The sequence below is a fragment of the Brassica napus genome, chromosome A7, assembly GCF_020379485.1.
Source record: "Brassica napus cultivar Da-Ae chromosome A7, Da-Ae, whole genome shotgun sequence".
Classification (NCBI taxonomy): domain Eukaryota; kingdom Viridiplantae; phylum Streptophyta; class Magnoliopsida; order Brassicales; family Brassicaceae; genus Brassica; species Brassica napus.
The window spans coordinates 27003473-27122671 of record NC_063440.1 but is presented as its reverse complement, the minus strand read 5'-3'; the positions used below and the strand labels follow the sequence as shown (position 1 = coordinate 27122671).

The 119199-nt window shown below is 35.3% G+C and overlaps 24 protein-coding genes, 2 long non-coding RNA genes and 1 other non-coding gene across 32 annotated transcripts; 20 read left to right on the top strand and 7 right to left on the bottom strand.

Moving 5' to 3' along the window:
- Positions 1-234: 234 nt before the first annotated feature.
- LOC106354619 (probable receptor-like serine/threonine-protein kinase At5g57670) lies at positions 235-3486 on the top strand. Its single transcript, XM_013794600.3, has 10 exons — positions 235-624; positions 733-821; positions 895-1135; positions 1218-1784; positions 1865-2113; positions 2191-2354; positions 2431-2510; positions 2596-2743; positions 2824-2973; positions 3045-3486. Exons 1-10 carry the CDS (start codon positions 456-458, stop codon positions 3276-3278), a joined length of 2091 nt encoding a protein of 696 aa, XP_013650054.2. The 5' UTR covers positions 235-455; the 3' UTR covers positions 3279-3486.
- Positions 3487-4830: 1344 nt separating this feature from the next.
- Positions 4831-8438, top strand: LOC106354620 (probable methyltransferase PMT10). Its single transcript, XM_013794601.3, has 9 exons — positions 4831-5634; positions 6095-6244; positions 6328-6598; positions 6681-6791; positions 7041-7200; positions 7278-7535; positions 7680-7802; positions 7879-7956; positions 8053-8438. The coding sequence occupies exons 1-9, from the start codon at positions 5035-5037 to the stop codon at positions 8249-8251; spliced, it is 1950 nt and encodes a 649-aa protein (XP_013650055.2). The 5' UTR covers positions 4831-5034; the 3' UTR covers positions 8252-8438.
- A 1189-nt stretch (positions 8439-9627) lies between these two features.
- On the top strand, positions 9628-12437 carry LOC106354621 (PHD finger protein EHD3). Its single transcript, XM_013794602.2, has 5 exons — positions 9628-9830; positions 10013-10211; positions 10709-11023; positions 11109-11198; positions 11290-12437. The coding sequence occupies exons 2-5, from the start codon at positions 10044-10046 to the stop codon at positions 12202-12204; spliced, it is 1488 nt and encodes a 495-aa protein (XP_013650056.2). The 5' UTR covers positions 9628-9830; positions 10013-10043; the 3' UTR covers positions 12205-12437.
- A 1599-nt stretch (positions 12438-14036) lies between these two features.
- Positions 14037-16285, top strand: LOC106354622 (probable acyl-activating enzyme 4). The gene has a single exon (XM_013794603.3). The coding sequence runs from the start codon at positions 14445-14447 to the stop codon at positions 16077-16079; it is 1635 nt and encodes a 544-aa protein (XP_013650057.2). The 5' UTR covers positions 14037-14444; the 3' UTR covers positions 16080-16285.
- Positions 16286-16698: 413 nt separating this feature from the next.
- Positions 16699-19636, bottom strand: LOC106354623 (protein LAZ1 homolog 1). 2 transcript variants are annotated; one of them, XM_022689254.2, is made up of 8 exons: positions 19481-19575; positions 19322-19383; positions 18935-19224; positions 18801-18857; positions 18598-18706; positions 18339-18523; positions 18157-18245; positions 16699-17768 (listed from the first exon to the last, which is right to left on the bottom strand). In XM_022689254.2, the coding sequence occupies exons 3-8, from the start codon at positions 19157-19159 to the stop codon at positions 16967-16969; spliced, it is 1467 nt and encodes a 488-aa protein (XP_022544975.2). In that variant the 5' UTR covers positions 19160-19224; positions 19322-19383; positions 19481-19575; the 3' UTR covers positions 16699-16966. The 2 variants fall into 2 exon arrangements, with proteins under 2 accessions (XP_022544975.2, XP_013650058.2); XM_013794604.3 differs by lacking the exon at positions 19322-19383 and having other exon boundaries at positions 19481-19636.
- A 1142-nt stretch (positions 19637-20778) lies between these two features.
- LOC106354624 (sugar transport protein 14) lies at positions 20779-24564 on the top strand. Its single transcript, XM_013794605.3, has 4 exons — positions 20779-21199; positions 22616-22938; positions 23140-23769; positions 23911-24564. The coding sequence occupies exons 1-4, from the start codon at positions 21058-21060 to the stop codon at positions 24340-24342; spliced, it is 1527 nt and encodes a 508-aa protein (XP_013650059.2). The 5' UTR covers positions 20779-21057; the 3' UTR covers positions 24343-24564.
- A 3248-nt stretch (positions 24565-27812) lies between these two features.
- LOC125576383 lies at positions 27813-29002 on the bottom strand. Its single transcript, XR_007314752.1, has 2 exons — positions 28598-29002; positions 27813-28433 (listed from the first exon to the last, which is right to left on the bottom strand). It is a non-coding gene; the product is annotated as an uncharacterized LOC125576383 (long non-coding RNA).
- Positions 29003-32792: 3790 nt separating this feature from the next.
- Positions 32793-34000, top strand: LOC106356024 (ethylene-responsive transcription factor ERF037-like). Its single transcript, XM_013794606.3, has one exon. It carries the CDS (start codon positions 33128-33130, stop codon positions 33863-33865), a length of 738 nt encoding a protein of 245 aa, XP_013650060.2. The 5' UTR covers positions 32793-33127; the 3' UTR covers positions 33866-34000.
- A 2844-nt stretch (positions 34001-36844) lies between these two features.
- Positions 36845-39398, top strand: LOC106354626 (SNW/SKI-interacting protein). Its single transcript, XM_048736331.1, has 2 exons — positions 36845-37025; positions 37309-39398. Exon 2 carries the CDS (start codon positions 37323-37325, stop codon positions 39153-39155), a length of 1833 nt encoding a protein of 610 aa, XP_048592288.1. The 5' UTR covers positions 36845-37025; positions 37309-37322; the 3' UTR covers positions 39156-39398.
- Positions 39399-39411: 13 nt separating this feature from the next.
- On the top strand, positions 39412-40996 carry LOC106354627 (pentatricopeptide repeat-containing protein At1g77170, mitochondrial-like). Its single transcript, XM_013794610.3, has one exon. The coding sequence runs from the start codon at positions 39428-39430 to the stop codon at positions 40841-40843; it is 1416 nt and encodes a 471-aa protein (XP_013650064.2). The 5' UTR covers positions 39412-39427; the 3' UTR covers positions 40844-40996.
- A 195-nt stretch (positions 40997-41191) lies between these two features.
- LOC106357355 lies at positions 41192-43850 on the top strand. Its single transcript, XM_013797035.3, has 3 exons — positions 41192-42662; positions 42745-42946; positions 43104-43850. Exons 1-3 carry the CDS (start codon positions 42549-42551, stop codon positions 43559-43561), a joined length of 774 nt encoding a protein of 257 aa, XP_013652489.2. The 5' UTR covers positions 41192-42548; the 3' UTR covers positions 43562-43850.
- A 3523-nt stretch (positions 43851-47373) lies between these two features.
- Positions 47374-50081, top strand: LOC106356025. The gene is made up of 3 exons (XM_013795874.2): positions 47374-49226; positions 49318-49519; positions 49696-50081. The coding sequence occupies exons 1-3, from the start codon at positions 48963-48965 to the stop codon at positions 50079-50081; spliced, it is 852 nt and encodes a 283-aa protein (XP_013651328.2). The 5' UTR covers positions 47374-48962.
- Positions 50082-55044: 4963 nt separating this feature from the next.
- On the top strand, positions 55045-57639 carry LOC111199411. Its single transcript, XM_048736330.1, has one exon. It carries the CDS (start codon positions 56944-56946, stop codon positions 57376-57378), a length of 435 nt encoding a protein of 144 aa, XP_048592287.1. The 5' UTR covers positions 55045-56943; the 3' UTR covers positions 57379-57639.
- A 1898-nt stretch (positions 57640-59537) lies between these two features.
- Positions 59538-60850, bottom strand: LOC125576382. Its single transcript, XR_007314751.1, has 2 exons — positions 59874-60850; positions 59538-59771 (listed from the first exon to the last, which is right to left on the bottom strand). It is a non-coding gene; the product is annotated as an uncharacterized LOC125576382 (long non-coding RNA).
- Positions 60851-61395: 545 nt separating this feature from the next.
- LOC106354629 lies at positions 61396-63004 on the top strand. Its single transcript, XM_013794612.3, has 4 exons — positions 61396-61773; positions 61843-61907; positions 61983-62267; positions 62620-63004. The coding sequence occupies exons 1-4, from the start codon at positions 61470-61472 to the stop codon at positions 62914-62916; spliced, it is 951 nt and encodes a 316-aa protein (XP_013650066.2). The 5' UTR covers positions 61396-61469; the 3' UTR covers positions 62917-63004.
- Positions 62935-64829, bottom strand: LOC106354628 (alcohol dehydrogenase class-P). The gene is made up of 6 exons (XM_013794611.3): positions 64632-64829; positions 64377-64513; positions 64257-64303; positions 63683-64167; positions 63462-63619; positions 62935-63389 (listed from the first exon to the last, which is right to left on the bottom strand). Exons 1-6 carry the CDS (start codon positions 64771-64773, stop codon positions 63111-63113), a joined length of 1248 nt encoding a protein of 415 aa, XP_013650065.2. The 5' UTR covers positions 64774-64829; the 3' UTR covers positions 62935-63110.
- A 1285-nt stretch (positions 64830-66114) lies between these two features.
- Positions 66115-69645, bottom strand: LOC106354630 (auxin efflux carrier component 6). Its single transcript, XM_013794614.3, has 7 exons — positions 69129-69645; positions 68266-68900; positions 67284-67533; positions 67117-67202; positions 66828-66985; positions 66603-66679; positions 66115-66505 (listed from the first exon to the last, which is right to left on the bottom strand). Exons 1-7 carry the CDS (start codon positions 69557-69559, stop codon positions 66439-66441), a joined length of 1704 nt encoding a protein of 567 aa, XP_013650068.2. The 5' UTR covers positions 69560-69645; the 3' UTR covers positions 66115-66438.
- A 4289-nt stretch (positions 69646-73934) lies between these two features.
- LOC106357356 (peroxidase 13) lies at positions 73935-75411 on the top strand. Its single transcript, XM_013797036.3, has 4 exons — positions 73935-74252; positions 74359-74544; positions 74639-74804; positions 74885-75411. The coding sequence occupies exons 1-4, from the start codon at positions 73971-73973 to the stop codon at positions 75283-75285; spliced, it is 1035 nt and encodes a 344-aa protein (XP_013652490.2). The 5' UTR covers positions 73935-73970; the 3' UTR covers positions 75286-75411.
- A 621-nt stretch (positions 75412-76032) lies between these two features.
- On the top strand, positions 76033-78411 carry LOC106354631 (psbP domain-containing protein 4, chloroplastic). 2 transcript variants are annotated; one of them, XM_048736329.1, is made up of 6 exons: positions 76033-76386; positions 76572-76675; positions 76813-76924; positions 77019-77246; positions 77347-77427; positions 78275-78411. In XM_048736329.1, the coding sequence occupies exons 1-5, from the start codon at positions 76104-76106 to the stop codon at positions 77409-77411; spliced, it is 792 nt and encodes a 263-aa protein (XP_048592286.1). In that variant the 5' UTR covers positions 76033-76103; the 3' UTR covers positions 77412-77427; positions 78275-78411. The 2 variants fall into 2 exon arrangements, with proteins under 2 accessions (XP_048592286.1, XP_013650069.2); XM_013794615.3 differs by lacking the exon at positions 78275-78411 and having other exon boundaries at positions 77347-77565.
- A 1542-nt stretch (positions 78412-79953) lies between these two features.
- On the top strand, positions 79954-81809 carry LOC106354632 (carboxyvinyl-carboxyphosphonate phosphorylmutase, chloroplastic). Its single transcript, XM_013794616.3, has 5 exons — positions 79954-80367; positions 80455-80528; positions 80831-80913; positions 80995-81019; positions 81109-81809. The coding sequence occupies exons 1-5, from the start codon at positions 80075-80077 to the stop codon at positions 81654-81656; spliced, it is 1023 nt and encodes a 340-aa protein (XP_013650070.2). The 5' UTR covers positions 79954-80074; the 3' UTR covers positions 81657-81809.
- A 391-nt stretch (positions 81810-82200) lies between these two features.
- On the top strand, positions 82201-82272 carry TRNAQ-UUG. Its single transcript has one exon. It is a non-coding gene; the product is annotated as a tRNA-Gln (tRNA).
- LOC106357357 (chaperone protein dnaJ 10) lies at positions 82209-84730 on the top strand. The gene is made up of 9 exons (XM_013797037.3): positions 82209-82808; positions 82869-82928; positions 83022-83104; positions 83190-83328; positions 83419-83548; positions 83620-83957; positions 84026-84106; positions 84197-84328; positions 84418-84730. The coding sequence occupies exons 1-9, from the start codon at positions 82722-82724 to the stop codon at positions 84496-84498; spliced, it is 1131 nt and encodes a 376-aa protein (XP_013652491.1). The 5' UTR covers positions 82209-82721; the 3' UTR covers positions 84499-84730.
- Positions 84731-85257: 527 nt separating this feature from the next.
- Positions 85258-87641, bottom strand: LOC106354633 (F-box protein SKP2B). 2 transcript variants are annotated; one of them, XM_013794619.3, is made up of 5 exons: positions 87481-87641; positions 86999-87224; positions 86423-86771; positions 86220-86361; positions 85258-85786 (listed from the first exon to the last, which is right to left on the bottom strand). In XM_013794619.3, exons 2-5 carry the CDS (start codon positions 87199-87201, stop codon positions 85413-85415), a joined length of 1068 nt encoding a protein of 355 aa, XP_013650073.1. In that variant the 5' UTR covers positions 87202-87224; positions 87481-87641; the 3' UTR covers positions 85258-85412. The 2 variants fall into 2 exon arrangements, with proteins under 2 accessions (XP_013650073.1, XP_013650072.1); XM_013794618.3 differs by lacking the exon at positions 87481-87641 and adding an exon at positions 87370-87388.
- A 3153-nt stretch (positions 87642-90794) lies between these two features.
- Positions 90795-94535, bottom strand: LOC106354635 (ACT domain-containing protein ACR3). Of its 2 annotated transcripts, none has more exons than XM_048736327.1 (7): positions 94220-94535; positions 93162-93259; positions 93025-93070; positions 92822-92936; positions 92665-92732; positions 91756-92463; positions 90795-91379 (listed from the first exon to the last, which is right to left on the bottom strand). In XM_048736327.1, the coding sequence occupies exons 2-7, from the start codon at positions 93230-93232 to the stop codon at positions 91041-91043; spliced, it is 1347 nt and encodes a 448-aa protein (XP_048592284.1). In that variant the 5' UTR covers positions 93233-93259; positions 94220-94535; the 3' UTR covers positions 90795-91040. The 2 variants fall into 2 exon arrangements, with proteins under 2 accessions (XP_048592284.1, XP_048592285.1); XM_048736328.1 differs by lacking the exon at positions 90795-91379 and adding an exon at positions 91557-91610 and having other exon boundaries at positions 94220-94500.
- A 9239-nt stretch (positions 94536-103774) lies between these two features.
- LOC106354638 lies at positions 103775-105409 on the top strand. Its single transcript, XM_013794627.3, has 2 exons — positions 103775-104546; positions 105034-105409. The coding sequence occupies exons 1-2, from the start codon at positions 103888-103890 to the stop codon at positions 105086-105088; spliced, it is 714 nt and encodes a 237-aa protein (XP_013650081.2). The 5' UTR covers positions 103775-103887; the 3' UTR covers positions 105089-105409.
- A 627-nt stretch (positions 105410-106036) lies between these two features.
- Positions 106037-118481, top strand: LOC106354639 (TOM1-like protein 4). Of its 2 annotated transcripts, none has more exons than XM_013794628.3 (12): positions 106037-106284; positions 106385-106541; positions 106622-106700; positions 106780-106878; positions 106970-107083; positions 108015-108151; positions 108395-108470; positions 108560-108645; positions 108718-108921; positions 108995-117840; positions 117927-118077; positions 118189-118481. In XM_013794628.3, exons 2-10 carry the CDS (start codon positions 106432-106434, stop codon positions 109422-109424), a joined length of 1335 nt encoding a protein of 444 aa, XP_013650082.2. In that variant the 5' UTR covers positions 106037-106284; positions 106385-106431; the 3' UTR covers positions 109425-117840; positions 117927-118077; positions 118189-118481. The 2 variants fall into 2 exon arrangements, with proteins under 2 accessions (XP_013650082.2, XP_013650083.2); XM_013794629.3 differs by having other exon boundaries at positions 106044-106284; positions 106403-106541.
- On the top strand, positions 114567-118286 carry LOC106357358 (collagen alpha-1(III) chain). Its single transcript, XM_048735629.1, has 2 exons — positions 114567-114957; positions 118189-118286. Exons 1-2 carry the CDS (start codon positions 114567-114569, stop codon positions 118284-118286), a joined length of 489 nt encoding a protein of 162 aa, XP_048591586.1.
- Positions 118482-119199: the final 718 nt, after the last annotated feature.

Genomic DNA, 119199 nt, shown 5'->3' with positions numbered 1-119199 from the left:
TTTTGCTGGAGTTTTCATAAATAGAGTCAGCATATATATGATTATATAAACATTTCGTTTATGTCATTATGATTGGATGCACACGATGAGACTATGTCAAAAAAAAATTAAATAAAAAAAAGATTTTTAGAAAGTTGAGTAAAAATAAAGTAGTTACCTAGTCGGGTTTAAGAAATCATTTCTAAAAATATAAATTAAATAACAAATGGCTGCTGCTGAAGAGAGCATCAAAAGCAAAACCAAACCTGCGGTTAAAACTTAACCCTCTCTGCAACTACAAGACAACAGAGAAAGAGAAAGAGAGAGAGAGATACGATCTTGTCTTTTTTTCCTTTTGTTCACGATACGATCTTGTCTCTGTTTCGGGATTATATATATAACACAATCATCAACGATGTCCTTTTGTCTCTTAACGTCATCCAAAAAAGGCAACCTTTGAAACAACAACTCAGAGGATGATAGAGAAACATAGCTCCGTCGTCGAGGAAGAATCACGATTAGCTGGCCGTACGATTCTCGTCGGCGTGAAGCTAGACGCACCGAGCAGAGAGCTACTCACTTGGGCTCTCGTTAAAGTCGCTGAGCCTGGTGATACCGTCATCGCTCTTCACATTCTCAGCAACGGTACACACTCTCTCTTTGTGTTCTGTTTCAAAACAATAAAGCTTTGATCTTTTTTATGTTCTGTAATAAAAAAAAAAAGTTTCGATCTTTTTGTTTGTGTGTGTGTAGAGATTGTTGAAAACTCTTCGCTTCTCTCATTGGTGAAGACTTTCGACTCTGTTCTCGACGTTTACGAAGGCTTCTGCAATCTAAAACAAGTAAGCTTTCGTTTAATCAAAGTCTGAACCTTTTTCAATCTCAAGATGTTGAAAAGTTGTGTCTTTTTAATAGGTGGATCTGAAGCTGAAGCTGTGTCGTGGCGACTCACCTCGCAAGATGATAGCTAGAGAAGCTAAATCGTTCTCCGCGTCCAAAGTTTTAGTTGGAATCTCTAAAACTCATCACGCGATTCGTTCATCAGCTTCTGTTGCTAAGTACTTGGCCAAGAAGCTGCCAAAGGATCGTTGGGTTCTTGCTGTTAACAACGGTAAGATCGTGTTCCAGAGAGAAGGGTCCGTTAACCATCCTCAAGGTTAGTTTGTTTGACCTTTTTTTCTTGATAAAGTTTCAGACTTTTTCTTGTTTGGTTTAGTGGGTTGAGTTGTGTGTTACAGGTGAGGAAGATGTAAGGAAGAACAACTTGTTGAATGTGCTTCAGAGATCGGTTACATTAACTACCACTTCCAAAGTCGTTAGCCATTCAGAGGAGGTCTCCAAGGAAGATGAATCTCGTGGCCAGAGTTTGAAGCAAGCCTTAGTGGCTGCTGCTCGTTCTGAGAGTTGTTCGGTTTGTGGTTCTATAAATGATACAACTGCTAGAGCTTCGGATAGGAGTGAAGATGATGATGATAAGTGTCTCAAAGCAAAGGAGACTGTGTCTGAGAAAGGTTCTACAGCTAAACTGGCTAGGAAACAGCCTGAAGCTATACCAGGTTGGCCTTTGCTTCGCCGAGCTTTTACTTCGGCAGCACAACCAGTTACATCTCATAGGCCTTTGAAGCTTCCTCCGAGGAGCAGTAAGCAGATTGGTTATGACTCTATCACCACCAAGAAGTCTTCTCCTGACAATAGTCCAAGAAAGCCACCTAAGGAGCTAGAGGGACTCTATGAGAGGTTCTCATCAGCTTGTCAGGTCTTCAAATACAAGGAGCTTGTTTCAGCAACCTCAAACTTCTCCACTGGTTTGTTCTTCTCTCCTTTTAACCATATGACTTCTTGAAACTTTGCTATGTAACTAAGAAAAAGCATTGTGGTGTTTCAGATAATTTCATCGGTATAGGAGGCAGCAGCCGAGTTTTTAGAGGCTGTTTATCCAACGGAAGAGAAGTAGCTGTGAAGATCCTCAAACAAACCGAAGATATCTTGAATGATTTCGTGGCTGAGATCGAGATTATCACATCGTTACCCCATAAGAACGTTATCTCCCTTATGGGCTTTTGCTTTGAAGACAACAACTTGTTACTTGTATATAATTATCTCTCAAGAGGAAGCCTAGAAGAGAATCTTCACGGTAAAGCCCTTAACCAACTCTAGAGATTCTATTGTTATGATCATGGAATCTAAACAAATGTTTGGTTTAATTAATAGGAGACAAGAAAGATCCTCTTGCGTTTGGTTGGAGCCAGAGGTTTAAAGTAGCTGTGGGAGTAGCAGAGGCATTAGACTATCTGCATAACACTGCTTCACAACCTGTCATTCACAGAGATGTTAAGTCATCAAACATACTCTTATCTAATGATTATGAGCCACAGGTAAACTACAAACTCTATTGTTTTTTTCATTTATCATCAAACATGAAGAGTGCATAATACTGATTCTTGTTACCAGGTTTCTGATTTTGGGCTGGCGAGGTGGGCGTCTATATCTACAACTCACATTGTCTGCTCAGATGTGGCTGGAACCTTTGGGTATTATGATGTTTTTATTTATGAAAGTTCTTGAAAATGTTTTTTTTTTTGTGTTAATCTTGTTTTTTTTTAATCATTGTTGTAGCTACTTGGCTCCTGAGTACTTCATGTATGGGAAGGTGAATGATAAGATAGATGTGTATGCATTTGGTGTTGTTCTGCTTGAGCTGCTTTCTGGAAGGAAACCTATTAGCAGTGGATGTCCAAAGGGACAAGAGAGTCTTGTCTTGTGGGTATGTGTTTGCTTCACTCTCTTTTAGACTCATTTAAAACCAATTTTTTTTAATATTCTCTTGTGTATGGTCATGAACAGGCTAAACCAATTCTAGACGATGGGAAGTATTCTCAGCTACTAGACTCTAGTTTGAAGGATAACAACAATGGTGACCAGATGCAGAGGATGGCGTTAGCTGCTACTCTTTGTATCCGACGTAGTCCTCAAGCTAGACCAAAAATGAGCATAGTAAGTCATTTATTTTATCTATCATAATCGTAGCTCTATGTAGTTGTCTTAACGAATGTGGAATAATGCAGGTCTTAAAGCTACTCAAAGGCGATGAAGACACGCTCAAATGGGCAATGCAACAAGTGAGTAGCTCCTCAGATGAATCAGAGATGCTCAAGGATGAGGAATGTCAAAGATCTGACTTGCAGTCACACCTTAAAGTAGCGCTTCTTGATGTTGAAGATGACTCTCTCTCCATGGGAAGCTTTGACCAAGGCTTCTCTGTTGAGGATTATCTCAAAGGCAGAAACTCCCTTGACTGAAACTATTGTTGTGTGTGTTTGTATATATAAAATGGTCGGTGGTGGTGGCTTTGTGGGAGTTCTTTTTAGCCTTCATTCTTCCACGTTCAAGGGTTGTGATTGTAGATTTCAATTTGTTGAGGGGTGTGTTTCACAATTTTCATCTTTTTGGGATACTTCTTATAGTAGTTGTATAATAAAATCAAAGAGAAAAATCCTTGCAAGCAAAGCCAATTTTTTTTTTTTTGTTATGCATCCTCTTTAGAAATAAAAAGGTTCTGACATTTTCTCTGTTCTAATCTTCAATGTGACTGACATAGTAAAGATGCAATACAAACACCAATATAACATTGTTGGCATAATAATGTTCAACATACAAGAACCTTAAATGTGAGATTGGGTTGCACCATAGAATTTCATGACATCTTAAAATCAAAAGACACATAATCCAAGAAACAGAAAAGTTATCTCCAAACTTGTTTTGAAAATGCGCACAATGTTTTCAAAGCTGTTTGATCATCATAATGACACCGATGAACACATTTGAATCTGCAAAGTCAAACCAAAGTAAACTCAACATGCTTGGAGTTGGAACAGAAAAAAAATCAAAAGTATAATTGTAAGACACATGGTGGAGATGTAATAAAATAAAGTATCACTAGTAATAGTCAGAACTGCTTAATTGGACACTAGTCGAAATAAAACATCTCAATTGGTCATCAACATTATACTCAATCCTTTTTCCATTTAGTAATTGCCTAGATTTAGTCATATAATTTTTATTGGTTTAGTCACTTCCATTCCACCATCTAAACTAGATACACGCTAGTTTTGTTGATAGGAAAAATCTTTAAAATTATTTTTAGAATAGCTTAGACAAAACCAAAATTTTAAAAATTTAAAATTTAGAAAACATGATTTATTAAAAAAAAAAACTAAAGTCTATCAACATCAATTATATATATGCTCTAAATGGTGATCAAGGGAATGAGTAACAATAGTGAATTCCTTAACATTTTTTTATAATTTACAGCATTTACAAGTAATATTTGTTAACTATAATTCTTTTACATCCCTTTACATTTAAGGAATAGTTTTTTTTTTCTTTTATTTCTTTCTTTTTTATTCTTCATATTCTTTTAATGGTTACCAGACTTAGTGGTATTTAGTGGTAGTATCTCAAACATATTATGAAAACAATATCATAATTTTTTTTGTTAGTTACTATTTATTATTTGATTCCTAATAAACATAGATTACCAATTTGGTACATACTTTTGTTGGGACTAATGCACCATTGAAAGGCACGTGAGTGTGAGCATGTGGGTATATACCAAATCTCTAAAGTCAGCAAGTCAAAAGAAGATCACATCATCCTCTCTCTCAACTATACAATTAAAGAAAGAAATGTGATTCTTTAACAATATTAATCTAAAACCAGATACAAGTCTAATTTAAATAACTCGTTTTTAGTAAAATAAAATAATAAAATTAGTTAGAAAAAGCAATAAGGTTTCTTGCAGATTGTAATTAGGTCATCATTATTATATAACACGCTTTAAACTATTGTTTCTTCCTTCTGTTTCTGTTCTGTTTCCATTGTCTTCATGCGAGTAGTCCTCGAGTTCCGTACCTTCACTCACTCCCACATCTCCCACGTGTCTCAACCTCCACCTTATTCCTCCGTCGCCGTTATCTGATCATTAACTCCGTTAAAAACTCTGTTTTTTTTCTGCTCGATCCGTCGCCAAAGTGCTCTGCTTTCGTCACCGTGACGATGAAACTCTCCGACGTCGGATTAGACGCAGTGAAGACGCCGAGATTGGTCAAAGTCATCGCCTTTGCGTTCATCTCGATCACAACCATCTTCCTCTTCAACCACTTCTCTGATTCCTTCTCTTACCCATCTCTCATCTCCTCCCCGGAAGCTCTACAAACCAACGCAACCACCGTCTCCTCCGCCGTGTCCCCATCTCCTCCGCCGCGTCCTCATCTCAAGATCTCCCCTCCGCCTCTCCCACCGACGGTGGTCCGGACGGGAATCATCGACGAGAACGGCGCCATGTCGGACACCTTCGAGATCGGAGGGTTCGATCCCGGCGCCGTCGATGAGATCAAGACCGGAAACTCCTCCTCTTCGTCGGAAGCAACCGGAGACTCAAAAGTCGAGTTTCGGATTGAGAAGTTTAGTGTGTGTGACAAGAGGAAGACGGATCACATTCCATGTTTAGACAACGAAGAAGAGATCAAGAGGTTGAATAGTACAGACAGAGGAGAGAACTACGAGAGGCATTGTCCTAAGGAGAGACTTGGCTGCCTGATTCCGCCGCCAGATGGGTATAAGAAGCCAATCCCATGGCCACAGAGCAGAGACAAGGTGATGTAGTTACATAACGCACCTTCCTCTTCCGACCAATGTTCTAGAAATCGCTAGGCTGTGGTTAGGCGCCTTATAGAGGATTATTGGTTAGGCGGATGCCTTAGAGAAAAATCATTTCATTTAAACCCGATTTGCCGAGCTATTTAGACCGATTTTTAGGCGCCATTAAGACCGATTTTTAGAACATAGTTCCTATGTAGCTTGTCTGACCTATTTAAATATTTTATAAATTGCTAGGTGGTGGTTAGACGCCTTATAGAGGATTATAGTTTAGACGGACACTTTTGATCGATTATTTAAGAAATCGTTCTGGAAAAATCATTTTGGTTAGACCCGATTTACCGACTAGACTGCCACCGATTTTTAGAACATTGCTTCAGACATGGCTTGTCTGACCCATATGAGTTTCAGTGTAAAGTTTCTAATTTTATTGACTGATGTGTGTTTCTACTGTTAGATATGGTTCAACAATGTGCCTCATACACGCTTAGTAGAAGACAAAGGAGGTCAAAACTGGATAAGACAAGAGAAAGACAAGTTTGTTTTCCCTGGAGGTGGAACTCAGTTCATCCATGGAGCTGATCAGTACTTAGACCAGATCTCTCAGGTTTCATTCAACCCCTCTGCCTTTTTTGTTATCACCTCATCTGCTTTCTCTGTTGAGATCTTAGATTGATTTTTTTTTTGTAGATGGTTCCCGGCATTACATTTGGTGTACGCACTCGTGTTGCATTGGACATTGGCTGCGGCGTGGCGAGCTTTGGTGCGTTTCTGATGCAGCGTAACACCACAACTTTGTCTGTAGCACCGAAAGATGTCCATGAGAATCAGATACAGTTTGCGTTGGAGCGTGGTGTCCCTGCAATGGTGGCTGTCTTTGCTACTCGGAGGTTGTTGTATCCAAGCCAGGCTTTTGAGATGATCCATTGTTCAAGATGCAGAATCAATTGGACCAGAGATGGTTTGTCTCTCATTACTTGCTTCTCCTGTGCTGTAGTATGTGACTAAAGCTTTTTTTTGTTTGTTTGCATTGAATTACACAGATGGGATACTTCTTCTTGAAGCTAATAGAATGCTTAGAGCAGGAGGGTACTTTGTTTGGGCTGCACAACCTGTTTACAAACATGAGGATAACTTACAAGAGCAGTGGAAAGGTTTGTACATTAGTTGGAAGAAAAGAACATTATGTCTGCTCAATGTTTAAGAAATTAGTTAGGTGTTCTATATCAGATTATTGATTAGTCCGGCACCTAGCCTTTTTGAGCACCTATACCGATTTTTTTTCGTTCTAGAAAAATCGTTTCGTTTATATCCGATTTGCCAACTAGGCGCCTATCGTACCGATCTTTTTTAGAACATTGTGTTGCTACGGAGACTTGACTAATAAAAGAGTGTTGTTTCAGAAATGGTGGATCTTACGAACCGAATCTGTTGGGAGCTTATCAAGAAAGAAGGCTATATCGCTGTGTGGAGGAAGCCTCTAAACAATAGCTGCTATCTCAACCGTGAGGCTGGAGTCAAGCCTCCTTTGTGCAGACCTGATGATGATCCTGATGATGTTTGGTACATGAGTCGCATTGCCACTAGTATTGTATCTTTCTTGCAACTCTCCTTGAGCTTTGTGGTTTCTTGTTTTCAAGGTATGTGGATATGAAACCGTGCATCACTAGATTACCTGAAAATGGCGCCGGGGCTAATGTCTCCACATGGCCTGCACGTCTTCATGATCCTCCAGAGAGGCTGCAGAGCATTCAAATGGATGCTTATATATCACGGAAGGAGATTATGAAGGCAGAGTCTAGGTTTTGGTTTGAAACAGTAGAGAGTTATGTGAGGGTTTTTCGCTGGAACGAGTTTAAGTTAAGGAATGTTCTTGACATGAAAGCTGGCTTTGGAGGGTAATCATCAACCACACATGTTTCTGTTTTTACTAATCTGTTTAGACGCCCACCTAATCAATAATTACCTATAAAGCGCCTAATTACTGCTTAGCGATTTCTTGAACATTGGTCTGACGTAAGATTACTTGATATTCCTTGTAGGTTTGCAGCAGCATTAAATGATCTAGGACTTGACTGTTGGGTTATGAACGTTGTTCCCACAAGTGGATTCAACACCTTGCCAGTTATCTACGACCGTGGGCTTGTAGGGACTATGCATGACTGGTATAGATCTCTATATACACTCTTTTACTTGTCAAAAGATCACATCTAAGCTCTTTGCACTTTGGTTTCTCTCTAGGTGTGAGCCATTTGACACGTACCCAAGAACCTATGACTTAATACATGCTGCATTTCTCTTGTCTAACGAGAAGAAGAGGTAATAACTTTTTGTTTCTGTGTGTGTGTGCGCGCGCGCTGAATGGGTCATAAACTTGATTGGAGTAATGAGCTGTGTAATTGGTGTGGAACATAGGTGCAACATAACAAACATAATGGTGGAGATGGACAGGATGCTGAGACCTGGAGGAAGGGTTTACATAAGGGACTCACTGTCTTTGATGGACCAACTTCAAAAAATAGCTACAGCCATTGGTTGGAGAGCTGGGGTTCATGATACTGGGGAAGGACCCCACGCAAGCGTTAGGATTCTGATTTGCGATAAAGGGATATGAGAAAAGGATACAAAAATCCTTAATGGGATGATAAGTCTGCTCAAAGCAAACAGTAGTAGTAGATTACTGACTGATAATGATTGCGACGTTGTTTTATTTTATTTTTCTTGTATAATGGAAAGAGTGGAAATACACTTTGAGCACATTTTGACACTAAAAGAAAGTTGAGAAACAAAGATTTATTATACTTGTAAAATTAGCTAGAAGTAGTCTTGGCCATCTGACTTGAATCTGAAAAACAAAATTGGAACTGAATTTTGATGGATATATATTTTGGTCTAAGTCTCTTACCCATCTGTATAGATCTTAGATTCGATAAGAATTGATTTGAACCCGGTACAGAAACTTAAATTTCCGGAACTATGATTACATGTGTTTTGTTTTCTATATTTTCTATAAACGATTTAATTGTAGTGATTTTTAACACTGTTAGGTAGTATAAAATTTAAGTATTAAATTTGGTTTTAAATATTTTTTTTTATTTTAAATATCTATGTTTTTGGATTTTTGCATAATTATAGATTATTTTATAAGAAAATATCAGATATCATTCTAAATAAATATTTTTACTACAATAGTTAGAAAAAAATAAATATATCTTAACATTTAAGATTAAATTTCTTTTTTTTTATTAGATTTTGTTCCTTTTTATACTTTGTATATATGTTTTAACTAATTAATGGAACAATTAAAAAGAATGGATGCACAATTTAAAGTTGTAATGGATGCACAAAATAATTAACTATGAAATTGCATTGTTTATAAAAATAATTGTGGGTGCAATTGCACTCCTATATACATACCTAGCTTTACCTATGTTTATACTTTATAGTATATAACATTTAGAATCAAATCAACCTGAAATTTTTAAAATTTTATATCCGAAATACTTGAATTTCACAAGAATCTGTTTAAATTTATCATAGAAAACTGACTGTTCATGGTTATCTATAAATATAATAAAAAGACAAAAAAAAATTAATTAAGAAATATTTGAAAATTTAATATTACAATCATTGAATTGATAAATTTGAAAATTCGGCGGGGAAATTTTTTTAAACAATGACAAATTTATAAAGTTACGTATCTCCGACTAAATTTTAAATTTTTTTAAAGTATTTACTTCAGAATCTTAATTTTTTTTTTAATAACTAGCTTAAATCCTGTGGAATCACCTCCCATAAAAATTCAAAAATTATGATAATGTTCTCGGTAAAAAAAAAAAAGTTTCTAGATCAGCCAGTGCTCCTTAACCATTACACTTTTTTTTTAACTAATAAGCACATCACCATCAGGTTGCAACTGTTCACCATGTTCCAATCTACTTCCACGTGTCAGTTTTCTCGTCGCTGAATACCGGTTTCAACCGGTGTGAGATCCAAGCAGACCGGTTTAGAGAGGAGAGGCGCAAGTTTAAAAACTGGTTCAAAGATAAGAGAGAGAAGCCGTGTGGGGAGAGAGATTTTGCAGAGCCACCACCACCGATTCTTTCTCCGGCGAGCCGAGATTAAAAAAAATCGAACCTTTCGCAACTCTCTAGGGTTTTCTCCTCTCCATTCGTCGATTTCTCTCCACTCCGGTACGCTTTTTTACTCCTTTGTGCCTTGTCAGGATTTTTGAAATTGGCCTTTACCTTCGTAGGATTGAGATTGAAGTTTCTGTGAAATTTTGAAGGAATCTGATGAAATTGATGACCCAAATGATAAAAATGTATACTTTTCTTCTTTGGGTGTGTAAAATCATGTGTTTTCTCTATTGTAGGATGAAACCCTAGATCATAGGGATCAGAACAATGATTGTGGATGAGGTGATAAGCAATGGTGATGGTAGAGAGAGTAGTCAGCCTAATGGTACATTGAATATGGCTAATGCAAGTTCTGGAGATGACAAGAACTCACGCATATGCAAGCGCAGAAAGCTTGAGAGCTCGGTTTCTACGGTTGGTCTCTCAGGAAGCCGGGTACTTTTTTCCTGTGAATTTCTCTATTATTATGATGATGATGATGATGATGATGCCTCTGGTTTTGATTGATTTGAATTGCTAAAACTTTTGGTGTTTTGTAAATTTTGATTGTATTGCATGTTAGGTTATATTTCAATCTAGGGATGATGATTAGTAGGTAGATGCGTAAATACTTAAATGTTGGCGTTAATTATGCAGCATGTCGTTTATGGCGTTATAATTTAATTTTTTATCTTTCTGTGGGTTATTCATTCAAGAAACTATTTTTCGGTTATGTAACTGTTTCTTGTTTTTTTCGGTTGTGTGTGATAGCTAGATTCAGAAAATGCTATACAAAATGAGAAGTGTTTGTTGATGTTGTGCTTGTTGAGAATCTGAGAAGTGTTTGTTGCATTTTGCAATCAATCTTGAAATTTGTCTCATTATCCTCTTGAGACCATGCTATCTCGTTCTTGTTTTGGATTATTGTATTCATTAAGTTTCTCTTGCCTCAGGAGTCTGTCGCTTGTGAAATGAATGATCAACGGTGCAGCGGAGGAACTCATCTTACTGGTGGACTCCCCCAGCTTTCAAATCCAGATGAACCAACAACCGAACCCCACAAGTATGAGACTGTGACAGCCGGTTGCCAGAATGTTCTGTCTCAAGTTTTAGCTTCAAAGGAGTTTGCGTCCCTCAGTAAGTTGCTTTCCGAGAATCTTCAAGGGGTCAAGATTGAAGACCTTCCCTGCAGGAATCTGATAGACACAAGGATGCAAGAGGGTGCTTATGAAGGTTCACCTGTACTCTTCTCAACGGATCTCCAAGAGGTAAATTATTGGGAAACTCTTGCTTAGCTCTAAGATAACTCTGCATGTTACTAGACATAGTACTAAACCTAACTACTTATTACAGGTCTGGAAAAAACTACAGGATGTTGGTAATGGTATGGCTGCTCTTGCTGGTAGTCTCTTAGAGCTTTCAAAGACCTCATGTACCGAACAGGTGAGGCTCATGAATTAATGATCTTTTTCAATTTACTTTATTTTAGAAATATCCTAATGTTTTTTTTTTGTTCTTTCTCAAAATCTGGAAGTTGAAGCAGTTCAACACTGTGGAACCGAAGCCTCATTCTAATGTAGAGACCACCAGAAACGACAGTGGTAATGACGTTTGCAAGCTATGTGGAGAGAAGGCAGCGGTAAAGGACTTTTTAGCTTGTGATCATTGTGATGATATGTATCATGTCTCATGTGCACATCCTGGTGAGAAAGAGATGTCTTCAGACACTTGGTACTGCCTAAACTGCACAGATAATGGATTCGGATCACCTCACGAGAATTGCGTTGTGTGCGAGAAAAAGAAAACCGAAAAGCTGCTGGTTAAGACAGATAACAACGGATGCGTTGATGATTCGAGTGCAGAACGTAAAGAAGACTCAAACGGATCAGAAGAGAATTCAACATCCAACATGATGAATCATGGTGATGAAGCCATGGAGACAAAGATAGATTCTGAGCTCTGCAGGACATGTGGAACAAAAGTGGAGAAAGGCGATGGTAACAGGTTCATCACATGCGATCACCCGTTCTGCCCACACAAGTACTACCACATCAGGTGTCTGACTTCAAAGCAGATAAAGCTACACAATGTCAGCTGGTACTGCTCCTCGTGCTTATGCAGAAACTGCTTAACCGACAAGGATGATGATAAGATTGTTTTGTGCGACGGGTGCGATGATGCTTACCACATCTACTGCATGAAGCCTCCGTGTGCGTCGGTTCCAGATGGAGAATGGTTTTGCAGGACTTGTAAAGTTGCTATTCAGAAAGTGCGCAAGATTCGAAATGTGGTTGAGAAGAAGAAGGTGGGGGCTGTGCAGAAACTGAAAGGGAAGATGAACGAGATCAAACCGGGAAGTAAAGGCAAAGGAGGGTTGGATAGTGGCGTAGGAGGGATGGATATGCTTCTTAACGCAGCTGACACATTGAAAGATCAAGAACAGATGTGATTTCATAATCCATTAAATGAGAGGATTGGTTAAGAAGAAAACAGGCAGACTATTATACATTTCTTGTCTCTAAAGACATTTTTTTCTCTTTGTTCATCTTCCTAGCATTTCAAAGCAGGACAGGGGTTTCTAAAGACCACATTTTTAGGATTTAATTCTTTAATCAAATGTCTATTGGGATGGTGATTTTGCAGTCTGCACTACTGCTTTATAATGAACTAGTTCTTGACCAATGCTATGATGCTTCAGAGTTTTTTTTTTAAATGCAATCCAAATTGAATGTTATTAGTGACATAAATTTCGAGTTCTTAGTTTAAATACTACTAAAAGTGTAACATGCTCTAGTCTCCCACTTGTGAATGAACTATGAAATATAACGTCTGAAATTTTATATATGTATATAATGTATTAGGTGTGGCATTGAAGTACAATTCCTAGAAACTAAATATGGCCTAACCAACTCTTACTGAAAAGTATTTCAATTTGTAAAAGTATCACATAAATATCACGCAATGGTTGTTGGAAAAAGAAATATAATACACAAGAGGGTAGGGTAATGAAACAAAGATGCCCTCTAAAATAGGCTCAAGTTATCAAGAGGAGAAGGGGGTATCATCGCATTAATGTTGGAGTATATAACATTAGAGAGATGAACGTTTTAGGACTTGTCACCATCCTTCCATCATGTCCTATTTGTCTTCTAACATTATTGGCATTGCCAAAGAGATTTAGGTCTATTTTTGTGATGAATCTTAATCTATAGCCGTACAATAAGTTTCTTATAACTTTTTAAGTTTAAAATGTGGTGTGCATCAAAATGTAGTTTTGTTGGCATGCTCTAGTATCAAAATCAGTCTTATAAATGATCTAACTCAAGGACTCATTGTGTGCTGAAAGGTGAAAAATCGGATAATTAACTATTGAAACATAGTAGTAGTGTTGTAGTACATGAATGTAGCAATAAGGTATGAGAAGAAGCTTGAAACATACGTCCTTTAAGCAATGAAGTGCATATGAGTAACTCATCAATCATCCTATGCGATCTTTGCTCATCTCATTAAAAAAAATCTTTTTTTTCTGCAATGATACATACCAGTTAGACAAATATATAGACAGGAATTAGGTTTCCTTCAAAGAAATGTACGTAGAAATGTTTTCTTTTTGCAATTTCGGTATTAGGAAAATTTGAGATATTTCATTTTTGTTATACCACTTTCCTTCCAATGAACCTTTTTAGGGTTATCCACCTTAATAAACGATTCTAGGTCACGATCTTCGATCGATCCGTGTAACGTATATAACATACACTTCCATATTATTTTTCGTGCTTCTTTTATTTAAAAAGGTTTGGTAACCGACCCAGACCACCTTAAGTTTGAGTAATATAATGGATTTTTGACGTAAAAAAAAAAAAAAGGTTTGGTAACCGAAAATGATACAAGAGAATGGCTAATTAGTGTGTGATAAATATGCATTCTCAATTAATTCTCAATTAATTCCACGCATGCATTATGCATGTACAATGTATTCACGTTCCCTTAAAAGTTACTATTAGTTATTGCTTCTACATAATACATCGACTATGTCGTAACAATCTTCGAAATAAAAAAACAACATAAAGTTTTGACCAAGAAAAAAAAACACATCAATAAAGCATCTTCGCAGTTCGTTACAACATCGGGTAAATTCAATTTAAATTAGTAGGTTGCGTTTTCCAAACTTCCACTCTCCAACAACCTTTGAGCATTAACTGGGGTCGCTGCGGCTATTCACTATGTTTGTCGGTAGATATATGCAATTACGTCTTGTTATAATATCTTTCTTTTTATGCAAACTAGTATGTAGGATCTCTTATAATAGCTAATACTAGATTAAGTACACTTTGATCTTCCTTTAATTCATTTTGCTTCTTATTACGATAATACGTACACGTTAGTTCCAAAGAATACTTATTAATTCTTTGTTTGATTTTCTTTTCATCTAACCATACTTTGTGTCCTTCAAAAGTTGATATGATTATCCAAAACAATAACACGGCGGCTAACCACTAGAAGCTAAGTTATATTACATGATTACTTGTAATTCTAGTATTAGCTTAACCTAATACAATATTGCAAGATAATGATTACTGGTTCACCTAACCACATACGAACAAAATATTTATATATATTCCACTAAAGCCGTATCAAAAGTAATAACTTAAAACACATTATAGTTAAACTATCAAGACATTATCAACTATGGAACTTTTACTCCCACACCCTTCAAACTCCTCACCTCTCACAGTTCTCGGCTACTTAGAACGAGCCGCCTCTGTCTACGGCGACTCACCTTCCCTCCTCCACGCAACCACGGTCCGTACATGGTCCGAAACTCACTCTCGATGCCTCCGCATCGCTTCGACTCTATCTTCCCCTTCCCTCGGAATCAACCGTGGCCAAGTCGTATCCGTTATTGGTCCAAACGTCCCTTCCGTTTACGAGCTTCAGTTCGCGGTTCCTATGTCCGGGGCCATCCTCAACAACATCAACCCTCGCTTAGACGCTAACGCACTCTCAGTCCTCCTGCGTCACAGCGAAACCAAGCTCGTTTTCGTCGACCACCACTCGAGTTCTTTAGTTCTTGAAGCTGTCTCGTTCTTGCCCAAGAACGAGAAGCCACGTCTCGTCCTCCTCCAAGATGACGTCGACATGACGCCGCTCTCTTCTGACGTGGAGTTTCTAGACACGTACGAAGGTGTTATGGAGAGAGGAGACGAGACGTTCAAGTGGGTGCGTCCTAGCAGCGAGTGGAACCCTATGGTGCTTAACTACACCTCCGGAACGACGTCGTCTCCCAAAGGTGTAGTCCTTAGCCACCGTGCCGTTTTCATGAGTACTATTAACTCTTTGCTCGACTGGTCCATGCCTAACCGGCCGGTTTACTTATGGACCTTACCGATGTTTCACGCTAACGGTTGGAGCTATACATGGGCCACAGCCGCTGTTGGGGCTACAAACATATGCATTAGAAGAGTTGACGCAAAGACTATCTACGAGTCGATAGACAAGCATCACGTGACACACATGTGCGCTGCGCCGATGGTTCTCAACATGTTAACCAACTATCCAGCTCGGAAGCAGCTTAAACAACCGGTTAGGGTTATGACAGCTGGAGCTCCTCCACCGGAGACGGTTATCTCCAGCGCTGAGAGTCTAGGTTTTGACGTTGGTCACGGTTACGGGCTGACGGAAACTGGTTGTCTGAATGTCTCATGCGCGTGGAAGCCGGAGTGGGATGGTCTTGGAGAAAGTGAGAGAGCAAAACTGAAGTCAAGGCAAGGGATCAGAACGGCTGTGTTTGCGGAAGTTGACGTGAGGGACACGCTAACTGGAAAGAGTGTGAAGCACGATGGAGTAACCGTTGGAGAGATTGTCTTCAGAGGCGGTTCGGTTATGCTGGGCTACTACAAAGACCCGGAAGGTACCGCGGCGAGTATGAGAGAAGACGGGTGGTTCTACACTGGAGACATGGGCGTGATGCACCCGGACGGTTACTTGGAAGTCAAGGATAGATCAAAGGATGTGATCATATGTGGAGGAGAGAACATTAGCAGTAAGGAAGTTGAGACGGTTCTGTACACGAACCCTGTGGTTAAGGAAGCAGCTGTGGTGGCTAAGCCAGACAAGATGTGGGGGGAGACACCGTGCGCGTTTGTGAGCTTGAAGTGTCTTGATGGGTCTGTGTCTGAGAGAGAGATAAGAGAGTTTTGCAAGGCGAAGCTGCCTAAGTATATGGTTCCGAGGAATGTGGTTTTTCAGGAGGAGCTTCCTAAGACTTCTACTGGAAAGATTCAGAAGTTTGTTCTTAGACAAATGGCTAAGTCTTTGCCTTGACGAAGAACAATCTTGATGTTATTGTTGTTGTTATTATTACATTGTACGCTACTAAGTTCTACCCTTTACCTAAAGTAGCAAGTCTCTGGTTCATTAGTTTGACTCTGTGTTGCTTGTCCTGATGTCTGAAGATGTTGTCTCTTCTTTACTAGTTATTTTGCAGTTTGTACCTCTTTGGAATGGTTATAACCAATGTTCTTAAAATAGTGTAAGATGTCCGCCTAAGCGGTAAATTGGTCATAACTGAAACGTTTAAAAATGAATTAAGTGGTTAAAAATCGATTTAAACTGCCTAGTTTGATCTATATTAGTATAAATCGATTAAATTTAGTAATACTATTAGTGTAAGTCCAAAACTTTGTCTTTTTGTATATCTTTTTTTTTGAACTAAATCTTTTTGTATATCTATTTTTTATAATTCATCAAAATAATTTTATAAACAAACCTAAAATAAATTATCTAATATAAATATATAATTTATTTATTAACTCCTAATTCCCGTTTAAACTTTAAATTCCCATAGAAAATACCTAGTTACTGTTTAACGATTTCTTCAACATTTGGTTATAACGTTATCCACCTTGAATGGTAGATTCGAGAAATGAGAACAAACACAACATGGAAGTTTGGTTCACAACAGATTCTAGGATAAGATTCTTTAACCACAACAATTTTTTTAAAATCTTTTTTAATGTAAACATCTGTCATAAGCGAAATACAGATTCTAACTTCTCCATAAAGTTTGTATTAAGAGTAGAGAAAACTTAGTTAGTAGCAATCTGTTTGTTACCTCTGTATAAAGTAAACCATCACATTAGCATCATCATCTCATAAACATATACAGTTTCTTTGTCCAAATTGTCAAGAAGACAAGAACTCTTTCGTCCTCACCTTCGCATTCTACTCCACAGTCCCGAGACTCTAGACTGTTGACGCCGCTTCGTACTCCCCAAACCGCTATCACTCACACTCCCTCCTTCATGAAGATCCTCATGAACCTCTGAGAACTCTTTCGTCCACGGATTCAACGGAATCACATACGAATCATCTTTAGTCCTCTTCTTCTTCTGCTCAAACCTCTTCACGTTTTCAGATATCTGATGGAACGTCCTGTTAATCTTCGCTATCCCTCTCTCCACCGGCTCCACCACGTGAGAAACAGTGAACCTCATGTCATCCGCAATGATCTCGCCGCTCCCCACCACCACATCACGCACGCTTTGAGGAAAATTCAACCGCTTCTCCCTCTCATCATCATGCCTCCCGTACCTCACCCTAGTCGTCCTCTCGCTGTCCTTAACCTCTTCCGGATCAGGAGGCGTGTCTATAGAAGCGTAATCCGACATCACCGCTACGTTGCGGACGCATCTCTCCCCGCGCTTGTAGGGAGCAGCTGGGAAGACGTAGAGATGAACCACAGCGGCAACACCCATCTCTATGCAGATGATGTAGTCTTGTATTCTTGTTTTGAGCTCCTTAGCTAAAGACCCTTTGAAAATCCCCATGGAGAAGAGGAACGCGACGATGATGCCTTGCCACCAGGTGAGGAAGACAATAGACTTGAAGGTTAAGAACTTGGCTAATGGTTTGATGGGTGCTAGCTTGTCTTTGATGACGTTGTAGAACTGTACAAGGCAATACAATGCCCATGTTTGGCTGAAGTTCAGGACTACAGCCAGATATGGATACCTGCAAATGAGACAGCATACAATAATCATACCAAGTTAGAATCAAGACGTGGAGTCGAGGACAAACACATACAAGGCCGAATCTGAGATTTTGGAGACTATAAACACTTCTTAAGAACTTTAGTTTACTTTCTTATACATTTTCCAATAACTATCAACCAATAATATTTAATTAATTCGGATATTTTCAATTAATGTTATACAATCTATCAACATTAACTAATAAAAGTACCTTAAGATTCTAGAAAATCTATCATTTTAAAACAAACAAAAAAAATCTAGAAAAATCCTACTTTCGGGAACAGAGGGAGTACTAATTAGTTTTTTCTTAATTTGAATATTTCATTAGGTTGTCCCCAAGAATGGATGATGAAAGGAAAGAAGATTACCCGTAGTTCCATTGGAACTTGCCTTCTCCATAAACTCCAAAGGCTTCAAGGAGCATTGCTAATAGAGCACAGATCATCTTCAGTATCATCTGAAGAAGCAGAAAATTTTTTAAAGTCAGTTGAATAGATCACACAGTATATAATAAGTCCACAAGTTTTTTTTTATGACAGTGGTGACATACATATTGAACGATGCCAATTTTGACAGCGTGATAAAACTGAGGACCAAGGTTCCAGTCTTTTAGGAAGCAGTTCATTGGGAAAGGGTGCTCCACAACTTTATAAGAACATGTGCCTTCGAGAAGAGGAGTGGTCTGGGTGATCACTGTCTGTTGCTCCATGAATTCAATCGTACGGTCTTCTCCATCTGTGGAGGATACAGAGATGAAAACAAGAATCCCAAAGATATCTTCAAGTGAATCAGGAATGTGAAGCATTTACCTAGGCAAGCTATCATGTATCTCTCAAAGCAGTAGAGTGCAAAAGCTTCATAACAATCACGAATCACCTCGCAGTTAAAAGCTGCTTCTGAGTTCACCAAAGACAGAAACTGCAGGAAGAGAATCATAAAGATCCAAGAATCAGGAAACTATTCTAAATATGGGATGTAACATCATATATAGTAGTAAGCTTATCAATCATACCGATTCCAGGGCATAGACAGGGACCATGAGAATAAGTCCAATAAGAAACTTCTGTTCCTGTAACAAAAGCTATGATCAGTTAGCAATGTTCCAACTCTCTAATCAGTGAAAAGTTATACAGATGAACAAACAACCTCAGGCTGGTTATAAGAAGCTAGGTGCTCAAAGATGAGATACATGGAGATGAGGATGGCGACAGTAACGAAGACGCTGGCACTTAAGATTGGCCAAGTGAAGTATGTTCCAGAAAAATCAACACCAGCACCGAGGTTAGGAAGCCACATGATCCTGAACCTACTAGAAGACTCTCCAATGGAAAGAATGAAGAAGAGAGTGCAGATGATTCCTCTCCACTCCATTTTTTCAGAAAAAAAAAATCAAATCTTCACACTGATCCTTTATTCAAGCTATGACCAATGGCAACCTGCATAACGAGTAAACAAGAGAAGAATTAGATTGGGTTACGATCAAAATCACATCTTTTTCAACTTTTTAATATCAAAATCAAATCTTTTTTGAACTTATTAATATCGAAATCAAAATCTTGGAAACCCAGAACGTCTCACGGAGAAGGGGAAGCAATCTACACCGAAACGATCAGAGCCCAGAACGAATCATAAGAAAAACATAAACGATTTCCCAAAATCAAGACGACCGATTGAAATACGAATTGCACTCACGAAAGTTTTAAAGGCCGTGGATCGATTTCGTTTATCCCAGAAGAGAAACCCAGAGTTCGCAAGTGCTGCCTTCGAAGTTGCTCGTATCAATGCAGGAAAATAAAAATTGGGACTTTGAAGAAAAATCGAGATTTTGTTTTTTTTTTGGTAATTTAGGTTTTTTTTTTTAATTTAATTTATGAATTTCCGACGTGGGAGATAAAGAGAAAGTCCTAATTTCCTTTTCTATAACTTTAGTTTACTGACGTGTCACATTCTCTTTGGTGTATTTTTACATCAACAGTTACAGAAAGTTCAAACGTGGACTAATTAATGTTTTAAATCTATAAGATCAAATTTTTGTCCAAAAAGAACTATAAGATCTTTTGACCAAAAAAAAAAGAACTATAAGATCCAATTTCTGAGTTTTGGAAAAACAGATTTATTAACTAATTATACAGTGAAAAAACATATAAAATCTTTAACATAACGCAAGTAAAACCTTTTAGACATGGATATTTATAAGACAATTATTTTGTTGGCATTTATAAAACAGTTTAGATGGTACAACTAAACATTAATTCTAACATCATGAATATCGATGTTTCTTAAAGTGGTTTTTGCACAAAATTAAGGTGTAGGCCTCACATAAATGTTCAAAAACGGTCCCGAAAGTCGCCAAGGATCGAATTTGGGAGAGTTTTTTTCACTGTTTGCGGGTCTCCACCGACACGTGACGGTCCGTAATTGGTTCACTTTTTTTTAATTTTTTTAAGGACAAAAAAAAAATCAAAATTTGTTTTTTACTTTTAAGGATCAGATCGCATACCGTTAATCATGCTCTAACCAAACAAGTAAAATTCTTGATTTTATCATCTCTGTAATATTTTTTATATTTGTAGTATCAGCCTTAAAAAAGGTAGACAGACACAAAAAAAAATCCATGAACTATCGTAATTTTAATTGTGAACATTCTCAGCATACTAAATGTGTTTTGTAACCCATTGTCGATAATTAGTGAATTTAGACTTAGAAAGTTGTGTTACTACTTTTAAAAAATGTTTGCTGTAATAAATAATCTCACGTAATATTATTATTAGACAAAAATAGAGTTTGAACCATTTATATAACCTACTTTCTTAATTCATTTTGAGAAATTTTAGTGATGAAAAGAGCATTTTAACTTCTTCTCAACCACTCATGTACTATGCACCAGTGCACACCTAACAAAAAATGCGGAAAAACTTGCATGAATTGCTCACATGCAACTTTCGTACGTTTAGGGTCTTTATTTATCTCGTTAATGAAAACAAAATTAGCGACACATGTTTTGTCTATTTTAATATTTTTGATCGGGTATTCTATATGAAGTACACATGCATCTATAATAAGTAATTTACGAAGGAAATATTAAATAGTACCAACCACCATGGACTAAATAACAAAGATGAAGTCAAGAGTCCTTTCCTTATAAGAAGGGATAAGGGGAGCGAACTAGTCAAAGTATATCTTCTATTATAACCTTTATTTTTATCTCGAAGAGCTCTGATCAAAGCTACAAAGACATTTGCTCCTATCGAATTACAACGTGTACAACTATGGCTGGTGGAGTTCTTGCCGACGAAGGTGCCTTAAAGAGAGCTCATCTCTATGAGCATCGTATCACTGCTTACTTCATATTTGCTTGCATCGTTGGATCCTTAGGAGGCTCTCTCTTCGGCTATGATCTCGGAGTCTCTGGTAATTATCTATGCTTTCTCCATCTAGCTATTTCTTGTATAAATTCCACTTGCTTAAGAACCAAATCCACTTTCTTGTAGCTCAAAAGAACGTCAGCAACATACGGTTTTCTGTGTTAATTTCTCTATTTCTTACCCTTAGCTTTCTTGATCTGCTTTTGTCCGAAAAACTCAGTCCTCTTTCCGACAAAGTTCAGCAACTCACTGATATTTTTATGAATACATAGAACCGTGTAATTAGCTTTTCATATAAATTCCAAAACTATTATACCGGTTAAATGGAAAATATTTGTTTTTCTTCCACACATTCTTGTGGGGTAAATGGAAAAAAAAAATTGTGAACGACAATGAAAACCATTAATGATATAAGAAAGTATGGAATGGGATAAATTAAATAAAACGTATGGAACTAAATGAATATATTGAAAGGGATAAATCAAATTAAAAGTATGGAATTAAATGAATGTCTGGAATGGGATAAATCAAATATAATTGAAAAAAATACATTCATTTTAGGGCAATTGTCAATAATAGCACATTTTGAAGTTTATGTCTCAAAAATAGCACTAGAAGGAGAAAGTCACAAAAATGACATTCATTAAAATGTAAAATATCCATAATACCCTTGGTTTAAAATTAAATAAATAAATAAAAATAAATAAAAATAAATAAAATAAAAATAAAAAAATGAAAAAAAATAATTTTTTTTATAGTTTCAGATTATATGTTTTCAGATTCGAAATTTTTATAATTTTTTTTTTGAAATTTTTTTTTGAAATTTTTTTTTATTTTTTTTTTCAAATTTTCTTTTTATAATTTAAAAATACTTTTTGAAACTGTTTCTAAAATTTTTATTTTTTATTTTAATATTTACTTTTTATAAAATTTTAAACCATAATTTCAAAACCCCACCCCTTAACTCTAAACCCTAAGGTTTGGATTAATTAACCCAAGGAATATAAGTGTATATTTACCTCTTTAATGAAACCTATTTTTGTGACTTTGAACATTGAGTACTACTTTGGGAACAAAAACTTGGTTTTGTGCTATTCTAGTCTTTTTCTCTTCATTTTATCCCTCAAAATGCCATTATCCCATTCCTTTCCATCCGATTAATTTGAATATATTGAATGGAATAAATCAAATTAAAAGTATGGAATTAAATGAATGTCTGGAATGGGATAAATCAAATATAATTGAAAAAAAATACATTCATTTTATCCCTCAAAATGCTATTATCCCATTCTTTTTCACCCGATTAATTGTAATTCATTTTATTCCGTACATTACTAAAAAAGATTACTCAGTTTCGTTAATTGTATATTGCCTAAGCTCAAAATCTTTAGTTTCTTGTGATCCAAGTATCTTATGCAAGATTCATTGCTCTGTTTTGTTTCTTATTCATCGTTAAACGCAGGTGGTGTTACATCAATGGACGATTTCTTGATAGAGTTCTTCCCAGGGATCTATAAAAGAAAGCAAAAGCATATGCACGAAACAGATTACTGCAAATACGACAACCAAATCCTCACACTCTTCACCTCTTCTCTCTACTTCGCCGGTTTGATCTCGACCTTTGGAGCTTCTTATGTCACAAGAATCTATGGCAGAAGAGGAAGCATCCTCGTTGGCTCCGTCAGCTTCTTCCTCGGAGGAGTCGTCAACGCTGCCGCCAAGAACATCCTCATGTTGATCATTGGTCGAATCTTCCTCGGAATAGGCATTGGATTTGGAAACCAGGCAAATCTCTAAATTCTAGACGACTCAAATCTAAAATTTAGAGGATCATAAACACTTTTAGGTTAATTTTAATTTTTTTTTAAATCAAATAAGTTAGGGATATGTGACATGTATAAAATTTGAAAATTAAGTCGAATGAAATGTGTCCTGCTCTGGCTATGCTTTTAACATTCTATTTAATTTATGCGTTTGCGTTTATAGGCGGTTCCATTATACCTCTCGGAGATGGCTCCAGCAAAGATCCGAGGAACCGTGAACCAGCTTTTCCAGCTAACAACTTGCATAGGCATCTTAGTGGCTAATCTGATAAACTACAAAACAGACCAAATCCATCCTTGGGGATGGAGACTCTCTCTTGGCCTCGCTGTGGTACCAGCTACACTCATGTTCATCGGAGGACTCTTCTTACCGGAGACACCAAACAGTCTCGTCGAACAAGGGAAGCTCGAGGAAGCCAAAGCCGTACTGATAAAAGTACGTGGCACAAACAACATCGAAGCTGAGTTTCAGGATCTTCTTGAAGCTAGTGAAGCTGCGAGAGCCGTGAAGAATCCGTTTAGGAACCTTTTTGCTCGGAGGAACAGACCGCAGCTAGTGATTGGAGCGATTGGTCTTCCTGCGTTTCAGCAGCTAACGGGAATGAACTCTATTTTGTTCTATGCTCCGGTTATGTTTCAGAGTTTAGGGTTTGGTGGTTCTGCGTCGCTTATCTCGTCCACAATGACAAACGCTGCGCTCGTCATTGCCGCGATCATGTCTATGTACTCGGCTGATAAATTTGGAAGAAGGTTCCTTCTTCTTGAAGCTAGCGTCGAGATGTTTTGTTATATGGTGAGTGCTTGTATCTTGTCACCCAAGTTACTTCCCTAAACCCCCTAAAATGCTCTCTTTTGCTATGAGCTAGGGCTTCTAACTTGTCATACAAGTAACTTCCCAAAAAGCACTAAAAACCCTAAAATCCTCTTTTTGTAGGTTGTAGTAGGAGTAACACTAGCCTTGAAGTTTGGGGAAGGCAAAGAGCTACCGAAGTCGCTAGGTTTGGTTCTTGTGATCCTTATTTGTCTGTTTGTGTTGGCGTACGGTCGGTCATGGGGACCAATGGGATGGTTAGTTCCGAGTGAGATCTTCCCATTAGAGACAAGATCAGCTGGTCAGAGTGTTGTCGTGTGTGTAAACCTTTTCTTCACGGCGCTTATCGCGCAGTGTTTCCTCGTGTCGCTATGTCATCTCAAGTACGGAATATTCCTTTTGTTCGCCGGACTTGTGTTCGGGATGGGAAGTTTCGTTTACTTTCTGTTGCCGGAGACGAAGCAGGTTCCTATTGAAGAGGTTTATCTTCTGTGGAGACAGCATTGGCTTTGGAAGAGATATGTGGAAGATCATGATGAAAAGACCGATCAGTAGACGATTAACATAAGGTTTTAGGAGTTCAAAACTTCAAAACGTGTTTTTTTTTTCTTGAATAACTTATCTAAAGTGTTTTAAGCGAAACAAAGAAGTTATATTTTTATAAATTTTTTAAGAAAATAAGAACATTTGTAAGATCACTTTTTCTTGATTGCGTGATAATGTGAAATTTCAAGTCATTATGTCATAGTTATAATAAAACCTACGTGTTTATCAGTCTATATAATTTTCAAGATTTTTTAAGTTGTATGATCTGCTAGTTTAGGTTATACATATTTAGTTTACAAGAACAAGCATATATATTAATAATATACAGTGCTATTATCTTTTTCAAAAAAATATACAGTGCTATTATAATGAGTGCAAACATCTTGGGCATAAAAATTCGTTAATACAATGGTTTTAGAAGGACAATTGTTTATATTTTAGTACCTTCTTTCGTGCCAAAAATAATAATAGTACCATTCGTTATGGTTATGAGTTTATGGTGGACATACTCTATTCCAAGAAGTTATGTGAGAATGATATGTGCCAACAGAATATGAATGGATCGATTTAGCATTGATGATTTGATGTTGATACACTTGTAAAGTCTCATGATTTGACCAGTGAGTTTGAGTTTGCGGTCCAGTATCAATTATTCACATGCTAGTTTTGCATTTTATGTTTATAAAAAAAATCCACTCCTAAAGTTTTTTTTTTGGAGAAACACACCTAAAGTTAACAACTCTTTAACTCAAACAATAAAATAGCATTCGCGATACATTTGACAAAACGAGATTCTATTAAATCATTTATTTGTGAGGTCGATGAAAAATAAATGAAGCTCGCAGATAAATAATTTACTCAACTATTCAGTAGGTGAAAGAATTAAATATTCAATTAGTGTGCAAACACGAATGTATAGACCATATATAGTGTAGATGTTTGGCCTGGTAGTGGTTTACTGGTTAGGTGCGTGCCGATTTATAATTATGTCCATGACAAGTGAAGAAGGACGGGGAGTATGTACTGAATTGTTGAGATTGTGTGGTCAAATTTGTGAAAGTTGGAAAATTTAGGGGTTCAATTGGGCCCCATTTATTTAAAGCCCACAATTAACTAACCTCTTATGCTTGTAGGCCCAAAATGGTCCCAGCCCATTGATTGTTCTCATCTACTAACCTAATCAATGATTTTCTTTTAGTTCCCTAGTTATTCATACTAGAGATTTTACCGCGCTACGCGCGGTTGTTATCTTTTAAATTTGTTAAATTATCTTTTTTTTCGTGTATGAGTTGTTTTACTTAAAATTATATCTATTTTTTATTATATTTAACCAGTTTTAACTAACAATTATATTATTTTTATTTGTTTTTTCCAATAAATTTAAAATGTGATTTGTTAAATTTTTTAACTCTAAATCATATGTTTGATATTATAAAATAAGTTTATAAATTATGAAACCAAAAATTGATTTTGATTACTAATACCCTACAATGGAGTAATTTAATTTGTTGTTAATTTTTTTTCTCACTACTTTTGATCTCATATATGGTATAATAACAAATTTTAGATATATTTTTCCATTTTGAGTTGAAATTTTGAATAATCTATATTATAGTTGATGAAATGGAATCTTTTTGATGGTGTCGGGACAATTACTAAGAAAATTTAAGATCTACCATATACTCAAGCATACAAAGACATATTTACTATACCATTATTCACACTTTTAAAATCAGAAATTATAATTATTTGGTCTTAGATTTTGGATTATCTGTTCACTGATCACATTATTATTATTTTTTATGTGTTGAGAGTTTTTGCTTCCAAAATATAATTGTTAATTTATATACTGCAAATAGCTAAATATATGAAATTGAGTCATTACAAAAAACTAAATATATGAAATTTAATATTTTAGTAATGTGTAGATTTAGAAAGGGGATCAAATGTATTTTAACTAACTTAAAAACAGTATAGGTTTAAATGTTTAGTGATACCATATATATTAATTGAGAAATATTGCAACTTTTTTTTATTGTAGCCACGTCTAATCACTATGATGATTCTTAGAATCATTATAGAAATATGTTGGTCCATCTAATTCTATAGTAAAAAATTATTAAACTAACCATAAATTTATTATTAATGTTTTTTTTATTATTTTCCTAAATAAAAATTATAGAATTGCCTAATGTGACTAAAGTATATATGAAAATTAATGATTTTGAATAAAACAGATTTGATAAAAATTAGTGTTTCTTCTATCATATTTGTTTAATTTTAATTATTAAAATAAATTAAACAACCACATTAACCATATAATAAAATTTAAATTTTGCTGTATATGTTTTATTTTGAATTTTTTAGAAACGACTATAAGTTACTAAAACTGTTAAAAGTCTCACATTCAAATGTTGTGATCCATGGTTTAAAAATTTTGTTATGGCAAAATACAAATGATTACAAAATCAGATAAATAGAAAGACTAATTTAATTAATTATTAAGATGAAAAAAAAAAATATATATATATATATATATATATATATATATATATATCGTTTTAAATTATGCTATATACCATATAAAATACATAAATATTTTAATTTTGAAATTTACTTTAAACCATTTTTGATAAAAGCTTTGAACAAACATTGTCAACTTAATTTTTTAAAAATTATAAATTTCTAACAAAATTAATCTCACAATAAAAAGTTTGTTATCAGTAATTTACGGTTTTGCTATAAAATATACAAATGATCAAAAGATCATATGAGTAGAAGGAATCATTTAATAGACATTAATATTAAAAATATACTATGTATTTTGATATCATGTAAATTTAATTATATATCCTATCAAATAGAAAAAATATTGTTTGGATCAAAAAAATTGATTTATATGTCCGTACCAATTTAATTATATATGTAATAATTACTGACTTTTAATTATTTAATATATAATAATTATTTCATAATATGTAAAAAACATATAATACATAAAATAATTTATATATCTAATGTTCATTCTGCGCAAGGCGCAAACCTTAATCTAGTTTGTAATTGAAATACTTACACTTAGTTAGTAATAGTTTGTAAGACTTGTAGTATTTTTTTTCTATTTCTTTCACTTAACATTTCTATTAAGTACGAACAAAACTTATATTATAACAACCAACCATGCGTTTGTTTGGATTTTGGAAAAATATAGTGTTCCACGTGAGATAATCACATTCATGGAACCTGGTATGGAATTCTTATATTGATCAAATAGTAATATTACTTTTCTTCACAGTTTCCCTTTTGTCTTTCTAGTGATTGGATCAAAAATATTGATCAATATATAATACCTAGAATAATATTTGGTATGAGTCATTCAAGTTCTAGGATTAATTTAAAATTCATCATCCATTCAATATATGTTCTTTGTCTTTTAATTAACCACACCATCCTTCTCCATGGATCTAAACTCGACCACACGATACAATAAGAAAATTATCAGTAACAGTTTAAGAACAATATATCATTAGTGGATCAACATGGTGTCACCACCTTTTAACAGATACAAATCATAACCTGCTTGGATTGTTTCATGGATATATACTATTCCAACATATCTCTTCCCTCCAACGTACCTCTGTTGTGAAGTGGGGTGATGTTAACGGTTCCATATACGTGTTTAAAGTTATTCTGTAAAACTCATTGTACTCCACTGTTGTCACATCCTTAGAGTCCCGAAGCTGCAACAAATAGAAATAAGCTCTATAATTGATTCCATAATTTTGATTCTGAGCGCACATGAGATACATAGAGGAGTCTTAAATCCTTACCCAACTTGGTAGCGCCTCATTAGTAAGCTCCCACTCCCAGTATTGCTCAACGATCTTCTTTGTCTTCTTTTTTCTCGATTACACGTTAAAAAAGTCGTGACCTTCAAGCCAACGATCCTTGAACATCTAGCTATTCCCTGATTCGGATCAATATATTTTTCTGATGCTTATCAATATAACTATCAGAACATGATAAGAGAAGAAGGTATACCTCAGTTTGGCCATCCTGTTCATCTATTTTTTTAGCACAGCTGAATCATCAACACATTCAACCTGTATAAGAGAGAACCAAACATCCAAATAAGAATTTTATAGGTTTTCTGACATGTAACGCAACTACATAGAACATTTTCCCTTGCAGACAGAGCCTTTGGGCCATGATTAAGTTCATATATGGGTCATCATGTTGATCATTCCTTTTTTGTGTATCTTTTTACCTGCTACGTGTATATAGGGAACAAAACAAACTGAGAATAGTTTTTCACGAGCTTCTGAATTCGCTCTGGGTCTGCAAATCCTTTGTCATCCCGGTTCATCTCTCCTGAGAAAAAAAAGAGGGAGTTTAGAATGAAGGGTTTTAACTTTTAATGACAGAACAAATACTTGCACGGAGCTACAAAAGAAATACCAAAGCATAAAGAACTTAGATGCAAAGTAATACATGTTCCTGTAGGAATTATTAGTTGAGGATCAGTGTCTTCCCTTAATAATAACTGCTTGAATCTGCTTCTCCTTCCTATACATATATAGCTTATCATATACTATTTACCTGTAAAACCTATATGTATGGTGGTAATCCTTGTGAGTATATCATACTAATGAGACTTCAAGAAAGCAGCAGAGTTAGATTAAGCACCATGAAATAACAAAGATTCTCTTTACTATATATGTCTGGAATACAAAAACGTTTGACAAAGATTAGCAGATAATGTTTATCAGAGACTCTTGACGCTAACTGATGACAACAGAAGACATAGTCAAAAACATGAATGTTAAAATAATAGCTTTACCTGGAGGACCAGTAACTTCTGTTCCAAACAACGAAATATTGAAAGAAGCAGATTGATACTGAAGCAGTGAAGTATTGGCTCAAAATAAATTTGATGAATCCTTACAATTTAACATCAATTATGTGTAGGAGCAATAAGACTCTCTCAACAACTCTGGGATCAGCGAAGACTAAAAACAAAAACAAAAAAAAAACCATGACCACAGCCACTGGCTCGATCCTTCAATGAGTATCACTTCTAAAACCTTACTGAAACTCTGAAAGTACTCTCGAACTTCAGTGCATCTTCCAAGAGAGCCGACAGATGAACAGCTTACATGATTCCAATTTCATTCTGCAACAGCGTTTGTTACCGAGTATATCTACATCTAGTAAACATCTCGATCTGACTGAAAATATCATCTATACTTAAAAAACAAACTCAGAACCATATGTTCCAAAATATGATTGAGATAATTGAATCGAACAAACCTTTACGGGAAACAACATGATGTACGATGAATATGAACAATTTGGGTCTTGATGGATACTGATAGAGCCATGATCGTAGAGATCCCTGCAAACAACACATGTCTTGACCAAATGAAGGTTGCAGAGGGAATCTATACATTACCGAAGTTAAGAAACAGAGGATGCAGAAAGGCCGAGACTCCAAGCTTTCCAAGACGATGTGGGATTTTCGTCGGTGTTGCGGTGCTCGAATTTTCCAGAGAAGTAAAGCTGGAAATCGTTGCTTGTTATATTAAAGCGGCATATTTGGTCACCGGTGGTTATTATTTGTCGTTTGAGTACTCCCAGGTTGATCTGAATTCTGAAACTGGGAAATTGTATTTAGAATTGAAGTGGAGGTGATGATATTGAATCAAATAGACGAATCAATCTATTGTTAGTGACTCTATGGGTTGGATCAATATATAATTATGAGTGATGGAGGATGGTATGGAAGTTGAGAAGACAATCATCTGAAGAAAAGTCACGTTTTTGTATAAGGAGAAAAGATGAGAAGACGATCCAATAGACACAATTTTTTTGGGAAGCCTGATTGTGACGTGGCAGAAAAAACGATCTCTGATTGGCTGATTTAATTTGCATACGTGGACAGCTTCTCTACTCCTCATATATCCCTTTTAGTATAGGATAGATATGTTGGATGACACCATACAAACAAAAATTATCACCATATATAGACGATAAAATTATTATCTGACATTTATAATATAAATATCGTCATTAATTTGAGTAACCAATGTAACTTTTATAGCAAAATTTTTCTGAATCAAAATTTAAACTAATTTCATACTAATTTATTGCTACTAGTTTGTTTGTTTATTTATTTACATGTGGTGCCATAAGCCTGAGCTCAGCCATCGTAAATATCCGCGGGCACTCCCGACCACGACGCCTTTTATGGATTAGGTTATGTTGCTATTATCTAGCTAGATCAATCTAGGTCAATGTTTTCCGGTAAACCAAAATCTATTAATTGTGATTAATAAGATGGGATAGTATTGTACATCATTGATAAGCTGATATAATTAAATGCTGAAGTATACTACTACTAGTTAATTACTCGTGACCAATATTTCTGACGATAATATCTATGTAGGTGTTAACGAATTTGACTAATAACATGTCACATATGAAACAACATATAATGTGTCTATACTATGAATTGAGACATTAATGAGCTCAACTATAATTCCATGCAACTTATGCAAACAAAACAATGGAAAATGAAACAGATTTATAGAGCAAGAGGAAAACGGGCAGGTCGATTAATAGCATGGAGTAACATACTATATGATAGTGATAGTGATACACACGACACACACACCTGTATATATTTTTCGTCTAAAAATATCACAACAATTTAGTGCGAGGGATGGATGCTGATAGATTTTCATAATGAGAAAAAAATGATAATGAATTCGTTACGTAATTGATGGTAGCATGGAAACCCTAGCGTAACGCACGTGGCACGCCATGTTATTAATATCTTATTTCAAGGTAACTTATATCTATTTTCAACTATGTACTAAACACATAATAAAACTACGTACATATTTATCTTCAACAAACCATTTTGTGTATAGTATACTTTCTCAAAAAATTGTATAGTTATGTACTGAGTTTAATTAACTAGCTATAAACTCTGTTACAACAGCCGAAAAATACTAATTTATCATGTTTATAATTGTCCGAGCAGATTCTAAGTATAGTTCGGGACTTTTTGGTTAGCATAAATTTAGAAATTAATATAATAAAATGTATATTCATTCGATTTTATTTATTGGTATATTAAATTATATTTCAACTTAGTCAGTGAGCCTTCCTTTCGCATTTGTTTATCATCATCAATTCAATATATGTAGCGTAAGGATTAAATAAAACTTTCAACAGAATCCATGTAAGTTAGTTTTTGAATACCAGTGTTCATACTGCAATATAGAAGCGAACACTACCTAGAAATACTACTTCTGAATATTAAAATATACTACTTTACACCGGCCTTTTTATTAACGTAACCATTATAAAATATAAACATACACAGAGAGATAGACACATAAATAGCTGTCTAGAAAATACAATATGACATAGTAACATATTGTATTTACCATTCGTAAGAAAACGACACGTTTGTAACATTAATATCACAATTATAATGGCTACGATCTAGCATTAATATCAAAATACATAACAATGATACTCTCGTCAGGTACTCAAACGTCACGATCAAAACGACTACCTAAAAAAGAAGTTGAAGTAAAAACAAACAGTGAGGTGTATTCAAATAATGATGATATATGTGTGGTAAATAAGCATTAAATATCGAATTCTATGGAAGAATGCTAAATAATAAAATAGTAGAAATTAGGGAGACTTTAAAATAAAGGCATGTGAGAAGGGTGTTGACAGTTGTCAGAAATGCCATGCTGAGATGGGGCAAAGAGCTTTCACTCCTTGTGGGTCTCTTTAATTATCTCTTTTCCTCTTCCCTTCCTTCTAATTAGTTTCTAACCTAACAGTAAATCATACTCTATGATCTGTCTATTTGCATTTTTATCAAGTCTAAACCTAAAAACCCGAGTTTCTAGACTAGGAAATTCATATAACTATACCATATAATAGATTATCTACCTATTTGTTCTTCAACAAAGTAGGTCATAGAAAGGTGCAAGCAACAAAGCATCAATGACGAACGAAGAAAAAGATCAATTACTATTATGCTATTTATGGTAGTAGAGTATAATATGAAAGCTTTAGTTCTCGATAGAATACCAGCTCGGGTTTAGTTGGGGCACTTGATTTCCACCGAAAAACATTTAATTTCTACGATATACCATAGCGCTGCATCATTTTATTCCTTTTCACAACAAGACAAAATATAAGTATATATATTATCTAGTTCTATCTCTCCATTTTGATATTAGCATACAGTGTTTCAAATATAAGCATTAATTAAAATCGGAAAACAATCTACCCAGTGTAGTACATATCACCAGCACGTAAAACTGTTAATCCCTATAGTAATATATTGAACATTTTACAAGTATATTGTGTTTTATCAACATCCTGCTGGTCTTATTTTTATTCTAACAATTCTCCATTTGCTATTGCATAATGGAATTTTAGCCCATATTCAAACAATCAAGTTCATCCATGGACCATGCATAGGTTATCACGAAAAGATAAATAAACATTTACTTGCCCTAGTGTAAAAATACTAACATTAAATAAAAGAAAATTAAATTAAATGGGTCATTTTCAAGTATATATATTGACGTAGGTGTGAACATACCTGTCATCACAAGTATGCGATCCACTGTCCTTTCCTAACTTCAACATTTTCACTTCAATACTTTCTCAACTCTCTCTTTCTCTCAAGCCTTTATATAAACCCTACCTAATACGTACGTACTCTCCTCACACTCACTGAGTCATCAAAACCTACGTGTCAATGACCGAGTCATCCATTTCCTCCGTCAAACAACCTTCTCCGGTGGAAGAGGAGACTCATCACCACCGAGAAGATGAAGAGACCCATCGAACAAATAAGAAGAAACGGGCTAGACCCGACCCGTGTTATAGAGGCGTACGGATGCGAACGTGGGGCAAATGGGTCTCCGAGATCCGCGAGCCACGCAAGAAGAGCCGAATCTGGCTCGGCACCTTCTCCACGGCGGAGATGGCGGCGCGTGCGCACGACGCAGCTGCTTTAACCATCAAAGGACCCTCAGCCGTCCTCAACTTCCCGGAGCTAGCCACTTTCCTTCCTCGTCCAGCTTCCTCCTCTCCACGCGACGTTCAAGCTGCAGCCGCCGTAGCCGCCGCCATGGACTTTTCCTCCTCCTCCTCCTCTGCCGTCGTTATCTCTGATCCCACCACCGTTGTCCCCGAGTCGCAGTTATCTTCTTCAAGTAGCTACTCGTCGTTTACATCGTCTCCAACGTTGTCACCGTCGAGCGAAGAAGCAGCATCATCAACGGCGGAAGAACTGAGCGAGATAGTCGAGTTGCCGAGTCTAGAGACGAGTTACGATGAGCCGTGGAGCGAGTTCGTGTACGTTGACCCGGCGTATCCACCTAGTTCGCCTTGGTATTTTAATAACTGTTATAGCTTTTATTACCACAGCGACGAAACTGGCACTTCGATGGGTGAACCTTTTGACTCTTCCAACTTTTGTCTTTTTCCTTAGTTTAATTTCTCCTGTTTTTTCTTTTCCATTGTAGACCATTTTCTTTGAGGTTTATTTAATTATTGGTTTCACAACAGTGTTTAATATACTCGATTAAACCTGGTTTTATCAAATAATATATGTTTCATAGTTCTTTTTGTATTGTGATCGGATCTTCTAGAAAAAAAAGCTAAAACAAGTCACGCATGCAATACCTAACAGGCCAATATGATTGTAGGATAACTATTTTCTGTTTTTTATTTTGTAGGTTTAGCAACATCATAAATGTTTGTAGGTGAATATTTCCAGCATTGAACTATTTATATGAAGGTATAATAGGCTGGTATACCTTTTTTAGTTTGAATGTTTAATTTGTATAATTAATTAAATCATGTGTTCTCAGATAGTTTTTTAGCTGGCATATATGGAATCTTTCCAACTTGGTAATTAATTATTGGTTTATTATCATCCTCTGAATCTAATTCACAAAATTTCTCTTGTTAGATCGAGCTAACTAGTTCAAATGAATTATTGTGTATTAAAAATTACAAAGAAAAGCTTACACTTTTGCGTTTAAAACTCTATTTATACCCTGCTATAATGGATTAAATATCAAAAATTGTTGTACAAGAGAAGTAAGAACTTATTGTTCTGCCAAAACCAAATTGCAGGTAAATTAAGCATACTTATGCTTTAATCTTTATTTGACTTTATGACATTAGTCAGACGTAATTAATGACTTGACCATTGAATTAACACGTGCATGCACTAACTCATATGCAAACCCGATGACGTTGATTAACAAGAAGTCTTTATTTGTTTCTATTTTTCTTAGACGAAATTTTATTTTATGTTTGAACAATTCAGTTTTTTTTTTCGTACGCAAATTAACAAGTATTGCGTGAGTCTCTCCTCGACGAAAACATCAATCAACACCCGCCACATGAGGTGATTAAGCTAACCATTTAAAACTATTATCGTACATTAACTTAAACTAAAATCAATTGTTCTTTCAAAAAAAAAACTAAAATTAATTGTTACGTTAATTAATAATGCATTTAACTATTCCGTAGGAAAAGGCCATTGCCATCGGGATCCGCGGTCAACGGAGGTTCCACCCACGAGCACAGTGTTTATTTATTTTTTTGCTCAAATATAGATGATTCTTTTTGATAGTTTAATGGGGACCCATTTTATATACTATAAATTTTATAATAATGCAGGATCTTTTGTCAGATGTATGTAAATTATTATGCTTAATGATCGGAAATAGAACTTCCAAAAAAAGTGTTGCGAATCCTACAGGAGAAGGGTCATGCCTTTGGTTTTCAAGAACCAAATCGTCCCCTAAACTATCAAAGTTAATCGTTTTTTCAAAAAAAAAAAAAAACATCTTGTGAACTCGAACTCATGCAGAACTTGTTAATTAAATTTATAATTTGTCGCATGGGAAAGGTCTGCAAGGAGAGCCAGCTCCTAGACCATCAGACAAGATCTGAAAATGCTTATTCTCTCTATATATAGAGTCATTATTAAAATTTTGATAAAAATTATATATCTTGTAATTCTAACCAATATATTTATGCCATTAATTTCTTAAGAAAACACATTAAAATTGTCAAACTTGATTGGAACTTAATAGATTATACTATCCAAAAAACAAGAGTTGAAAATTTATTTACCTTTTTCAAAAATGTTGATAGTTGATTTCGACTAAATAATTTTAAAATTAGTATGTGGAGTTGAAGACTTTCATAGTAATAAAACGGAAGTCTAACATGTTGATATAAAATTCCCTCTATTTCTGGAGGTGGTAAGTCGTGGCCAGGGCATGGTCTATTCTCCTAGTTTCTAAAGATCGGTGGCTGAGGCTAATATGTTAGTATATCATTGATTGTTAGAGGTTATAACTCATAAGTCGTCTGTAGGATCGGGGCTGAGGCTAATATGTTAGTATATCATTGATTTCTAGAGGTTATAACTTATAAGTCGTCTGTAGGGTTGCAACATCATTTTCCTATAGATCGATATCTGGACATGTCCTTTGATGAGAAGAAAAGGGTTGGTGCTGACAAAGATAGTGAGATGGAGGAGAGAAGACGTCAAGTAGGAAGAGAAATCACAAGTTCTCTCATGAAGAAGTTTTTTATTTTATTTATTTAAGTTGTTTTGCAAATAAGAAAATCTGGATTCCCTACTCTCACGGAAACAGTTTCTCCACTTTCCCATTTCCTTGTATGTGAATCCACGACAAGATGTATCTCTTCTATTTAAATCAATGAAAAATCTAAGAAGAAGTAGTCATAACTACCCAAAGAAAAGTGTGTGTTTTAAGTTTGTTCTTGAACAAATTCTCTTTCATTTGAAGAGAGACTTTAATTGGTATCAAATCACATGTTTCTAGATCAACAATAGATTATAGGAACCTATCATCGTTGATTCAAAGTTTCTTAGAGATGGCATGATCGAATTATCATGGGTATCTTTTGTTCTTGAATAAAACATTTATTTTCTTTATGAAATGGATTTATCCAAAACCGATTATGAGATTTATGGATTTGAAACAATTACTTAACATATAGTATATTTAAAATTTCTGGAAAATGATATATACACTTTAACCATTAATATATTAGAGACCATAAATGAAATTAAGTGTACAATAATCCACTTTTTCCGAGAATTGTTTTCATTGATCATTATATTATATGGTTTTCAAAGAAATTTAAACATGAACAGAACCTGCAATCCTAGCTAGAAGATTTATCCAATCTGTTTGTAAGGTACTGGCTTTCCTAGCTAGAAGAGAGAACTAGTAGATGAAACTAACGAATAGGAAGGGTTCCATGAGCCATAGAGATGTTCAAAAGCCCATAACTGCAGTTATATTAAACTTTGATTAAGGGCCTTTAGCCCATTTACTAAGGCGTCTACTTGCTAAGCATCTGGGCCCAGCCCGCGAATCTACCAAGCATCGTTATTTATAGTTTCGTAAACCGACTTAAACCGGAAAAAGGATCGCTAAATAACCGACTTACAACTCTCCGCTATAAAAGAATGTTTTCAACTTAACCAAACCCTAAAGGCTTCATCGAGACGAAGCTTCACCTCCGTTCGTCGCTCCTCCGCCGCGTCTATTCTCTCTCAAATCCGCTCATCCCGTCGATTAGTTTCATCCGAGGTTAGCTTCTTCCATCATCTTCCTCTCTCGATTTAGTAGTCTGCTGTTTTTAAAGCTTTTTATCGATTTCAAAGCTCACCGATCGTTAAACCGCTACTTGTAGAGAATCCAGCTCAGATTCGTTAGGATTGAATCGGAACTAGTTGAGATCTAATCGTTAGAACCCTAATTTATAGAGATCTAATTTTTGCATCATTAACCCTAATTTCGATTGATCTGTGTAATCAACATCGTTGAGTCTGGTAAGTTCTGATTAGTATCGTTCCTGTTTCTTGTTTTGCAGGTTTGGAGCTTACTATGGCGTCTCTTAAGGACCGTCTACCTCCGGCCAAATCAACAGCCGCCACGTTCTACGACCACTCCAACGATCCATGGTTCAAGAACCGTTTCACCGAGTCCGAATCCGAGAAAACCGCCGCCGTGGTTTTCAAAGCGGTGCCTGTTTACCTGAAGCGTCAAGGCTTCCGTCCTAGGAACCCTGAGGATTTTGGAGACGGTGGCGCTTTCCCTGAGATACACGTTGCTCAGTATCCCCTCGGGATGGGGAAGAATAAGTCTAACAAGCCTGGGGCCAAGACGCTTCCTGTTACTGTTGATGCTCAAGGGAATGTGATGTTTGACGCTATTGTGAGGCAGAATGAGAACTCGAAGAAGATTGTTTACTCTCAGCATAAGGATATTATCCCCAAGGTGCTGAAGAACGAGGGGGGAGAGGATGGTGTTGTGGATGAAGAGGAGGAGTTGCAGAAGCAGATTCAGGAGACTACTGAGGAGACGAAAGCTGCTATGGAGAAGATTGTGAATGTGAGGCTGAGTGCTGCGCAGCCTACTAATGTCCCGAGGCAGTCAGGAGACTCGAAGTTTATTAAGTTTAAGCCTTCTCAGCAGTCTTCGGCTTTTAATTCAGGTGCTAAAGAGAGGATTATTAGGATGGTGGAGATGCCTGTGGATCCTCTTGATCCGCCGAAGTTTAAGCACAAGAGAGTCCCTAAGGCTTCTGGCTCTCCTCCTGTTCCGGTCATGCATTCGCCGCCCAGGCCTGTTACAGTCAAGGACCAGCAAGACTGGAAGATCCCTCCTTGTATCTCTAACTGGAAGAATCCGAAGGGTTACACTATCCCTCTTGATAAACGTCTTGCTGCTGATGGAAGAGGTTTACAAGATGTTCAGATTAATGATAACTTTGCCAAACTATCTGAGGCTCTCTATGTTGCTGAGCAGAAAGCTAGGGAGGCAGTTTCGATGCGGTCAAAGGTGCAAAAGGAGATGATGATGAAGGAGAAGGAAAGGAAAGAGCAGGAATTGAGGGCTCTTGCTCAAAAAGCTCGTTCTGAGAGAACTGGTGCTCCTGCGAGCATGCCTGTCTCTGTAGACAGGGCTAGGAGTGAGAGTGTTGACCCGAGAGGTGATTATGACTATGACCGTGACCGTGAGAGGGAAAGGGAAAGAGAGAGGGAAGGGCCAAAGGAGAGTAGAGAGGAGAAGGATCGGATGCGGAGGGAGGAGATCCGAAGAGAGCGTCGCCACGAAAGAGAAAGGGAGAGAAGGTTGGAAGCTAAAGATGCTGCCATGGGGAAGAAGAGCAAGATCACGAGAGACAGAGACCGTGATATCAGCGAGAAAGTCGCTCTTGGAATGGCCTCTACAGGAGGCAAAGGCGGCGAAGTTATGTACGATCAACGTCTCTTCAACCAAGAGAAGGGAATGGATTCAGGTTTCGCAACCGACGACCAGTACAACGTATACGACAAAGGCTTGTTCACTGCACAACCCACTCTCTCAACGCTCTACAAGCCTAAGAAGGATACGGATGAAGAAATGTACGGAAACGCAGACGAGCAGCTCGATAAGCTCAAGAACACCGAGAGGTTCAAACCAGACAGAGCTTTCACCGGTGCTTCCGAGAGGTCGGGCAAGAGAGAACGACCTGTGGAGTTCGAGAAGGAAGAACAAGATCCTTTCGGTCTGGACCGTTTCGTGTCTGACGTGAACAAAGGCAAGAAGAAGCCTTTGGACAAAATCGGATCTGGTGGAACTATGAGAGCAAGCGGCGGTGGCGGCAGCTCTTCACGCGATGACTATGGTGGTTCTGGTCGAACCAAGATCAATTTCGAACGTGGTGATCGTTAAAAAGTCTCAGCACAACTGATCTTTCGATTCCAACACATGGTTCAGTTCTTATTTGGATATTCTGCTTTTGATTCAGTGTTTATGTTTTAGTAGTAAGAAGGCTCCTGAACTTGTCAAATACAGTCTTTCAAAACTTCTTATATTTGGATCTTTAAGAAGAGTTTTAGCTTATTTTATAACATCTTTAATGTAATAAAACTTTCTACTTTTATGTTTGGTTTTTATATAATGTTTGTTTGCATTTCTGATCAGGAGAAAAACCAAAGACAGAGATGGTCTTCTTCTCTAGTCTTGTCTGCAGGCTTAATGGTACCACCACTAAGGCTACACATTACGTCACCGTCTTTCACCTTCGGAATCATTACACTACTCCGGCCATAGATGAACCTTTCGTCCCTATCTCATCTCTTTCACCTCAAGACCGTAACAAGTTCTTAGCTAAGCTCCTATCAAACAGCAACAGCCTCGCTCGCGTCCGCCGCATCCATGGCGACATCTTCCGATCTCGCATCCTCGACCAAGACCCGATCCCTTTCCTACGCAACAACATCATGCGAGCCTACCTCCGCCACGACTCCCCTCTCGACGCAATCCAACTCTACATCGACATGGTGAGATCAGACGTTAAACCGGACCGGTACACTCTCCCGATCGTAACCAAATCCGCCGTCCAAACCCACGATCTCCCGCTGGGAAAGCAGTTTCACTCCGTCGCGGCGAAGCTAGGGTTCGCGCTTGACGAGTTCTGCGAGAGCGGGTTCATCACTTTATACTGTAAAGCCGGGAAAGTTAGGGACGCACGCAAGGTGTTCGACGAAAACCCCGAGAGAAAATTAGGGTCTTGGAACGCGATTATCGGGGGGTTGAACCAAGCGGCGCGTGCCAAGGAGGCTGTGGAGATGTTTGTTGAGATGAAAAGGAACGGGTTTGAGCCGGATGATTTCACTATGGTGAGCGTGACGTCGGCTTGCGGTGGCTTGGGGGACTTGGGGTTGGCTTTTCAGCTGCATAGATGCGTTCTTGAGGCTAAGCCTGAAGAGAAGTCTGATGTTATGATGATGAATTCGCTTATTGATATGTATGGGAAGTGTGGGCGTATGGATTTAGCGAGTCAAGTGTTTGATGAAATGTCTGAGAGAAACGTTGTCTCGTGGACGTCTATGATCATGAGCTACGCAGCTCACGGGAGGACGGTGGAGGCGTTGGAAGGGTTTCGTCAGATGAGAGAGGCTGGTGTGAGACCAAACAGTGTCACGTTCCTTGGTGTTCTGAGTGCTTGCGTCCATGGAGGGCTTGTGGAAGAAGGGAAAGGCTATTTCGAAACGATGAAGTCTGAGTTCGGTTTTGAACCGGGGTTGTCTCACTACGGATGCGTAGTTGATCTGCTGAGCCGGGACGGGCGGCTCGAGGAGGCTAAGGTAGTGGTGGAAGGGATGCCGATGAGGCCTAGCGTGGTGGTTTGGGGGTGTTTGATGGGTGGGTGTGAGAAGTTTGGGGATGTTGAGATGGCTGAGTGGGTGGCTAAGCACATGGTTGAGCTTGAGCCGTGGAACGATGGTGTGTATGTGGTTTTGGCTAATGTGTATGCATCGAGAGAGATGTGGAAAGATGTTGAGAGGGTTAGGAAGTTGATGAAGGAGAATAAGCTTGTCAAGGTTCCTGCTTATAGCTCCACGATGATACTCTAATAATGATCACATGCTTAACTAATAAGTGTCTCTTTTTCAAACCTGATCTACTTTTGTTTTTATCATTAGGCTTTACATCTTTGTCTCTGCTTACACTTAGTGGGATAGTTTGCAAGTACAATAACATCATTATCATCAACATAATTAACCAAATCGTGGCTTCTTAAACATCCAATTTTCATTAAACAATGTATGTTAATCTGTAAATTAGTCCAATTATACACATTTTCTAGTTACATTTTCAAAGCTACTTTACTAAAACCATCTATTTATGAAAAAGAGCAAAATGAAACTTCAACAAATTACTGTGGTTAAGCCCACGAAAAGCCCGTTTATTAGGATCAAGCTTTGAGGCCTGCAAGCGTTTGGTAGGCCACCTCTGAAGTAAAGTGCAATCTGTGCAGCTACTTATACAATTTATATTTGAAAATATTTCTTTTTATTAGTTGATTTAGAAAGACTCAAATGATATAGTGTGTAAACTTTTTATATATATCTCATATGAAAATATTAAAAAATTCCCGGGGACTATATATATCATCCAAATCAAAACTGTTGGCTTATATACCAGCTACCGTCACTCGGAATTTCAAAACTATATGAAAAATAATCTTAATATATTCAGTTTTGACTAAACGAATATATTATATATCCAATCCTTTTGGTACTATTAGATAATTCAATCTTCATGACAACATTTTATCATTTTGATTAGTATGTACACACACACACATGCATGTGTCGTCGTCGTGTAAGCCAAATCTATAAACAGTTATAATATGGATTAGCTATCATAGGTTTGAATGGGCAACATAAGACAATCTTGCTTCCAAATATGTTACAACAAGGTTGATCAATAGTAAACCTACATTAATCAAATTATGATATTGTATATGTCTACTTTGATAATTGAATAGATTCGCGACGCAGATCGCTTAATCAGCAGATCGGTCCGAATCAAACAGATTTTTTTTTTTACCTCAAATAATATGGATACCTTTTAGTTTTGATCAACAGTTCCTAAGTTAATATTTTTTTCTATTTTCATAACTACTTTATACACATCATAATACTTTAAAATATTAATGAAACTTATAATTGTTTTCTATAAACAATCTTTTTCGTTGAATTAACCTAAGCTTTTCATACCAAAGACACTAAGCTTTTTGATTTCTCAATGAAAATGAAGACTTAAATAAGTTATCTTCAGACTGAATTTTTATTTAAAATATCCACTCCTAATATTATAGCTTACAGCCTTACAGTATATCGAATATATGACAAGTGGAAAATGACAGGAAACGACTTTTTCAACCATCACCTATGACATGAAACGACTTTTGCTACCGTCACGTATGACATCAAAATTAATGTATTTCCGAGAAAAGAGAAAAAAATTGTTCAAAGAAGTGAAAGCATATAGATCAAGGTCTCACCGCTCACGTTCGGAGATAAAATAAAAAGCATTAACAAGAAACTTTTTTAAAAAGGGAACGAATAATCAGACAATTCATATAATATTGCTGCAAAACAAGAAGTGGATAAGACTGTCACAAGACATCAACGGTATCTCCAACCTTTATAAATAATTTTTCTCCTGCTCTTCTTTTTCTCTGAACATTTTCTTCTCTTGGCTACTTCACAAATAACCAAAAAAAAAACACTCATTTTCTCTCTGCTCTTGAGAATCACGAGAATAGTCAAGATGGGAAGTTTAGGAGAAGAAGATTTGGAGCAGCTTGTGATCGATTACATGGAGTCTCCGATGATCGCCTCCGATGAGTTGGAGAAACCTTCAGGAGTTCTTATGAGTCTTCAGGTCTATATTTATTCTCATCTTCCTTCAATGCATTTCTATCTCTCATTTTTTTTTGTATAAAACTTAATAAATATATTTACAGGATGTTCTTGGGGCAAAAGGAGAAAAAGAGAAGGAGATTGAAGAGAAGATAAAATCGTTTATCAGAAGAAGAAAATTATCATACAAAGGAGACGATGAGAAGAAAGATGTGATGAAAAGGATTGTCTCTAAGCTTAGATCTGACGGCTACGATGCTTTTATCTCTAGAACCTCGTGGGATTCTTCTTTTGATCGGCTTGAAGGTAATAACAAAATATCACATTTAAAAAAAAGAATATTTAGAAAAATATTCATGTGATTTAATCTTTGCAAAGTTGAAGAATTTTTCCTTTGATTTTCGAAAGTTAGAGAAAGTCAAAATTTTAATTTTTTTGTTGTTTTGTGGAAATGTCACAACAGGATGTAGAGTGTTTCGTTGCACAAGAAAGTACGAGTTCATTGACGTCATGGTGGCTAGTGATCGCGACGGTGATGATGTAAACAAGCTGAGACGTGTGATCATTGATCTTGATTTCAAATCTCAGTTCGAGCTGGTGAAACAGACAAGATGTTACAAAGACGTGACTGAGATGCTTCCGACAATATTTGTTGCGTCAGAAGTGAGACTCAAAAGAGTTGTTTCGTTGGTTTGTAATGAGATGAAAAAATCGATGAAGGAAGAAGGAATGTCTAGACCACCGTGGAGGAATAAGAGATACATGCAAGCCAAGTGGCTCTCTGAGAATCGTCTAAGAGTGTCTGGTTCTAAGAAAGGGTCTTGGTCTTTGTTTGATGATGGTCAAGGAGGTGAAGATGCTGGGACAACGAGTCGTGGTGGCATTGGTTTGAAAACTAAGTGTTGTTTTCCTATTTTCTGAGAGGATTGCGCCAAGTTTTTTTTTTGTTTATCAATTTCTATAAAATTAAAAAAGAGTTAAGGACGGATTTTGAGCATTAGTTGTGTTTTTTTTTTGGGGGTAAAACATTAGTTGTATTTCTGTTTGTTGCTTCATATGATTGTTCCTTTCTTTCGGGGATGTTCAACAAAATTAAGGAAGTGAAGTGGGGCTTGTTGTATCAGGTTTTTTCTGATGCTGTATTGCATTTCTACTTGTATCAATAGCCTATATATATAAAAGTATAATATGTTTTGTCTTCATTTTAAATGTCCATTTTAGTATATAATGTTAGCTTTTCTATGGTTCAAGATATTTGATTAAGTGGATAATACTGATTAGAGGACTCGACTACCTTTTCTTGATTCTCTTTAAAAGATTTGAATGATTAGCATCTATGTGTTTCTCTAGTCCAAGATTCTATTATAGTGTTAATAAAAAGCTTTTATATATATTCTGCCCTAAAATTTGAATGACATGAGATGAGAAATAAGACGACAACATAATGGAGTAGCGATATCTTTTATACTGAATCTGGTTTGTAGAATAACTTTAGGGATATATACTATAAAATCTGGTCTTGATCGATAAAATGAACTATGTTTCTTGTTTTTTTGCTAATTATAACTTTTTCATAATATATAACATAATTAACGTTAAGAACACACGATTTTTTCACCATTACAAAAGGAAGAGGTTTATCTTTTATAGAAATGCCATGTTTGAACAGAAATGCCATGTTTGGTTATAAAACTATTGTCATAAATATTCGAACGCGTCTTCGTTAGTTTAAATTGTGTGGAGACTTTTTAAGCAATAATGTAAAACATTCAGATAAATCGTGGGATTAATGCTATTAATGGTCACCATCAACACTAGCGTCTTCTATAAGTCGGAATTGGTCACTGTTTTTATTGGTTTAATTTAAGACACTGTTATGTAATATTATTTCATCATAAAAGGTTTACAAACGAAAATACGATTTTAATGAAACAATGTGTAAAATGAAGAAATGATATACCATTTTATCAAAAAAAATGATATACCATAGTAAAACTGAGTTGGATCACATCAAAATATTTGGTTAAAAAGAGAACTAAATATTCGCTTTGACAAATGTTTGGCTGAACTTTACCTTTATGTTCAGACAATTAAATCAATAACTGATGTAAATGCTCAACCCTCTAGACTCCACCACAGGCTTTCATGAAGTTGGGATGATAATTTGTTTCTTATTTTGCTTGAATATGCTGTATGCACTACGTCAATTATTGAAGAATGTAGCCAATTGGTAGCTTTCCAATATATATCTAAATCAGAGTCATATCCTAATTAATAAGAATGACGAGGCGAATCAAATCCATCTCAATTATATAAAAAACCAAACTTAGATTAATTAATAACCATCCATCACTCTCAACTCTATATTCGTACGTAATCTTCTGTTGTCTTATCTATTTCTTCACGCTTTAGTCTTTCGAGTTAATCCTCGAGATCTTGAAAGAAACTTCGACTAAACTCACATTTACCAAAATCATAGGTAAGATAAGTAAGTAATAAACAAAGAGATAATGCATTGTATGCTACTACAAAATTAAATACATCATTTAATTGAATAGTAACTAAAGAGAGGAGGCACTTACAATGAAAAGATAGGGAAGCAACAGAGAGGATCTAGTGATATAAATTAATAGAAAATTCGATTTGAAACGGATAGTCAGAGACTGCTTATCAGCCAAGCAAGAGAGAAGTATGATGAAGAAATAGTCTCGACCTCCTCAATTCTTTAACTGTTTTTTTTACTGATATGACATTTTAATAGAATATTGCCACCAGACGAATAACGAAGATGGAATCGTGTTATTGACTTTAATAAAAATGCAAAAAATTAACCCAACACATTCAATGCATGAACTTATACCAAAATACATAATCTGATATAATAGTGAAAATTAGTTAGAAATTACTAGGAAATTAGATATAGAAGTCAAAGCATAAATCACAAAATGTCTAACGAGGAACTTTCCAAATAGTGGCGTAATAATATAATTTTTAATAGTTAATAATACCTAAAATTTGGATGTAAAAATACAGTTAGAGAAATTGTGGAATGTTATATAAATATATAGACAAAGAAGGGGTTTAATGTGAAATAGTGCCATGTGTGACAAGAAATCAGAATGCTTCCAGAAATGAGACAGAGAGTTGTGTCAGTTTCACTTGCATCATTTGGCAGTTTGAGAAATCCAACGAGCAGTACAGCAGCAGCCGAGCTACAAAGATCTTTTCTTTACTCGATTAGCTCTATTTTTATGTTTTTTCTCTTTTCTTATTCTATACCAAAATCGGGCATTGTTACCTTTTTACGTCAGACTTTATTCAATAAAACATATTTTATTCATGGAGAGTAACATATTCCAAAACTCCACCAAAAAAAAAATTATTTTCAGGAAAGTATGTAACATTTTCTAATATGAAATGTGATTGGTAATACATGGAGTAAAATGGTAAAACATTCAAAAAAAAAAAAAACATACACATAATTTTATTCATAATTTAGCTGGAGTAAAACAGTTCATTCTATTTCCTTTTTCTTTTATTTCTTTCAGCTATTTTTTATTTCTTTTTTATCCCATATTACTCTCTAATACCAATCAAACCCCTAGAATAATATTATGTGTACATTTTACTTTGTATAAACAGTAAATAGAGTAAATATAGAAAAATCTAATTTTATATGATTGATAACAAATCAGCGCAACTTAATGTACTGAACTTTTTAGGAAACTATTTGCGCTCAAAGTGTCGTTCACTCAGCCAAAATTTGTCTTTTAGGAATTCTTTTAGTACACCTGATAAGGATAACAATCCAATTAAACTGTATTTCATAGGCTGTTAGTACAATTTTGCAAAAAATAATTTAATCTATTCTTTTGAAAACTTCCTCATGTTAACATTTTCATGATTAGAGTTTAGCAATAATTTTGTACGAGAACAACCCAATTGAACTGTACCACGAATAATACACACGCATACCCAAGATTCGACGATCACTGGCTAATCTCGTCATTTGTAGAATCACTGGCTAATCTCGCCATTTGTACGAAAGGTACGAAGAACCTGATCATAATCATCTTCTTTCATTGTCTCTCCAAAATGATGGTCTCACACGCATGTACTTGGTTCTTCTATACTCCATATCAGATTTTTTTATTTTTTTTATATACCATCAGGAAGAATCTTATATAAACTAATTTACACATAACTCTTTTGTTCTCCTTCACAATATATGGCTACCTGATCTTGATATCATTTCAGCAAAACATTCTTATGCTATACAGGCCTTGTTCAGAGCAGTGTCGCTGCGATCGGTTTCGGCCATCAATAATTAAACAACAAACTAGGCAGAAAAAAATGGTGGAGAATGGATGGGATTGTCGCTGCAAACACTTTTTACAAAGATTCCCAGCGTTGTTCTTGTCGCTGTTGAAAATACCGGCAGCTAAAATGATGATGCGACTACTTTTGTTCGTCAAAATCACCGCTGTTGATGGTGCGACTATCTAATGATGATCAAGAAAACAGTTATATTCTTCCTGATGGAAATACCGTCCCTGTTGGAAATAATCCCCAACAAAAGAGTAGTCCACATTAGTTCCATTAAACCCAACTTCGAATATAGAGTTGAGAGTGATTGATGGTTATTAATTGAATTTAAGTTTCGTTTTTCCATTAAACCCCAACTTCATTTATGGTGAAGAGTAAACACAAATGAAGATTGGTATGATATTACTAACTTTAGGGTTGAAACGCAGAATCTAAATAACTTTGTTTCTGGATTCTTTTTAAAAAGTTTTAAACTAATTAAATTTATACATACATACTTATACATTAGATAGTATTTACTTGAAACTTCCAAGCTTTTTCTCAAACCAAAGATTAACAAACAAATAGTCTTCAACCTCCAGTAAAACCTACTATCCATATTGTAATGATGTGTCCAACTCTTCACCTAATCGTTGTTACACTATCATAACTTATTTATCTAACCAGTGCATCACTATTCGAAATTAACTAATGAATCTTTTTAGCACCACTAACAATTATTCACTTAATTTTGTGCAGCACCATTATACGACTTTCGGTATAGGTCAGCGACATCCTTATTTGCAAGGTCACTTTCAAACATTTTTGTGACAACCCGCCCCGTGGAAACTACTTGCTCCGTGGGTCCCAGATTCACAGCGCTGCAGTGCACCAACCCTGAGACCTACGGGGCAGGTAGTTCCCACGGGGCGAGTTGTCACAATTTTAATATAACATTAGAGTCCGAATATCATTTTTTCAATTGAATTCATAATTATCGATTTTGGGGATATTTTAATATTTTGTAGATTTCTCACCATCTCTTACTGATACTAATACATTTTAATCAACATAATCATCTTTTCCGAAAACGATATTAAGTTAAGTTTTTGCTGAATAAACCTCTTTAAACATTCTATTATGACATTGTAACTTCCAAAAAATAACTATTTCTAGTTTATTGACTAAGTTAACTAAACCCATTAAGCTACTCAAAAGAATATCACCAACACCAAAGAAAGTTGCAATTTTTTTGTCACCATTTACCTATCGAAAATCAACCTTCATCTTTTTAAACAAAAATATAAGATGCTAAACTATTTCTTTGTCGGCCAAATATTTCATTAGAATATATTTTACATATCAGTCCACTTTCTTACATACTTTCCATTATGTAGCATACAGTTGGTAGCATAGCATATTTTGTAATTTTATCCACATCAAAAAGTTTGTTGCGAGGTAGATGAACAAAATTATATTTATCAGTAGATGATAGTGAAAGGATATCTTTGAGATAGATATATATCGATGCATCAGACAGTGTTCATGATTGAGCTTGATAAATGATCATATAGGCCTTTTAGTATTACCTTTAAAAGTGACTTTTGTATATCTGAGTTTTCTCATCTCCACCTCAGCCATCGCCCATCGACAATGCTACTGCCTCAGCTTGCTAATCTGTTTAAGTTCGTGTTAGCTATACTGAGTTGAAGAGTCAGTTTTATTTATTTAAACCAACGTTTCTTATAAAAATCAAGACAAAAAACATTATCTCAAGATACACAGTTTTATCTAAAACATCCACATATCATTCATCAAATATGTGCTATAGACGACAAGTAGAAAATGACATGAAACGACTTTTTCAACCGTTGCGTATGTGTGACTTGAAAAGAAAAATTGTTGTACCTCGAAGATATTCGAAAAAGGAAAAGTCACCACTCAACTCACGTTCAGAAATTAAAGCATCGACAACAAACAATTTATAAGAGAACTAATATCAAACAATGCATATAATATGGCAAACAATAATGATAACATTTTGACACACGTCACACACTTCGACACATATATAGAGACTCTATTGCAAGTCATTTCTTGCACTCTAACTTTTTCCAAGACAAAGAAAACCTGGAAGAATTGGAAGAGACAGGTGAGAATAGTTACTATGGGGAGTTTGGGAGAAGAAGATCTAGAAAAGCTTGTGATCGATTATATTGAGTCTTCGATCATCGTCCCCGGTCATATGGAGAAGTCTTCAACTGCTCTAGTAACCCTTCAGGTCTCTTATCTATTTTTCATCGGTCAATGCATACTTCTCCTTTTTGGTTCACAAAATTATTACATCTTATATTACATATAAATATTAACAGGAGATACTTGGGTCGAAAGGAGAAAAGGAAAAGGAGATGGAAGAGAAGGTTAAGTCGTTTATCAGGAGAAGAAAATTATCATACGAAGGAGACGATGAGAAGAGAGATGTGATGAAAAGGATTGTATCTAAGTTCAGATCTGATGGTTACAATGCTTCTATCTATAGAACCTCGTGGGATTCTTCTTTTGATCGCCGTAAAGGTAATAATAATATATCATTTTGGTTTAAAAATTAACATTTAGAAAAGTATTCATTTGATTTGATCTTTGCAAAGTTGAAGAGATTTTCCTTTAATTTTGGAAAGTTAGGTCAAGTTTTTTTTTTGGTACTAAGGTCGAGTTTTTTTATTTGTTGCTTTCGTGAAAATGTTACACAGGATGTAGTAGAATGTTTAGGTGTACGAGGAAGTACGAGTACATTGAGGTCATGGTGGCAAGTGAACAGGACGGTGATGACGGAAGCAAGGAACGTCTGATAATTGATCTTGATTTCAAGTCTCAGTTTGAGTTAGTGAAGCAGACTGAAGGTTACAAAGACGTGACTCAGATGCTTCCGACAGTGTTTGTGGCGACAGAGGAGAGACTCAAAATAGTTGTTTCGTTGGTTTGTGGTGAGATGAAAGAGTCCATGAAGAAAGAAGGAATGTCTAGACCTCCATGGAGGACTACGAGATACATGTTAGCCAAGTGGCTACCTGAGAACCGTTTGACAGTCTCTGGTTCTAACACTACAAGAAAACGTATCTTTACCGAGGAAGTTTAACGAGGAAAAATAATCCTCGTAAAAAAACGTTGATTTTGCGAGGAAAGTACGTTGAGAAAGAAAAGCATCGTTATTTCGTCGTAAGTTAACGACAAAAAATATTCGTCGTAAAGACGATGTAAATTGACGTGGCTTTTACGAGGAAATAGTTTTTCCTCGTAAAATCCACGTAAATTTCGCGAGTGCTTTACGACGAAATATTTTACGTGTACTTAACGAGGAAATTTTGAATCCACCAACTTGGTAGGTGGCTCACGTTTTTTTTTTGGCCATACAATTAATTTTCGTCGTAATTTCATAGTAAAATTACAACTACCAGATTCGAAATTTTCTATAAATATGGATGTTGGAACATCATTTTAAACACACCAACAACAAAAAACGTGAAAGAAAAAAAAATGGCTGGCTCTGGGACTATTTACGAGTTGCGGAATTGGATGTATATGCATAGAGATGCTAACGGGAGAGTGACGAAAGAATACCTTGCGGGGCTGGAGACATTTATGCACCAAGCAGATTCAACACCGCTCGCCCAAGAAAGTGGTAAGATGTTCTGTCCTTGTCGGAAATGCAACAATTCGAAATTGGCAAACCGTGAAAATGTTTGGAAGCATTTAATAAATAGAGGTTTCACGCCAAATTACTATATCTGGTTTCAACATGGGGAAGGTTATAATTATGATCAGAATGAAGCTAGTAGTAGTAATAGCAATTTTCAGGAAGAACCGGTTAATCATCATTTGCATAATGAACATAGTTACCATCAGGAGGAGATGGTAGATTATGATAGGGTTCATGATATGGTCGCTGATGCATTCGTAGCTCATGATGAAGATGAAGAACCTAATATAGATGCAAAAAAGTTTTACGGAATGTTAAACGCGGCGAATCAACCACTTTACAGTGGTTGTAGAGAAGGTCTCTCTAAATTGTCGTTGGCTGCTAGAATGATGAATATTAAAACTGATCACAATCTACCTGAAAGTTGCATGAACGAATGGGCGGACTTGTTTAAAGAGTATTTGCCGGAAGACAATGTGTCTGCTGATTCTTATTATGAGATTCAGAAATTAGTTTATAGTCTTGGGTTGCCTTCGGAGATGATAGATGTCTGCATCGACAACTGCATGATCTATTGGGGAGATGATGAGAAGCTAGAAGTATGTCGATTCTGCAAGAAGCCACGATTCAAGCCGCAAGGACGGGGACGTAATAGGGTACCGTACCAAAGGATGTGGTACCTACCAATTACAGACAGATTGAAAAGATTGTATCAATCAGAGCAGACTGCTGCAAAGATGAGATGGCATGCCGAGCATACTCAGACGGATGGTGAGATGACTCATCCATCAGATGCAAGAGCCTGGAAACATTTCAACAAAGTACATCCGGATTTTGCTAGCAATAGCCGGAATGTGTATCTCGGATTATGCACAGATGGATTTAGTCCGTTCGGAATGTCAGGGAGACAATATTCATTGTGGCCAGTCTTTCTTACGCCATACAACCTGCCACCGGAGATGTGCATGCAACGGGAGTTGCTATTCTTGACGATATTGATACCTGGTCCGAACCATCCAAAAAGGTCCCTGGATGTTTTCCTACAACCACTGATAAAAGAGTTGAAGGATTTGTGGTCAACAGGGGTGAGGACGTATGACTGTTCAACGAAGACGAATTTTACGATGCGAGCTATGCTTTTGTGGACCATAAGTGACTTTCCTGCATATGGGATGTTGTCTGGATGGACTACACATGGGAGATTAGCTTGTCCATATTGTAATGGAACGACAGATGCGTTTCAACTGAAGAATGGTAGGAAGACAAGTTGGTTTGATTGTCATCGTCGATTTCTTCCCATTGGCCATCCTTACCGAAGAAACAAGAATTTGTTTAGGCACAAAAGGGTTGTGAGAGACACTTCTCCACCATATCTAACTGGAGAACAAATTGAAGCACAAATCGACTACTACGGAGCTAACGAAACAGTTCGTTGGGGTGGTAATTGGCATGTCCCTCGTAATATGCCTGATTCTTACGGTGTTCATCACAACTGGCACAAGAAGAGTATATTTTGGGAGTTGCCATATTGGAAGGATCTTCTTCTGCGCCACAACCTCGATGTGATGCATATAGAGAAGAATTTCTTTGAGAACATCATGAATACAATATTGAATGTCCCAGGGAAGACAAAAGACAACATAAAATCGAGGTTGGACTTGCCGGATATTTGCTCAAGAAGCGAGTTACATATTAAAAGCAATGGACAAGTTCCTGTTCCGATATTCAGACTGTCTTCAGAAAAAAAGTCGGTGTTGTTCAACTGGGTGGCATCAGAAGTGAAGTTCCCCGATGGGTATGTTTCAAATCTCTCTAGATGTGTTGAAAAGGGTCAAAAGTTCTCTGGGATGAAGAGTCATGATTGTCATGTCTTTATGCAACGACTACTGCCCTTTGCATTTGCGGAGCTACTTCCAACAAACGTACATGAAGCACTTGCAGGTTCGTAGTGTTTTATATCACAATAATTTTATAACGGTCTAGTTTGCAAAATAATATACGACTAACAATGTGTTTAATTGTTTTTGGAATATAAAAGGCATTGGAGCATTTTTCAGGGATCTGAGCACACGCACTCTTAAAGAAGAAGTTGTAGAACAGCTTCAGGAGAACATTCCCATCTTATTGTGCAACTTGGAGAAGATATTTCCTCCTGGATTTTTTGACGTCATGGAGCATCTAGCTGTCCACCTCCCATATGAAGCATTGCTTCGTGGACCTGTACATTACGGATGGATGTATCAGTATGAGCGAGCCATGAAATATTTGAAGGGAAAAGCAAAGAACCTCGCCAAAGTTGAAGGTTCTATAATTGCTGGAAGTTTGACGGAAGAAGTTTCTCACTTCACATCGTACTACTTTGCGTCAAAAGTACGTACCCGTAGAAGAGCTCCAAGAAGATATGATGATGGTGGAGTTGCGCCAACATATGCAGTTGCTGGTGTTCCAGACATCTTTAGCCAGATTGGACGGCTCGGTGGGAAGTCTAAAGAGGTTTGGTGGTCGAGTGAACAAGACGCTCATAGTGCACACACCTATATTCTACTCAATTGCGAGGATCCATTGATGCGTTATTTTGAAAGGTAACATATATGGACACTTCAAAACACATATAATTAATTATATAATTGCAAGAGATTCATTCCTATGAAATGTGATTAATTTTACAGCCTATTTGTTTCTCAAGTCGAAGAAACATTTCCTGGTATATCCACAAGTGACGTAGACAAAAGGAAAGATCAGCACTTCATTAAGTGGTTGCGGAATCAGGTATTATAACTCAAACTATTTTTTCATACAGGATTTGTATTTTAATGTTCTCTTTATTTTTGCAGGTTGATTATGACGACGATGCAGATTATCCTAAGTGGTTACACGAAGTAATTCAATCTCCACTTGTAAAGGTCACCACATCACAGATGTATTTCACACGAGGCTACACTTTTCACACATATGAGTATGGTAGACAGCGGGCGACCAGTAACTATGGAATATGTGTGAAAGGGGAAACAGATTTCTACGGGATCTTGACGGAGATTATTGAAGTCGAATTTCCAGGGATACTGAAGCTGAAATGCGTCATCTTCAAATGTGAATGGTTCGACCCCGTCGTCAACAGAGGTGTTCGGTCTAACAAATTTGGTGTAGTTGATGTCAACGGTGGACCCACAAGAACAAGGCGGGCCGATTTATAGATGGCAAGTCCGAGCAAATCTACAACGATTTGGCTGCTCGGGTTGAAGAACGCCAGACCCAGCTGACCCAACAGTCCACCGATGGATTACCCGTCACCTTATCCACACCTGAAGTGGATAAGCTTTACGAGGAGGTAAATTTTCTAAAATTTTAATTTTTTTAAATATTCATTTAATTTAACTTTAAATTTTTACTAACAAAATTTATTTTTTGTTTTTAAGGTTGTCCCTAAAAAAAAGGGACGGACGTTGGGGATTGGTTCCGTCAACGATGTTCCGAGAGCGACATCGTCTTATGTTCAGCGACGGGATGAGGAAGTCTCTCAGCTGCGTAGGGAGTCCGAAGAGCTGCGTAGAGAGTCTACTCAGCTGCGTATAGAGTCTACTCAGCTCCGATCTCGTATGGGTGGACTCGAGGGCTTCTTGGACGTTGTAGCGGCCACAAATCCGGAATGGGCGACTTTGTTGAGGACCATGCGACAACAAAATCCTATCCCAGGCCAGTCACCGACCGACGACTCACATGCCGAGGCGGATGTTCAGGCGAGGAGTGATGAATTCTACGAGGCGATTAATTAACGACCACCCTTAGTTCTTTTAATTTCGGTTATTGTATTATGAATTCAAAACTTATTTCTATATAAAATATTTTGGTTTTGATTTTTTTAGAATTTTAATTTTATTAATAATTTAAATTATATTTATAATTATATTTATAATTATAATTTTTTATATTTCTATAAAATAATGAAACGAAGTAAATTCGTAGCTAATTTTGCGGCTTCTTTACGTGGAAGCTTAACGTGGTTTTTACGAGGAAACATTTACATGGAAATAACGTGGAAATCTATCAAGGTTTTTACGTTTTCTTTACGTGGAAAGCTCTCAAGGTATTTACGTTAATTTTACGAGTATTTATTTACGTGGGTTTTACGAGGAAAGCTTTTCGTGGTATTTACGAGGAAAGTTAGCGACGTCCTTACGTGGAATCTTTACGTGGTCTTTACGACGAAATATCCTCCTTCGCTTTTACGACGAAATTATTTCCTCGCTAACTTACGACGAATTAGCGAGGATATATGCGTTACGACAAACGTATAACGACGAAACGCGTTTCCTCGCTAATTCGTCGTAACACTGCTTTTACGACGAAGTAACGAGGAAAACTGCCCTCGTAAAACTTGTGTTTTTTTGTAGTGTAAGAAAGGATCTTGGTCTATGTTTGATGATGGTGAAGGAGGTGAAGCTGTTAAGACAACGAGTGGTATTGGTTTGAAAACTACGTGTGGACAGTCAGAGAGAGTGCTCAAGAGCCAAACAAAAAAAGAAAGAGAAGAACGATGAAGAAATCATCTCGGGCTCTTCAATTCTGTATCTGTTTTTATTACTGATATGACATTTTAATAAATACAGTCCTTGAAAATCCAACTTAATAGGGTTTTAAATGACACAACCGTTGGGAAAGATTTTTGAAATGTATTGTAGTTGTAGTATATGGTTTGACATGATACTCTTACATTGGTGGATTTTTTTACATTGGGAAACTTGTTTGACATGATACTCTTACATTGGTGGATCAAATATCCTAGGTGAAACTTGTTTCTAGGTTTTATGTTGTATTTGTTTTTTTTTTAATTCTGTTTCTTATGCTTTTGGGATGTTCAACTTTTGGCTCTAGTCAGAACCGCACGAAACGATTAAAAATAAATCGTAAACCTCTGCAGAAATAATAATACAAATAATTATAGAGCATAAAAATATGAAAAACATGAAAAATTTAAAATAACAAAAAATATTAATTATTAAACAATAAATACTTTTATTTTTACATAAATATTTATCAAGTTTTTATCATTAGATTTTATAACTAGTTTTTAGATAAGATGACTAGCTCACTCAATGTTTCTTAAGTTATACTGAACCAAAATAAAATTTTATGAACTTAACTTTTAAGAAGTATTTTAGAAAATGCTTTGAAAACTATAAAATTCAACCATTCTAATTACTTTAATTCATTAATAACAAAAAATTAGAGAAACATTTTCGAATAGCATTAAATCATGTTTTTGACAAAATAAGCACACATTGAAATTTTTTTACAATATAATTTTGTTAAATATGAAAAACATATATATATATATATATATTGAGTTTAGGGTTTAGTGTTAAAGTTTAGGGTTTAACATTTAAGAAATGAAAGTAAGGTTAAAATTTAGAAACTAGATTAATTTAGTTTTTTTCGTGTCAGATGCATGTTATTTTAGAAATTCTTATAATTGAAAGTATTATTTTAACAACAAACATTTATAATAGAAATACTAATATTAAACATTCATATAATATGGCAAACAATAATGATAAGATTTTAACACACGTGTCACACTTTTATATAGACTGTATTTTGTAAGTCATTTTTGCTCTCTAACTTTTTCCAAGAAAAAGAAAACCTAGAAGAATTGGAAGAGACAGGTGAGAATAGTTACTATGGGGAGTTTGGGAAAAGAAGATCTGGACAAGCTTGTGCTGGATTATATTGAGCCTCCGGTCACCGTCCAACCGGTCACCGTTCCTCCGGCCACCGTCCCCAATCATATGGAGAAGTCTTCAACTGCTCTAGTAACCCTTCAGGTCTCTTGTCTATTTCCATCTGTCGATGCATACTTCTCTTTTTGCTTCATAACAATATTATATCTTATGTTACATATAAATATATTACATAAAAATAATTAAAAAAGAGTTGTTGAATATATATTCAGGAGATTCTTCGGACGAAAGGAGAAAAGGAGAAGGAAATGGAAGAGAAGGTAAACTCGTTTATCATACGAAGGAGACGATGAGAAGAGAGATGTGATGAAAAAAATTGTCTCCAAGCTTAGATCTGACGGCTACAATGATGTTTCTATCTATAGAACCTCGTGGGATTCTTCTTTTGATCGCCGTGAAGGTAATAATAAAATATCATTTTGGCTTTAAAAATAAAAATTTAGAAAAGTATTCATGTGATTTGATCTTTGCAAAAGTTGAAGAGTTTTTCCTTTAATTTTGGAAAGTTAGGTCAAGTTTTTTATTGATTGCTTTTGTGAAATTGTTACACAGGATGTAGTAGAATGTTTAAGTGCAAGAGGAAGTACGAGTACATTGAGGTCATGGTGGCGACTGGTCGCGGCGGTGATGACAGAAGCAAGATGAAACGTCTCATTATTGATCTTGACTTCAAGTCTCAGTTTGAGTTAGCGAAACAGACAGAAGTTTACAAAGACGTGACTCAGATGCTTCCGACAGTGTTTGTGGCGACAGAGGAGAGACTCAAAAGAGTTGTTTCGTTGGTTTCTGGTGAGATGACAGAGTCCATGAAGAAAGAAGGAATGTCTAGACCGCCATGGAGGACTACGAGATACATGCTAGCCAAGTGGCTACCTGAGAAAAGGGTCTCTAGTTCTAAGAAAGGATCCTGGTCTATGTTTGATGATGATGGAGGTGAAGCTGTTGAGACAACGAGTGGTATTGGTTTTAAAACTACGTGTGGTTTCCAGTTATCTTAGAGGGATGAGCGCAGTTCGTTTCTTTGTATTATTTTTATGGTCTTGACAGGTTTTTAGATGTTGATTTTATTTTGAAAATTACTTTTCTACCAGTTCTTGTCTGATGATATATCATGGTCCACTTTAGTATCCAGTGTCTGATCTAGAAATCCAGTATCTAAAGTAACCAGTGTTAAATTAGACCCACAGTCGAACCGGACAATCCGGTGACTCGATATATAATCTGATTTAGGTTTTAAGAAAAAAACCATTATAACTTAATAAAACTTACAAAAAACCCATTAAACCTGATATCCAGTTACCAGTTATACCAATATGTAATTTTTACTTATTTAGTTTTTTTGATTATGTTATTATAATATATGTTTTATATTTTAACTTAGCGAGCTTGTATATAATGAATTAAAGAATGCTCTTGTTGAAGAATATCCCAAAGATGATACACCCAAAAAATTTTGATGGTAATTTTATAAATTTTGAATAAAATTCCTGATTCTTTATCATATATAAATACCGATAAAATTGTGATTTTGAATTTTTGATGAAGATTTCACTATGCCTCTTAAGAAAATGAATTGAACTATGATAGAGAGAAAATTAGTTGATGTGATTTAGTATTAATTTATTTTTGTTATCAACAATCTATTTCAGTCTGATGTGTTACTTTTGGTTTATTTTAGATTTTAATTTTATTATTCATATTAGACATTTAAATATTTATGTTAAATCTTGATATTTTTATTAGATGTCATAACTCCTAATTTATTATAAAAATTGTTAAATAATTTAAATTATTTTTGATATTTTGTATGTCAAATGAAAATGAAAATAAAGAAACTAAAGTTATATATTATATATTTTAAGTCACAGAATATCTACTAGTTAATATATTATTACATAAATAGATTAAATAATTTATTAATCTACGGTTCGTCCCAATAACCTGGTGATCTGGAAAGTTGTCTTAGTGTCCATACCTAGTTTCAAAACAGTGAAAGTACCCTTTTGATTATCAAGATGCTGTACTCACAATTATCAAAATCCCAAAATCATATAACTAACTGACTAAAAACATATCTAGTGTTACAGAGTGGATTGGTTACCATCAAACTATCACCTCTTGATTACATTGGTGGATTTGATCCTGGATGAAACTTGTTTCTAGTTTTATGTTATACTCTCTCCGTTTTTAAAAGATTACATTTTAGAAATAGACACGTAGATTAAGAAAACATTTACTTTTTTATATTTTCTAAAAAAACATCATTAACTATATACATACTCATAATTTTACTAATAGTAAAATAGACTACACTATTTTTTTTTTTTGAATTATACAGAAATATTCTGGTTACATATAAGTGGTCCAGACTAGTTATGTGTTACTACGCGTCGGTCTGTCTTTGACGATGCTGAAATATTAATTCTCCAGTGGCCATAATTCGAATCCTGATGGTTTTACTGTATTGGGCTTTTGCCCTCAAATAAATCAGAAAATATTTAAAAATGAAAAACAAATTTCTAAAGCTTCAAATATTTAAAAATGAAGGGAATATTTGTTTTTAGTTTGGGGTGTGAGACTAGTGGCTCTGGTGTTTATCGAATTTATATCTCTAGAGATGACTTTCGGATCGTGTGTTGCGAGCAACCCATCTCGATCTATAATGTCATTATTGTGTGTATTTAACTGGGACTAATATGCAGTGAATAATATTGGGAAAAAGGTCATAAAAATCCCAAACTTTCAAAATATGGCCATTTAAAGCATGAACTTTATAAGAGACAATTTAAAACATGAAATTTTTATTGACTTTTATTTTAAATCACAAACTTTTGTTGACTGGGCCATATTGGTCATGTCGTTAAATAGATTGACAGAAATTTAAACGTTGTTAATTATACCGTTTTTAATCACTGTTAATCTAAACTACGTAGTTTTAGTTATGTCCAAAATCTCAATTCACAAATAAAACCCTAATTTTTTTTCTCCTGTCGCTTTCTTTTTCTTCTTCTTCTCTCTGTCACGTTTGTTTTCTTCAGGATTAGAACATGCTGCAATGACAATCTCAATAACCTCAATGAGTCTTTTAATAGAACTATTAGGGAAGCAAGAAAAAAGCCTTTACTAGACTTGTTAGAAGATATTAGGAGACAGTGTATGGTGCGTAATGCGAAGAGGTCCATTATTGCTGAAAGGTTGAAGACAAGGTTCACAAGAAGAGCACATTGTGAGATAGAGAAAGCTATAAATGGATCACAACATTGCATCCGCTACATGGCCAGAAATAATTTTCATGAGGTAGAGCTCAATAATGTTAACTATGTGGTTGATATGAATGAGAAGACTTGTGGTTGCAGAAAGTGGCAGATGGTTGGAATCCCTTGTGTTCATGCTGCAAGTGTTATAATAGGTAAAAAAGAAAAGGTTGAAGCTTATGTGAATGAGTACTACACAACAAAGAAGTGGCGAGAAACATATAAAGATGGTATAAAACCTGTACAAGGGATGATGTTGTGGCCTAGATTGAATAGGTTAGCTGTCTTGCCACCACCATGGAGAAGAGGTAATCCAGGAAGACCAAGTAACTATGCTAGGAGGAAAGGCAGGAATAAAACAGGATCAACTAGGACCACATTAACACGCCGGAAGAGAGTGGTGACATGCTCAAACTGCAAGGAAGATGGACACAATAAGCAAGGTTGTAAAAATCCAAGTGTTGAGAGTCAGCCAAAGAGACCAAGAGGACGACCAAAAAAACAGGTTTGTATGTTCTTGAAATTTTCAGTTTATTTGACACATTTCAGTTTTGTTTGTCATATATTTTCATATTTTCTAAACTAGGGAGGAGTTTCACAACTACAACAAGGATCACAAGCCCAAGGATCACAATCACAACAAGGATAACGAGCACAAAGACAATCTCAAGGACAAAGTGTTTCACAAGAACTTTGATCATAAGGTTGAACACCATGGTTTGAATGCAAAAAAAAAAAAGAGTTGCTTTCTATTGTGTAATGCCATTGTTTTGACTGTCGGTTTGGTACACTTTGTTGAATTCATTTTGTACACATTTTGTCATGATTTGGTTTATGTTCTTTTGGGTTAATTTTGTTTGAATACGTAAAATATTCCATATTAAGCAAATTGCTCCTAAAATTAATTACTGAAAACAGACTAAGTTAATAAAATAAAAATACGTAGTTTCTATTAACAATGATTAAACACCGTTTAATTAACAATGTTAAGATTCTGTTAACTCATTTAACGACGTGCCCAATAAGGCTCAGTCAACAAAAATTTATGATTTAAAATAAAAGTCAATAAAAATTTCGTATTTTAAGCTGCCTCTTATAAAGGTAATGCTTTAAATGGCCAGATTTTGAAAGTTTGGGATTTTTATGACATTTTTCCCGAATAATATTAGTTCACATATGACATTAAAAAAATGAGAAAAGTTTATTTAGCTGTGTGAGAAAAGACAAGAAGTAAGATTACTTGCCGAGGGTGTTCAAAAAAAAAAAAAAGATTACTTGCCGAGATGAGACAGAGAGATGTGTCAGTGTCAGGTTTCATTCACATCATCCTCAGACAGACTGTTGAGAAATCCGACGGCGCAGCAGTGGCCGAGCTACAGAGAGTAGTACTCAAACTCAAATTAGCTCTATTTTTATGTTTACTCTTTCCAGAACCAGGCCTTACAGTTACTTTCACGTCAGTCAGATCTTACTTAATTTATCCATTTCAAAAACAAATTAATGCATGGGAAATAAAGAGACTAATAAATACTCGAAAATGTCAAATTTTAAATTTCGTTTTCCAAAACTTTTTATCTAATCCGGCGTTACTTAACACCTAAGTCCAAGCCCATGATTTGTTGCCACAGCATTCTCAGCCCATATAGTAACCCAATGCTAATAAACACGACGGTCTGCTAAAACTATGGGCTGGTCGTGTTATTGGGCCGACATATAAGTAAACCAACTCTAACCGGGGCTTTATCAATCGAACCGATGAAATTGATTTAAAGCGACGAGAACCAAAGATCTTAGCCGCAGTTTTGGCTCCACAGGCGAAGAAGACGGTGGAGAAAATGGACTTCATCTGTTGTCTCCGACCGTATCACTCTTGTCGGGGAATTTCAGTTCTGCCTGCTTTTGGCATAAGTACTAGACTTCCCGCCGCCAATCGTTTCCTTCCGACAACAAGTCTCCGCTTAACGACGCCGTTTCTTCAGTATCCGAAATTTTCAATAGAGACTTACGCGAAGAAGAAGAAGAAGAAGAACACTAAAACGACTATTTTCGAACCAAAACCAAACAAAGAAGACGAATCACTCATTGAAGAAGAAGAAGAGGAAGAGGAAGAGCAAGTTCTTCTCGAAGATGTTCTAGACGGTGCGTAGTAATAATAATCTAAAGATTCCATTTTTATAGTCCAAACATTGATCTCTTACGATGTTGCAGAGCTACTAACTGATGAAGAAGATGACTTCTACCTCGAGGAAGAGGAGGAGGAAGAAGAACTCTATGTAAGTTCCCACTTACGAAAGTTACAAACTTTTTTTGTTTTGCATTTCTCAATCTCTAGATTTGATCTCTAAAAGGCTGGAGATGGAGGTGGAGGAGGAGGTATTAAGCTTGCCGGAACAACATGGGACAAAGAAGCGTTGTCCTTAGCCGAGAAAGCCTGCGAGTCTTTTAACGGTGAGCTAGGCATTTACGCGTTCAAGACTCTACCGAACTCCACCGTACAAGTGAGAATCGAGCGGCTCAGTAACAAGTCCGGTTCTCCAACGATGGATGACATCGAAGCGTATTCAAAAATCTACAGAGCAAAACTGTCTGAAGCTGAACTCGCCAAGTCCATACCTGACAGCATCTCTTTAGAGGTTTAGTTTAGTTTAATTTAGTTATTTTATATATATTTTATGTTTATATAAGATATTTTAGTTTTGGAGTTTAAATATAAAATTATTTTGAGAAATTATCAAAATTAGATATACAAAACAAAAAATTATGGATTTATATTTAATAAATTTAAGTTAATTTAGATCGATTAAACTGTGGATTTTAACTGATTTAAAACGGTTTAAACCGATTTATTTTAAGTCATATAAATCAGATTTTAAAAATATATTTTCGGTTAAGACCGATTTTTGGAACCATGGTTACAGCCTTTGATTCTTTTAACATCGTGTGGTTCAAAGACTCAAACAAAAGCTTGAACCATGTGTGCAACAGGTTTCATCACCTGGTGTTGAAAGAGTAGTAAGAGTTCCTCAGGATCTTGACCGGTACAAGGACAGGTCAATGTATGTGAGGTACGCTAACGAGGAAGCTGAGACGGATGGTGATGGTATCTTCAGGCTTGTTTCTTTCGACGTGGAAGCCAAAAGCTGCGTTTGGGGGATAGCTGATATTAGAGTAAACCGTGAGAAGGCAGGCAAAGGCAGACCATTGAGCAAGAAGCAAAGAGAGTGGCGTCTCGAGACCTCTTTTGAGTCGTTACGGTTAGTTCGTTTGCATTCTGAATGTTGAATCACACACTCAGTTAAAAGAGAAAGAGAATTTTCTTTTTTTTATAGTTTATATTAAAACCTTGATAGAATGAAAACTATTACAACGATATGGTAAAATAGAGTAGGAACTTAAAAAACACAAAAGCAATAAGAGTTTGTCTACTAAAAACACTCGAAGTAGACATTTATTGGTAAAGGAGAAATGTAGTTTCTTCAAGCACCCATGGTGATGATGCAACGGATACTCTCTCCCTTCAACATGTAATCAAAGGCCTTGTTGATCTCAGAGAACGGCACTGTGTGAGTGATGAACTTCTCAAGCTCCAGCTCCTTGTTCATGTACTTTTCGACCACCCCGGGAATGTCGGTTTTGGGTTTGTAGTTGCCAAAGAAAGTACCCTTGAGTGTCCTCTCGTTCAGGAGGTTCATCGGATGAGTCTTGAAAGCATCGTCTTTGCTCGGCACACCAACCAGCACCGCAACACCCCAGCCCTGTAACCACAAACATCACATGTCAACTATGCACAAAGTAGTTAGTTATGAATGGTTTGGTCTGAATATTACATCGTGAACGCATTCAAAGGCTTGAATCATGGCTTGAATGCTTCCAGTGCACTCCACACTCCTGTCCACACCGCCGTTAGTCATCTCAGCGATGACTTGCTGAACTGGCTTGTCATGTTCCTTAGGGTTCACAAACTCCGTCACACCGAACTTCTTAGCTGCAATGTAACATTGAATATTAGTTTTGTCCCAGCGATCAGAGAAAAAACATTTAAACTAACCTTCCTCGAATCTCTTGGGGTTAAGATCAACACCAATGATCCTACCAGCACCAGCAATCCTAGCACCTTCCGCAGCAGCCAACCCAACGGCACCAAGACCGAAAATCGCAACGCTCTGACCTTTCTTGGGCTTAGCAACATTCAAAGTAGCTCCCAGCCCAGTGGACAAGCCACAGCTGACGATGCAGACTTTGTCAAGAGGAGCTTCAGGGTTGATCTTAGCGACTTGACCAGAGTGAACCACGGTGTACTCGCTGAACGTTGAGGTCCCAAGGAAATGGTAGATCGGTTTGCCGTTGATGGAGAATCTCGATTCGCCGTCGTGTATCATCCCTCCTCTCTCGGTGTTGATCCTGAGAAGGTCGCACATGTTGGACTCCTCAGAGTGGCAGTGAGGGCAGTCTCCGCATTCTCCGGTGAAGATGGGGAGGACGTGGTCTCCTGGTTGGAGATCAGTCACTCCTTCTCCAACACTCTCCACAATCCTACACAAACAAACAAGATCAAACAAACTCAAATCTCTAAACCTTAAAAGCAGACCAGAACTTAAACAAGACAAGAGAGATTCTTTTACCCTCCAGCTTCATGTCCGAAGATACGTGGAAACAAAGGCGTTTGTCCCTGTGGAAGACAGTAAGTGAGTTTATTTATTACAGAACTAGAGACAGAACATGAGTTCTTGGGGATCTCTTACCTTAGCTTCCCAGAAGTAAACATCGGTGTGACAGAGAGAAGTGAAGAGAATCTTGATACGGACTTCATGCTTCTGCGGTGGAGCAACCTCCACTTCCTCCATCACTAGTGGCTTTCCAGCTTCCCAGCAAACGGCAGCTACAACCACGTAAAACGACACCGTTTTGTAATCATAACTCATAAGAACAGTTGTGATAAAAAACCCTCAAATGGTGAGATCTTAATAATAAAAGGACGAGAATATAAAAAATGAAACCTTTGCATCGAATGATTTGTCCGGTCGTAGACATGATGAACTTAGATCTTCTTTGGGTTTTGTTTGTGTTTGATTGTGAGAGATGAGAGAAGATGAGAGAATGTGTATTTATAGTGAAGAGTGTATGTTGATAGATAACCATACGGTCCAAACCATTGTATAGTTTTGGGTTTTGCCTTTACTAGGGGCGTTCTTTTTTTTTTTTGCCTTTGGTTTTGACTAATAAGTTCTTCCACTTGGCTCTCACGGCATTCGTCCACGTGGCGTTTTATCCGTCTCTAATTACAATTTTAGTAATGAATTAAATTAAAAGATTCTATAAAATCCCTTTGTACCGCCGTGGTTTTTTCTAAAAGCAGCAAGTCGGCACCCATCGAACCGGTTTGTCTCGGCGGTTTAACCTTCATTTGGTAATTACTAATTAGGTAGCATTTTTAATGTTATTCTTGGCCATCAAGATGCAATTTTATTAATTTGTTTGGTAGTTAATGGTACCGATCATATATAATTGGCTTTTAATTACATTCTTGGCCGTTACTCTCAAGTATGTATCAACAACGATAAGATTTGAGAGTCAATTAATTGACAATATCATTTAAATCATACTGCATAATACTCTCTGCATTTCTGAAAAAAAAAAAACCAATTTACGACTTTTTTATTCTATAAATATTATTTTTTTCTATTTTTACAATACTTTTATATTTTTAAAATATTAATTGAAACTATTTGAATTGATTATTTAATAATTATTGAAAAATGTATAATAAAAATAAATAATAAATTTGAGATTATTTGGTTTTATATTGGTCTTTGTGACAAGAATTTTCATGATGATTCCTATATGAATCTTGCTTTCAAATATACATCATATATAAAACCATTTAGCTCACAGAAATCAAACGTGGAAATAATACTCAGTTCTCAACCTAATCATCTAGTCCAGAACCATGGAATTTTGGGGACCCTAATCAAAATAAAAAAATATTTATTTACGTTTATTTAAATATTTATGAATTTTTCTTTATCAAAAACTTGGTTTTCAATCCCTTTAAAAAATCAAAGAACAATTTAGTAACATAAAAATATATTTTCCTTATATTATTTTTTTATTAAAAATTTCATATATAAATTATATAACCAAAAATCTGTTTGATATCTTATTACTATGCTTATAAACTGAAGTTTTCTCACTTTTATTTATTATATATTTAACACTTATATAACTTAATTACATAGAGATATATATACAAAATGATTTTTAAAAAAAAAAAAATGGGGGTCCTTTCAAACGTTTCACCACCCTTCCCTCAATCCCAGCTCTGCTCTAGTCAGTAGTCGCCGCACTTAACCTCAATAGGATCTCTAAATTTTAACTGGTTACATAGTTTAAAACGTAATTAAGTAGCTATGGGGGAATTGGCCAGCAATAAACTCTTACTGCATAATATTTGGTTTGATTTTAGACTTTGTGACAAGAATTTTCATGATGATTCCTATATGAATCATGCTTTCACTGTGTCTGTACATCACAAAACCATTCAGCTCAAAGAAATCAAACGTATATTCACGATTGATTTCTAACCTTAACATCTAGTCACATGCACGTACCTTCAATAGGGTCAAAGTTAAATATTAATTAAGCACATAATTTAATATGTTCCCATAACCATTGGTCATTGACCATTAATTTGAATGTAATCGCTACTCTTTCTCACAAGCTCTTAAGAACAACTCTTTAGAGCTCACTAGTCTCTATTTCCACGTCCCTTTATTGTAAATTTGTTTTCTTCAATGTTGTTGTGAATCATAGGCCCAAGAGCACGTAATACAGAATAGTTACTGGTAAAGATACTATCATACCAAAGATAACCCTGAAAACAAAACATCAGTAAACACATAAACTTCCACATTATAAGAAATTCTAACCAATAATGTAGAAATGATTAGAAATAAAGAACTGAAACTCACAATGTACTGAGTAAGTCTGGATGCAAACCATACTCCCTCGCAAACACGAACGGAACTATTCCTTGCGGTAGAGCCGCCTATGCAAAAAACATATAGGTCTCGTCAAGTTTACTAATATACCATTAATATTCAACACTAGAAAATTTTCAAAATTATAGCCATAGGGAGTATACTATGGTACTAAATCGAAGCAAACTTTGAATACTCATATGAACCAATGTTTACCTGTACGATGGCAGCATGTAACCTAGAACCTTTCAATCCAACGATAACTGAAGCAGCAGCCATGAAAGCGGGACCTAAGATGAACCTAATCAACATCCCCACTGTTGCTTTCTTCACCCCACAAGTGATCATCTTCGGCTGTAACGCCATGAATAGACCTGTAAATTTGAATTTTTAACTATGTATTTGTATGTTTTAAAACAAAAAGACTGTTTAAACAAAAAAAAAAAAAAAAACAAAAAGACTGTATGTAGCTTAGCTATCACGTAGAATAAGAAAATTATCATACCTAAACTAAACATGGCCATTCCAAGACCTGCATCTGATATTATCTTTATCGAAAACGCAACAATATCTGGCAACGCTATATTCCATCTGCTCATCAACAATTACAAAAAGTTAAATTTAACTACGGATATATGATTATAGACGGATTTTAAGGAATTGATTACTAACCTGAAGGATATAAGTGACCAGACAAGACCTATTATGCTAGAATAGGTGTTGGGGTTTCGAGAAAGCTTGCGCCCTACGACAGTTAGTATGAGCCGCACCATCAAAGCGGCACTTGGCATTTCTTGCCTGCCAATAGGAGCAACCGGAGCTGTTTCTTTTCCGGCGGCTCCTTCCTCCATGGAACAAGCAACACCGGCTGCCGTAGGCGGTGGTGCAGCCCTAAGTGCGTCTCTGAAGCTGATCTCCTTCTCTGGAATTGATACATAATCATCTATACACGTCAGCAAATGCATACACTAATAAGTAGTCATGTTACTCCTGGTTGTGGGATGTACTAATATCATATACTAAATTTTTTTACCAAAAAAACATATACTAAATTAAATAGGAAAGTATATAAAAATCATGCGTCGGTTTCACTGATGATTACACACGTGCTGAAGGAATATGATAGCATCTTTCTTTCTCAGAAAAAAAAGATTGACTTGTGAGATCAAAATAATTGTGAATACAAAAAGTCAACATCTTGTTCACCATATATGTGATATGTGATTTTTATTGATTATAGTAAGCTTGCGGGTGGTACAAGGGGTCCGCTTTATTAGCATGCTTCATCATGTTGTTTCAATAGAATCTTAAAGCTCTAAAACACGAGATAAATGATAATGCTAACAAAATTCAAAATATGCACACTAAATTATTAAATCAAGTGAAATTAATTAATTATTTTTCAATTAGTATGATTTATATTCCTTGGGATTTGTACGATAAAAGTGACACAAGCTAAGCAAGTTTTAATCTGAAAAAGCTGTATTTTACGTAGCCTCCCAAGGTTTTTTCTATTCGTCAAATTTTATAAAACAAAAGACAAACTAACAAAAAATAGGAAATAAATCATTTAAGATACGAAAAAAAGCAAAAGGAAAACGACTAAACGGCATCGTGTCAGTGCTTAACCACACATCTTTCAAAGAAAACGTACCATTGATAGTATCCTTGGCTACATGTCTCTGCCCTGACTCCCATGTCATCTTTGGCGACGCTGTATGCCGGTATATTCTCCCGGCGACAGGAGACTTCATCCAAACCGGCGTACCGGCTCCGTTAACGTCAAGCTCGTTGAAGTTCGAGGCACGTGGCGTCGGCTGCAACGAGTAAGCATCTGAAGAAGCATAACCCGATAGTCTCCTAGGGCTAACACCACACCCGGGTCGGGTAAAACCGAAACCGCCTAGATCACCGTTACAAAACATGATCTCGTTATTACCGTTATAAAACTGAAGTGCACCACTTCCTCCTCCGCCGTTAAAGAAACGGTTAGGAGTGTTGACGGAGAAAATCTCGGCGTTAGAAAGATTCGAGGCTCGAGGGGTTAGGCATAGAGAGGAAGAGACAACGGAGTCGGGTACGGATGATATGGACCGTCGGATCCTCAGCCTGACCCGACCGTTTATATCGGTTTCAGTTTCTGTACGGAGAGGGTCCATGCCGTCTAAGGAGATGACGTCATCGTCCACTTGGATCCTAGCGATTGCCCCGGCTGCTTGACCCGGAAACTCGGTTCGGATAAGCAACCTGGCCGCACGTAGTTCAAAGAGGAAGAGTAGTAGAGTATACCTACAGACAAAATAAATATATTTACATTTAGTATCATAGGTTATAAATAATTCAGCTAATTAATCAAATAAACTATATGCTATAAGTTGGCTTAATTAAAATACCACATAATAACTATAAATTCATTTGATTCTGATTGTTTTTAGTCAATTATATAAATCCATAAATAAACATCTATAAAATTGAATAACGTTTTTGTCAAAAATATAATAAAATCGAATAACGTACCAAATGATGCATTGAAGGACAACGAGTTGGACCATGAGGTTTTGAGTGTACTCTCCGTACATGGCTTGAAGCAAAGGGATGCCCATAACGAGAGTGTTAGGGAGCGTGGCGACGGAGAAGAGAGTGATGAGCCAATCGAGACCACCAGACTTGAAGAGAATGGCCCATAGCGAGAGCAAAACGAAGACCATGACTTTAGACAAAGTGTCAGCGATGATGAACATCATGTCCATTTTGTAAGGGTTGTTTTGTGAGATGAAGTGGAAAGAGAGAATAGGGACGGCGAAAACCGAGACAAAACGGTTGATTCCAGAGCATTGCTCCGCCGTGAAGATCTTCCACCACTTGACAGAACCGTAGGCAACGAACATGGCGAAGTAGAGTGGTGCCATTGCACACATCACTTTGTAGAATTCACTTCCCGTGATCATCTTCTTTGCTCTGATTCTTCCTCTTTCTGGTTAGTTTAGATGTGTAGTTTGGTTGAGGTATGTGCAAATTTGTGTTGGGTTATATAGGGACTTGTTGACGAGGTTACCCCTAGCTTGTTCCATTATCTGCGTATCCATCATAATTAATGTGCTGACATTCTCGTTTTCATGGTGTTATAACTTCTTAAAAATATTTTAGGGTAACTTCATAAAAAGTTTTACAATACATTTTTTTAGTCGTGTGTTAGACCATCTCCAATGACTTATTTTATTTTTTACTCTAATTGTACTTTATTTTAGAGTAGAAAATAGAGTGATGAACAAAAAAAAAATAAGTTACTCTATATATGGAGTAAACCTATTTTTTACTCTATTATAAAGTGAAAAATAAAGTATCATTGGAGCATTTTAACTCTAAACTCTATTTTAGAGTGAAAAATAGAGTGGGTTTGGAGATGTCCTTAAGCCATCTGAGATTTATGATCTAATCCTATTTTGAAATCAAATTTAACTAATTATTACTATATATTATTATATTATTTAAGAGTTATCAAAAATATTTTTTACCAATCATTTTAGAGCATTTCCAAAGCTGAGATATTTTACAAGTTTCTTATTAATAAAATACTATTATGTTTATAATAGCTTATCTATGTTGTTAACATTTTAATTATATGTAAAAAATTAAACTAGTTATAAAGAGTCATGTAAAAAAAAAGTGTTTCATTTAATTTTCAAAATTTTCATTTGAAAAGCCACAGTTCTCATAATCTCTCATCTCTACTTTAATTTACCTTATATATGCATAGATTCGGAGATCAAGTAACTTAAAATTTTGGGTAGTGTTTTATAAATGCAGTCAAAATACATGTTTATTTAATTGTGGCATGATTTATTTTCTTCAACAATATTTGCAAAATTGGTAACCAAAGAAAATTTTCAATTTTTTCATTTTGTATACTCATATACTGGTGTTCACTGTTTTGACTAAGTAAGCTTTTCACCTTTATTAGCTACCTAACTTTGTTGTTTTTTACTCGTACTCATGATTAAGTTTGTTAGATTTGGTATATTTTACAATGAGGACCAGAAGGGCCATTTACAGCCATTGAAACTATATATCATCGACAAAAAGAAAATGTAGTTAATTACAGATGAAGATTATCATCGTCATTTTTTATAAACAAACTAAAATAAGTTTCAAAGTTTTATTGGGACATCGAAAGAAATTAAATATGCTTTGTCGAAATAGGCTTTCACCCAAATTATCTCCCTAACTCTTTTGTTTTCTTCTCTTGCTTACGATAAAAACTTGTTGTCTGGTGTATTTTATAATAGAAAACTAAACTGCTGTTTAAGTCAAAATCTACCACAAATTAATGGACGAAAATGAAAAGTAAACCGGTAAAGCCACCTAACATGATATTCACTATAATGAGTCATATATTTGTCTTATGCAACTTGTTTGATGTAGTTAACCCTCTATATACATTCCTACATTTCATTCTGGTACACCCAATAACAATATTATCATGAGACGCGTATTTTTAAATAAAAATAAATGGAGACATCAATGATTCAGGAGACAAATCAAGTAATTGGTAACGAAGCATAGTCTTATTCTATCAAAATAAGATTAACTTTTGTTAACTCTACGGATGTCAATTCTGTGACAACAACAACAACGAAATTTACATGTGTCAACTTGGATGATAAGAAATTGGCCTGCATAATGCTAATTACATTGTTAGTATAATAATCACATACATTTACACACATCTACATATATATATATATATTTACACACCGTATATATATATGCAATAGAATGTGTGCATAAAGGAAAAGAAGGAGATCCTCTTAGAATCTAAGATCAATGATATTAGCGCCATGGGTGGAGACTATACGGTGTTAGCCTTTTGCTTTAAAGCTTAAAAGATATTGTCCTTTTCAAAAATTTAAGAACAAAGTCATACGTAACCTTTTTCTTATTATTAAAGACAAACAAATATTTTGTCAATGAAGAAAGGCTACACAAAAGTTCAGGATTATTGATTCCGTCCTATATGTCTAACCTAAACATCTATCTTAATTACTATATACTAATTAACATGTAGACAGGATCCCTGTAGGATATATTATAAAATAACGTTCATCTATGATTATAGTTTCCAACGGCAATGACAGTAAAGTCTCTTATTATCTTGAATGTTTATATAAGCACACACATAAACCAGACAAAGAAACTCAGAATAAGCAATTTGCCTTTCTCGACTCTCGAGTGAAGTTGTCTTTCTCGCTCTTTTTGCAGTATTAGAACACACTTACACACACATATACAAATGAAACACACCGTGGAATATGATGTCTTAAATAAATATATATTAAAACGAACAATGATGATGGAAACGAAGACTAAGAGTAAGCGCATGGGATCGAGGAAAAGGGAAAATATAGTGTGGGATTATGGGTAGGTTATAAAATCATATCAAATTCAAGTGCGAGAAATGATGGGTTCATTTCCAAATTATAAATTACATGCTCTATTATTTTTAGTAATAAAATATATAAATTGATATTTTGGAAAGTCAGTGAAAAACTGGTCTGAGATCAGGGGGCAAGAACTAAAACGTGTCTGGTCTAGTCACTGAGAGAGGGAGAGGTAGGGAGTGTGAATATCAAAAGAAAGTGACATAACATAAGTCTAACTCTCTTCTCTTCGCGTGCCATCAATTCATCATTTTGTTCGTTTCTTAATTTTTGTTGCATTGGGTCATTTTCCACCAACCTATGTATTTTTCGTTCCAAACACGGTTACATATTCCGTCTTGTCAATCAATGTATATGCATATGTACATTGACAAAGTACATACATATGATAGATATTTAGATACGTAGAAATCTAACTTCATATGTTCTTGATTCATTTGAGTTTAAGCATATTCTTCAAATTTGCATGAAAGTCATGTTTTTTGGGGGTTATACAATATATGATCTTCGATTTAATAAATGGTTTTATGTGTGGCTTAAACAAATCATATATACTTTAAATTTAAGTATATTCTGATCAGACATTAAGGTTTGGTCTCCAGGACTTAGGAAGAAAATATTTGTTAGCCCAATTAATATTTCCATCACTTGTCTAGTAGTACTTGTTTTGTTACAAAAGAAAAAAAAACATTTTGAACAAAAAAAAGAAGTAACAAATAACATGTTCGTCATTAAAATATAGAATGTTCTTGCTGTAAAAAGAAAAGTTATAAAAATGTAAGCATTTTGAAGCGTTTAAAAAAAATCATCAGCAAATTCAAGGAAAATATGCAATCTCCCAAATTAATGTTTCCAGTTCAAAGACTTGAGACATTGTCATCTTGTGATATAGTATAACGCACAAAAGGATGCAATTATTTTCAAGAAATTTTAATCTATTTGAAACAAGATCATATATGTAGCGGCGTATTTATCTTTCTCACATCTAAAGTCTAAACACTAGACTACTACCTAACTTACAGTCTCCTGATGAATTTAGCTAGAGAAATATTATAACTGTTTTTATCTCCTCTTTGGCACTCTTCTGTTTTACAAACTCAAAGAAAGAAGACGATACATCATCCATAGAATGCAACATCCTTCGCTGTTATAGCAAACAACCCGACTTCCCCGTGCGGCTATAACAAATTATCCTCACGTGACGAAAAACTAACCATGTATGGATGAAACCTTCTAGCCTTCCTTTTGAGTGAGAGAGTCGTCTACACAAGAATAATACTTCGAACTTGTCGCATTTCTAAAATTTGTTGCCATTTGCGGTTATTTGGTTGAGCTTTTAAGATATTCACGTTTGACAATTTGCAGAGAAAACAAAAGACGTTACGATGGATTCCAATATATATCTCTTTAATTTGTTGCCGCATCCAGTTTTCTAACGTTAATGCTCGCCACGTTATTATACGACGGATTCCAACATATATCTCTTTAATTTTTTTTCTCTACTTCCAAACAAATATACTTGATTTTAATTAATTTACTGCTTGAGCTACAATATTTTGTCTATTTTATAAGAAAAAGACGGTCTAAATAAAGTAAAATAATTTGATTTAATATTCTTTGGTATGGCTTCTGGTGGAACAAGAACTCATTATTTACTAAAACTGGAACAAAGTTACTTTGTTGAACATTTTAATAATATTTTGTTTAAATGTTACTATCAAATTACTAGAATACTTTTTACAAAATCTGAATGCAAGTTTTGTCACCTTTACGTAAGCATTTTACGCAGTAACAGCTACACAAATGCAATGAATGACATAAAGTCGAAACTATTGAAAGATATATTTATTGTATTTAATATCCTCCATGCATATAAATATCGACGAAACAAATAAAACTTTCCAACTTACCTTAAACTTAAATGATCAATATAAAACAAAAAATGAGCCGTGGAGTACGAGAGAGTATATCGAAGCATTCATTTAGTTCGAGAATGATCATTATTGGAATCTTTCTAGTTTTGTTTTCTGCTCATGATCTATTCAGTTTTTCAGAGGCACAACAACTCCAGTTTGGGTTCTACTCAGAAACATGTCCATCCGCAGAATCCATCGTCGGTGACGTTGTTAAACAAGCAGTGACCAAGGACCCTAGAAATGCTGCTGTCTTACTCCGTCTCCACTTCCATGATTGCTTTGTTGAGGTATGGTTCAAATGAATCTCAATGCAAAAAATATATATTTTCACTAATCTTCATGATGATTTTTTCCGAGTTTACCGACATAAATTGATTTGGTTATATGTTGGAGGGTTGTGATGGGTCTATTCTTATCAAACACGAAGTAAATGATGACGAGAGGTTTGCTCCGGGTAACGCTGGTGTGGGTGGTTTCGATGTTATAGATAATGCCAAATCAGAGCTTGAACGTTTGTGTCCAGGCGTTGTGTCTTGTGCTGACATCGTTGCTCTTGCTGCTAGAAACGCTGTCGTTGCGGTAACACTATAATAGTTCCGACCAAAAAGAAAAATAAGCAAAAGGACCTTTTTATTACTGTATTCATGTTATTTTTTTTTTGGGCAAATAATAGGCAAAAGGACCTTTTTACGAGGTTCCAACAGGTCGAAGAGATGGCCTGACATCAGATAAGAGTAACGCTGCTAACTTGCCAGATGTTGAAGATTCCATAAACATTTTAAAATCAAAATTCAGAGAAAAGGGGCTTTCAGATAAAGATTTTGTTCTTCTTAGTGCTGGTAATTAATTTATCCTAAACTCAATAACTTGATTAAATATAAATACCACTTGTTAACCAAAATGTTACTTATGTTTAAAGGTGCACATACTATCGGTACTACAGCATGTTTCTTTATCATGTCACGTTTGGATGCTCAAGATTCAACGATAAGTCCAGAATTTTTTCAAGTGTTGAGATCAAAGTGTCCAAAAGGTGGCGATGTTAATGTAAGGATTCCGTTGGATTGGGAAAGCCAGTTTGTGTTCGACGAGCAAATATTTAGGAACATCAGAGATGGCAAAGGAGTTATCAAATCGGATTCTGTACTGTACCAAGATAATGACATGAAGAATATTATTGAGTCGTATTTGGCAAGCAACGAGAGTTCGGAGGCTAATTTTGCTGCGGATTTTGCTGAAGCTATGGTAAAGATGGGTGCCATTGGGGTGAAGACTGGTGTTAAAGGAGAGGTCAGACGCATATGCAATGCCACAAATTAGTCTCCATTAACGAAAGTTCATATTTGTTTATATATTAAAACAAAAGTTATCCTGAGAATGTTGGATCAGAATCAGTAAATAAAACGATGTATAAAAACATGTAAACAAAAAATTAATAACAAAAAGGTGTTTTCACCTCTTTGCCGGGAACCCAAACATTGTAAATAGTCTTTTCCACCGTGAGTTGAACCCAAGTGGCGGAATTTACAGCCGCAATCCCTTTACCACTAGACCAACTCAACGTTGGTTTATCAAAAAGAAAAATGTAAAATCATAATTATTTATCCATTTTTATAAAATTCAACATCTGGATCCGCTGCTGCTACATTTGGATATGTAAGAAATGAAAAATAAGTAATAACAATTTTAATAACATTTAAAATCACAGTAATTTATCCGCTTCTACAAACTTCAACATTTATATCCACAACTGCTCTATATAGCTAGGATTCACCATTAGCTTTGGTTGCTTATTGCTAAAACACTTGTGAGTTTGAAGTATATGAATGATCAATCAAATAATTCTCATTTAAATAGATTCGTTTATGTATGTATGTGAACTTGCAATATAAAAAATCTTATCACCAGAATATATGTAGGATGAAATTAAAACATACTAATAAGAATCGTTTTACTTTTTTTTTTTTTTTTTAAATCACTTATCTTTGTGTGTGTGTGCGCGCTTCAAAATGACACGGCAGTGACACGTGTGAGGCTAATAAACTATTAGTATCAATCACAACAGAATAGCAGCCACACACTGTTTTGATCAAACGCCATTTCTCAGGTATCGCGAGTTCGAAACAGAGTAGTAAAGAATGGAGACGGCCCTGCTTCGCTTCCGCGTTAGTTTCTCCTGTCATCCTCATCCACACCACAAGAAAATCGCCGCTCATCACAGAGTCAACAATGAGATTCCTGGAGGATCTGAAGACGAGTGGTCTCCTAAGGTTTTGAGTAGAAGATCATTACTAGCGACTGTTTCTGGACTCTCACTGGCCTCTTCGACGTCTTTAGCGTTTCCAGGGGAAGGATTAGCTGTCGTGAAACAAGGTCTGCTCGCCGGGAGAGTTCCCGGTCTGTCCGAACCCGATGACGAAGGTTCTTGTCTCTCTGTTTTTTTTTTGCTTGTAAATTATAATTTACATTTTGCATGTAAATAGATAGTCACTGATTTTTTTTTAAAAAGAAGATATTTATGGATTCACAAATGTTTAGGCTTTAAGACTTTTGTTGTTTGAGTTTTGTGAGGGGGTGAAAATGTAATTGGAATGCTCTCAGGACAGGTTGGAGAACATACCGTAGACCAGACGAGAAGTCAGGAGGGCATGGCGTTGGTTGGAGTCCTATTATCCCTTACGCCTTCTCTGTTCCTCAAGATTGGAACGAGGTTTGGTCACTCGGTTCTGTTTTTTTTTTTGTCAACTATTCATTTAAACTATAAATCAAGTATTGGTCAGACGAGTCGATTCTCCGAGAAGCTCCTCACTCTAGACTCTTCTTATTTGTTATTATTATAATCTATAGGTACCTGTATCGATAGCTGATCTTGGTGGAACTGAGATTGACTTGAGATTTGCTAGTCCTAAAGAAGGCCGCTTGTCTGTAATTGTCGCTCCCGTTCTAAGATTTGCAGATAGTAAGAGCACTCTCTCCCATTAAAATATTTCATTATCAGTCTAACATTTCATTTGTAATGATTATTATTGGTTCAATTAAATTGGTTTTGACAGACCTTGGGGACAACGTGAAGATTGAGAATATTGGAACACCAGCGAAGGTGATCAACGCCTTTGGACCAGAAGTTATTGGAGAAAACGTTGAAGGGAAAGTGTTGAGTTCAAATGTAGCGGAACACGATGGTAGACTCTATTACCAGTTCGAGCTAGAGCCACCTCATGTACTCATCACTGCAACCGCTGCCGGAAACCGTCTTTACTTGTTCAGTGTCACCGGAAACGGTGAGTCAATATCTCTCTCTTGTATGTTTTCTACAATCAATTTTCATTGTTTTATATATTAAATTATAAATAAATTTTGGTTTATGTTTTGATGCTACAGGGCTTCAATGGAAGAGATACTACAAGGATCTGAAGAAGATAGCTACTTCCTTCCGCGTTGTTTAGAGACATTTGCCATAAAGTTTTTTTTTTTGATCCATGGGTTCTTGTACAAGTGAGTTAATGGATGATCACTCTCGTACATAATGTATTTGTATAAAGTTGAGAACTCATGCACCTTATACAATGAACCAAATACGAGTAGTACATTTAAGTTCAACGTACGGTGTTCTCTATTTAGATTCATAAGAAAACTGAACCTCGTGGTTTGTTTATGCCCCTCATTGGGAAGGATCCATTTTGTTGCAGTGAGCCATAGATAGACAGCTTCCTTTTTGCGACTTACTTGCAACGGAAGCCAAGGTTTTGATATATTGTGCATTTGATTCGACCTATCATTGGTTTAGGTTTTTACCGGGTACTAAATATTCGAACCGATCTTTTTTTTTGGTCAAAACTATTCGAACCGATGTATATCCAGATTTTTATTTTATTAAATAGTTCTGAAAATTGATATTTGAATTGATCTAGAACCTATCCAAATCACTACATGATCTTAAATAGATCCAGATCTAACCCGAAAATAGGGCCAATCGGATTTCAGATTTTCAGGTTTATGAATTTTAACCCGAAGATTCAAATACCGTACCTACACCTTGGTTCACTAGAAGTTCCGGTTTAGTACACATGATTCAATCTCAGTATTTCATTTAACCATCAAGACCTAAAAGAACCGACCCAAATCCGATTCGAAAATCTGAATAAATGTGCCGGTTCACTATAGGTCCCGGTTCAGTACTCTCAATCTCAGTATATCTGGTTAAACCACCAAACCCACGTAATCAACAGAGATAAGACATGAACTACCCACGCGCTGTCAAATTAAAAGCCAAAGCACGTGGGTGTGTTTAGAGACATTTGCCATAAAGTTTTTTTTTTTGATCCATGGGTTCTTGTACAAGTGAGTTAATGGATGATCACTCTCGTACATAATGTATTTGTATAAAGTTGAGAACTCATGCACCTTATACAATGAACCAAATACGAGTAGTACATTTAAGTTCAACGTACGGTGTTCTCTATTTAGATTCATAAGAAAACTGAACCTCGTGGTTTGTTTATGCCCCTCATTGGGAAGGATCCATTTTGTTGCAGTGAGCCATAGATAGACAGCTTCCTTTTTGCGACTTACTTGCAACGGAAGCCAAGGTTTTGATATATTGTGCATTTGATTCGACCTATCATTGGTTTAGGTTTTTACCGGGTACTAAATATTCGAACCGATCTTTTTTTTTGGTCAAAACTATTCGAACCGATGTATATCCAGATTTTTATTTTATTAAATAGTTCTGAAAATTGATATTTGAATTGATCTAGAACCTATCCAAATCACTACATGATCTTAAATAGATCCAGATCTAACCCGAAAATAGGGCCAATCGGATTTCAGATTTTCAGGTTTATGAATTTTAACCCGAAGATTCAAATACCGTACCTACACCTTGGTTCACTAGAAGTTCCGGTTTAGTACACATGATTCAATCTCAGTATTTCATTTAACCATCAAGACCTAAAAGAACCGACCCAAATCCGATTCGAAAATCTGAATAAATGTGCCGGTTCACTATAGGTCCCGGTTCAGTACTCTCAATCTCAGTATATCTGGTTAAACCACCAAACCCACGTAATCAACAGAGATAAGACATGAACTACCCACGCGCTGTCAAATTAAAAGCCAAAGCACGTGGGTGTGTTTAGAGACATTTGCCATAAAGTTTTTTTTTTGATCCATGGGTTCTTGTACAAGTGAGTTAATGGATGATCACTCTCGTACATAATGTATTTGTATAAAGTTGAGAACTCATGCACCTTATACAATGAACCAAATACGAGTAGTACATTTAAGTTCAACGTACGGTGTTCTCTATTTAGATTCATAAGAAAACTGAACCTCGTGGTTTGTTTATGCCCCTCATTGGGAAGGATCCATTTTGTTGCAGTGAGCCATAGATAGACAGCTTCCTTTTTGCGACTTACTTGCAACGGAAGCCAAGGTTTTGATATATTGTGCATTTGATTCGACCTATCATTGGTTTAGGTTTTTACCGGGTACTAAATATTCGAACCGATCTTTTTTTTTGGTCAAAACTATTCGAACCGATGTATATCCAGATTTTTATTTTATTAAATAGTTCTGAAAATTGATATTTGAATTGATCTAGAACCTATCCAAATCACTACATGATCTTAAATAGATCCAGATCTAACCCGAAAATAGGGCCAATCGGATTTCAGATTTTCAGATTTATGAATTTTAACCCGAAGATTCAAATACCGTACCTACACCTTGGTTCACTAGAAGTTCCGGTTTAGTACACATGATTCAATCTCAGTATTTCATTTAACCATCAAGACCTAAAAGAACCGACCCAAATCCGATTCGAAAATCTGAATAAATGTGCCGGTTCACTATAGGTCCCGGTTCAGTACTCTCAATCTCAGTATATCTGGTTAAACCACCAAACCCACGTAATCAACAGAGATAAGACATGAACTACCCACGCGCTGTCAAATTAAAAGCCAAAGCACGTGGGTGTGTTTACCTAACCAAAACACTTAAACTTCTGGTCCATTTTATCGGCCTCGGTTATCTCGTCTGCTCCACTATCCAATCAAACAACACAGATACAGAGAGATAGTGAGACTTATCGAGAGAGCTGCTTCCAAGAATGTCGATGCTCATGGCGGTCAAACCCACTTCCCTATGCAACACCTTAAACCTTACGGCTTCACCGAGATCCCCACGCACCAATCCTCGCGCGGCGAGATTGGTTAATCCGACGGCGAGGATCCAAACACGTATCCATCGTCTGATCCAAGACCAAGGCATTATCCTCATGCCTGGATGCTACGACGCGTTGTCAGCCGCCATCGTGCAGCAAACCGGATTCTCCGCCGGTTTCATCTCCGGTTACGCTCTCTCCGCTTCTCTTTTGGGTAAACCGGACTTCGGTTTGCTAACGTGCGCCTTTGACTCTCTTCACTCTTATCTTTAATTAGACTTTTGTCTTTATGCTGTCGTTTTATTTCTTTTGTTTTGTCGTTTTAGTCCACCGGAGATGGCTGCGACGGCAAGGTCGGTCTGTGCTTCGGCTCCGAACATACCCATCATTGCAGATGCCGGTAAAGTTTCAAACTTTGGTAGTAAAGTTTCCATCTTTGGTAGTAAATTTTCCAACTTTGGTAGTAAAGTTACCATTTTTGGTAGTAAAGTTTACATCTTTGGTTCAGACAAAAAAGTTTTCATTTTTGGTAGTAAAGCTTCGAACTTTGGTAGTAAAGTTTCCAAATTTGGTAGTAAACTCAATCAATTTACTAAGAATGCAAAGAGACATAACAGAAGCTTGTTGATTCTTTAGTTAGAACATAACTGAGATGAAACTATGAATAGCTCTTGTCTTAAAAGATTCATTGATCTGTTTCAGACACTGGTGGAGGAAATGCACTAAATGTCCAAAGAACTGTAAAGGACTTGATCGCAGCTGGTGCTGCTGGTTGCTTCCTTGAGGTAAAAAGCATTTAGTCTTTGTTGTGTATTGTATATTTGATTTGTTAATTTGACAATTTTGTTTTGGTTGTTTCTTGATAGGACCAAGCATGGCCAAAGAAATGCGGTAAGTGTGACACATCTTCTTTGACTTCTGCATCAAGTCATTGTGATAATCATTCAACTTTATGATCTTTTATGTGTTTTCTGTGTTAGGTCATATGCGTGGGAAACAAGTTATCTCAGCAGAAGAACACGCTGCCAAGATAGCATCAGCACGAGACGCTATAGGAGACTCTGACTTCTTCCTTGTCGCGAGAACCGACGCGCGTGCCACTTCTGCTAAATCAGGGCTTGAGGACGCCATTGCGCGTGTCAATCTCTACATGGAGGCTGGAGCGGATGCTTCCTTTGTGGAGGCACCGAGAGACGATGAAGAGCTCAAGGAGATAGGCAAACGCACAAAGGGTTTCAGAGTCTGCAACATGATCGAAGGAGGAGTCACGCCGCTGCACACGCCCGAGGAGCTTAAGGAAATGGGGTTTCACTTGATTGTTCACCCCTTGACCGCGCTCTACGCATCTGCTCGAGCGCTGGTGGATGTTCTCAAGACTCTTAAAGAAAACGGAACCACGAGAGGTCACTTGGAGAAGATGGCTACTTTTGAGGAGTTCAATAGTTTGGTGGATTTGGAGTCGTGGTTTGAGCTCGAGGCTCGTTACTCGAACCTTAGGAACGCTCTTGGGACGACTACAAAGTCATGAAGAGGGTGCTGCTACTACAGAGCCACAAGTGTTGTTTTTTCTTTGATATGTCTCTTCTGTTTGCTAATTTCAGATGATTGTTTAAGCAATAGTCTCATCAATAAGACAATAATGTGACTTCTGCAGTCGTACAGAAGTTCGTATTTTCCTAGATATCAGAAAATCATAGCCAAAAAAAAAACATAACTATGGATACTCCATTTTTGTTTTATAATATAGTCTGTTATAGAATTATTTTTCTTAGTTGTAAAATATACAAGTTAAATTTACATTTCCACATAACTAGTAAGTAACTAATTATAATTTATATTTTAATGATTAACTGAATTATATTTAATTTATCTTTATTCAATACTTATTTCGTTTCATTAGAATTTTACGTTTACGTATATGTTACCATTTGGATCTACAAAAAAAAGAAAGAAAAAAAATGGTTGGTACAAGAAAAACCATATGCTCCTCCTACAAGTGTCAACCCCAATTCAATTCCTGGTATACAATTTGCACATTATAAATAAATTTACAGTAAAGTCTAAGACAACAAGGTTCTATGGTGTAGTGGTTAGCACTCTGGACTTTGAATCCAGCGACCTGGGTTCGACTCCCGGTAGGACCTATATTTTTGTGTTTTTTCACCTTAATATCCATTTGGCTACATGATAAGATACACCAGATCACAGTCTTATTGCATAAATCATCATCATCATCTTCTTTTTCTTCAGTATGTTCAACAATACAGAAAAGCAATGGAATTATAATAAAAAAGGAGGCATGAGTTGAATGAATGATATAAAAGCAATTGAGTGGACAGTTAAAAAGAGAGAGTGAATGTGTAGTGTAGCCTCCCCGCTATAAAGTTTTTATTTATTAAACCAAAAGTGCATAACTGTAAAGACATCTCTTTATTTGCTTCTTCAAGCAGATCACACACCCTACCTCTCTTGTGTCCCAGCTTCTTCTTCTTCCCCATATCTCCTAAAAGCTTCACACACAAACCACAAAACCAACCTTTCTTTTCTTATCTACACAAAAAAAGTTACATACATCTCTTCCTTTGACCAGATCATGGTGAAGGAAACAGTCTACTATGACGTTCTTGGTGTCACTCCCTCCGCTTCCGAGGAAGAGATTCGCAAGGCTTATTACATCAAGGTTTGTTTGTTTTCTTTAGAGATTTTTCTGTTCTTGGATCACTAACTCTTAAATCTTTAGGCAAGACAAGTTCATCCTGATAAGAATCAAGGTGATCCTCTTGCTGCTGAAAAGTTTCAGGCAAGTTCTTTATTATGTCACCCATTTTCTTGCTTTTTTTTCTTACAAATAATCTTGTTCAAATAAAGAGTTTACTTCTTGGCCACGGAACAGGTTCTAGGTGAAGCTTACCAGGTTCTGAGTGATCCTGTTCTTCGTGAAGCGTATGATCAGACTGGAAAACTCTCAGCTCCTAAGTAATGTTTTCTTTTGATTCTTGAATAAACAGTGTGTTGTTTCTCTCTTCTTTATCTAAGAATCTTTAATGGTTTGATGAATCAGAGAAACGATGGTTGATCCAACGGCGGTTTTCGCTCTTCTCTTTGGAAGTGAACTATTTGAGGATTATATTGGTCACTTAGCTGTTGCGTCAATGGCTTCTGAAACCGAAAACTCTGATCAGATTCATGACAAACTAAAGGCAACTCAAAACCATATTATATAACTAAACATATCCATATATGATCTTTACATAAACAAAGATCATTCTTCCTTTGTTTTTAATTTGTAGGCTGTTCAGAGAGAAAGAGAAGAGAACCTAGCTAGGTTTCTCAAAGACTTTTTAAACCAATACGTCCATGGAGACAAAGATGGTTTCATACACCGCGCTGAGTCTGAAGCCAAGAGACTTTCAGATGCAGGTCTTGTCTCCTTCCCTCCTTTCTTTTAATCACAGAAAACATTTTGTTCTTATGAATGGATTTGTTTATAGCTTTTGGAGTGGATATGTTGAATACAATTGGATATGTATACACAAGACAAGCAGCTCAAGAGCTTGGGAAGAGAGCTCTTTACTTGGGAGTTCCTTTTGTGGCTGAATGGGTTAGAAACAAAGGGCATTCTTGGAAATCACAGATGAGTGCAGCCAAAGGTGCTTTCCAGTTACTTCAGCTGCAAGAAGAGAGTAGCCGGAGGTTCAAGAAAGATGGGACTAGTCCTGCGAATGAGTTGGAGTCTCATATTCAGACAAACAAAGAAACACTTATGGGGTCTCTTTGGAAACTCAATGTAGTTGACATTGAAGTGACTTTGTTGCATGTGTGTCAGCTGGTGAGTTCTTTTGAATGCTTATGTTTCTTGGATCACGAGATGGTGATGATTGTTGAAACTATGGTTAGGTATTGCGTGAAAACAACTTGAGGAAAGAGGAGCTTAAGTCTAGAGCAATGGCTCTCAAGATTCTTGGCAAGATTTTCCAGGTTTTTTTTTCAATAAGATAAATCATATCAACATAGTTTGACCTGTTTTTGTTACTTGTGGCTGATTCAATATTGTTGTTTCTTGTGCAGCAAGGAAAGCAATCTAGGAACGGTGCAATATCAAGAAGAGAAGATGAAGAAAGCAGTGATGATGATGATGACAGTAGCAGTGATGATGATTCTTCACAACCACTTTCATACAGAACTCCTCTGCTCACTCAGGTATAATTCTCACTTTTGAACTCATTCTATGATGCTACTTGTTAAATATATAAACAAAGGTTTAGATTCTTGACTGAACATCTTTACAGGGCATTGGTAGACTCTTCAGATGTCTCTGCAATCCAGCATTTGATGTAGACGATGATGAAATCGTATACAAAGGCAAATGATCAATACCACACTGAAAGTGATGGTATCACATGTGCATGTGATTGCAGCCACAAAGTTATTTATTCTTTATATATAAAATTTATATTTTGCAATGATGATGATTGATGGATCGAACTTTAACAAAGTGTTAAAATAAGTACAAAAGTGAGGAAAATGCAGTGTTTGTACTTTGTAATCATTGACAAGATTGCTTTATAATGTTTTGTTATAATATTACTTCCGTTGGTGCTATTCACACTCAAATTGAGTATTCAACAATTATCAATAACCATAAGGGCCAAATGATCTCAGACAAACCTTTTTTTACTTAACAAAATAGAGCTTAAAGCTTTTTTTTTTTCTTTCTGAAACCTCAAGCTCCCCCACCTCTTCAATATATTTGTCAATAGTTTCAGCACATCTTCTCTTTCGCTACCGCTTCTTGCCTGAATCTTGGGTTTGCAACTCAATCACTTCATCTTCAACTATTTTTATTTTTGAATTTTGAAAATAATTTTACTAATATTTTATAATATATAACATTTGGTTTTCTGATTTGCATTATAATAGGTTAAATTATAGTTAAACAAATAACTAATGACGTTCTTGGCTAGAAAACATAACAAGTTTAATATTTTCTTTTTTTTTTGTCAACAGTTTAATATTTTCTTAATATCTTAAAACGTTGTTTAACCCAAAAAAATGGAAGAAATATTGAATTATTAGGTTCCAACTTCAGATTTAGTGGCGCTACATGTCGTTACTTTATGATTGTGAACTTGTTAAAACTTCGAAGTAAATTAACTTGAAATCATTTCAAGGTTGCTTGCATGATCAAAGACAAACTCAAACAAACACGCATTTATTTATTTAACCTCTAGGCTTGTGTGTACACATACCAAGCGAGAGAGATCCCTTCAGTCTTCACACTAGTTCAATGAGCCGGGTGAGGTAAAGCTGTGTGTGTGCGGTGAGCCTGAAGGATGCAAGCACAGTGAACCGATGTTAAATTCAGACAACCGCTCATGACAAGTGAATGCCTGCCTGAACAAGTGTGGAGCGCAGGGAACGTATCGCAGACCGCTTGAACCGCTGAAGGTGTGAGGTAAGTGCATTGGCTAATGTTAAGGTTTCTTAGTCCTTCTTCGTCGAATTTTCCTTTCTTAACCGATCTCCACATCTCGTGTTTGTTCTTCACTCCGCTCTGAGCCAGCGAGTACATGGCCCTGTCGGTTATGTTTCTGCAATAGTATAGCCCCAATGACCTTAAGTGTACACAACGATTAGCCAAAGCCACCACACTCTCATCTGCAACAACAACAACAACAACAACAATAACCACATAAGACCATAAACATATTTAGGTTAATATTAATTTTGGGAGATGCTACCCATGTATAATACTCCATTTTGCAAAAAAATGTTGTTTTGATATTTTTCACAGAGATTAAAAAGATAAATAAAATGCATGTATGGTTTTATTAGCTACATCTATTTAATCTATTTATTCGATAGTATAATAAAATTATTTATAAAATCAAATGCATTTTATAATTAATTTTAAGTTTAAAATAAATATAAATTGCATTGAAATTCTAAAATGCCCCAATTTGCTTTTTTCAAAATAACACTTTCCATGAAACAAAAAGAGTAATTTGGAGCCAGCGAAATGTTTCATCCGGTTGTGTCCATAACCGATCCTGACTCTTATAAACCGTAAAGTCTTATACTTAGTGTTTACCTGTAATAAGTACACAGCCACAGAGATCAAGGCTTCTCAGATCAGGACAGCCATAAGCTAAACTCATGACTCCATCATCACTTATCTTCTCACACCATCCCAAGTTTAGTGACTGCATCTGACTACAGTTCTCTCCAATAGCCTGCACACATTTGTTTCAGTTCACTGATATATAGAGAGAGCTGAAAATGTTTAAATGGTACCTGCAAAGCATTATCGGATACAGCTTCCACACAACCACAAAGATTCAGAACTTTAAGCTTCCGACAAAACCTTGTCAAGTACGCAAGAGCGGTGTCGCTGAACGAAGTGCAGCCGCTGAGGTTGAGCTTAGTGAGGTTAGTGCAACCGCGAGCTAGAGAATAGAGGGAACGGTCGGTGAGTTTCAAGCTTTTGCTAAGGTCAAGATCTTGTAGCTCGTGGCAGTGATTCGCTATGGCTTCGACTGCGTTGTCTTCGAGTTGAGGTTTGTCTTGTCTTAGTACTAGAGTCTGAAGCTTGACGAGTTTTGGAGCGAGAGACAGAACCAAACTGTTCATGTCTTTCTTGCACCTAAACAAGTAACACACATAAAAAAATAAAAAAAAATCCTCCTAGTTTATTACATAATCTTGAAACTAAACCCATCTTCAAGAAACTGTCTTAATCTCAAATTGAGTTTCATCAAGAAATAAATATTAAATCTTAAATATTTACAAAATCCAGTCTAATTGAAACATCACAACACAATCACACAAACAATGAAACAAATATAGAATAAGAAGAAGTTGTGTACATACCATGAGAGAGAGAGATGTGTGAGACCAAAGGAGATAGCATCTCTCCAGCCAGAGCAAACACCAGAAGCAATGATGACCGTCCGATCATCAACGAGGTTAAGGATTCTCATGAGAAGCTCCACAGGGATATCTTTCCACTCGGTGATCATGTTTCCTTCCATCTTCTTGAAGCATAGGTTAAGTGATCCTCCTTCACTCATCATCTCGGTTAAGCGGTTTCTTGATTCTACCACCACAAAAGAAACTGAGAGATTAGGAGTAAAATAGAGAGAGAAATAACATTTACTAATATCTTTTGGAAAACGACAAACGTAAGATAATTAGATAAAACTGAAACTAAAACGCAGTAAACATTTATGTCTCTTCCTAACTCTTTTTGACTAACGTAGGACCATAGTCTTTTTTTCTTCACTTCGTTTTTGTTCAGCAAAAACATAAATCCTCTGTTATTTATTTAAAGATTTAAATTATTTTGATTATACCTCTGAGTAAATTGTCTTTTTCTTTGAATGATTACAACTCTGTGTAATGTTCTTGAAACTTCTTTCTCTTTGTAATGAATCCGTGGACACTCGTGACTCGTGAGGATGATAACGAGAGAGGAGAAACAAAATTAGAAAAGGAGTTTGTATTATAAAAGGGGAAAGAGGCAAGACTAAACGTACGGGGAATGTCTATATAACACGTGATATGCCACGTGTCTAAATTTGACTGGTGATACATTACTATGAATCTATCTTAAGTTCGACTTTTTCCTTTTTTTCTTTTTAGTTGCATAATTAATCACAGTTGTAATATGATTATAGTTGGTAATATGTTGACAAAAACAATTTGTTGTAGTTTATAATAATAACATGAAAGTTTCGGAAAACACCAAGACAACAATATATCTCATGGAAATGGTTTATAAATACTACTGCAACATGATTTTGAAAAGTATACACAATTGATTAAATTTGAAGCCGAGTTGCATAATGAATAAATGAACACATATCTCAGGGGCCCGTTGACCTGTCAAGGGAAAAACTCCAAAAACTGTTAAAGTTGGGGGAAAGTAAGAAGTTACCAAATTTTAGCAAAAAAAAAAAGAAAAAAAATTAAGAAGCTGGTAAAATCTTTTTTTTTAATCATGGAAGCCCCTAAGCTATATACTATAGTTTAGAGATTCTATTATTATATGATGGTTCTATCCTAGTTGATGTTTTGATGGAATATAGCTTGTAGGACTTTTGTGATTTTTGCCGGAGTACAGATGTTATTTTTTATTTAAGTGTTTCCTTTTAGTTTTAAATATTACTTATAGAGTTGCATAAAGTCAATTCACAAAATCTGTTAGAAGAGAGTGAAATAATGAATGTTCTCTGCTGTAGTGCTGTATATATGTAAAGTTCCACTGATTACAACAAAATTATATTGCTAGACGAAACTTTGACCTTGTATACAAAAAGAGAATCGCTAAATGGAAACTTTTATTTTGACCGTAATAATAAGATTACATATAATCAAGAACAGAAGAAAATTTGCAAGAGCTACAAGATGCACTCAAGATGTCTTTGAGTTGGTGGGCACGTTTTTCAAATTGCCACCAGTACTTCATTCCTCTACCCATGGATTCACTGATTAAGATTTGATTTGTTATATACTTACTGACACGTTTTGTTATTAACCAAAGTTACCGTAATCTAGTAACATATATACACTATTGCATGTTTATAGATGATTAGTTTATATTAAAAATGATTTTCGTACTATTTGTTTTACTAGTATGAAAGTTATTTGACCGCTTTGATAAGCCTATAATTTTACCATATGCATATCTATGATAAACGTGTAGTAAACAGCTAAAACATATGTTAACTTATTTAATAAGGATATTTTGATGAATTCATCATACTTTTATTCTTTGGACATGTCAACGAGCGATAAATCCATTTATAAACTGACTATCTTCAAGACATATCAATTGGCCGGTTGGCTTTGTTTGTATGCTTACGTAACATATATACAAAATCTTGAAGAACATCTTGAAGACAGCTATACTTACACATATAAAAAGAAAATACGCAACCTGAATCTTAAAGATAAACGTATTGGTTAAGTTGTAACCTACAAGGAAAAAATACTAACATTAATACTGATACACAATAGTCTAGAGAGAAAGGCAGAGAGAGAAAGGAGATCTGAGATCGGATCCGGCGTAAGGCCGGCGCGTGAGCGTCCGTGCCGCCGCCGGATCCTTCCTCTTTCCGTCAAAATGTTTCTTTTTGCTTCTTCTCCGTCGCCTTTCACTGAGTGCCTTGTCGGAGCTCTGGATTGGAGCCATCATCCGAAGGTGGTTTCCTCGTTTGGAGGGACGACGCGCTCGCGTGGAGGCCATGGCGTGAGAAGATCGGCTTGCATGTTCGAGTGGTGGTTCCGGGAGATGGAGGCTACCACAGATCCGTCGACGCCGGCTTTTCTCCGGGAGGTGGAGGCTCCTTCAGCTTCGCCGACGCCGGTTCAAGTTCCCGGGAAGATGAGGTAATCTATGCTCCTTCTTCGTCGGTTTTGGCTCCGAAGGGTAGAGGCTCACACAGCTCTACGCTGTCGGTTTTGGTTCCGGAGAGTAGAGGCTCTCGTTTGCTCTACGCGGTCGGGTTAGGACCTGTTGTCTGTTAGGTTTGGGTACTAGTTGGGTTCTGGTGGAAACGGTGTTATGGATCTTGTCGTCAAGGTGTATGCTCGGAAAAAGGATGAGCTCTCGGTCGAAGATGACGCTCTCCACCATCGGTTACGACGACAAGAGAAGGAGAGTTGAGGTATCGAGTCTCGGTTTTAATGGTCGTGAGATGGCGTCTGATGTTGGGGATGAGCTTTCGGTTAGTCCGATGAAGCCCCCCGTGACAAGTTCGACGGTTCTGAACCGGTCGGCTGAACCGCCGGAAAGAGACAAGAAGAAGTTAAGCCGACATGTGTCGTGGGATTTGGGCAGTGTCGGTTTTGGGCTGTTGGGCTTAAGGCCCGTTTTTTTTACCTTGGTGTTTGTTTAGCTAATCGGGCCGTGGGCATGCTATTTTGTAAGGTTATTGGGCTAGGCCCGTTTCTATTTAATAAAAAAAAAAAACTTGACGGAAAAAAAAAAAAAAAACGTATTGGTTTATTGTTCCTGCGAGAACGAGATTATATAATTATTTTGTAGGGGTCACGCAACGAGATTATACTTTTAAATATTGCTTAAAAGATATAATATGGACATTACAGAAAAAGTAATACTATATTATTTAGAAGGGACATGGAAACAGCAAGCCGTTTACTTTTTCAGTTTTTCTTCGTTTCATGCATAGTTTAGACTTTAGACTAGAATCTAGATAGCTAGGCTGGTTCGCCTTATCCCAGGCCGCACTCCTTTTTATCGATTTTCGACTTTCTCACATCTACTCTTATTAGCCTTCCTCAATGGAAGGACCTATTTTTAGCTAAATTTAACCTTACTTTAACAATAGAGTTTCATTTCATAAAATATTTATTGTTCAGAGATTGAATTACATTTGACTGTATATTTTCATTGAGTTATACAACCTTGAGTAAGTAAGTATACGTCTTATTACTGCTTTATGCTAAGTCGATCAACTCATTTTCATGGCCAAGTTAATGGACCAGTTGATAAAAAAGACGACAACATAGGTTCAATAAATTAACTATTATTTATCCACATTATATAATAGTCCAAACTTTAGATAAAAAGATTTTTAACATACATGGATATTATACATTTGGCCAAAGATCATGTTTCACATACAAAAAGCAAACCTTTCAATAGGAAAAGTTCCATATTATTCTATTATAGACATGTTCAAATGGTGCATTTCACGGTCATATACTATGACTAGGTAACCACAAACCCGGTTTTGGTTCGGTTTGATTTCCAGTAAACCTCAAAAATCTCTGACCGAGTCAAAACACCCCACTACACCTTCTACATCACAGATTCATACATAATACACATTTTACAGTACATTTTATCAACACAATGCAATCTGATTGACATGAGTTGCCTTTCCCCTCAAGGCAACAACTTCTCCAGCAAGTTCCCAAAGAAGAAACTGGTTTTGGCCCATCCTCTTCCTGTTCCGGCTTGACCTTCTTCTTTCCATCTCTTGCTTGGAACCTTGTTCTTCACGTTAATCATCATACTGTGTCCTATCTCTCCGCGTAACGCCTCGATTGTCTTCACGTCCACTGGATTCCCTGAAGCATCTCTCACATAGAAAACGTTAACAGCTTGTTCTCCTACTGTTGTCACACCAGCTCTCGTCACTGAAAGCCCGTGCTCTCTCAGAATCCTAGTCACTTCCGACAGTAGTCCAACTCTGTCCTTTGCGCACAGCTCCAAACTCCAACCCTAGAGTTGAATTTCAGATAATAACTTAAGCACTTGTTGCCTTCTGACGCGAGAAACGTCAAAAATAGATGTGACAGAAACTTGAGCAATTTTTGCCTTCTAATGCTAAAAAACACCAAAATAGATGTAATAGTAACTTAAGCACTTGTTGCCTTCTAATGCAAGAAACACCAAATAGATGTGTGTTTTAGGGTTAACTCTATCCTATGCGCACAGCTCCAAACTCCAACCCTAAAGTTGAATTATAGACAGTAACTCAAGCACATGTTGCCTTCTGATGCAAGAAACACAAAATAAATGTGACAGAAAGTCTTTACTTGTTGCCTTCTAATGCAAGAAACACCAAAATAGATGTGTTCTTTTAGGGTTAACTTACCTCGCTGACTCTTCTATGGATTGCAGCTTCTAGACATTTGATAACTCTCTCTTTCTCTCCTTCCGAGTCAAGAGTGCAACCGTCTTTGTGTCTGATAAAATACTCCTGAGAAGCATGAGGACCACTCGATGTAATCGTTGCGTGAAACACAATGTACTGCATGTCCGTAAGCGTGCAAACAATGTCGAACATGAGCTTGGGCCGGTCCTCGCAACTCACGTTTACCACAGAATAACCTTTCTCTTCGCAATTCTCAATCGTGATCTTTGGCACGGAACCATCAACCTTAGTCACTGCCTCGTAGTCTCTATCAGCGAAAAGCATCTGATGAAGCCTACGGTCAACGTGAGTAGACCCAATGGAGAGACACGTCCTTGCAACTTTCTCATCTTCTTGTTCACACCCGCGCAGCACGAGGTTGAGCTGTTCTTCCATGGTAGATAATCTTTCTGGATCATCGACGGCTCTAGATGTTTCGTTATCATTCACATAGAGAACACACGCGATCCTACGGTTATGAGTCCATGCTTCAGCTGCTACCACGTTGAAGTGGAGGTCTGCTAGTACGGCTGAGACCTCAGATAAGAGACCAGGACGGTCACGAGCAATGATCTCGATCGATGTGTGGTCGCCTAGTGAATGGACACCGACTCTTTTGCCTGGCCAAGTGTTTTGTGAAGCTGAAGCATAGCCCTTTGGTCCCAGCACCTGACAAGAAAAACAAGAATCATATATATATATTGTAATAACAATCCAATGGATATATACTAATGTTCTGAAAACGGTTCTAGGCGGTTAAATAGATATACTATGGAGTTATGGAGATGCTCTTAGACCCCTAAGTAATAACTAAGGCTTTTAGTTAATCATTATAGGTGCTAGGCTTTGAATAACATTGGAATTACGTACCTTCTCGATGTAATCGATGGTTTTGCTATCAGTAACCTTGTTTCCTTGTTGATCAGTGACATGGAATACTATTAAGATGTGAAAACAGAACCAGTGAGATGCTTCATTATAATGAATTCTTTTGTCGTTGTTGTAAATGTAAATGTGTAATTATTACCGTCCATGAACCATCCACCATCAGAAGAGATGTAAGCTTTGGTGATAGTGAGATCGAGATCGGTTAGAACTTGCACAACTTCAAGTAGTATTCCAGGTTTGTTCATACTGTCAACCTATTAATAAACACACACACACACACACATCAAGTTTTACTGATGACAATCATCAAATCAATTTTATGGGAGAAAGAAGGATGGATACCTTGACAAGAGTGCATTCTTTGCAGCTAGTATTGTCTATAGAAACACTGCAACAATAACAACAGAGAAGCATGAGCTTTATTAACAGCATCAGTGACACTTAAATGTGATAAAGGGAAAGGAGTTGGTGATTATTACCTTGGAGGATTGATTCTGGTGCTCAAGTTCTCATATTCAGGATCGAAATACGGCCAGTAAACTTTAGCCATTAAAGAGAAACAGGCTCTTCACACGTTCTGCAGTTAACCAGGAGAGCTTTTATATATCAGCAAGACAAGACACAGAACAAGACAAAGGATAAGAAGAAGCAGGCTTTAGTTCAGTCTCTCAACAACTTGCAAGAAGATAAGATATATTCGGAGATTTTGCCAATAAGTGAATCTTGGCCACTAAGTAACTAGACAGAAGAAGCGGAATCTAGACAAGATAGAAATAAAGATTTCATAAAGAGAGACCACAAACTGAGATTCTCTGAGAAAAAAACAAGAATCTCTCACTGCTCCTTCTCTGGTCCTTTCTCAACCAAAGAAAAACAGAAGAATAGATTCCTAAAAAGATCTCTTACTATGAAAATCAAAACTAAAATATATTTTATGAGCAACTGTTTTTATTCTTTCTCATAAGACTTGACATCAGATTCTCACTATTTGCATAAAGGAATCGATGCTTAGAAGTAGCTGTCAAAGTGAAAAAAGGTTATTAAATAGTAATAAAAAAACTTTAATGTAAGAAGATTTTTATTGGTGGTCAAAGATGGAATCTAAAATGTTACACTGTATAGTAGTAATAAAATAAAATAATAAAAATACCCATTAAGACAATATGCCAACTTGCGACACACTGAACATAGACACCAACAACATGAAGATGAGACAAAGTCTGTTAGCCGATTCCGTGAAATACATCAAATCTCCAATTTGTAATATATAAAAACTTATGGGCTTTGTCAACATAATACATGGTTCTTAAACTCTGTTGAAATACATGTGCGAGTTTCTATAGAGCTCGTGTGTGTGTTCTGAGTTTCTCCATACAGAATTTAAGATAAATCTTATTACAAACACACACTTGTGACAGAATAACAGCTTGAAAATGACAGGAAACCAATACACACAGAATTGAATAAACAAAATATCAAACAAGAAGACGTTATGGTTTTGAAAGTGATGAGAGAATGAATACTATGAATAGTTTACCTTAGTATGAGAAGACAGCTCAAGCTTTGTGGAGTCGGCTAGAGAGGAGAGACAGAGAGAAATCTATGGAGATTATTACAAAGAGACCGATTATTTTAAGGTAATAATAAGATCTCTTACATCTTCGAAAGACAAAGGATCCAGAGAGAGAGATAGAGACAGAAGCTAAAGTGTCCACAAGGAGAAACAAAAAGATGACTGTCCACCTGCCTCTTCTCTCTGCCTAAACGTTCTCTCTCTCTCTCTTCTTTTCTTTTAATGAGATTTAAACTTCTCCTTCCGTCAGAGGCTTTAATAGGGATCTAGAGAGAAATAATAGTACGACAAACTTTATAAAAATTTAACTGAAAATATCCTTTTAATTAAATCAGTATTAGTCAGACCTGACGAAGCGAACATTATAATATTTAGTGGTGGTGTTAAACATACGAACTATTACACATTCTCCACACACGCTCTACAGCGCGTGTCAACATATTCCATTATTGGTTTGTGAAAGACCACTAAACACTGTTTAGAGATCAACGTGATTCGTGTGTTGGAGTTATTAGTGGTAGTTTACATCACTAATCTGAACAAATTACTTAGTGAATGAGGCAAGGAGCGCGTGAAAGATGAAAGCGTTTGGATCTCACGGATTATTATGGGCGGTTGTTTTTGTCACTTAGTTGCTTCATCGACATGGAAACCTTCATAAAATTACAAAAAAGAGCCCTCTTGCATAATATATTTGTAAAAGAAAAAAAACACGTATCGGTTTACGGATTTCTTGTGGTGTTGGTTGACCATAGCTTTAATAACTTACTAGATTTTGACCCGCCCTTGAAAGGGCGGGTATATTTTTTGTTTTAACGTTTTTGAGAAATAACACTTTTATATTTATGTTATTTTTTGTAATCGTATTTATATTAAATGTTGATTTAATTGAATATAATTTTTGGTAACTACATTAAATATGTCAAACTGCATAACTATTCACATACTATATGCATTTCAGATTTTTTTTAAAAAAAATTATAAAGTTTGCAATATATTATATTTTTTTATTAGTTACCTAACATAATAGTCAAAAATATCCGTACTTAAAAAGATCTGAAAATTAAAGTCTCATACTCTATTAGACCTATATACTTAAACTTTCTTTAAAAAATGTTATATCCGAAAACCAATATGAAATTCAACCTGCACCGAAAACTGAACAAAATATTTGAAAAGTGTTTGAAAAAGATAAATTCTAAGATATTATGTTATATATCTATATATATGGTTAATATGGTCTTCAATAACTTTAAGTAAAATCACATTTAATAAATGTTGTTAATTAAATAACTTATTTAAACTCTGTTAAGCTAAATGAGTTTATATAAATTTTCTATTTCTATTAAAAATCCAGTTAAACCCTATTAAATCTTATTTTAACATTATGTGCTTTGTAAATTAATAGAGAGTTAAGTTTTTTAACTCTGAAACCAGAATATTATATTTAGTTACATAAAATAAAGAATTATATTTCATTTTTGAAAGAGTAAAACATGGGAATAATTAGTTGGACATAACACTTATAAATTGGCATGATTCTGATTTAATAAAATAGATTTAAATTTTAATATATGATTGTTAAAAAAACAGTATATGATTTAAATAGGCTAATATATACCTTAACATTCATTAACTATGTTGATATTAGTATTATTATTGGGACTGTGTTAATGGTGTTCATATGGGTCCTAATTTAATATGGTCCATAATAGATTAAAATGATAATTTGCTCTAATAATTATAATTCGAATATAGAACAGTGTAATATAATTAAAAAGAAAAAAATGATGTCAGAAAAAAGAAAGGACTGATTATTGTTGAATGAAACCGTAGACTTTGACATAAGTGGGTCCGGAAATGAGAGAATCAAATGGAAGTTATTAACAAAATCATGGTTATATAAAGAAATAATAAGTGGTGCAGTTACAAAAAAATGACCCGTAAATAAAAGTTGGTTATATAAAAAAGTAATAAATGATGCAGTTATAAAAATTACCCCTAAATAATAGGAATACATAATTGAACACAACTTTTATCAATTGGTCAATCTGCTGTTTTAATAGAATAGATTAAATAACGTTTCAATTGAGTAAACGACAGAGTTCGACAAACGGTTAAAGCTTAAAATGTAAAGAAAAACGATAACACGGTATATAAACCATAACGGTTTAATATAATACTAATATGTGATAATAAACCACGTGTCTGTGGTCGGATGGTCAAGTCGTTCTATAAATTCTCAATAGATCCGAATTTGAATCTGTATCACACCAAATTTTCATGCGCGTGACCACTGGAACTTTCACATTTTCTTCGAAGAATGATTTACCATCTTTCTTTTAATACGTGATAGTATATTTGTTTTGGAAAAGTGTCTTTTTGGGGCAAAAACATCCATAAATAGATCTCTTATAAAATTTGATGAGGCCCGATAAAATATTACGACCTAAACCGCAATCTAAACATCTCCTTGTATGGATAAACAAATAATAATCAAAACTTTTAAAAAAAAGATTCATCTACCAACAAAAATTCTAATTATCCTAATTTCTAAATCATAACCCCAAAACTACAATAGTTCTCAATAAAAATAAAAACTTTCCTTAAATAAAATTTTTGAGAATTTTAACTAAAATATACAACCTATTGATAAAAAAATCATAAAAATACTCATCTATCAAAAAAAATTCTTGTTATCCTAATTTTTAAATCACAACCCCAAATCTATAATATTTCTATAAAAAATAAAAACTTTCCTTAAATAGAATTTTGAGAATATTATCTAAAATATACAACCTATTGATAAAACAAATCTTAAAAAATACTCATCTATCAACAAAAATTCTTGTTATCCTAATTTATAAATCACAACCCCAAATCTAAAATATTTCTATAAAAAATGAAAACTTTCCTAAAATAGAAATTTTGAGAATTATTTTTAAAAAATACAACAATTGATCTAAAAACTAAAAGAATACTCATCTATAAACAAAAAATTCTTGTTGTTCTAATTTCTAAACAAAACCCCAAATCCACACTATTATTCACAAAAATGAAAACTTTCCAAAAATGGAATTTTTGAGAATTATATCTAAAGTATACAACCTATTGATAAAAAAATCTTAAAAAATACTCATCTATCAACAAAAATTCTTGTTATCCTAATTTCTATATCACAATCCAAAATCTAAAATATTTCTATACAAAAATGAAAACTTTCCTAAAATAGAAATTTTGAGAATTTTATCTAAAATATACAACTTATTGATAAAAAAATCTTAAAAAAATACTCATCTATCAACAAAAATTCTTGTTATCCTAATTTCTATATCACAACCCCAAATCTACAATATTTCTATAAAAATGAAAACTTTCCTAAAATAGAAATTTTGAGAATTATTTTTTAAAAATACAACAATTGATCTAAAAAATCTAAAAGAATACTCATCTATAAACAAAAAGTTCTTGTTGTCCTAATTTCTAAATCAAAACCCCAAATCCACCCTATTATTCACAAAAATGAAAACTTTCCAAAAATAGAATTTTTGAGAATTTTATCTAAAGTATACAAACTCTTGATCAAAACTTTTAAAAGAAGACTCATCTATCAACAAAAATTGTTGTTATCCTAATTTCTAAATCAGAACCCGAAAACTACAGTAGTTCTCAATAAAAATAAAAATTTTCCTTAAATAGAATTTTTGAGAATTTTATCTAAAATATACAACCTATTGATAAAAAAATCTTAAAAAATACTCATCTATCAACAAAAAATATTATTATCCTAATTTATAAATCACAACCCCAAATCTACAATATTTCTATAAAAAATGAAATCTTTCCTAAAATAGAATTTTTGAGAATTATTTTTAAAAAATACAGTAATTGATCTAAAAATCTAAGAGAATACTCATCTATAAACAAAAAATTCTTTTTGTCATATTTTCTAAATCAAAACCCCAAATCCACACTATTATTCACAAAAACGAAAACTTTCCAAAAATAGAATTTTTGAGAATTTTATCTAAAGTATACAACCTATTCATCAAAACTTTCAAAAGAAGACTCTCATCTATCAACAAAAATTCTCGTTATCCTAATTTCTATATCACAACCCCAAATCTACAATATTTCTATAAAAAATAAAAACTTTCCTAAAATAGAAATTTTGAGAATTTTATCTAAAATATACAACCTATTGACAAAAAAATCTTAGAAAATACTCATCTAATAACAAAAATTCTTGTTATCCTAATTTCTATATCACAACCCCAAATCTACAATATTTCTATAAAAAATAAAAAATTTCCTAAAATAGAAATTTTGAGAATTTTATCTAAAATATACAACCTATTGATAAAAAAATCTTAAAAAATACTCATCTATCAACAAAAATTCTTGTTATCCTAATTTCTATATCACAACCCCAAATCTACAATATTTCTATAAAAAATGAAAACTTTTATATAATAGAAATTTTCAGAATTATTTTTAAAAAATACAACAATTGATCTAAAAATCTAAAAGAATACTCATCTATAAACAAAAATTTCTTGTTGTCCTAATTTCTAAATCAAAACCCCAAATCCACACTATTATTCACAAAAATGAAAACTTTCCAAAAATAAAATTTTTGCGAATTTTATCTAAAGTATACAATCTATTGATCAAAAATTTTAAAAGAAGACTCATCTATCAACAAAAATTCTAGTTATCCTAATTTCTAAATCACATCCCCAAATCTATAATAGTTCTCAATAAAAATAAAAACTTTACTTAAATAGAATTTTTGAGAATTTTATCTAAAATATACAACCTATTGATAAAAAAATCTTAAAAAATACTCATCTATCAACAAAAATTCTTATTATCCTAATTTAAAAATCACAACCCCAAATCTACAATATTTCTATAAAAAAATGAAAACTTTCCTAAAATAGAATTTTTGAAAATTATTTTTTAAAAATACAACTATTGATCAAAAAATCTAAAAGAATACTCATCTTTAAACAAAAAATTCTTGTTGTCCTAATTTCTAAATCAAAACCCCAATTCCATTTCCCTTTCTCGTTCGATGAAAAATCCATAAAAAAATTTTAGATGAATCATATAAAAATAAATAAGAGAATATTATTTTGAGAATCAAAACAAAATGAATTTGAATAAAAAGGTAGTCTTAAAGCTCTATTGATTTTTGTTTCTACATTCAAATGTAGAAAATGATGAACAGATGAAACGATTAATCTTAATAAAAGAGAAGATAGATAAAAAAAATAATAACTTGGAAATTATATAGAATATGAAGCAGTTGAAATAGTGCCATGAAAATGAGGGATCGTGGTCCCAGTGGAGTTCTTTTTTTTTTGCAAGTCCCGTGGAGTTCTTTTGGAACAGTTTTTAGCTTAATTTTAATTAAATTAATTTTATAAATGCTGAAATTTTTCATTTTTATCTTTTTTAAAAGCATAAGCCACATGTCAAAATTTGATTGCTCAAGTGACTTGTGCTTTAGTATATAAGGGATACTTATCTATAAATAAAAAATTCTTATTGTCCTAATTTCTAAATCAAAACCCCAAATCCACACTATCATTCACAAAAATGAAAACTTTCCAGAAATAGAATTTTTGAGAATTCTATCTAAAGTATACAACCTATTGATCAAAACTTTTAAAAGATTAGTTGAGTTTCAGTTCATATACTCCAACTATAAAAAATTATTAAAAAGTGAACTGAGAAAAATAATGTAAGCTAAAATTTTACTGAATAAATATGCTATTTCAAAATTACAAATAAGCATATATAATTACTTTGCTTCTTTGTTTTTTTCATGCTTCTCCTACCACCAACACAATTTATTATTTATTTGTATTGATCAATTATCCCTCGAAATTGTTTCACCAAATTAATGTTTTTGTGTGGGTGTGATATATAAGAGAAGAAGATTCAGCATCGTTGCCCTTTAATATAATCTCCTCCCCACATTTCTATCTACGTCACTCTCTTTCTATATGTTTCTTCGTTCTCCAAAATGATCCCAACCAATGGTCCGTCCATTAATTTCTTCATTTTGCTAAATTACACCATCATTTTGTCTTTATATATCGACGCATACATCACACACAGTTCACTTCTTTTTGTTGTCAACCACAAACAGTACACATATATAACCACCCAAGTTTGCAATAATTCACACCAAGAAGATTCTTATAGAAAGAAGAAAATGATTTTTCTCCCTTACTAGAATTATTAAGAAGCTCCAAAGCTTGGTAGTTTGAAACAATCGAGTACTAAATGTACCTTAGATTCTATATATAACGTTTTAGAAATATTTGTTTTTTCTTTATATCATATTACAACAAATTTTGTCAAACTGTTGTACTAGAGAGATTTGAAAGATTGTTTCTCCTCAAATATGGGTGGCTTATAAACTTCATAATGCTTTTATTTAGATATCTAAATTGAATTGTCATAAAGATTATTGAAAGAAAGTTTTGATGACGATAGGATCCCTAGAGACTTCTTGAAAAGGTTAATGAAAAAAAAAACTAGCAAGAGATAGCATTTGATGTGAATGCACAATAATGTATTCCACATTTTGTGTTCATTGTTAATTCCATTGTCCTCTCTCTCTATTTTCGTACAACACCAACATGAAAAAAATAAAGTTATACCAAAGTGCTTTTCCTACAAAGAACATTGCCTAGTGGAACAATGTGATGGCCTCAACCTCTCCCACCTTAAATGTTGACCAACAAAAATATCTTCAAGCACTGTTTAACCCTTTTTGATCAACTCTCCCAAAGACCAAAAAAAACAGATGATAACTTGTTTCTTCTCAATGCTTACCACTTTGATCCCCTCATAAAGATTGGGTGGTTTATGTTGAGAGCCTATTGGCACATAATGCACTGAGTCTTCGAAGTCAAAAGCTACTATTTTTAATTGGACAATAAAACCAAAGAGGATAGTGATCTTGAGGTTTGTGTCTCAGACTAACTTCCCATCAACCCACCCAATCTTTATTCCTAGAGATTCCTCGGCAGAATGTCACATAAATGGTTGGAAATGTCATATGAGTAGTTATTTGAAATTTGCAACACAACCAGAAACAATCTAATATTTTTGTTTATAACCACAGTTCTTTGATGGTTGCTGTGTAACAAAGGGCCAGGAGCAAATAATTACTTATGGGCCAGAAAGGAAATGTGACAGAGAAGTTTAGCTTTAATTTACCCAACAATCTTCTGATTGGACCTTGGCTTGCTGCTTTGCTTATCAGCTTATGCTAGTGTTATTCACACTCAATTTGAGTATTCAACAATTAGCTCAACTGGAATCTGGGCCATACATGAAAAGTGTTCCCCGTCTATAACAAAACCATAATCCAACTTCATTGCCTCAAATAGTTTCCTTCCCTCTTCCACTAGACCACAGTAAATAGTGATCCGAGTGGGTCTTATACAAGCGACGTTCATTCTCTTAAACAACTCAGTCGCTTCAAATCCATGACCATAAGGCTTAATCTGATATCACTGAGTTCCATGGTACTTCATCTGATTTGACCCACTCGTTTTGCGTCTTCAACTCTTCCACAGCTGATATATACATTGACCATAGAGTTCAGTAAGATAATGTCATATGTTTCGACCTCACCAAAGAGTTTGCAAGCTTCGATCGGCCTACCACACGTGGTGTACAAGTTAACCAATGTGCTAACAAGTAACAACAATAATGTCAACAGTTACTCCCCCAAGTTCCCCAATATGAACCACCATATCGCTAGCCACCATCGATCAGATCTCCGAGCATGTATCTGCTTTCTGCATTTCAAAGCTTCCAAGTTCCAACTTGACACAATCCCCTAGCACTGTCGTCATTGTGAGCACATCAGCGCTCGATAATACATGTTTGTTACTTTAAATAATATTTTGGAGCAAAATTATTCTAGCCTAGAATTGAAAAAGAGTTCTAGAAGGAAACAAATGGTAGGAGGGTAAAAGAATATTTAAGTAGAGGTGTAGAAAAAAAAAATTGGATTGGAAAAAAGCAGTGAAACCCCTGAAAGCTGCAAGATGTTTGGTGACTTTGTAGACAGTACTCATTACACAACTGGGGTCCCTTCAAGTCCTTCCGGTATCAACGGTAGTAATACGATATATATATCACGATGAAGAAAACTATAGTGTTGCATTATCTCTTCATTTTTTTCTGTGATTTCTATGATTGTATTAGGACAATAAAGCCTAACATGAACAAAGTTGTTTTTATTATCAAGTAGACATTAACGAATATATGCGTAGTCGAATAATTGGAGAGTAGTGTAAACAATTTGTCTTATTCAGAGAAAAACAAATGAATTTATCCTGTATATCGAGATAGTGACTATATTGTTTACATAAATACACGTAGACTTTATAGTTTTTTTTAGAAGGGACGTGATCGAATTTGCTATCAATGTTATCAATTATTTGTTATTATTATATGGTTACACGTGATTGTCGAATTCAATACCGATTTTAATTCAAACTACGATATTGATTCATGATCATATATTCTTTTTTTTTTTTTTTTTGACATCTAGTATTTTTATTAACGGGTCTTGGCCCAACTGAACCAAGCCCAACAAAAACCCACAAACAAAGGTCCAACAAACGGACCCAAACAAAACAACAACATGGGCCTCAAGCCCAAAGAAAAGGAAACCCGTTCAAACATATTCATGAGGTCAGGTTTTACAAAAAAGAATATCAAATTATATAGTTAGCTCGCAAGTGCCGATCGTTCTTTAACAATACTAACACGACTTTACTATTTGGAATTAGAAGCAGCTAATGAAATAAGAAAATGTTCGTCGTCGTCTTGATAGATACGTTATGGAATTATGAAAGACAAAAGAAACCACTTGACACGCTTATGCCTTTAGTAAGACACATTCAAAATGACTTATTACGAATCTTGGCGTATCCCTTACGCATTAAACAGTCTCAATGCCAATAATAGTCAAATAATCATGACAGATTATACATTTGTTTACCGTAAGATCATGATTAACCAGGAGTTCTTAGAATGGAGTTCTTAGCGGAAGTTAAAAAGCAGTTTCTTAACTTTTAATTAAAAAACCTAAGAATCAACTTTTAAAATTCTTATTTAAAAACTGGTTGTTAGCTTTTTTAATTATAATTTAAAAAATAATTTTTTAACTTCCGCTAAGAACCTCATCTTGAGAATCTCGGGTTAATCATGTTCTAAGGAAGTTCGATTGTTATAATTAGGTACTACAAATGCTGCAATCTTTTTTTTTTCCTTTTTCATGACTTCATCGCATTACAACAACTGCAATTAACATACAACAGAGCATCCTTTTGTAACTAATTTATAAATATTATCTTTACGGTTTGAGAATATCTCCGTCGCACGCTTTCTTTAATTAAAAATCTTCATCTATCCATTATTGATTCATCATATCAAACCAAATGACAACAATACCCTAACTAAACCCCAAAAAACATTTACTAATTTCTATTCAGACATAAATATATATAAGAATATTATTACATACTGTGTGTTGTAGCTGCTCTGTGAACAAGACTCTAAAAATCGCATTTTTAATTTGTCTGATCAAAGCAATGTTTGATCCTTCTTCGAAATCGTTCAGTACCCATTTGATATTCCCCAGAACGTTCGATGATCATCCAGATTCCGGCGTCTGTTCGCCTCCTCTGTGGAAGAACAGTCCTCCTCACATCCAAACCAATTACCATAGCCTCTCCCCCGTTTCCAAGGCTCAGGTGATCGCTCGTGGCCAGCGAGAGCTTATGGAGATGATTAGCAAGATGCCCGAGTCGTGCTACGAGCTCTCCTTGAAGGATCTCGTGGAGGTGAAAACAGAGGAAGAGAATGATCGGAAGGTGTTCGACGAAATGCCTCAGAGAAGGAAAAAGCAGAGTAAAGCTGTGAGGAAGGTGAAGAGCGACAAATGGGTCGACCCGGTTCGAAACGGAGGTGTGAACAATAGTGGGTTTCTTCTGAAATTAGGGTTTCCTGTTAGCTTGGGTGCTAAGAAAAGGACGAAGAAGAAGAAGGGTGAGGATGATGATGCTTCTGTGACGAGTAGAGGCTCTTGGTTTTCTTCTCCGAGAGGTTCCGTTTCGGAGGATAAAGATTGGTTGAAGTCAGAATCTGGTAGGAGTCAGAGAGGTGTGTCAAGGATTAACAGTGGGAGCTCAAAGAGTAGTGGTGGTAGTAGCAGCAGAAGCAACAGTGATCGAAGCCGAAGGAGTCTAAGGTAAAGGTTTCATTTTTATATTAATATCTTTGGTCATATCAATGCTTTGTTACTTTAGACTAAATAGATGTTGAAGATTGATACAGAAAGAACAAAATAGCCAATTTTTTTTTTTATTGTGAGTCTTCTAAAGTTAATGTCTTTGTGTCTTCTCTATGCGTCATTTGAATCATGTGAAGATATTGTGAATTTGATCCGTTTTTTGGTGGGTTTGAAGTTAATGGTCATAGAAGGGGTCAATGTAGATGTGTTGGTTGGTTGGTTGGTTGCACGAGATTTTACTTGAAAGTTTTGGGCTTTCTTTGTTTTTGCTCAAAGGTAATGAGAGAAGGTGCTAATCATGTGCTGTGTATAACACTATAGATTGATTGCAAGAGCAACTAGATTCATGAGGCCTAACTGTCTCTCTCTCTCTGTTTCCTAATTCCATATCTCTGTAACTTTTGGAGTTTAAATGTTTGAATTGTGGGAGTTGGTTTTGATACAGGGATGAAAAGAGGGGATGCTTATCTTTCCTCCGGAGTGTACATGCACGAGATTAAAAACGAAAAGTTCTTCATTGGTTCGTACACTTCTTTGGCTAAGAAGATTGATTGCCAGTTCGTATAACTGGAGTCCAGGAATGGTGAAGATGAAAAAACAGAGGACGTAAACATCTTCTTCAATGTACAGCCAAAGATTCTATCCCTTTCATCATCTTCTTGTAGTTCTTTTCTTTTGAGTTTTCTTTGTAAGCCTATGTCATGTATCTATAGAGCATGATATTTTATATGTAGATAGACACTCCAGCGTTTGCTAACATAAACTTATAAAAGTATATACATACCAGTGCTCATCCATAAATATCAATTTATTTTTATGTTTTGGCTGCTTTTGGCCTAAAACTAAATCAAATGTCAATGTTCTTTGCCTTCGCTTAAAGTTCAAGAAGAGTGAAGTCGTCTCTCTGTGTATGCACCTGTGTTTGTTGATTGTAAAATGTGGTGATTGGTACTGGTAGGTCCTCCTTTCTAGACTCGTGTGTTTGGAGTCACTCTTCGTCCAAAACGCGTTTTCCGCTTCTTATTTGTTTTCTTGTGTTTGGAAAACGTTATAGGCTTAAGCGGTTTTGGACTCCTCGGAAAGACAAGTCAACGCATTATTTCTTTGCAGTATACTGTATTTTTTAACAAAAAATAATAAAAATTATAAATACAGTTTTATGATTAATTATTTTTTACATTTTTTAGTTAATCAAAATTCAGTAAACAAAATTAAGTTTTTCAATTACTGTTTTTTTTCCAGTTTATAATTAATCAGCATTAAAAATGTAAAATAATATTGTTCACTCATTTTTAAAAATATGGATAATTTTATTACGGAAAATAATATTATTTTTAAATTATAAAAAGACAAGAAGAGATCTAACACGAAGTCTTGTAATAACAGTTGACGGTGACTTGGTCTAAATGTCACCGACTGTGAACATTAATAGCCAAAAGCAAGAGTAAGACCAAAACCCAAATCACAAGTTTGCCTTTTTCGTGCATCTAAATAGAAGTAGAAAAGTCGGAGTTGATTCTAGACCCCCAAAGCCCTGACCTTATTACCTTGACACGATCAAAGAATAATCCTTGCCGTGTCCTAGTGAAAAAAGTTGAAACTTTTCCCTTCAAATCGTCTCATCTCCTTCGATTCCTGAGCCATTAACAACTCTTCTCTTGTTCCCTCTTCTTCTGGTTCTCTGGTCTGAACAAAGGTAAAAAAAGTTCTTTGCTTTGATTCTCCTCCAATGATATGCTTTGTTTGTTATAGCTGTGGACTAAAGAGATTGTGTTGTCTTTGATCTGTACTGATAGAAAGTTAAGAACTTTTAGGGATTTGATTGGTCAGAGATCATCATAAGATGGCGAACGATGCGGCTGCATGTGCGGAGAGAGCTACAAATGATATGTTGATTGGTCCTGATTGGGCTATTAACATTGAACTGTGTGATATTATCAACATGAACCCTAGGTAAGGTTACCAAAAACCATACTATTACAGGTAAGTTTCAGTTTCTTTTATGTAACAGTTTCTTTTTTACTTTTGTTTAGTCAAGCAAAAGAAGCAGTGAAGGTGCTCAAGAAGCGGTTAGGAAATAAAAACTCCAAAGTCCAGATTCTTTCTCTTTATGTAAGTATACTTGGTTTGGTTTCATGTATGTGTTGAAACTCATTGTAAGATGATGCTTGGGTGGCCTTTTTTGGTGCAGGCGTTGGAGACTTTAAGTAAGAACTGTGGGGAGAACGTGTGTAAGCTTATCATAGACCGTAATGTTCTGACTGATATGGTCAAAATAGTGAAGAAGAAGGTTTAAACTAGCTCTCACTTACCTCTCTCCATTCTATTTATAGAAACTTGGCTTTACCTTTGTGAGTTTCTAATTATAACAAATGATGCAGCCGGAGCTGAATGTGAGGGAGAAGATACTAAGCTTGCTAGATACATGGCAAGAAGCTTTTGGTGGACGTGGTGGTCAATACCCACAATACTACAATGCCTATAATGAACTCAGGGTATGTAGGGCTGGGCAAATAAACCGAACCCGAAAACCCGAACCGAATCCAATCCGATAAAAATGAATCCGAACCGATCCGAACCCGGCGTAAATACCGAATGGATCTTGTTTTGTGGTATTTCGGGTTATGGGTATTATCCGAACCGAACCCGAATTTAAATGGATATCCGATTGAACCCGAAACATTCAAAACCTCGAAAAGATCTTGTACCAAACATGATCTCAATTCCTAATATGTATCCAAAATACACTAAGAAATATTGAACATCTAAAATACTTATCTATTACATGAAGGTTGGTGGTTCTATTACATGAAGGTTGATGGTTAAAGATGGTCGTTGAATCTTGAAGTATTTAGATTTAGATTTTGTTTTCGTTAAACAATGTTTCTCATTTCATAAGAACTTAGTTTTCGTTTTATGCTTTTATTTATTTGGTTTTCTTTTTATCAGTAAATATGTTTATTTTTCATTTGATTTTGAATGATCACGGTTGATGTTCCTTATTTTTGAATCGATTTTACTTAAGTTTTGGTTACAAAATAGGTACAAATCAGGTATTTTAAAATTGAAAAACCGATTTTACTCATGTTTTAGTTATAAAATAGGTAAAAATCAGGTACTTTTGAACCAAAAAACCGATTGGGACCCGAACCCAAAATTATATTGGGTTGTATCGGTTCTTTGAAGATTTACTAACCCCGAACCGAATCCGATAGAACCCGAACCGGTCCCGAACCGAACTTTCATATAATCCGAATGGGGCTGATTTTGATAAACCCGAAAAACCGAAACCCGATTGGATAAAACCGAAACCCGATTGGGACCCCGAATGCCCAGGCCTAAGGGTATGTTAACTTTTGAGAGATCAATGAGTCTTTTTTTTTATTTAATGGTTTTTTTAACGTTGATTATGATAATAACTCTTAGGCTGCTGGAATTGAGTTTCCACCAAGAACGGAAAGTAATATGTCCTTCTTTACTCCACCTCAGACTCAGCCCATTCCATTAGATGAAGACGCCGCTATTGAGGCCTCACTGCAAGGAGATGATGCTGCTAGCTTCAGGTAAACTCTTATCTTCTAGCTTCTATTGGTTTGGTTTTGTTATGGTTGTGAAGTGCAAGGCCGTCCCTAGGCCAAGCCAGATGAAACATTCGCTTTAGGCTCCCAAAAATTTTGATTTTTTTAAATTTATATAAGCCCCCAAACTTTTAAAGTTTTTACTAAATCGTCTACGGCCCCCAAAATCTCAGGGTCGGCCCTGGACTGAAGTGTTATTTATTTTAGATTTTTTTTTTTTTTGGGAAGTATGGAAGAGATTCAAAGTGCTGAAGGATCAGTAGATCTTTTAATGGACATACTTGGAGCACTTGATTCCGCCGAGGTAAGAGTTTACTTATTGCTACTATGTTCATAACAAGGAGACTGATAGGTTTGTGTTTGAAGTAACGGGAACTAAACTGTTTGTTGTAGGGGTTGAAAGAAGAGCTTGTGGTTGATTTAGTTGAGCAATGTCGTACCTATCAGAAACGTGTGATGACTCTTGTCAACACCACCACGTGAGTTTTCTTCTTCTTCTTGCTTCATCACCTGATGTTTCATCCCCTTTTGATGATGTTTCTTTTCTTCAGAGACGAGGAGCTTCTGTGCCAGGGATTAGCATTGAACGATAACTTGCAGCGTGTTCTTCAGCGTCATGACGATATGGCCTCTGTTCCTTCAAATGGAGGCGGTGCAACAGCTCCTCCTCCTCCTCCTCCTCCAGCTCAACTTGTCAGCATCAATCATGATGATGACGATGAATCAGATGATGATTTTGCTCAGCTATCTCACAGGTAAAGAGTATAGTATTCCTATTTTGAGAGATTGACATTTGTTTCTTAAAACTATCTTTTAACTCTCTACAAGGTCTAAAAGAGATTCCAGTCCTATTCTTCCTCCTCCTCCTCCACCACCTCCATTGAGACCAGTACATGGTACTACAGAGTCAGGTTTGGTGGATTTTCTTAGTGGTGATGTCTATAAACCTCAAAGCTCCTCACAAGGAGTGAAGCAGCCTCTTCCTGCTCCTCCTACTGCTGCTGCTTCTCCTCCTCCTGCTCCATGGGATACTGAGGTTATCAGGAACCTACCGCCGCCGCCTTCAAGGCACAACCAGAGGCAGCAGTTCTTTGAGCATCATCACTCGAGCAGCGGCTCTGATTCCTCTTACGATGGTGGTCTTGTTGGGCAGACCAGGAACCTCTCTTTGAATAGTGAAACCAAGAAAGCAGAGGATATGCTTTTCAAAGACTTGGTTGAGTTTGCCAAAACTAGGTCGTCCAAGCCCAAACATTAGGTCGCTTTTGAGTCTTTTGCGTGTGTAACAATCATTGCTTTAACAATTAACAGTCATATGATATTTGAGTGTGCCTTATTGTTAAATACATTTGTGTTACAACCAGTCACGTTCAAGATAACATTATGCACCCAAAACAAAACCAATAACTAACAATAGAATGACTCGGCTTTTGGTTTATGTTTATTTTATCCTTTTCATCTTTTTTTTTATTTAGTTATCTTGTAGATGGTTATGTAAAGATTTTGAGTTTTATACGTTTTTAGTTTGCAAAACAAGTTCATATAATCATAAAACGGGAAAAAAATTAAAAAATCATTTAGTTAAACTCCACAAATGTTTTAAATTAGTAAGAGGTGGGAGACAATTCAACACTTTATACTAGCCACTAACCCAACACACCATTAGTTTTTGGAGGCTTACCATCCCTTTTCCATACTTCAGTGTTTTATATGAACCATTAATTTTCAAGTTCCTATTTAAAGACCTAAAACAAATATAAATAAAGCAAAAGGTCATTTCTATAAACTAAAGTAAATTCCAATTCACTAGACATGAAGATCATTTCATTCACTTCCATTGCAATAACCATATCCCTGACATTATTTCCGAGTTGATCAAAGCTAGCAATAGAATGAAGATATTTAACAACTCAATTGTTTGTTTTGTGGATTAAAAAAAAATTAGCATATCCTCCCCTTATTTATAGGAATCAATTCCCGCTTTACATTTTTCCTGTTTTGTAGGAGCTATTGGTTCCAATTTCTTATTTAAAGGACCTGAAACAAAATGAAAAGAAAAACCCACAGTGGATTCATACCAACTTTAAAAGCCATCTTCTTTTTTTTTTGGAATCTTGACAAGCTACTATAATGAAGATCATTCCATTGATTCTCATGGTCACCATTATAGTCTTGACATCATTTCCAGCTTCCATCAAAGTCGTGGAAGCCGCGGTAGTTCCACCAGCGTGCAAATGGAAGGGTCCTTGCCTAAACTCCATTATTAGCGGGGCACCAGCACCAAAAGGTTGTTGTGTGAAGTTTAAACATAACAATGCGCAAGCTTGTTTAACAAGTCTCATTCATTCCAAGGATATTGAGATCAACAAACGTGTGTTTGATGTTTTTCAAAAATGTAATCAATGTAAGAAATAGAGAGTATCATACTTTATCATTGGAGAATAAGCGCTATAGCAAATATATTTTCATATAATGTATGTTACTTTTATATGATTAAACAAATCATTTTTATACGTAACTAGTGGTTTGTTCAGCGTGATTGTGCTTATATTTAATCTTAGTAACTAAATTAAAGTTGGTATATTCTAATAAATCATTTTGTTTTCCATAAATAAGTTAACTGTCTCCGCCATCCGCCATGTTTTTTTTTCAGTTTTCAGCATTTCGTTTAGAGACGTACCCAAATCGGTTCGGTTTAGATAAACCAAATTCGAATCATACAATTTTGAAATGGAAATTTTAACCAAAACCACGAGATGGCAGTCTACTGCCAGACGAATTCCGGTGAGCAAAACGACCCAGGTTTAAATGCATTCCACTACGTTTCAGCTATGCTTTAGATTTCATTTGAAAATCCAGTGTAAGTCCATCCCGCAACACTCATTCTAAGGATTAGTCAGGATTTTTTCATGGGCATGGGATACTCCAAATTTAAAAGAAAAAAATTAAATGAAACTAAGTCAACTTTAAATGAAATAAAATGTTGACTTTAACTGGAATTCCCCATACATGATGATCTGTTTTTTTTCTTGCAAAATAATATTTGTGGAGTTTAACTAAATGAATTTTTTTTGAAAAAAAAAATCTAAATGAATTTTAATATTTTTCGGTTGTATGATTATATGAACTTGTTGTGCAAACTAAACGTATATATCTGGATATCTACAAAAGGATAGACATGGACACGATATTCAGTCTCGAAGAGAAGGATCAAGACTCAAGAGTTACACTGTGACTTGAATTCACATTTCACGACCTCTTTTAGACTATTTCTACTTCGAATATTTTTAAAATATTTCTCTTCATTTATATTTAACACAGTTGATTCATCGGCTCTCATTGCAATAACCATATCACTGACATTATTTCCGACTTTGATCAAAGCTAACAACATAATGAAGATATTGAACAAGTCAATTGTTTGTTTGGTGAATAAAAATAGAATTAGCATATCCTCCCCTTATTTATAGGAATCAGTTGCCACCTTACATTTTTCATGTTTTCTAGAAACTATTGATTCTAATTTCTTATTTACAGGACTTGAAACAACATTAAAAAAACACAGTTGATTTTTACAAACTTTAAAAGCCATCTTGTTTTTTTTTATTTGGAATCTTAACCAGCTACTATAATGAAGATCATTCCATTGATTCTCATTTTCACCATCATAGTCTTGACATCGTTTCCAGTTTCCATCAAAGTCGCAGAAGCTGCTCCAGTTCCACCAGCGTGCAAAGGGAAGGGCCCTTGCATAATGAACATTATAACCGGGGCACCAGCGCCAAAAGGTTGTTGTATGCAGTATAAACAGAACAATGCGCAAGCTTGTTTACAAAGTATCACTAATTCCAAGGATATTGAGATAAACAAACGTATGTTTGGTGTTTTTCAAAAATGTAATCAATGTAAGAAATAGTGAGTATCTATTCTATTAAAACAACAGTGTGGTCCATTGATAAAAGTTATGTCTAACTTATAATTTCAACAATACATACCATTTTAATATAAGGGCATCAATATATATATATATATATATACATTTTTTATGTAACCACCACTTCAATTGCCTAATAATTGGTAACCACTTTTTGTAACTGCATCCAAATATTTTTTTTTTATGTAACCACCACTGTTTTTATTGTTCAAATCCCAATAATTTTTCGATGATGTTCATGTATTTCACCGAACTTGCTTTTTTATTTTTCCCAACTTGCTTTTCTCTTCATGTGGAAATAATATCCTCATCATCCTCAACCTATCGGGAGAGCCTTTCACGGGTATTAGGTAGAGCTTTTCTTATGAAGATTGAATCAAGAGATGTTGGGCTTTCTTCAAATGTGATTCAGTGATTGCATGTATCTGGAAGAATTCGTTGGTGCCTCTGGATATCTACAAAAGGATAGACATGGACTGATGCACACGATATTCAGTCTCGAAGAGAAGGACCAAGACTCAAGAGTTACCATCTGACTTGAATTCACATTTTGACGACCTATATCTTCAAGACTGTTTCTACTCCGAATATTTTTAAAATATTTCTCTTCATTTATATTTTAAATCTTTCATTTTTTTTGAACGTTTTTTTTGTTTTATTTTTTTTTTAAACGTTCTTAAGCTAAAATACTAAAAAACCATTTGTCTTTATTTTCCTTAGACATTTTTTTTTGACACCAAGCATTTACAGACTCATATTGACTCTGTAAACCAAATCGGTAACTCCACATCCATGTGAACGACGAAAGACGTTTGTTTCCTACCACTGCGTTCTAAGCTATCCGCCCGTAGGTTCTCCGTTCGGAGTACATGAACGATGTCTGAGTTGTGTAAGGCATCAAACCCCGGTAATGTGCTATACCAGACTTGTCCGGAGAATACTTCCTTATCCTTCCATGATCCATCTATAAAGCACCATCGTCTCTGAGTCACTAGTGTAGAACTAGTTTGTACATGGTGCTCTCTCGTTGGATCATTTACTTGCCTCACCCTAGAGTGATGATTCCAATTTTGCCATTTGAAGTGTTTTTCTTGGATCAATATCCAAGTTGCTAAAATTTTTGTTATTCTCGCTTTTTCATAAATACCATAATATTCATGCAAATTGATGATCATCCATTTTGGGATTGACTCTCCAAAAAAAGTGACCCATATTAGCGTAAAAAGAGCTAATAGGGAAGACATTAGGATGCGATGGTATCTTAGATAGAGCTCAAACTTGACGTGCTGGAGGATATTCAAAAAACACATAATTTATTGATTCCTCCGGATTTTCACATCGAGCACAACATAAATCCTCTTGTATTTCTCTCGCCTTTAGATTTTTCATGACCGCTATACATCCTGAAAGAATTTGCCATAAGAAATGCTTTATCTTCGGAGGGCACCGCACTTTCCAACATAAAGCTTTTAGTGTATCTACTGTGATCCCATAAAATTCTGGTGGTTTTTCCCTATCAGGGTATATCCGTTCTATTTGATAACCTGATTGGACCGAGTATTTCTCATTGTTAGTAAAATGTCATTCATTCTTATCATCCATCTGGTTTCTATTTAATGGAAGACTTTCAATAATTTTTACATCATGAGGATCCACCAAACCCCTGATTGCTTGTAAATTCCTTAGACATATTATTTTTAAAAAATTTGTTTTTGAACAATATGTGATTATTTGACAAGTATATTGGAATGACTTTAATCTTTCTAATTATTTTTATTTATAATCTTAACAGTTGTAAACTCTGTTACAAGAGAAATAATGTTGGATCAATATTTGTTTCATATTAAAAAAAAAAATAAGGTAACAAATCATGAGATGAGATTGCTATAGCATATTGTAGATTCCGTTTCCTCTAAGAAAAATAGTAAGTATATTGGGAAGAAATGTTTATGGTTATACTAAAGTTGTGAACTGTTCACTGTTTGCAGGGACACGTTTACAGCTTCGGCATAGCCGCATAGGTAGTGAAAATGTGAGTTTTAGTCACAAAGGAAACTCTTGTGTCTTGAGTTATAGTATATGTTTAGTTGGACAAGTTATCTAAGTTTTCTGAATTCATTGGTTGCGTTAAGTCCCTGTAAATACGCATACATTTTGCATTATGCAACAAAATACCGAATGAAAAAGTAGGACGAAGCTATTATTGACGGACGCAATTGTTTTGGTTTTTGTAAAAAAAAATAGAATATGGAGGCTTACCATCCCCCGCCCTCCTTCTTTGTAGGAATCGATTCCCACTTTCTATATTTCAGATTTTTATATGAACCATTCTCTTAATTTTCAAGTTCCTATTTAAAGACCTAAAACTAATATAAATAAAGCAAAAGGTCATTTCTACAAATCAAAGTAAATTCTTCATTAACCATGAAGATCATTTCTTTGACTCTTATTCCATTTTTAATATCCATGGCACCATATCCAATTTTGAGCAAAGCCCCTTTCGGCACTCCTTCTGCCGGTGGCGGCTCTGTTGGGTTTAACGCCCCTACTGGCCCCGGCTATAGGAGTGGGGATACCGCCCCCGGCGGCTCTAGTGGGATTAACGGCCCTAATGGCCCCGGCTATAGGAGTGGGGGTCCCGGCGGCTATAAGAGTGGCGATACTAGCGCTGGCTATAGAAATGGATCTCCACCCGGTAAGCGAGTAGGTGGAGGCGACCCTGGTGCGGCTATCGTTGTGTTCCCAAAGAAACCTGTACCAACGCCAGTACCAGCAGAATGCAAACCAATTGCAGGATGCGTCACTAAGCATATAGCCGGAGGCAACCCCACGGTGCCTCAATACCATGGACCATGTTGTAATCAATTTAAAAACAAAGTATCGTGTGTGTGTAAATTCCTCATGTCCACGAATGCTAAGCAACAAAGGGCTGCTGATGGTGTGGTTCGAGGTTGTAATTTTAAAAATCCCATTTGTATAAAGAAGCCAATGCCAGCAGCATGCAGACCAGAAGTTAAGCATTGTGTCGAAATGCATATGTACAGAAGAGCTAGCAATCCTACATTCGGAAGCCCATGTTGTCAGAAATTTAAAACCTCGAAACGATGTATCATGGCGTTTAAAAGCTCTCCGGATCCTCATTTAAGCCAAGCAGCTAAGGGTGTTATTGCAGGTTGTCATTTTCAATAAATAATTGTACAAAAGGCCTAAAAATGGCAATATTAGCAACCTATTTTGAGACAATGTACATATTGGTTTTTATATGGTGAAATTAAAATATCAGTATTACTATATACTGACTTTTTTGTATTTGTATGTGTGGATATGTAAATACTATTTTTGTATCCGTGTTATGCGCACGTTCATGTGTAATAATGTTTACAAAATGTTTGTTTGTCGTTGAAGTCGTATGCTTTGTAAATGACACATTATCAAATGTAAACGTTATTTACCATGAAGAGATGTATGTATCCATGGCCCAAAACTTCTTAATCATAAAAATACGATTAGGCAAAGTTCTTCTTTGGGCTACAGCCTACATGCATGGAGTATTCTCTTAAACCATCGTCGTTATTAATGTGAGTAACCATTTTCTTAATTATTTTGTGGTCGTCATATTCAATAAAATAGACTCTTCTTGATTATCAATTGGGAGCACTATTTTGGTCCTCGTTAAGACAACATTTTATCAACTCCTTGCAAGTTGGTAGAAAAGGCAGAAAAGAGAAATAATCCTAACTATCACAAAATCAAAATTTTTGCTCAAAAATTAGCATACAATTAAAAAAATTACCACAATAGCACTAATGAAATTAAAAAAATTACCACAATAGCACTAATGAAATATTAAAAACACATTTTTGTTATTTTTTGTGGTTTAGATTTATGATTATAGTTTTGGATATAGTATTTAGGAGGTTGGATTAAGGTTAGAGTTTAAATATATTTTTATTGATTAATAAATGTTATTTTAGGAAATTTGGTCTTTGAATACTAGTTTGTTACATAAACTGAAAATGATATTTAAGAAATTTGCCCCAAAAAGAAAGAAAAATCAAATTTTCTAAATTACTTTTACAACCGAAAGGTAACAGTATCTAAATGACAAAATTTAAGAACAATACTAAATTATATATCTAATAGATGTTATTTTGACAATTTTCTTTTAAATTATTCAAGTTTTTGATGAACTAAATTTTTAATAGATGTTTCTTAAAATATCTTAAATTTAAGTAAAAATTAGTAACTTTTAGTAAAACAATTGTAAAGCATTGAAGGTAGACGACTATTTTTACTTATCGTTTCAATTATATCACTAGTTTAAAAAATGTCTGAATCTGCATTTAAAAACTTATGTAATTCATCAGTGATTACATTTCATGAAAACTTTGTGTCTTCGTTAATTCTTCTTAAGATCACGATACTCACTCAAGACTACCGAGCAAAGGAAGTCATGCGAAAGCAAACAGAAATATCTAAGCCAGGTGGCTTCTGTACAGCTACTTTTTTTTAACTAGCTTCTGTACAGCTACTAGTAGGGTATGGAGTGACAAAAACGATTTGTTATACCTATTATCAACTTATAAATTTTGTAGATAAGTCAGAATATATTGTAAGGTTGATACTCCATAGTTGGAACCGTGTAGAGAGGTTTGATGTTTGATAGCAGCAATGTTATCTCCAACGTCCATGCATGTCACTATCAGTTTTCGATATGTGGTTTCTTTTTTTTTTATGGAACTTTAATTTTCATTAAACCGATATTAACCGGTCATCATTGACAAAGAGCAAAAGGAGAATTTTGCTACCGGGTGAAATCAAACAAAATCTATTTACTCAACCTTTTCCAAATACGAGCATAATTAAGATAAATATAGAAGCTGATTTATCAATACTATTACCAAATATCATAGGTTTATGTGTTACAAAAAAAGCATTGGTTTATATAAGGAAACTTGAATCACAATATGCTGAATAGAAATTCTGATCCGATGAGACCGCCAAAAAAAAAAGAGACCCAAAGCATCAAAAATAAGTCTAAACTTGCCAACAAAGAACAAGCTTAAAGTTAAAAAGAAAAGAAACAAGTGACAACAATTTTAACACCAGAATACAAAGCCCTTCTAATTAAATCTACCGGGAAAACCTGGATGATGTAGAGAATTAGCAAATCAGAAGTGGTCTGACTATGACACACCAAAGGTGCCTCCAGGAAGCTTCAAACGGAGGAGGTTGGCATTCATGCCCCGGAACACTAAACTAAGAAGATTCCAACCAAAACAATCCAAGAGCTAAAACGGGAGAAAACTTAGATTTAACTTCGTGGATAACAAGAAAAAGGGATATTATATTATATATGTAGTTTATTAGTTTCCGTTTAGGTCAGTTGGAATTATATCACGTTTTAAGTCCTTGGGATAATGTAGGGGAAGGACTATTCGATAGCTACATTCATCAGACTATTCAATGGCTATATTCATCAGACTATTCAATAGCTACATTCATCAGACTAGTCAAACTTTGGTCCAAATTACTTATTTGTTGTCACCCCCAACAAAATTTACTAGGCCGGGAATGTGGAAACTAGTAACAGAATCTTTGGTTTTCCATTGAATTAGATAACTTAAGTTGAAGTTTAAATTGTGTTTTTAGTCAGAAATTTCTTTAGTAATACAATGGTCAATGGTTAAGGCTCTGAGCGTATGAAGAGGAACCCTTCACAATAAGGAAAGCCAGAAGGGTATACTGTAAATTAATAAAACTATTTTTTTAAATCTCAATATTGCGGTCTATAAATAATAATCACCTAAAGTTCACATAACTCAGATTCCAAGTCTTGCAAAGTAGACATACAAAGAGATACTGGCGAACTACGTAGTGATGGCTAGGATGTCAAGTACCTCGAAGCTCCTTGTGGTGATGATTTTCTCTTTCATGGCGCTTTCCATAATCTCCCATGCTCGAACTTTTTCTCCTGGTACGTTTCTATATATAACATCCTCGTGTATAAATATATATTATAATATCAAATCTCGATGTATGGTTGGTTTCATATCAACAGTGACATAACTTATGAATTGTCTTACAGGTCGGAAATTAACTGGTTATCCGATTCCGACGTACGGAGGTCCCCCGTACTCTCCTGTTCCTACGAGATGTTTCAACCCACCTTATTGTCGTCCATGAGAGTTTCATTTTGGTGACATGAATTATTATCTAATAAAATAAGGTTGGATGTATATGGGTATCTTCATATATTTTTCATCATTGCTGGAGTAAGATGCTTGTGTGAGACGATGAAAAAACAAAGATGCTTGTGTGAGATCCATGTAATAAATATAGCAGGCTGCTGTTTGCAATGAAATAAATGATATTTATGTATCTTTTGTTGGTCATCATGATGAAATATCTGTTTAATGAACTAAAGTCACCACAATTAAATTAATATCTGCGAATGTAAGTGATAGATATATCTATACTATTATTTGCGAAGTAAATTTTTGCAATGGAGCTTTCACGTTGAAAGTTAGAGTGGTTAATATTGTTTATACTTTTAATAAATAAAATGTATAAATAAATCAAAAAATAAAAATGAAATTTTAATTGATTTTGAATAGATAATTGATTAATATTAAGAATAGTAAGAATTATCCAAAATCTGAAAATATAATTTAAAAAAGAGATAACTTCTGTATATATTGTATTGTTATCTGAAAAAGTCTTTAAGTAAAAAGTTAAAAACATAAATTCTATAACTAAATATTAATTAAATAAAATTATAAATTATATAATTAAAAATAGAATATTGAATTTTCCAAAATCTAAAAATATAATTAAAAAAGATAATTTCTATATATATATTGTATTGTTATCTGAAAAAATATTTTAGTAAAATGTTCAAAACATAAATTATATAATTAAATATCAATCAAATAATTTTTTTTAATTATATAATTAAAAACTATTATTTGCGAAGTAAATTTTCGCAATGGAGCTCTCACGTTGAAAGTTATAGTGGTTAATATCGTTTAACCTTTAATGAATAAAATGTATAAATAAATTAAAAAATAAAAACGAAATTTTAATTGATTTTGATTAG

Bases quoted from the DNA above. Each gene is read 5' to 3' on its own strand.
- LOC106354619 (XM_013794600.3), top strand. From the start codon at position 456: ATGATAGAGAAACATAGCTCCGTCGTCGAGGAAGAATCACGATTAGCT. The intron at 625-732 runs GTACACACTCTC...GTGTGTGTGTAG, and splicing joins TCTTCACATTCTCAGCAACG to AGATTGTTGAAAACTCTTCG. The intron at 1,785-1,864 runs GTTTGTTCTTCT...GTGGTGTTTCAG, and splicing joins AACCTCAAACTTCTCCACTG to ATAATTTCATCGGTATAGGA.
- LOC106354620 (XM_013794601.3), top strand. From the start codon at position 5,035: ATGAAACTCTCCGACGTCGGATTAGACGCAGTGAAGACGCCGAGATTG. The intron at 6,599-6,680 runs GTTTGTCTCTCA...TGAATTACACAG, and splicing joins AATCAATTGGACCAGAGATG to ATGGGATACTTCTTCTTGAA. The intron at 6,792-7,040 runs GTTTGTACATTA...GTGTTGTTTCAG, and splicing joins CTTACAAGAGCAGTGGAAAG to AAATGGTGGATCTTACGAAC.
- LOC106354621 (XM_013794602.2), top strand. From the start codon at position 10,044: ATGATTGTGGATGAGGTGATAAGCAATGGTGATGGTAGAGAGAGTAGT. The intron at 10,212-10,708 runs GTACTTTTTTCC...CTCTTGCCTCAG, and splicing joins TTGGTCTCTCAGGAAGCCGG to GAGTCTGTCGCTTGTGAAAT. The intron at 11,199-11,289 runs GTGAGGCTCATG...AAAATCTGGAAG, and splicing joins AGACCTCATGTACCGAACAG to TTGAAGCAGTTCAACACTGT.
- LOC106354622 (XM_013794603.3), top strand. From the start codon at position 14,445: ATGGAACTTTTACTCCCACACCCTTCAAACTCCTCACCTCTCACAGTT.
- LOC106354623 (XM_013794604.3), bottom strand. From the start codon at position 19,159: ATGGAGTGGAGAGGAATCATCTGCACTCTCTTCTTCATTCTTTCCATT. The intron at 18,707-18,800 runs GTATGATTGATA...CTCTTCCTGCAG, and splicing joins CTGTCTATGCCCTGGAATCG to TTTCTGTCTTTGGTGAACTC. The intron at 18,524-18,597 runs GTAAATGCTTCA...TATCCTCCACAG, and splicing joins ATACATGATAGCTTGCCTAG to ATGGAGAAGACCGTACGATT.
- LOC106354624 (XM_013794605.3), top strand. From the start codon at position 21,058: ATGGCTGGTGGAGTTCTTGCCGACGAAGGTGCCTTAAAGAGAGCTCAT. The intron at 22,939-23,139 runs GCAAATCTCTAA...TTGCGTTTATAG, and splicing joins GCATTGGATTTGGAAACCAG to GCGGTTCCATTATACCTCTC. The intron at 23,770-23,910 runs GTGAGTGCTTGT...CTCTTTTTGTAG, and splicing joins TCGAGATGTTTTGTTATATG to GTTGTAGTAGGAGTAACACT.
- LOC106356024 (XM_013794606.3), top strand. From the start codon at position 33,128: ATGACCGAGTCATCCATTTCCTCCGTCAAACAACCTTCTCCGGTGGAA.
- LOC106354626 (XM_048736331.1), top strand. From the start codon at position 37,323: ATGGCGTCTCTTAAGGACCGTCTACCTCCGGCCAAATCAACAGCCGCC.
- LOC106354627 (XM_013794610.3), top strand. From the start codon at position 39,428: ATGGTCTTCTTCTCTAGTCTTGTCTGCAGGCTTAATGGTACCACCACT.
- LOC106357355 (XM_013797035.3), top strand. From the start codon at position 42,549: ATGGGAAGTTTAGGAGAAGAAGATTTGGAGCAGCTTGTGATCGATTAC. The intron at 42,663-42,744 runs GTCTATATTTAT...ATATATTTACAG, and splicing joins GAGTTCTTATGAGTCTTCAG to GATGTTCTTGGGGCAAAAGG. The intron at 42,947-43,103 runs GTAATAACAAAA...ATGTCACAACAG, and splicing joins TTCTTTTGATCGGCTTGAAG to GATGTAGAGTGTTTCGTTGC.
- LOC106356025 (XM_013795874.2), top strand. From the start codon at position 48,963: ATGGCAAACAATAATGATAACATTTTGACACACGTCACACACTTCGAC. The intron at 49,227-49,317 runs GTCTCTTATCTA...AAATATTAACAG, and splicing joins CTGCTCTAGTAACCCTTCAG to GAGATACTTGGGTCGAAAGG. The intron at 49,520-49,695 runs GTAATAATAATA...AATGTTACACAG, and splicing joins TTCTTTTGATCGCCGTAAAG to GATGTAGTAGAATGTTTAGG.
- LOC111199411 (XM_048736330.1), top strand. From the start codon at position 56,944: ATGTTTAAGTGCAAGAGGAAGTACGAGTACATTGAGGTCATGGTGGCG.
- LOC106354629 (XM_013794612.3), top strand. From the start codon at position 61,470: ATGGACTTCATCTGTTGTCTCCGACCGTATCACTCTTGTCGGGGAATT. The intron at 61,774-61,842 runs GTGCGTAGTAAT...ACGATGTTGCAG, and splicing joins TCTCGAAGATGTTCTAGACG to AGCTACTAACTGATGAAGAA. The intron at 62,268-62,619 runs GTTTAGTTTAGT...TGTGTGCAACAG, and splicing joins CTGACAGCATCTCTTTAGAG to GTTTCATCACCTGGTGTTGA.
- LOC106354628 (XM_013794611.3), bottom strand. From the start codon at position 64,773: ATGGTTATCTATCAACATACACTCTTCACTATAAATACACATTCTCTC. The intron at 64,168-64,256 runs GTAAAAGAATCT...TTGTTTGTGTAG, and splicing joins TTCGGACATGAAGCTGGAGG to GATTGTGGAGAGTGTTGGAG. The intron at 63,620-63,682 runs GTTAGTTTAAAT...GTTACATTGCAG, and splicing joins CCCCAAGAGATTCGAGGAAG to CTAAGAAGTTCGGTGTGACG.
- LOC106354630 (XM_013794614.3), bottom strand. From the start codon at position 69,559: ATGATCACGGGAAGTGAATTCTACAAAGTGATGTGTGCAATGGCACCA. The intron at 66,986-67,116 runs GTATGATAATTT...TCAAATTTACAG, and splicing joins AATGGCCATGTTTAGTTTAG to GTCTATTCATGGCGTTACAG. The intron at 66,680-66,827 runs GTAAACATTGGT...TTTTTTGCATAG, and splicing joins TACATGCTGCCATCGTACAG to GCGGCTCTACCGCAAGGAAT.
- LOC106357356 (XM_013797036.3), top strand. From the start codon at position 73,971: ATGATCAATATAAAACAAAAAATGAGCCGTGGAGTACGAGAGAGTATA. The intron at 74,253-74,358 runs GTATGGTTCAAA...TATATGTTGGAG, and splicing joins TCCATGATTGCTTTGTTGAG to GGTTGTGATGGGTCTATTCT. The intron at 74,805-74,884 runs GTAATTAATTTA...TTATGTTTAAAG, and splicing joins TTTTGTTCTTCTTAGTGCTG to GTGCACATACTATCGGTACT.
- LOC106354631 (XM_048736329.1), top strand. From the start codon at position 76,104: ATGGAGACGGCCCTGCTTCGCTTCCGCGTTAGTTTCTCCTGTCATCCT. The intron at 76,387-76,571 runs GTTCTTGTCTCT...CTCTCAGGACAG, and splicing joins GTCCGAACCCGATGACGAAG to GTTGGAGAACATACCGTAGA. The intron at 77,247-77,346 runs GTGAGTCAATAT...TTGATGCTACAG, and splicing joins GTTCAGTGTCACCGGAAACG to GGCTTCAATGGAAGAGATAC.
- LOC106354632 (XM_013794616.3), top strand. From the start codon at position 80,075: ATGTCGATGCTCATGGCGGTCAAACCCACTTCCCTATGCAACACCTTA. The intron at 80,368-80,454 runs GTGCGCCTTTGA...TTGTCGTTTTAG, and splicing joins CCGGACTTCGGTTTGCTAAC to TCCACCGGAGATGGCTGCGA. The intron at 80,914-80,994 runs GTAAAAAGCATT...GTTTCTTGATAG, and splicing joins CTGCTGGTTGCTTCCTTGAG to GACCAAGCATGGCCAAAGAA.
- LOC106357357 (XM_013797037.3), top strand. From the start codon at position 82,722: ATGGTGAAGGAAACAGTCTACTATGACGTTCTTGGTGTCACTCCCTCC. The intron at 82,929-83,021 runs GCAAGTTCTTTA...GCCACGGAACAG, and splicing joins TTGCTGCTGAAAAGTTTCAG to GTTCTAGGTGAAGCTTACCA. The intron at 83,549-83,619 runs GTCTTGTCTCCT...ATTTGTTTATAG, and splicing joins CAAGAGACTTTCAGATGCAG to CTTTTGGAGTGGATATGTTG.
- LOC106354633 (XM_013794619.3), bottom strand. From the start codon at position 87,201: ATGATGAGTGAAGGAGGATCACTTAACCTATGCTTCAAGAAGATGGAA. The intron at 86,772-86,998 runs GTATGTACACAA...TTACTTGTTTAG, and splicing joins ACACATCTCTCTCTCTCATG to GTGCAAGAAAGACATGAACA. The intron at 85,787-86,219 runs GTAAACACTAAG...TTGTTGTTGCAG, and splicing joins TGGCTGTGTACTTATTACAG to ATGAGAGTGTGGTGGCTTTG.
- LOC106354635 (XM_048736327.1), bottom strand. From the start codon at position 93,232: ATGGCTAAAGTTTACTGGCCGTATTTCGATCCTGAATATGAGAACTTG. The intron at 92,937-93,024 runs GTATCCATCCTT...GTTTATTAATAG, and splicing joins AAGAATGCACTCTTGTCAAG to GTTGACAGTATGAACAAACC. The intron at 92,464-92,664 runs GTACGTAATTCC...TTTTCTTGTCAG, and splicing joins CCATCGATTACATCGAGAAG to GTGCTGGGACCAAAGGGCTA.
- LOC106354638 (XM_013794627.3), top strand. From the start codon at position 103,888: ATGTTTGATCCTTCTTCGAAATCGTTCAGTACCCATTTGATATTCCCC. The intron at 104,547-105,033 runs GTAAAGGTTTCA...GTTTTGATACAG, and splicing joins CGAAGCCGAAGGAGTCTAAG to GGATGAAAAGAGGGGATGCT.
- LOC106354639 (XM_013794628.3), top strand. From the start codon at position 106,432: ATGGCGAACGATGCGGCTGCATGTGCGGAGAGAGCTACAAATGATATG. The intron at 107,084-108,014 runs GTATGTAGGGCT...AATAACTCTTAG, and splicing joins ATGCCTATAATGAACTCAGG to GCTGCTGGAATTGAGTTTCC. The intron at 108,646-108,717 runs GTGAGTTTTCTT...TCTTTTCTTCAG, and splicing joins ACTCTTGTCAACACCACCAC to AGACGAGGAGCTTCTGTGCC.
- LOC106357358 (XM_048735629.1), top strand. From the start codon at position 114,567: ATGGCACCATATCCAATTTTGAGCAAAGCCCCTTTCGGCACTCCTTCT. The intron at 114,958-118,188 runs GTAATCAATTTA...ATTGTCTTACAG, and splicing joins TCAATACCATGGACCATGTT to GTCGGAAATTAACTGGTTAT.